The 103,594-nt window shown below is 37.4% G+C and overlaps 1 protein-coding gene and 1 pseudogene across 4 annotated transcripts; one reads left to right on the forward strand and one right to left on the reverse strand.

Annotated features, from left to right (window-relative positions):
* The first annotated feature begins 5,702 nt into the window (after positions 1-5,702).
* Positions 5,703-58,507, forward strand: Rfx6 (regulatory factor X6). 3 transcript variants are annotated; one of them, XM_021174814.1, is made up of 19 exons: positions 5,703-5,965; positions 6,216-6,372; positions 9,862-9,985; positions 11,656-11,717; positions 21,631-21,708; positions 22,949-22,976; positions 36,744-36,851; positions 39,635-39,712; positions 39,803-39,916; positions 41,511-41,560; positions 43,975-44,134; positions 46,157-46,301; positions 48,039-48,148; positions 49,587-49,704; positions 51,099-51,221; positions 51,830-52,036; positions 53,384-53,896; positions 54,688-54,900; positions 57,708-58,507. In XM_021174814.1, exons 1-19 carry the CDS (start codon positions 5,746-5,748, stop codon positions 57,881-57,883), a joined length of 2,784 nt encoding a protein of 927 aa, XP_021030473.1. In that variant the 5' UTR covers positions 5,703-5,745; the 3' UTR covers positions 57,884-58,507. The 3 variants fall into 3 exon arrangements, with proteins under 3 accessions (XP_021030473.1, XP_021030475.1, XP_021030476.1); XM_021174816.1 differs by lacking the exon at positions 39,803-39,916 and having other exon boundaries at positions 5,746-5,965; positions 43,963-44,134; positions 57,708-57,883; XM_021174817.1 differs by lacking the exons at positions 5,703-5,965; positions 6,216-6,372; positions 9,862-9,985; positions 11,656-11,717 and adding an exon at positions 13,603-13,846.
* A 16,737-nt stretch (positions 58,508-75,244) lies between these two features.
* LOC110303862 lies at positions 75,245-76,248 on the reverse strand (annotated as a pseudogene). Its single transcript, XR_002378974.1, has 2 exons — positions 75,782-76,248; positions 75,245-75,495 (listed from the first exon to the last, which is right to left on the reverse strand). The product of XR_002378974.1 is annotated as a small ubiquitin-related modifier 1 pseudogene (transcript).
* Between the last annotated feature and the right edge of the window lie 27,346 nt (positions 76,249-103,594).

The raw sequence follows: 103,594 nt of genomic DNA on the forward strand, positions 1-103,594 counted from the left end.
TGGTGATGGTGGTGGTGGTGATGGTGGTGGTGGTGATAATGGTGATGGTGATGGTGGTGGTGGTGATGGTGGTGGTGGTGATGGTGGTGATGGTGATGGTGGTGGTGGTGATGGTGGTGGTGGTGATGGTGGTGATGGTGATGGTGGTGGTGGTGATGGTGGTAATGGTGGTGGTACTGGGGTCCTATCATTTCCATACCCACACCACCTCAAGCCAGACTAGTAGCAAGTGCTGGGGCTATCTCTCCTGTACTCTCACCCTTGGGGGCTGGCTCACCTGCACCCCCCCTCACGACCAGCCCTTCTGTGCTGCCCAGACAGGTGCAGGGGTCACTCTCCCTGAGTGTAGCACCCTGCCTGCAAGGGACAGGGCCAACCTACCCTCCCTAATGTCCCTGGGGTCAACTTTCCTGACTGCCTCAGGTGTAAGGGGCAAAGGGGCAGAGGGCATCCTCTCCTCCTCCCACCCATGCCATGCTACAGCAGATGAGTGGCTAGATAAGCTCTCCCACATTCATGCCCTTGGGGTCAGCTCACCCCTACCCTTACTCCCAGGGACAGCTCTACTATGGTGCCTGGGTGAGGCATAGAGGCTGTTCTCCCTACTGCTTCATAGTGCTGGTGAGAGTTGGTGTCAGTTTTCCAGAACACCAAATCCAGTGGTGGGGCAGGGCCAGTCATGCACAGCCCCTCCCTGGACATTTATGTGGTCCTTAGCACTGCCTGCACCAGGGACATCCCCATGTTCTCTAGTGGTAACATAAGCTATGGACATCAACACTGACCCCTGAAGCTGTATAGCTACAGACCCAGACATGGCTCTTAGCAGTAGCTCTGACTGGGACCTCACCATAGTCCTAGGTGACAGGGCTGGCCACTCACAACAGGCCTCCACCTCCACCATGGAAGTCCAGTTACATCTCTCTTCATAAAGCGGACGCCACTCTACTCTTTCTTTCCAATCTGACCATCACATACTCTCAAATTGTGGTGGCTCCTGCTGCAGGTTGGCCACAGGACTGGTGGGCTCCTGGATGACATCCACCATCTGTGCTGTATGGCATGGAGGCAAGCAAACGTCTCTAGCCCCCTGACGCTGTGTGCAGCATCTGTGGGCAGGTCTGTGGGTGGTATAGTGGTCCTCGGGTCTCTATCTTCCTCCTCTTGCTCTGTGCTGCCTGGATATGATTTGATTTGATTTTTATGAGTCCTAGACATAAGAAGGCTTTGGCCATTAAGCCAAGCATCAAGCTAGGATGAACAAAGGTCTATCATCTGCTCTGCCCCTGGGAAGTAGTTACCTTTATTGAGACAATTTCCTCAGTTTAACCATTTTAAGTGTACAATTATATAATTACTTACGTGCCAACATTATTTGACCATCACCACTATGTAAACCATATGGTACCATAGAAGAGTAACTCCTAATGTCTCCCCACTTCTTGTCCTGACAGTAACATTGATCTACCTTTTTGTCTGTATGGATTTGCTTGCTCTGATTATTTCCTGTGAGTGTAATAATATGTTGCTTTTGTATGTAAATTCTTTCAGTTTGCACAATGTTCTTAAAGATCACATACTATTATATCATATATTAGTACTTCATTTTTTTATCGTTGAATACTACTCCCTTGGGTTTTTTTTTTAAGTTTTATTTATTTTTTATATATAAGTACACCGTAGCTGTCTTCAGACACACCAGAAGAGGGCATCCGATCCCATTATAGATGGTTGTGAGCCACCATGTGGTTGTTGGCATTGAACTCAGGACTTCTGGAAGAGCAGCCAGTGCTCTTAACTGCTGATCCATCTCTCCAGCCCCCTCTCTTAGATGTTTTGCCATGTCAAATTTCTTTTTTTTTCTGTCTCACAGAATTTTACATTAATTTATTTCTTCATCTCAGTGTCATCTATGCTTAATATGTTATGATAATGAAGTAAAATATCCTGTTTGGTGATTGTTTATATATATAAATATATATAAATAAATAAATAAATATAAACAATATATATATATACACACAATTTCTTATTGGTTATTTTATTTACATTTCAAATGTTATTCCCCTTTCTGGTTTCCCCTCTGCAAGCCCCCTACCCCCCCCTCCCTCCCCCTGCTTCTATGAGGGAGCTCCCTCAGCCATCCATCCACTCCTGCCTCACCTCCCTAGCGTTCTCCTCCATTGGGGTATTGAGTCTCCACAGGACCAAGGGTCTCCCCTCCCATTGATGCCAGATAAGGCCATTCTTTGCTACATATGCAGACATGTATCCCTCCATGTGTACTCTTTGGTTAGTGGTTTAGTCTCTGTTATCTAACAACTCATAAGGCATTGGTATTTCATCACCTTTCGGAGTACTATCTATAATGCCATACTGAACATTTTTACTTGAGTTTCCATTTGCTTGAGCAGAATGAGCATCTAGGAACGAAATTACTGGACCATGTGTTCAACTTTTTTTTTCATCTGTTTTATCTTTCTACCAGCAGTGGAGAACAATTCCAATTATTTCACAACTCACCAACAATTATTTCTTGTGTTTTGTATTTATGATTGTAGCAGCCCTCATGGTTTAAAGTGGTACCTCACTGTGGGTTTGATTTGAATTCTCCTAATCTGAATGGTGTTCAGCATCTCTTTACAACATTGTTAGTTATATATATGTATATTAAACAAATATCTGCTTAAACATTTCTCTCATTCGTAGAACAGTTTTGAAATTTTTCTTAGTTCCCTGAAAATGTTATACAATGTGTTTTATTCATATTAATCCCCCTTCACATTTGCTTCTCCTTCTCTACTCTCCCAACTTTACATCCACTTCTTTTGCTCATTGTAAAAATTAGGCTATTTTGATTGTATTACCATAAAGGTTTTTTATGTATTATGAATATTAGAACCTTATGGGATATTTTAAAATATTTTCCTATTGAGTACACTGATTTGTCTGAGTGTCTGGTAGTCTTCAGGTGTACATATTCTGAAGGAATTTGATTGGTCTCGTTATTTATTTATTTATTTATTTATTTATTTATTTATTTATTTATTATTTAAGCTGCTTCCATCTCATTGTATTTAAGGAGCTTGGGCCAAATCCAAAGCCAGGGATATGCATGCTAAGGTCTCCAAGAGCTGTACAGTTACAGATCTTATTCCTAGATCTCTAGTCTAACTTGATTTTTGTGTATTGCACGAAGTAGGAGTCTATAGTCACTCTTTTATGTTTCAGCAATATTAATTGAAATGCTTTTCTTTTCTCATTAATATTTCTGCCCTTCCTCCCTCCCCCCAAAAAAGTGTGTTTTCCAGAGGAACAGAACCAATAGCATTCACAGTTATAAGAAGGTTCATTGGATTATCATATGTAATTATATGCAGAGATAAATCCACAATGGCCAACTGCAGGCTGAAACAAGTATCAGTTTAGCTCAAGAAGCTGGAAGCCTCAGAATAAAGAAAAGAGGCCAAAAGTGTCTTGGCAGTCTGAAGCTGCAGACCTGGAATTCTGCTAGAGAGGCATGGTGGAAGTTCATGTTCAAAGGCGGACACAGTGATGGACCCTATGGACAATAATCTGCAAGAAATGTCATGGATAAAGAATGATTATATCCTGGCCTGTACGGAACCCACTTTCTGGTTGTGAGATGGAATGTTGGGATGCTTCATGGCTTGGGCTGAGGCTTCTTTAACTGTTGTTTTACTTTTTCTTGATCCCCAAATGAAAGACAGAGGAGACACCAGTACATAAAATAATGGAGGACAGATTGGCTTTGGTTCCATGATTGATACCACCTACAGTTTCAAGTAACACTGGGGATCTTGAAACACATCCCCATGGAAATGAAGGTATTGGAATCACACCCATGCTCATCCAGAATGATGGTAGACATGCCCCTGTAGAGTAGCATCAATTCTTCAAACTTTAGATGCATTTTACTACTGAAGCCTTGTCGTGGGATTTTTAATGTTGGAGGATTATTGATCACTGATTTAATACCTTTACTTTCACTTGCCTATTTATGGTTCCTAATTTTGAAGAGAAGCACAAAGAATCTCAATGGTGTTTTATAAGAGAGACAATTTATTTTAAAAATACAGCCAAAAATTTGTTTAGGGCCTTATAAGGTATTAGTTTGCATTTTCATTGATCAGTTCAATTGGAAAATTGCCAAATATTCACTTAGTGTCTATATGACTCACATACACAAACACAGCTCCTGGATATCAAGTAGGTTGTATTTTAAAATTAAAGGAGAAATTGTAGTCATTTTCTGAACCTTTTTGTCATTGTTGAGTGACCTGAGTGGATAGAGCCCTGCTGGGAACACAAAGAGGACTCCTGTTACAGAACACCCTGGAGTGTGTCTCTGGAAAGGTAGCATACTGTACACTTGAGCACTAAAGAGAAAAGCCCTACACACGAAGCAGGCTGGGAGGCTTTCAGAGGAGTAGGCAGAGAAGACTAATTATCCTAGGTAGGGAACATTGAGTGTGTGGGAAAGTGTGTGGCTACAGCCAATGTACAGCATCCAAAGGAAGCAGGTGAGATGAGCTTCGGGAGAAGTGAGGCTTTTTCCAGCAAGTGCTGCTGAAAAGGAAGCAGTCACAGAAGCGCAGCTTGAGCTGCCCTGGGAAAGGCTGCTCTCTCTGTTGGATTGTTGCTGTAATTGTCCCTTTAGTCAGCTGCCACTCTGGGTCTCATTTTGCTTTCTCTGTGTGGTTTCAGTTTAATGTTATTTCATGCTAAACTCAAAGGTGATGTCGCTTTCTAATCTCCCCAAAGAAGATACAGGGTTAGCTGCGATGAAGCAATGGAAACCAAGGCAGGATCCCTCTTTCTCCTGGAGGGCCTGTTTGTCCAAAGAACAGAGAATACAATAAGAAAAAAACAGTGAGTCAGCCAGGCAGTCGGATCCCAAATCTCCACATAGCCCCATTCTTCATAGAAAGCCCAACTTACTTTGAAACAAATACATGTTTTGTCATTTGGGAGTGAGATATTATTAAATTTCAGAAAATATTCGTTCCACTGCTGGGCATGAAGTGAGGAATTGTAAGTGATGCACATGCAAGTTTGAATGGTATCTTTTCCTCCAACCTCAATAGTTTAGAGGGATGTGAGACCTAAGTACCCAAAATACAGAGCAGTGTCTCTGTCTTCCAGCCACTGAAAAGGGTGCTCTTCAATCCTTGCATTATTTTGGGAATACATCTGACCCAGGCTGTGCAAAGACCAGGGAAGGGTACTCTGGGTTTTGTTCACTTCCACCCTATACTCAAGTCAAGGCTGACCAGGCAGGTACCTCGATTAAAGTCTCCTGAGAATTGATGGGGAAAAGTGATGTTGCTTGTCCCACTAGAGAGAAGAGCTGAGCTTTATAGGATCCTTCAGGAAGTTTTCAGTAGAGAAGTGGTCCTAGGTCTAGAACAAGGCAAGAGAGAACAAACGAAGGGGAAAGTGCTCCTTCGTTGACTGACAGCCAATGTGGAAGTGAACTGGGAGCAAGCTTCTGCCAAGACCGAGCGAAACACTTGGAAAAAAGGCAGCATCGCCTCCGCCCTCCTCCACCCTGCCATCTGTGCGGTACCTGTTCATCCAGTCCCCTCTCCACCATCGGGGGCTCTGGAGTTTGCCCAGCGGCCACAGGTTCCCCAGCCCCGCCCCGCCCCGCCCCGGGGCTCTGGGCTCTACACAGTGCTCCTTCAAGCCCGGCGACGTGCCGAGGTCCGGGCGGTGGGAAGGATGGCTAAGGTCCGGGAACTGGAGGAAGCTTTCGTGCAGGGGCAGCCTTCACCCCAACTTCCCTCCGAGATCGCGGAGGAGTGCTGCGCGCAGCTGCTTGGCAAGGGCTTGCTGGTCTACCCTGAGGACAGTGCTTACCTGGTGACCGGAGAAGCCACGGGCGCTAGGAGTAGTGGGGAGAAAGGCGGAGATCCTGGGCTGCAGGTGGGAGTTAAATCAGGTGAGTCCACTCGCCCGGCTGCGGTGCTGAGTCCTAAGGGTGTCCAAGAATAAAAAAGAAACACTCTGAATACGCATAAAGTAGGCTGCTCTTTCAGAACCATTTCATTTCACCAGAAACACTGTTAACTCTGAGGGTTTGCTCACCTCCTGCCTTGCTCCTCCTTGGGTGCAAAGCAAGGTGGGTGTGGAGGTCTCTGGACTGATCGCGTGTTCCCTTGTTCTTTGTCATTCCTTACACTCGCCCTCAGAAATGCAGTTAAACAACGGCAACTTTTCCTCGGAAGAAGAGGATGTGGACACCCAGGAGAGCAAGACCAAAGCAGCCGACCCACAGCTCTCTCAGAAGAAGAGCATCACCCAGATCATGAAGGATAAGAAGAAGCAGACGCAGCTCACCCTGCAGTGGTAAGCTGGTCCTGTCACCCGCACTGGCTGACGTCCACCAGCCCGTGTCTCTAAGACCCTGGCTTTCCTCAACTTGCTTCTCCTTAAAACTTCCACAAGTTTAAAAGACCCACGACAAATGCACCTGTTTTCTTGCACTGCGTATGCACACAGAGACCTATTCTGACCCTGATGAAAAGCTAAAGCCACAGGTTCTTCACATGTAAGCTGTGATGAATTTTTCTGTGATTGTTTGCTGAACATAAAATATATTTCTTTGATATTTTTATGTTTTCGAGATATGATCCTTCAGAACAGCGAAAAATGGAAGGCGTTTAACTCTCTGTTTTAATCCATAGGAGGGCAGGTACTGTGTCAGTCAAAACAGATGGATTGAGTTAAAAGTACAAAACAGAAAACAAAATCACTCAAGCAGGCATGATTAAATAATTTTCAGTTTTTACAGCATATTGCATACATGATTTAATATAGTAAAACACCACAGATTAACTTTTTTGCCCAAGTCTTTTAAAAATTGAGAAATAATCAGTAGGTCTTCTACATATGAAGTGTGTTTTATAATACTTTCTGCAAACGGAAAAGATATCTAAATAAGAACGTGTCATTAAGAACCGTTGCATAATGTGAAGCATTTGGGGGACAAGATTTTCCCCCAATTCCAAGTAATAAATAAAGACTAATTATTTACTGGTAAGTTATATTCTCTCTCTCTCTTTCTCTCTCTCTCTCTCCCCCCTATATTATTATCTAAGAATTAGAAAAATAAAATCTATAAATACTTGTAAACTGTATTTTTGTTTTAAACATTAAGTTCTAATTTTTATAGCCGGATGTTCTGAACGTATATGCTTGAACCCTTTCAATGTCTGAAATAGAAAATAAATATGCCTGTAAAGTTACATTTTAATAGATAAAGTTTGCTGTCATGATTATTACTTGAAAATACCCCAAAACTGTAAATAATTAAGAAGCTATCTGGAATATTTAGGAAACAACTACTGTCATCAGGATATTTGGAAAATAATGTTTAATTTTAAATTTACTTTAAAGGATTTTGAGTGATTACTCTCAGGTTTTCAATTCAAATTGAGTAATTGGAAACAATCTTGAGTGTTTCAAAATTCATACATACATATGTCTAGCTTAACTCAGAGTTTTGAAGGGAAAACAATAAATATAAAAATAACTATCCAAATAAATGCATAGTGGGTATTATATTCCTATCTTTAAACTGAAATTTTAAATAGCTGTTTCTTTCTCATAAGATTGTTCATTTTTGAAGACTATAGAGCACATTTTCCCAATCTTCTGAAGAAAAAGAATGTTGTAGATTTAAAAAAAAATACACCAAGTTCCTTGAATTTTGAGAAATTTGTGAGGCTGTAGAATTGTGGTTGGAGTGTTAAAAATTAGAACTGAAAATCAAAGTAAAAATGTGACTTATTAACTCCAGCTTTTATTGTCAGTTAGCTATTCAATTTTAGATAGGTAAATTTATTTGTTTTGAAATACTATATCCTAGTTGGTTTGGATCTTTTTAATTAAAAAAAAATAATTTAGTGTCTGAACCTTATGAAACAGGTTCCCTAGCTTTTATTTGGTGTGCATTGAGAGTATGTATCCAGCCAGGCAGTGGTGGCACACGCCTTTAATCCCAGCACTTGGGAAGCAGAGGCAGGCAGATTTTTGGGTTCAAGGCCAGCCTGGTCTACAGAGTGAGTTCCAGGACAGCCAGGGCTACACAGAGAAACCCTGTCTCGAAAAACAAACAAACAACCAGAAGAGAGAGAGAGGGAGGGAGGCAGGGAGGGAGGGAGAGAGAGAGAGAGAGAGAGAGAGAGAGAGAGAGAGAGAGAGAAGAGAGAATGTATCCAAAGTCTTAAAGAATAAGATGTATCCATTTTATTCTGACTAATACTGCATATTACATTGCTCTTATGTTGTAAATAATTATGTTTTATTAAACATGAAATTCATATAAGTACATTTTAGTAAAAGTAATTTACTGAAATTTTTGAAAAAAAGGGGAATAGAATCTAAAATCTTTGGTTTCTAGGTTGTCATTCAGATGATTGCAACACAGATTTTATTTATTACATTACGTGTAGTTGAAGTTAAGTGGAAATCTACCCAGATTTGCAAAGCTTATATAGTTAGATCTATACTATAGGGTTTGGATTGTAGGTTGTGTTTAGAGACATTTATATATATTGTCTCAGTTATATATGAAAATTTAGGTGAATATTGGTGTAATCGCAATAAAAAGGTGTAAGAGTAGAAAGATCATTTTCATTTCAGCTTCAGTGAAATGAGTTTACCATGGTATCTTTCCCAAACAAATACAGTACCTTTTGTTGTTCAGTAGTGTGTGGATAAAAGTAAGGGCCCATAAGCTTTGACAGGGTGAAGCCTAGTGGTTTTTCGAAGAGCTGAAGAGGTTCTTCTAAAAACACAGCATCTTTAATTTCACCATTCATAGTCCTAGATCAAAGAGTAAAGTACTGAACAGTGAAGATTTATACAGCAGTAAGACCTAGTATTTGAAACGATGGCCTGGAAGGAGTGGTTACTACATTAAGATCACATTGTAATTGTACTAACAGCTGTTTGCTGTGGATTTTACTCTTCTAAAATTAATTCTTGTGACTTGTTTGTGTTCCTGTGGTTCCATGTGTATACTTACTTACAACACAAGCATATCATCTCAGAGCTTCTGTGGGTCAGGATCCTAGACAGGTCACCTTGACACTAAGTTCATAGTAATACCCGATAGAAATGAAGAAATTAGTTGATGCTGAGAGTTCACACTAGACATTTTTTTATCTAATCTTATTGGTTGTTGACAGAATTTATTCCCTAAATTGTAGAACTGAGGCCTTTAGCACTTATGGATTACCAGCCATATTCTTAGAGATGGCCCTCTTCAGGAAATTGTCACTTGCTTCTCCAGATGTGAGGAGGGTGTCAGCTCCGACTTCTGATCATCCTTCTGCTTCTGACTTGGAGACGTTGTTCCTAAAGCTTGCCAAGCAAAATGGCATCATCAAGAGATTTTTCCTTTCCAAGAGAAATTAATAGACACTTATCATAATCTTTGTACACAATTTAAAGTCCACTGGTATGTTCTGATTATGTAAACATTGGATAGTGACAACTGTGTAAGGAGTATATATATATATATATATATATATATATATATATATATATATATATATAAACTCCTTAACATTAACAGCAGTTTATGGTGTTTTTAATGGAAATCACATGCAAATTCCTCCCTTAGCAATTTTGAGATATATAGCACATAACTTTTTTTTGCTTATTTCATCCTGGTATTATTTTAAATAGCAACCAAAATAGAGAAAGTCCATGTGTATCTACTCATCAACTCACTTTTATATGGTCTCTTTTCAAAACTAACGTTGTCATTGAGGGAGTAGGGACATAATAGTGAAAAGGGTTGACCTAATTCTTTGCCTTTTCTCTCAGGCTTGAAGACAATTACATAGTGTGTGAAGGAGTTTGCCTCCCACGGTGCATTCTTTATGCTCACTACCTAGATTTCTGCAGGAAAGAGAAACTGGAGCCAGCTTGTGCAGCCACCTTTGGAAAGGTATACGACATATATTGGCTATACTGCCTTATAACTAATATTTTCGTTAGACAATGTGTAACTAAATTTACCTAAATGAGTTCTCTTAGACAATGTTAAGACATTTGCTTTACAGGCATAAATGAAATTTATGTCTGGAACTGCTATATGTGTATACCTTGATTTTTCTTTTTGAGTCACAGATTACTGGATATCAGATCTAATGTGTGCTCAAAGCAAGCTCCATACAAAAGTAGCATGTTTCTTCAGAGAGGATGAATTCAAGAGATTGGTATAAACTATAATGGAAAGTAAAAGCAAGTGAAGGTGAACCCATAAAATCAGGCTTTTCTTATTATTTATACAGTCCAAATACTTGAGTTTTTGACAGATTTTTACTCTATTACTTAAGCAGTTGGCCTTCATCTTTTTCTTAGTTTGATTATGTTTATGCCACAGAATTGACATATTTTATAATGGGATTGGTTACATTTCTGTCATTTAACATTTCTATCACTAGGATGGGAATCTGAGTCTGACACTGGATGGCTTATATATGTTCATATCATTTTGAGAACTAGAGAACAATATCAATTGCTTGGTAAAGTTTTCATCTTTGAAGCCTCTACCAGTCATCTGTTGTCTGGGAATCTAGGGATATATTAGTAGAACTGTAGGGAGTTTGGATTTCAAATATTTCACTTCCAAAGTCCAAATTCTAACTTGTAGAAGACTCATTGTCCAGAAATCAAGTGTTATGGTCCATCTCCTCAGGCTTCCCAGGAGGGGATTGAGGCAGGTGATTTATATACAGGTATATAGCAGGCCCAGGTTGACCTTGAACTTGTGGTCCCCCTGCTCACCCTGTTGAGTGCTGGATTTATGGACATGTTTCTTTCTGGCCAGCTCACCACTTTAAAAGTAGACCAATGTCATACCTTAAAGAAGCAGATTATTTTGGGGGTAGGAGATATCCTTTCGTGGTTAAATGAACTGATTGCTTTGTCAAATGAACCTCTGTAACTCTAGTTCCAGGGCATCTCATACCTCTTTTGGCCTCCATGGGCACTGCATACATGTAGTACACAGACATACATGCTGGTAAAACACTTATACATATAAAATAAAATAATACTAAAAAGTAGTTAATTATTTTGAAAGCATGTTTTCTTATAGAGACAATGTAATGTTTCTCAAGGGGCCTAGGATCTAGCCATGCCTGTGATGAGCTTATTGTGATACTTGCTGATAAATAATCTCTTCAAGGCTTAGTATACCCTCTAAAGTTGGATGAAACAGCTTCTAATGCCCATAATAGCACTATCATTTTTCTGAGCCTACCCTATGGTGATAATGTCTAAGTGGGACTCATAGAGCACCTTGAATGTCCAATTAAACTAGAAGTAATTAACCCATCAAAATTTCCATGGAGCTCGCTTAAGATCCAAAGATCTTTTCAGAAAGGTGGTGGATATTTAATATGGGTAAACCTCTGGATGGAATTATTATAAAGGAATTGAAACAATCTTCCTTTGGCATAAATAAAGTAACCATGATAATTGATGTATTTCTTATCAATACATGCATGTTACTTTAAGTGTTCCTTTTGGTTTACCATTTACTTTCTAGAATTAGGATATGAGTACTTTGCATAGAACTACACATATTCTAAATCTTGTCTTTCTTTTTAGACAATTCGCCAAAAATTTCCCCTCCTAACAACTCGAAGACTTGGAACGAGAGGACATTCAAAGTAAGAACAGAATACTAGGTTTCTCTTTATACTTATAGACATAAGGTAACATTGTCTTATCAGTGAATGGAACCACATATTTTTTTAGTAAGATAGATGCTGACCAACTATAAGAACTAACTAACATACATACACACACACACACACACACACACACACACACACACACACACACACACGACAACATCCCCTAAAGGATAAGGTCAATACTACAAGGGGAGTCCTGACACGCTTCAAGTTCCTCCTCAATTGTTTTCATCCCGATGGTCATTTCAGTCATGTAATATCCCATCTTCTCCCTTCAATCTAAATGGCATGCCCAATAACCGACTTTTTCATCTCTCACTATAAATGTAAACATACAATGAGCTATATGCTTCCTGCCCCTTGAAATTCTTGGATATTCTTTCATAACTCTCTGTAGATCTCCATTAACCCATACTCACCAGTGGCTCGTCTGTCCACATTTACATTTTTGAACAGGATCAAATCTTCATATTTAAAAAACAAATCTATCAGGTCATACCTGTCATACCCTCCACCACTTTTCTTTTATCTTCTTTGCTGTTCCTTGAAAGACTAGTGACTAGTCGCTGTTCCTAGAGCTAGGCACATTACTTTACCAGAGTACTTCTGTTTCTGGGTAAAACTCAAATAGCCTATTTCTAGAATTACTTGTTTTTTGGCCTACTGCCTAGTACTTGCTCATTCTGTCAACCTCCCTCTTCAACCCAGAACATGGACCTATGGAGTCTGAGTCACTTCACAGCTTCCTCCCATCCTTCTACCTTGCAGGCAGTCTCCTGAATTTCAGTGTGATGCTGACCCATAATGCAGCCTCATATTAGTTTAAAATTTTCTACTAACCATAGCAAAAAAGTAAGAATAAATAAGTGAAATTAATTTCAATAAAGTTTTATTTAACCCAGCATTCAAAAATATTTAATTATGTAATCCATAATATATTTTGGAAGAGAAGATATTTTGTTTTGTTCCATACTGAGATTTTAAAAATCCCGTACATATTTTGCACCTTCATTATATGTCTCTTCTCACTACTTCATGATTTTTACTCTTAAAGACAGCTTGTTACCTTGTTATGCAAAGTGTAGTATGATTTAGTTTCAACCTGTTTTCCCCCCGTATTATTTACTTCTCAGTTATCAGTATATTGCTATGGCTGCCCCTAAATTAGCACCCCCAGTACCTTTTGAATCACCCAAATGTCTCTCTTCCATGTTAGCTTTCTCTGCTGAGGACACTCTTGTCCATGTATGTATTTTGAAAGCTTAGCCACTTCAAGGTATGCATTATGAAGCTTCTCTTTTGAATGTACTCTTGTTCTGTTAATTTGGGTAAGTTCTTTGCACTTTCATAGCTGTTTATTTATATCCATTAAATATGATATTAATTTACCTTCTTCCTAAGCAGATACTATTATGAGGACAGATACTTTGTCTCATTCATTTTTAGTCCTTTCTGTTGTCTAACACATAATTTATTATCAATCAATACTTACTTTGCTGATTTTTAGGTACTTTAAAAATTACTATGGCCTGTGAAAGAAGAGTAAAATACCACACTGGGGCTTTTTCCTTCTAACCAAGTCAGCTTTATTTCAAGCTGGGCTCAGTCTAGTTTGATGGTTTCTAAAGTACTATATTGTGTAAGTAGAGGTGAGATCAGACAGTGTTTGAAGTAGAAAGACAGAGAGCAAAGAGGCAAAGCAACACAAGCAATCCTCTTGACAGGATCTGGAAGAGGGTGGGTGGGCAGGCTGCAGAGAAAGTCAATTAGTCCCAGAAGGAGCCTTTAGGATTAGTGATGAATCATTAACTCTGCCCATTGTGACACAGCCACACTCCAGTTCTTACGTTGATATAGCAACATTTGGTGACTTCTGGCAACTTATTTGATAATTAAGAGCCATTGACATTATTGAGGCCTAACAATTTGAATTTTTCTGCCTTATTGATATACCATTTGCTTTTTATGACATGGCTATCAGCCTTTTGGGCTTTTTTATATTATAAGTAGAAATAATGTCCACTGTGTAAACAAAATATGTCAAAAGATAGCAAGGATCATCTTAGAAATGGTAATGTTCTAATATGATTATACTTATCCAGGTAACATTTCTGGTTTTGCTTCTAAATGACATCTTCAGATTTTATTGTGGAAGACAGTACATCTAAGACATCATGCCTAATGGTTGGAACATGAGTGAAAGTTGAACGAATCAGGCTGAATTCTATGCTTCCATATGTAACTGTGTGAGAACAGATAGATCAAGCAGCCTTTATCAGTAAAGTGGGCTGTGATACCTTGTATCATTATTTTAAGAATTAAATAACATTTAAATAATATTAATGGAAGATCAAGTACCCTTTCAACTTTATGTTGATATTCTTTTATAAGAGAAAATTGTGACTGAAAGCATCAAAAATCAGCAGTGCAATGAAGTTTTTGTCTATTGAATTGTACACACACACACACACACACACACAAACACACACATTCCTTAGGTCTAATCCTTTCAATAATGATACAAGATAAAAATGTATTTTTTTTATATAAATAGGGACACTGTAGTGAGAATGTTATTGACTTGCTTAAGTCCACAAGGACACAACACACTAACAATGCTGGCATTTATACCAAGGTTCAACTGACTCTAAAGTATATATTTATCAAGTAGTAAAATTAAGAAAACCACTTGTTTCTAGTATCAATCATACTACCCAAACAATTAATTTATTAAACTGTTTATTATTCATATTTTAATTGAGATTTTATTAATTTTGTACTGCTCAAGCAGTTATTAAGTACTATTACATTCTTCCTTAAAGACAATACTATTTTATTAATCTTTAGTCACTAATTTTAGTGATATATATTTTGTATGAAAGCAAATTTGCACAACCAATGAACTCTTAGCCTCTTAATTTTAACCCTAAGCATCCTCGAGGTAAATACATTATCTTCCAATTATTATTTCAGCTAGGTATTTAGCATTTAAAGGTTTAAATTTTATAACAAATATTTTATTACTGTTGCAAACATGGAAAACTGAGACATAAATATAAATGAAGTAATCTTATTTAGAAAAATCAGGAAATTACGCTTTCTACCAGAATTTTAACTCATTTTATTGTAGTGTTGAGTAAGTTTTGAATTTTTCCATATTTTCATAGAATAATCAATTGTTAAATATTTTGTTTGGGATGTCAGATGGAATTGCTGCTAGGTGAAGATGGATCTAAACAGCTCTTCTGTGTTCTGGACAGGAAGTGGGTATCACAGTTTCTGAAACTGACCTCAGATGTACTTGGATTCATGGAATAAAGTCTCTTTCCATTTCATACCAATATATGGATTCTAAAGGTTGGGAAGCTATGATCTATGTGACAAGGTGTATCAAAGTGATAGCCAAGTCTACAAATCAAGTGAACTCCATTTCTCTTCCTTAAGCCTTATTTTTCCAGCCGCAATAACATTAACTGTATATAAGTAGACATCAAGACAGAAAACATTATCTCCATGTTTCTTCTCCTTTCTTTGATGCCAAAAGAGTACATAGAGCTGTAGTTTCTTTTACATTTTTAAATTTAAGTTTTCAAAAAATGAAATTCTATAGGCACCACAGAATAAATCATTCATATTTATGATTCTGAGCATTTCAGGAATAATTGATACATTCAGCTGGAATTGAGGTACAAAGCATGGTTCTAAAGAGTTTTGGAGATACAAAGAATGATACGATAGGTTATCCACTATCAAAGAGTTTTCACTATTAATATTAATAAGCATCATATTAACAGTCTCGATAGTGGCTAGCCTTTGGGGATATAAGTGAAACAAAAAAGCCTGTTTGTGTCTTTGCTCAAAAAAGATGAATAAAGTAAGGGATGTTGTAAGTCTGCTCTTTAATAGATATCATGTACAAGGTAGACTGAATCAAAGTTACATTTTAATTTCTTGTAGACTTTGATCAACCAAATCTTGGTTTTCAGACATGATGAACAAAAGCTATTATCTTATTTATTAGTGGTGATTTAGTGGGTTAATAAAAACTGATATGACAGCTGCTCTTATCACAGCAAGTTATTGCAAGTCCCTGAGCCGCTTAACCCTATCATTTCCTTATCAGTGATCATTTGTGTAATGTAAACAACTAACATCAGGGTCAGTAGCTCAGTGGGAACATATGTTTCAGGAATTCTATATGAGAAGTGAGGAGGAAAAGAAGTGTCAGCGTAGGTGTATCCTGATCAGCTGATGAGGGAAAGTGCTAGACAGAAGGTCAACATGCTGGCCACGAAGGAGAAAGGAAATAGTCTCACATAGTCTACTGAGAATCTGTAATGGTTATTTTGAGTCCATGTATTAATTAAACATTCCTTTGTGTTCATAACATATAAATAAGATCAGTCACTTGACAGAAAGCATACGGCAGAGGACAGTGGTGTTAATGAATGGACACAATATTGTTAGAAAACCAGAAAGACTAATTTTGTGACAAACTCTTTTTTTTCTAGACAACATAACTAACCATGCTCAGAAATCATAATGGTATTTATAAGATGTTTCCCTTAGTAAAATGGGTGTAATCATACAGTGTTAAAGAATCATGACCTGTTAGAATGGCCCACAAAACAAGAAGGGGACAGAGATACATAAGTCAAAACAGTGAAGCAAATTTCATTCTTATTTACCATGTACTTGCATATGTTACTTTGTTGCAATCTTCCTGGAAACATTTCTTAGTGAGGTTTGTTTTAGCCAAATCTACTAATGACAAACGATGCTTTAAAATGCTGCAGTGGAGATGAAGAATCTGTGCGTACCCTGCATGAACTCACTCCTCCCAGTGTGACGGGGTTTATATTTAACTCTAGGAAGCCAGGGTTGCTCGTGCACTATCTCCTCTCTTCTCTGAAAGACACTAAATCATCACTAAGATGATAACAGGTGCTTTGTTAGAACAAAAGGAAGCTTAAGGGGGGAAAGATTGTTTTGTTTGCTCCCAAAGAACCTAGGTATGAGACACTGGAGCACAGCAGTGGACAGAGTAAAATCCCAAGATTTGTGTCACCAGCAGCTTCCTTTCTGATTTTGTTGACCTCATGTAGGTCCTATAAAATATTTAAACATTCAGCTTTGGTTTTGCTCAAGTGTTTTATTGTTAACATGGAAATTCACAATGTCAGGTGTTTACTAAAAAAGAAAAAATTACTGGATGCATGCTTATGTATTATTGGTTTTCAAGTGCATAGGACACAAAGATTGATAAATGCCGGAGGATATCTTCAAATCTTAGTGCTTAAGCCATTGGCAGAGATACTAATGATTACAAGGATAAAGGTACAATGGGATAAATGGCCAAGAATGGAATTCAGTGGACAGAGAGATTAGTTTTGCCTCAGAGGGTAGGCAGTTTCACTCACTAACAATATACCTCAAAGTTGACTAAGAAACAATCCTAGCCCAGGAAGGAAGAAAGACATTCAACAAAACAATGGCTGGAGCCAGCACAAGCTCTTTATGGAGAGCCAGTAATCCAGGCAGAAACAGCTAAGATTACAAAGTGCTTGTAACTGGGTGAAAGGACTGAATATTTTTCCATATATCACATGTGATAAAATATTTTGACCTTTGCCAAATTTTAGATTGTGCCAATCACACATACATGGTTGTATCTGCTGGACTTTAATTGGCAAGTAATTTATATAGTCTGTTTTATGACACATTGCTAGTTTTAAAACTTTTTCCATATATTCAAATATTCAACAAGTTTATTGACTCCCTGTTACAGGAAGCATGTAATCTAGAAGGCTTTATTTACACGTGGAAGATCAAATATGAAACACCCTGATCAATGCTGCAGGTCTGCGGGATTCATGCTGACTATTTGTGCTACTCTAACTCATAATGACTCATAGAGAGTGTGTGTATGAATGCACATGTATTCAATCTACTTGGCTTAATAATTTCTAATTGTGAGTAAGCTTGAGATTTTAAAAAAAAATTAGTTGCATCTTCTGCATTTCAGGAATGAAGGCAACATACACTGTTGAAGTACAGAGTTGCCCTGTGAAACTGTGACCTTGAATTTTGCCCTCAAACCCATACAGCTGTTAAATAATTGCCTTTAAATGAACCTCAGGGTTGGTAAGATGGCACATTGGATAAAACTCTTGGCCCCCAAGCCTGATTATTTGAACATGGTCTCTAGACATCATGGTGGAAGAAGAGAACTTACTCCTCAAAGTTTTCCTTCTGGCCTCCAGACACAGGCACTCACAGACACATTCCAACACATCACACACACACACACACACACACACACCCACACATACACACATACACACACTCATGCACACACATCATGTGCCCATATACACAAAAAGAAAGAAAGAAAGAAAGAAAGAAAGAAAGAAAGAAAGAAAGAAAGAAAGAAAGAAAGAAAGAAAGAAGGAAAGATAAATCACAGATTTTTTTCAAGCTTTGTTATAAAGTTGAGATAATATATTACCTACAGACAGTGGGTATTTGAAATCATGTATGTACAAAGGTTTTTATAGTAGTAGGAACTCAATAAATAGCAACTATTATTATCATTTGCTATCATTGTCTTCAACTGGTGTAGCATGTGTTAATTCAGAATTGCATTTCTTCCTTTTTAAAATTGTTTTATTTATTTACATTCCAAATGTTACCCCCTTCTGGGTCCCTCCTCCAAGGGTTCTTCACCCCATCCCTCTTCCTCTTTGCCTATGAGAGGGTGCTCCTCCACCCACCCACCCACACCCCTCATCTACTTACTCCCTCACCCACCCACTCCAATCTCACCCCCAATCCCCTTCTCTGGGGCATCAAATCTCTACAGGATTAGGCACTTCCTCTCCTACTGAGGCCAGACAAAGCAGTTCCTTTGCATGCTTTTCTGCTTTTAGACTGTTAACTCCCCAAGGTCTGAGACCCTCCCCTGTCTGACTCTGAATCCTCACAATCTAGCACACAGATAACATTTGAAGAAGACTCTCTCTTTCACTAATACCCTATTGCCAGGCATGTTCATGAGACTGCATTGTAGAGGTGAAAGCAACTGGCCAAGTCAGAATCCTGGTGTTTGGTTGATATGTCAGTTACATTTGACTAGTGAATAAAGTGCACAAGACCTTGACTTTGAATTCCAGGTTTTAAACTTTCATGCTTTAATGGTTGCATTGGTAAATAAACACCAATAATAATGAAATCATGTTCTAAAACTAGTTACTAGTAAATATATATGAAAACAATCTTAATATCATAAATAGGAAACAAATTACAAATCCACAGTAGCCAAGGTCTTGGAGGATGCTGCAATTTGAAATAACTAATGCAACTATAGCTAACTGCAATTAATGCAACTATCAGGTAATTTTAAAATCTGGAAATATACTTTCCTCAGTGCTGCTCAGTGTGATTACTACAGCAAGACCAGCAGGCATCTAGCTCAGGAGGCCACTGGGATAAACAGCTAGTCTTATTTTTCTTGTCTATTGCATTCATTATTATTCTGACAACTGTCCCAGTGTCCAGACATAATAGACTTGCTTTGAAGTTTTTTAACTCATGGCTATATCTTGGACTTACCTGGTTGCCTGTTACCTTTGAAGGCAGTATAGTTGTTTAAAGATTGCATGTCAAACCACTTCACCATGGGATAGAAGTATTTTATTAAAAGTTGAAAAATGGTTAGAGATGAGAAACTAAAAGATAGAAGTTTATCAATGTTTGAAACAACACTTAGCATGTACTGTTTTATCAAGTAGCTAACGTGTAGTTTAAACTACAGTCTGAAGAGCAAAGGAACATGAAGTTATAATATTTTTCCATTTAAAAAGATTCTCTCAACTTTGGACACCACTACTTTATTTCTTCTAATGCAATGACATTATAATAGTACCTTAGTTCTAAAGTTCTAAAAAGGAAATATTTCAAACTCCCAAGTTCATAATCTGAATTCTACTACTATATCTGACCAAATTCATATAAATCTGCTAGTTTACCCATAGTTTAAGTACTGCTGATACTGTTTATTATTTATTATCTACTGTTTAATTATTTCTATTACTTCATTTCCTTCAATTGGGTCTTCATTAGTTAAGCTTCTTTCTTTTTCCATAGACATGTAAAGTCAGTTCAATAGTTTTGAGCTTTCATACACTTCCTACTTTCCCTTCTTCATTCTTGCTTCAATACACCTTAGAGATTCTCTTGTCTCATATCATATAGTATAGCTTTTATCATCTATAAAAATAGAGTAGTTATGACAGCCTTCTGTTCAGGTCAGTAGGCTACTGTTTTCCTTCTACCAAAACTTATAGCTTAAATCTTCTCAGTCTTTTCAGACTTACAATGTATCATTCTTCATACCTGTTTTAAAAATATAACATTATTTGTGTGTGTGTGTGTTGTATGTGTGTGTGTGTGTGTGTGTGTGTTAGTTTTAAAACCACTGTCTAACTCAAGTGACATTGAGTCAAGAGAAACAGCTTTGCTGCCACAGTCCTTGTGTTTGAAGGCTCTGATCTCTCTGTCATCAGGCAATCAATATCCTGAGTGAATTCCTTGATCTAAAGACTACATCTTTCCCCTCTCGCCCTAGAACCTTGACATTCCTCATCTGAGAGGCTTTTTCCCTTGAGCTCTGGGGAGCTGCTCCCAATCATCCATACGAGGCCACCTCACCCTACCAATCATCCACACCTTACCCTACCTGCGCATATGACCCTTAACTGAAGAGTGGCATTAGGAAACTTGAGAGTGGTGGAAGGATCTGGGATGTGCAGTACCTATCCCTCACAATAAACAGACCAAAAAATGATAAGTGCTGTAATGGTGGGTTTTCCCTACTACCATGCTCTCACCTGGACTTCCATGAGTCTAAGAATCCCAAAGTCTGTTTGCTAGATCATTATAGGTGTGCATTATAAATGCAAACACAGACACTATTGCATATGCCAGCAAGATTTTGCTGACAGGACCCTGATATAGCTGTCTCTTATGAGGCTATGCCAGTGCCTGGCAAATACAGAAGTGGATGCTCACGGTCATCTATTGGATGGAACACAGGGCCCCCAACGGACGAACTAGAGAAAGTACCCAAGGAGCTGAAGGGGTCTGTAACCCTATAGGAGAAACAACAATATGAACTAGCCAGTACCCCCTGAGCTCGTGTCTCTAGCTGCACATGTAGCAGAAGATGTCCTAGTCGGCCATCATTGAGAGCAGAGGCCCTTGGTCTTGCAAAGATTATATGCCCCTGTATAGGGGAATGCCAGGGCCAGGAAGCGAGAGTGGGTGGGGAGCAGGGTGGGGGAATGTATAGGGGACTTTCAGAATAGCATTTGAAATGTAAATGAGGAAAATATCTAATAAAAATTGTTAAAAATAAATGTAATAGCACAGGAATAGCCTATGTATCAGTTCGTTTGTTTGATTTATATTTTTAAGAATTTTGACATGTTGCCTAAACCTTCTAGAAGTATATCTTTTCTAGGTCATGGAAATGTTTAAGTATAAAACAACTGTAACCAGGTTTTTCTTTAATTGCTAATGTCATTAAGAATGGCTTGAAGTGGATATCTGTTGTTGCTCTATCCACTTTAAACTTATATGGTAATTCCAAAAAGTGACATTTTAAAATATAGTTAGTGTGGAGACCAATGAAAATGTTCTCATCTTTTAGTTTTATCTACTTCCTGACCTTAGATGCACATGGATTGGAAAGCATGGCAGGAAGATGGGCGGTGGTCCTTCATACAGATGTTTTCATGTGGACAGCAGGTTTTACTAGGTTAGTGCAGTTATTCCTAAGTTTCATTTCTCTTTCATTAATGCAGAAATGGTTCTTATCTTAATGTAGGTATCATTACTATGGGATTGGCATCAAAGAAAGCAGTGCATATTACCACTCTGTTTATTCTGGAAAGGGCTTGACAAGGTAAAGTAATAACTTATATTTCTTCATGTCTTTAAGTATATGTGATATCTATTCAATGAATTGCTTTGTGATTTTGCTTACTATGAAAATGTTTTCTTCTAATTATCAAATGGAATGTTAGTATAGTATGAACATTGCCACGATATAGTCTAGATTAATTGATAAATTATATAATTTTAATGGCTAATGAGAAAGTAATGATTAGCCAAGTGTCCCCCAGGAGATTAGCAGGAGAATCCAAGGAAGGAGAATTGTCTTTAAGTTTACATTTATTCAGGGGCTGGGGAAGATGGCTCAGGGGTTAAGAGCACTTGTTTTTGCAAAAGACTCATATCCTCTAACTAACAACCATCTAAAACTCCAGTTCCAGAGGATCCAACGCAGTCTTCTAGGCCTCCACGATAGACAGACATACATGCAGCCATAAATATCCATACACTTAACATAAAAATAAAGAAATCTTTTAAATATTTTCATTTACTCATAAGGCTGCATCTATTTTCCAGGCTGGATTCAATAAAAACAAAGTTAAAAATGTGATTTTTTTAAAAAAAGACTTGTTTTAAAAATCTGTATATTTGAATAATACCTTAGCAACACAAAAAGGTTATTATAGTAATTGCTCAACATAATCTTTGAGTACCATATTGCTTATTAAGACAGTATGATATGATTGTCCATTTGAGTCTCTGTGACAAAAATCCATGTTATTATAAAGAGCACATTGTTTAAGCTGTCAGGAACTATCAGGAGCAGGATATTAATATGTTAGGTTATAATCAACAAGACCAGTTGGGTACACAACTTTTAGAAAAATGTTAGAGCAGACTAATTAAAACTTCACCTGAGATTTCCTCATGGCACGGTTATGGAGAATTGCTTATGACTTAGAGAAAAAGAACTAATTTTAACAGTAAAATATCTTAGGGGAAAAATTAGTCACTTGAGTTATGCTACGATTAATTTGGGTATTACAGTAGTAGGTTAGTGGTGAATAACCACAATAAAATGTAAATTCAGGCTAAGACACATACAAAACTTTAGTATAAAGTGTTTTTGCTTATATCAAATTTTACCCAACTTCCTAAGATATCTTCTATTTTAATTTCTTCCCCCAAATCATTTTATGGACATTTGAGCAGTGATGGTGTTATAAAACAGGTTACTTTTAATGTACTCTGTGTTATCTTGCTGTAATGATAATTTCTTTCAAACTAATGGAAAGTTTATGGTTTTTAAGGTTTTCGGGGAGCAAACTGAAGAATGAGGTAAGAAGACTTTTTATCTGTTTCGCATCGGCTATGTGTCTTAGAAAGTCAGAAAGTTTTGTTACTTAAGAATAAAAGTAAATGTTATTTATTGGGAGCCAATTTAAAACAAGAACTCCAAATGCAGTTAAGTCATTCTTTGAGTGAGACTCTTTGCATGGACATGCTCAACAGCTCCCAGTTTGCTTGGGAGGGATAATTTTCAGTGGTTTAATACTATATACTTAGAAATTGAAAAGTAGGGTACAACTGACCTAAGAATTTGTACTTCAGTGACTAGAAAAGCTTAAGTAGAGGATGCAGAAACAAATTGTTAACTGAACTATACTGATTCAGGAAAAAGCTTTCATAGTTGTCAGGAAGCCCCAATGCTGTACTGCCCTGCTGTTTGTTCTGCTACTCTGTATAAACACACACACTCACACACACACAGGCATATGTTCATATACACACACTTGCACAAGCACAAATACATGCTTGCACACATACATGTACACACATACATACAGGCACTCATGCACATGCATGCATGCAGCCACACACATGCACTTGCACATGCACACAACTCACACACACACTATATGAAATCTTTTTCCCTTGGCTACCTCTCCAACCTCTCCTTAAAGAACAGATCAGCAAACTGATTTTATCTAAGTGAGTTAGACTACCATTAGGGACTGCATGGCTAATTAGGCACGTGATAAGACCTTCATTATCTTTGGCTTAACTAATCATTAAAACAAGGTGCCATAGAATTCTAGGCACATGGTAATGTGTTGTGTGGTAAATCACAACTCAAGGTAAAGTGTAACTCCATTTATTTGATGAAATAATGCAAGCATATTATCTTATAAAATAATAAAAGACCCCAACCCTCTGAAATGACTAGTTTCTTTCCAGTAATTTTAAAACAGTTAATGGTTAATTACACAATAAAATCCAGATTGCTTTCTTAATCAATGAAATAATAGCTTTTATTAAATAAACAATCATGAAACTGCAAAAATATTGACATAGAAATACACGTTGGTTCATTTAAGATTAGGTCAATAGGGGTTGTCAGTGATTTCACCCAGGTGTTCTTCCAATCCAATGATATGACCACTGAGCTTTGCTGCATCCCCTGATCTGCCCTGTGTGCTGTACATTTTAGGTCACAGAGTAAAAGGAAAACATGTCTGAGATCTACTTGTTCCTCCTTAGGTGACTACATTACTAATTCACATTTAGCTAATAAAAAATTTAATAAACTCTCCTTGGCATGTGATATGTGTAAGCACCTGCAACGATGGTAATGCCTTTTTGTGATGATGACTAACCCTGAAAGAGGTTTCCAAAAGCTCATAACTAAGTAACATGTTGCAGGCAGAAGGCTGAAATAGCGGGTTTGCATGTATTAGGCAGTTTCTACCACTGAGTGGAACCCCCATTTGCCTAAAGTGACTTTTAAATGATATTTGCACAATAAAGTTGAAAATTTAAAATTATTTTTGTGCTTAAGGTGATTGACAATTCCTGTTTGAAAGGACAAAAATAATCAGTGCAAATCTTTAGGTTATTTTAATATTAATAATTCTGAGATAGATTGAGTAGCTGTCAATCCTGTTGATTTTTAGCCAAAGCAACCAAGGCTGAGTGAGGCATGGGCATAAACATCAAGTGGGTTTCTGCTTTGTAATTAGTCAAGGCAACTAATTTACATATTTATATTACTACAAGTTCTAGAGGACAAAGTAGTATGGAGATATATGTGTGGAATTTAAAACATGTGTTTATGAATTAAAAATTTATGACAATTGAAGTTTATTAACCACTGTGCTTATTAACTTCTTCATCTTTACTTTTTTATTCTAATTGTTATTTGGCTTCTGTTGTGTCCAGCTTCTGTTTGCTTATACATTCTGAAGTGTTTAAATATTTGCAAAGTCATGTATAATAAATAATGAAATCCCATATACTCACCATCCTGACATAACATGAGAATGAAGGTATATCTCTTCCCTTCAAACTGAAAAGTGGGAAGGCAAATTCAGGTGGATGTTGCAAACCCTATGACAGCAAGTGGAAGGAGCTTCTGATGGGTGCTGTTCCTCTGTCAGGTCACCAGCTGTGAAGCAGCATGGGAAGAAATGGGTTGCAGGAGCTTTAGGAAGATCAGTTGTTCTAAAGCAGTATTCCCAGTTTTGGGAATGCAGTCCCCAGGTGCCCACCATATGCAGGACTCTTTTGAAAGACACATATTACTTACATATCTTTCTGGGAGAAGAAGGAAAATCCAAATAATTTTTGTTAATACTTCATTTCTCTTGGATCTTCTGTTGAGACATGTGGAAACAGTCTTAGAAAACATGGTTAGGAAATTATAGAATTTGGATGACAGGAGTCTGCAGAAATATTGAAGAACAGTCATAATTTTTAAAAAGCACAGTATATCAAAATTAAAATTATAAGAGATACTACTGGTTAGTTCCACTAGATGTTATAAATATGCCAATTCTTTCTAATTTAATGTATATGTATATATTATATTCTAATAGACATCTTTATTGTAATTAATTTTTGAAAGCAATCAAAATAGCTATAGATTTTATAGAGAATATATAGAAAATAATAGTTAAGAGAAGTATAAACCAGAAGACTCCATAAAAGGATATATCTAATGGATACCAAAATATTATGAGTATCTAATAAGGACTCAACTTTAGACAGAAAAAAAATGCAGTAGAGATTCAGTAGCTGAGAAAATTCCCTAGTATAAAGATTGAGTGTGGGCTGGTGAGATGGCTCAGTGGGTAAGAGCAGGAAGACCTGCTCTTCCGAAGGTCCGGAGTTCAAATCCCAGCAACCACATGGTGGCTCACAACCATCCGTAACGAGATCTGGCGCCCTCTTCTGGAGTGTCTGAAGACAGCNACAGTGTACTTACATATAATAAATAAATCTTAAAAAAAAAAAAAAAGATTGAGTGTGTGGTTAGGGTTGACTACAATAAAGAGGAATGAAGATATTTCTCAAAGTCTTGCTTCAAGTCCTTGCTAGAGGAAGTTGGTTATCAAAGCAAAAGGTAGCGTGAGTTATACCTGTCTGCACAAAGCCTGCCTTGATGCTTTCTCAAGAGAAAAGCAAAGTTACTTTTGTTATTATTGTTGTTTTGCTTTTCTACTAATATGTTTGATAATAATCTTAATATATTGATCTCTTATACATTGTGTGTGCTTGAGAGAAAGACAGGATGATAGTAGTTTTGTAGTTTATTTCATCTCAAACCTATAGTTTTGGTTGCTGCAGTTCTCCTTGTTTACTTGCTTTTTCTTCTTTTGCTGTTTGAGAACCTCACACATGCATAGATTGTTTTTGGATTAAATCTACCCCACATTTCCCTCTTCAAGTAAAACTTAGGTAGGTTTTCACAGGAGTCATCCCATCAGAAACTGATTCTTATTCCCCCAGATACCACCAATTACAAATAGTTTCTGAGCTAGGGTGGGGCTTCATGGGTTCCTCTCCATCACATACTGGGATTTTGGCTGCCTTGATCTTGTGCAGATCATGTGCATGCAGTCACAGCAGCTGTGAGTTCATTTGTGCAATAGGACTATCACTTCTAGCAAATACTGTTTTCCTATAGATGTGTATGACCTCTGTCACTTGCCATCTTTCCACATCTTTTAGCATGATGATCTTTATGTCTGGAAGAAAAGGGGTGTGATATAGATGTCCCAATGAAAGCTGAGTACTCCATGTTTCTTATGCTATGCACATTGGCCAGTTGTAGATCTCTATACTAACAACTTTCTAGCACAAATGAAGCTTTCTGATAAATAATGAGAGATACCCTAATCTATGTGTATAGCAACTACTCATTAGGAGTTACTTTAATACTATGTCCATTTAGCAGAATAAAAGTACTGTATTTTCATCTAGGACTTATGACTTGTCTAAACAGAGATAGTTTTTATAAGTATATTCTGGGGTATGGTAGCTACTAATCACAGAAAGCCATTAAACAAGACTAAAAATTAAAAATTTTAGTCACACAAGCTATATTTCAATTGATTGTAAATTAAATGCAATGAATGGTTAATGTTTTAGACAGAATAAATTCAGAACATTAACATCATAGAAGTTCTACTGAGCAGCACTGTTCCATGATGTGTAAAAAATGTGATACATTTGAAATGTAGTTCCTTTGTCAAAGATCAAGTGACCATAGGTGTGTGGGTTCATTTCTGGGTCTTCAGTTCTTTTCCACTGATCTACTTGCCTGTCACTGTACCAATACTATGCAGTCCTTATCATGTAGTACAGCTTGAGGTTAGGGATGGCGATTCCACCAGAGGTTGTTGGGAATAGTTTTCACCATCCTGAGTTTTTGTTATTCCAGATGAATTTGGAAATTGCTCTTCCTAACTCTATAAAGAATTGATTTGGAATTTTGATGGGGATTGCATTGAATCTGTAGATTGTTTAAGGCAAGATGGCCATTTTGACTATATTAATCCTACCAATTCATGAGTATGGGAGATCTTTTTATTTATTTATTTATTATTAGATATTTTCTTTATATACATTTCAAATGTTATCCTGAAAGTTCCCTATACCCTCACTCCGCCCTGCTCCCCTACACACCCACTCCTGCTTCTTGGCCCTGGCATTCCCCTGTATTGGGGCATATAAAGTTTGCAATACCAAGGGGCCTCTTTTCCCAGTGATGGCCGACTAGGCAATCTTCTGCTATATATGCAGCTAGAGATATGAGCTCTGGGGGGTACTGGTTAGTTCATATTGTTGTCCCACCTATAGGGTTGCAGACTTCTTCAGCTCCTTGGATGCTTTATCTAGCTTCTCCATTGGGGGCCCCGTGTTCCACCTTATAGATGACTGTGAGCATCTACTTCTGTATTTGCTAGGCACTGCCATAGCCTCATATGAGACAGCTATAACAGGGTGAGTATGGGAAATCTTTCCATCTTCTGAGATCTTTGATTTCTTTCTTCAGAGACTTGAAGATCTTATCATATAGATCATTCACTTCCTTAGTTAGAGTCACACCAAGGTATTTTATATTATTTGTGACTATTGTGAAGGGTATTGTTACCATAATTTCTTTCTTACCATAATAGCCTTTCTATTCTTTGAGTAGAAAAAGGCCACTGAGTTGTTTGAGTTAATTTTATATCCAGCTACTTCATGGAAGCTGTTTATCAGGTTTAGGAATTCTCTGATGGAATTTTTAGGGTCACTTAAGTATACTATCATGTCATCTGCAAATAGTGATATTTTGACTTCTTCATTTCCAATTTGTATTCCCTTGACCTCCTTTTGTTGTCTAATTACTCTGGCTAGGACTTCAAGTACTATATTGAATAGGTAGGGAGAAAGTGAGCAGCCTTGTCTAGTCCCTGATTTTAGTGGAATTGCTTCAACTTTCTCACCCTTTAGTTTGATGTTGGCTATTGGTTTGCTGTATATTGCTTTTACTATGTTTAGGTATGGGCCTTGAATTCCTGATCTTTCCAAGACTTATATCATGAAGGGGTCTTGGATTTTGTCAAGTGCTTTCTCAGTATCTAATGAAATGATCATGTTTTCTTTTGCTTCGAGTTTGTTTATAAAGTGGATTACATTGATGAATTTCCTTATATTCATCCATAGGATGAAGCCTACTTGATCATGATGGCTGATCAGTTTGATGTGTTCTTGGATTCAGTTTGCAAGAATTTTATTGAGCATTTTTACGCCTATATTCATAAGGGAAATTGGTTTGAAGTTCTCTTTCTTTGTTGGGTCTTTGTGTGGTTTAAGTATCAGAGTAATTGTGGCTTCATAGAGTGAATTATGTAGTTTTCCTTCTGTTTCTATTAGTGGAATAATTTGAAGAGTATTGGTATAAGGTCTTCTTTGAAGATCTGATAGAACTCTGTACTAAACCCATCTGGTCCTGGGCTTTTTTTTTTTTTTTTTTTTTTGGTTGGGAGACCATTAATGACTGCTTCTATTTCTTTAGGGGTATGGAACTGTTAAGGTGATTTATCTGATCCTGATACATTTCACAGACCACATGAAGCTCAAGAAGAAGGAACACCATAGTGTAGATACTTTGGTCATTCTTAGAAGGGGAATAAAAATAACCATGGGATACAGATACAGAGACAAAGTTTTGACCAGAAACTGAAGGAAAGGCCATCCAGTGAGTGTCCCACCTGGGGATCCATCCCATATACACTTACCAAACCCAGACACTATTGTGGATGCCAACAAGTGCTTGCTGACAGAAGCCTGATATAGGTCTCCTGAGAGGAGTAAGACTGTTAAGGATAATTTGTAGCCTTCCCAGTACCCACTGGTACTATAAAAGCTAGTCAGAAGGAAGGAAGCTTCCAGTTCAGTGTCAGTTTGATTAATTCTCTATCTCCTGCAAGTTAAGTCTGTGGTACCTTAAGCAATAGGGTCTTACCATTTAATGATTAATTGCCAATCAATGTTAGTGATAAACGCTATTACTTTCAAGTATTAGGGCCCTTTCTGATGAACAGCTTATAAAGAGGTAGCCCACTTCAGACAATTGGATGTTAATTTAATAATATTATGGTTTTGGGGAATAGCTTTATCTATCCAGGCAAAATACCTCTGTTCAAATTCTTTTTAAAATGTTAGTTTTGTTTAACTTATAAAGTTGCAGGTTTCCTTATAATTTTAAAATATATTCTTAGTTTTGGTTGACCCCATCCTTGAACTTACTCATCCTCTCTCTTCTCATATAAATCTTTCTACTCCCAGTATTCCTGCTATGACTTTCATATCCCACATGCTTACTCCCCTTTGCTGCTTTCCCAAAAGACTATGCATCTCTCGAAGAACTTTAGTGAGTCCTTTTCTGTTTCCTGGCTTTTATACATAAATACACATTTATGTAGATTATTAGATAGCATTGTCTCATGAGAGAGAACATATGATATTTGTGTTTCTAGTTCAGGTTACTTAAGTTAATATATTTTTAAATTCCTAAAATTTTCCTGCAAATTTCATTTTTCTTTACACACAACTGGATGAAATTTTAAGAATAGCTCTCTTATTAGCCATTCTATTTTATGTACATCTACACTGATTCCATTTTCTTGCTACTATAACTAGAGTAGCATGGATGTGCACATTGCTTTGTCATAAGATAGAGAATCCTCTGGGCATGTATGTTCAGGAGTGGTATTACTGAGCCTTCTGATCTATGTTGAGAGAAACTTCCATATTGGTTTACATAGGTTCTATCCAGTTTGCACTCTCATTAACAGTGAATAAAGTTTGCCTTCCCTACACCCTCATGAGCATATTGTCATTTGTTTTCTTGAGGCAAATAATTATGATCAGGTAAAATGGGATCCTCAAAGTAGGATATTATTGGGTCTGTGTGCATGCATGCAATTGTGTGTGTGTGTGAATACAGGCCCACTCATGTCGGTGTATTTATGAAAGTCAGAGAAAAACAGGGGTTGTCATTTATCACTTTCCACTTTGGTACTACATAAACCTGGCAGCTGGCAAGAGAAGTCCATGGGATTTGCATTTCTCCACTTCTCTTCTTGCCTTAGGAGGGTCAAGTTAACAGATACATGGAACCTCTCTGAGACTATGTGAGTTAGGGCAGTTCAAATTCAGGCCCCCACATCTGCAGAACAAGCCCCTTTATCCACTGAGTCATCTTTGCAGCTCTTCTTCTTTTCAAAATTCTTTCAGTCTCTTATTCTATATCTTGATTGTTTTGTTGTTGTTGTTTGTTTATTTTGTTTTGTTCTATTTTTGGGGGGTTGTTTTGTTTGTGTTTTGTTTTGTTTTTGTTTAGTTTTCAAAGTTCCTTGTAGATGTGTTTTTCTTTCAGAAAAGATTTCACTCACTGTACGGACTGTCCATCTGTCTCTTTACTCAGCTAACTGCTTCCATTACTGTACCCACCCTTCTTTTTTTTTTTTAATTTCATAAAATCCCATTCATTAATTGTTGGCCTTATTCCCCGAGCAACCAGATCCCTACTTAAAACCTTCCTCATTATCTCCCAAGGGTTTTCCTGGCTTTTTTTTTTTCTTGAGCAGTCTTAGAGTTTCAGGTCTTACATTAATTTCTGTGATTTGTTTGTAGGTGATGTAGTTCAGAGTGAATGGTAAGGATCTTGTTTCATTCTTCAATATGAAGATAATCAGTTTTCTTAGTACCATTTGACAAAGGCTTTGGCCTTTCTCCAATGAGTACTTTTTGGCATCTTCTTCAAAAAGATCAGGTGGTGATAATAGTGTAGATTTCTTTTTTCTAACTCTTGGTTTGGGTTAAATTTTGTCACACACATGTAGAATTACAAAGTCATTATCACTCCTTAGAGATAATCTCTTATTTTCATACAATGAGAAAAATTCCCCCATACCCATTTTGTTTCTCCTTCATATTAACTGTTCATGGTTAGATGAATGATGCCATATCGAGATTAATCTCACCCCTCCCTCCTTGGGACATGCTTTTCAAATATTTGCAGATTGTTCTCATGTCCCCTTTGTCATCATGTAGTGACACTGGGCCACTTAGATCCTTTCTCTTCCTCACAAGTCAGACTGTTACCTTATAATCACATTTGTCTCTTTTCTGTAGGATCCTTCTTCTTCTTGCTTAGAAACAAGGTTAATAGTTTACCTACAAATACTAAAGTCAGCAGTTGAGAAAGAAGAAAGCAAACCAAAACAAAGAGGAAAACTGAAAAAACAAAGCAGACCTCCATGGCCAGTCTGTACTACAGAACCTAGCTTCTCCTGTAGCACAATCACAGCAACGAGGACATGACAAGATAGCCAGTCCATTCTATTTTTGTGAGACACACTCTGAAAAGGATAGTGTCATTTCTGACCACTGTCATTTTTATACATACTTAATGATATGCCCAACGAAATGTGGTTTTGTAAGTTTTTCCTTGGGCTGCGTTGCTTCTTGGGTATCTTCTATCTGTATTGCTACCTTCCATTACACAAAAATATTACCTTTGTGAAATTTTAAAAATGTTAATATAAAAGTATATAGTTTGCTCCTTAATATTTTCTAGCATGCTAAGCAATTTTTCTGGGAAATTTCTATTTATAATACCCTAATACACGGAGATATGCAACCATGTCCTACCAAACTGATTAAAAGAGAGACATCTTTTATACATCATTTGTCTTCTTTCTTCCCTACTAATAAAAGGTTAGCAATCTCTAGGACACATTTCTATATTTCTGTCTCAGTTTTATGGCTTAACAATCCATCCCGTGCCAAATCTGCTGCTTAATTTTTGTTCAGTTTTACTGTCTATAAAAATGGAATAATTTGTTTCACAATTTTTTTATTTAGTATTCAGGTTTGTGATTTTTCAAATACTAAATATAAAGTTCCACTTCATTTATTTTGTATTATTATATAGAACTCCATTATGGGAAATCACGAAGATAAATGTATTCATTATGTATTTAACTAGATATTTTTAAATGTGAAAAGCAATATTGATGTGAGAATTCCATAGACACTTATGTATAGGAGTGGGGATCCAGATCCTAGCTTATACTCTCACTTCATTTCACTATGTCCCCTTTGTCCCTAATGTTTACAGTAAAATTTCCTTCTCACAACCTTTTAGGCATACTCTCTGACTCTTTTCTTGCCATATTTAACATCCTAGTGACATAACACTCCAAAATTATACCAGCTTAATCTCTGTAACACATAAAACCAACTACTTTACATTTCCATCCCTGTACTTTTCAGTGGTGTCACAAAATTACACTGTGTGTGTGTGTGTCTGTGGCCCAAAACATAAACTAATAGCTACTGGTTATTACATTATATAGAAAATGAAATGTGGCGGTAAAAAGTAAAATGTATAGTATTAATGCTTATATTAATAATTGTTTGTTCTTATGTATTAGACTTTAACTCAAGTGAAAACAGGAAATAAAGTTCAATTGACTTTTATAATTACCTTGTATTTACCCCCCCTTTTCTTAGCTCTTTATTTTTTGATACAGCTTCAGGTACTCTATGGCTCTCATTTATTTCAGCCTGCAGTACTCTGTAAGCTTGCAAAGTAACTTGCCTATGGTATACAGTTCATTCTGCATATGCATGTATGTATGTATATATGTATGTATGTATGTATGTATGTATCTATGTATGCTTATGTATGCATACATTATATATGTTTTATATAATTTTAGGTAAACATAAAATTGTTCCTATAGCTTTTCCAAATGCACTTAGTACTATTTATCCTTTCTCTCCCCCTCCCTCTTATTACCTTCCCTATTGAAGAGATCCCTCCTGATTTCTCCATTTTCCCTTTCATATCATTTGTGCTCAGCTAGCCCTATCTCTAGAGTACCTTCACCCACATTCCCCAACTTGGTCCTTCTTTACTTTCCAAGTTTCTGCTGTTACTCTAATTTATATGTTCACATCTAAAGATTCAGAGTTAGGGACTATGCCCAAGAGAGAATATGTGAGTGTTTGTAGGTCTAGGTTAACTAGGTTATAATATTTTTTGTTCCACCTATTTACCTGCAGCATTTATGATTTTAAGTTTTCTTGACAGCTGAATAGTATTCTGCAGTGCTTATGTGCCACATTTTCCTTAGCTATTGTGAGTGGAGCAGTGAACATGACTGAGCAAATATCTGCAGTGTAGGAAGTCAGGTCCTTTGGGCATACTGCAGCGAGTGATATAGCTAAGTTATACAGTAAATATATTTTTTAACTTTTGGAGAATTTCCTGCACTGATTTCTATACTGTATGTACCAGTGTGCAATCTCATCAACAGTGAATGAAGGTCACTGTTCAAATCTATAGTCTAGTTTTTAGTTGGGTTGTGAATATTTTTTACTCTCCTTTTTTGAACTCTCTCTGTTTCTAAATATAAATCCTGAGTCAGATGTATGAGATCTTTTTTCCCAGTCCATGAGCTTCCTCTTCGCTTGGTTGATTAGTTGCATAGCTGGATAGAAGCTTTTTCACTTTATGAGGTCCCATGTTGATCTTAACTCCTAGACAAATGAAGTCCTATTCAGAAAGTCCTTTCCTACACCTCTATCTATCTATCTATCTATCTATCTATCTATCTATCTATCTATCTATCTATCTGTTTATTCAATTTAAATTCTGATTTTAACTGGATAATTGAAGTCCTATTCAGAAAGTCCTTTTCTATACTTTTATTTACTTATTTATTTATTTATTTATTTATTTATTTATTTATTTATTTAATTTCATTCCTGATTGTACCCCACCCATGTCCTCTCCTCCCAATTCCACCCTCACAAGTCCCTCTCCCATTACACCCCCATTCTTCCCAGAGAAGGGAAACCCCTCTTGGGTACCTTAAGACCTTCACCCTGGGACATCAGGATGCATCCTCTTCAATTGAGACCCAACCAGGCAGTCCAGCGAAGGAAAGGGGATTGATTCAAGGGTAGGCAACTGAGTCAGAGACAACCTCAGCTACAATTGTTAGAAGAAGTATGTGAAGACTAAGCTACACACCTGCTACAAATGTGTAGGGGTCCTAGGTCCAGCCCAGGCATGGTTTTGGTTGGTGGTTCAGTCTCTGTGAGCCCTCACTGGGCCCAGGTTAGTTGACTCAGTAGTTCTTGTGGTGTCCCTGCTTGTTAAGTCCTATCCCCTACTCTTCCACAAGACTCACCAAGCACTGACTGATGTTTGAGTGTGGGTCTTTGCATCTGTTTTCAACCACTGCTGGATGAGACCTCTCAGGAGATATGTTGGCCATTCCTGAAATCTCTGCTCCATCTTTATCTCTGTGCATCTTGTAGGCAAGACAATTTTTGGGTCTAAGGTTGTATGGGTGGGATGATGTCTCCCATCCTCCACTGGAAGTCCACTGGCTACAGGAGGTGGCCACCACCTTTATATTCCCAGCTGTTAGGAGTCTCAGCCAGGCTCTCCAGGAGCCTCCTGAGTAACACTTCTGTTTTCTTTTTCTTTTTTTCTAGAAGTTTTGATGTCTCAGGGTTTACACTGAGGCTATAACTTGGCCTTTCCTTAAAAACTGAATTCTTTATTTTCATAAATTAGCATTGTTTTTCTTTTTGGCTTACAGTATCCATCTTTGCTGGTTCACTGTAAGTGTTCATATATAGCAAACCCAAAACACAGAAAATCCTTGTAACAGATCTTGAATGATGCAATCTAATTAAATGGAGTGGATTGAGATCTACTTGCAATTATTGCAGCATATGAGAATTATTTGTGTAATAGTTTTTGACTAGTTTTAAACTTTTATTTAACACCTATCATGCTTTATAATATAGGTGAGGGCTAAACTTTATAGCAATTAGGAGTATTTGATTTTCATGTTAACATAAAGTTGATTTAAATGCTTACACAGAATCTCTCCTTATAAAACCAGTGGTTTTAAAAATATTTGGTGTTTAAAGACTCAAAAGTCTTTCCAGTCTCTTTTCTGCTTTACCATGAAAGTCTAGAAGGAAATACAGAGCCTGGAACTGATTAGACAGGGGGAAAACCCCACCTGTGTATGCTAGTCTAGTAAACATAGTCAATATGACTTAGAGAAGCAACAAGGAATCATGAGAAACCCGGAAGTGTGGGAAGCTAAGAAAGAAGGACAGAATTCCATCCTTCCTATCATTTACCGTATTTGTAACTTTATTTCTAATTCACACTTTTGATTACAACCCTATTTATTTAAATCTTTTTCTTTTAGTTTTAGTTTTAGTTTTAGTTTTAGTTTTAGTTTTAGTTTTAGTTTTAGTTTTAGTTTTAGTTTTAGTTTTAGTTTTAGTTTTAGTTTTNTTTTAGTTTTAGTTTTAGTTTTAGTTTTAGTTTTAGTTTTAGTTTTAGTTTTAGTTTTAGTTTTAGTTTTAGTTTTAGTTTTAGTTTTAGTTTTCTGAGACAGTGTCTCAGGTAATGCAGGTTGCCTAGGGCTCTCTGTGTACATGAGGCTGTCCTTGAACTCCTATTTTTTTGTTTCTTCCTCCTAAGGATTACTGTACTTGAAAAGTTTGTTAAAGTCTGTTTCTGGAGCTGTAGCAATCAGTTCTGTCCTGTGGGACATTTGTGGAGGCTTCAGGTCCATTGTAAAAAAATAAAAACAGCACTCACTCTTCCTGTGCAGGTTTCCTATAGGTGCCAGCTCTGCAGCATTGTATAACCGTACAAATATGTGCTTGCATTCTTTCCTAATCTGCTGAACACCGCATTCTTCTGGAAATGCAAAGGAATGACAAACACCCAAATTCAGTGTGGTGGACTCTGATGTGGCGAAGTACAGATGAATAGTGTGGAGATCAGATGACTTAGATTCTAGTAAAGTCCTAGCAGTAGCTAACCCACCTGAGACTGAACAAGTGAATCAAACTGTCACCATCTTGTTTATGTTACTGTTATGTTTATGTTTATGCAGAGTTGGGATCCAGCAATCCTTGATTTTGTAGCTAAAATAATTTTTAGCAATTCCAGAAGTAGATTTTCCAAAATACACCATTAATAATTATGAATTTAAGTTTACTCTGAAAGTTGCAAAAAATGACAAATATTCAAAACAAAACTCTCAATGGTCATTTTTGTTTCATTATCAAATTTGGGATTTGACATTTCTTATTTTGTCTTTTTTTAAAAAAAAAATCTGAGAACTGCCTTGCACTTGCTTGGCAAGTGCTCTATCACTAAGGTAAATCCCCAACTCCGGGATTTGACATTTCTTTTTGTGCTTCTCTTAATTACAGGGTGGTTTTACTCGTAAATACTCACTTAGCTCAAAAACAGGAACACTTCTTCCAGAATTCCCCAGCGCTCAACATCTTGTGTACCAAGGATGCATTTCTAAGGACAAGGTATCAATTAAAGACACTTCTCTATTGATTTTCTGATATGTTGACTCCATATCTCCTTTTGTTTGGAATCTTATGGCACTTGCAGGAAGCAATCAGAAATCTGCATTATCACACAGAATTGATTGATTTATAGGAGAGACAAATGTTTACTGATATCGATTAAACACTTTGCAATTAATTATTTACCATCTCTATGATGGTGGGTAATCAGAAGGCGATAAAATAAATCCCAAGGGCTAAAGATTATTTTTATTTAAAATTCAAATTTGAAGGTAGAAAAATACTAGAGTGTGACTATTGCATCCTGATTTTCAACGGTAAGCTTTATGTTTTGGATTGGCTTTAATTCAGTTTTTATTTCAAAAAAATAGTCACCAAGCATTTCTCTAGTAAGTAATCTGCTCCTAGCACTGAGAAGGAACACTAATTAAATGTAAGTGTTACACAAGATGACAAAAGGGAGAAACATTTTCATTGGGTTTTCAAAATATTAATTTCCAATGCTTCTTTCATAATCTCTCACAATAAATCTTCTATTTCTGCACATCTAGAGTCATTTGTTGGAGAATCACTACAATTTATTAGTGAATACCATTGTTGAATCAGAGTTTAATAATCTTTATATGTTTCCTTCAAGTAGAGCTCACTATACTCACAAAGTGTTTTTGACAGGATTCATATTTTGAGGTGCAAACACAGGAATGTTGTAAATAAAACTGAATTACTTTAGCACCTTTGTAGAAAGAGGGAATAAAAGTAGAAAATTGAATTTTAAGCTATTGATACGTAAGTAGAGATGCAGAGTAACTATAGGACACATTTGGATGAGAGATGGACCTCACTGGGTAAGAATAGGGAAAGTAGTGAAGAAAATTCTCAGATTGAAATCATACTATCCTCTCTATTCTTTCCTCCAACCACACTACTCAAGGTTAACATACTGTTTCTTCATAGCTATAGTAACTTCATACTAGAGAAATTGCCAATAAATGCTAACATGGAGCAGATTGTGGGGAAAGCAGTGGAAATCAGTGAGATTTCACTGTTTGGAGGAACAGTGATACTGGATCACCTATGTGGAGAAGGTTGCTTGCACACATACATGTCATGAAGATGTTTACTGTGTAAATCTATCTAGTGAGAGCCAGAGAGGGAGAAAAATGACAAAGAAAAATAGAGAGGCGAGGAACATGTGCCATTGGTTTACTTCAGCTTCTCTGCTGACCTCCAAGGAATTCTAACCTTTCACAGTAGTGAATCATTTCTCACTCAGGTATCAGAGGTGATTACTAGAGCCCTGGCTTCTAAGTTCATACCCAGTGGACTCTTATATGAGTCTAGGGACTGACACCTATTTATCTGAGGACAACCTAGCCCTCTTCTCACAGTTGCCAGAATCCACTGGTGGCTGGTCAATCATCTCTGTTGGCACTCAAGGTGGTGGTCAGCTCCCCTCCATGTTTACTGTCCACACTTGAGCTGAGACTTGCCTCTCTCTGGCACTCTCTAAAATGGTATCTATTCTCAGAAAATCAAATCGAATAGTGTTTCTGAAGAATACAGGCACACTACAACTACAAGTTTAATGTCATAAGTCATGTAAATATTAAATAATCACAAGAGATACTAATAATAAGATCTAAAGTTTCTGATGAACTGTGTATAAAATGGCACATTTGTATAAAATTATGTAAAGCAAACTTGTAAACTAGAGCTTACACTTATGTTAGTAGATTTTGGCGCTCAAAGGTAATTTTTATTACTTTATGTAAATTGGCTAAAATAATTGCATTATTGAATTTTTAATACATGTATATAACTTACTTTGATCTTATTTACTCCCAAGTTCTCTGCACTTTTTCCTTTCCCTGATCCTATTGGTCCCCTTCAAATTCTGTAACAGCATAGAAAACAACAACAGTATAGAAAAAGTTTCATCTACTCTGATGAAAGCAGCCTGCTGGAGATATCCTGTAGTCAGCATAATTCCTAGGAAAGAGATTGATAATTTGCCCTCATTATCTAGTGGCAAACTAAACCAAGGTGCTGTGTGCAGAATAAGGGGGAAAATTGCAAACTGTTAGGGGAGGCAATGATTATACCACAGTAGATGCTGCTGCTGTGATTCAAAGAGCAAACGCTCACCACTTTTTTTTTAACATATGCTAATCACTTTGTATATATTAATTCATTTAGAACTTATAAGGTGAAAAAAGGTGAGGCAAAAGCTGAAACCACTACACCACACTGCTCCTAGCAGCCAAGAGCTGATGTACTTTAGACCAGCTATGTGGTAGGACACCTTTAATTCCAGCACTTAGGTGGAAGAAGCAGGCAGATCTCCATGAGTCTGAGGCCAGCTTGGTCAATATAGTGAATTTCAGGTTAGCCAGGGCTATATAGCAAAACCCCATCTCCAAAACAAAAACATCAAAATGATGCAAGCTGACATGTTATATTCATTTTCCAAATAAAACATATTTTTCTCTTTTGCAGAAAATTAAGATGTTGTTTTAGCCAATAGTTCCCTTGCTACTAGATTTTAAAATACTCTTATTACAATCACTATGTATCATGAGCATCGTATCATGTCATACGGTATCAGATCCCCACTTTCCCTGTCTTTTTCCTTCCCTGGGGTGCAAGAGGCAATGATTTGACATCCATACTAGGTCTTTTGTGTTGAACAAAATGCCTGGTCTATAACAGGAGCTTGAAAGTGTTGATTGAACAAATAACAAACACTAGAAGACTCTGCTCAAGCGTTTTCTTCCTTAACGTAGGTTGATACTCTCATAATGATGTACAAAACCCACTGCCAGTGCATACTTGACAATGCCATCAATGGAAACTTTGAAGAGGTGAGTTGACTGAATGCTTCTCTATGACATTACATAAACCTTCACATCCTGTTCCTAAGAAGTTCAATGTGCTCTTTGCTCTACAACTAGATCCAGCATTTCTTACTACACTTTTGGCAAGGAATGCCAGACCATCTCCTTCCCCTGCTTGAAAATCCTGTTATCATTGATATTTTCTGTGTTTGTGACTCAATTCTTTATAAGGTAAGCCCTTTGGGGAGTCTTAAGCATAAAGAATTTATATCCTTAAATAACACTCTTAGTGCTTGTAACTTATTTAAATTATTTTTAAAAAAACTTTATAGTAAAGAAAACCAGATCAATTTCTGTTTACAGCTAAGAATAGTCTAAAATAAGACATGGTGACCAATATATGAAAAAATTCATTAATTTTTGTTATCTCTTTGAGGTGTATTCAGATTAACATAATATGGCATCTAATTTCTCAGGGAACAGAAGAATCAGACACCCTCATAGAATTAACACCTTTAAAATTTCTAAATTCATTAATACTCAGTTCTGTACTCAACCTAATAAGAGGCCATAGATTTCTTTAGAATGGTCACAAGAAGTGATCCTGGGAAAGAGGACCAGGTTGTCCTAGTCAAACATTTAGTGGCAAGGCGAGAATATTCCTCAGTTGAGAAGTATGAAGTCCCAACAGAAAGGTAAAATGAAATAGCAATCTGGGTACTTCAAAATAAATGTACCTGCATTCACCTGCCAAATTGTCATATGGAAAAATAAAAACTATCCTTTGAAAACATCATCTGAGTTGACAAGGTTCAAGCCTGTTGGGCAAGTTAGTTGCTTCTGCCCTCTCAGCTTTTCAGGAAACTAGAGGACACACCAGTTACATCATTCAGAGGCAACTTTGCAAATGTCTGAAAGCTGGATGGAGAATGAGAAACAAGGGACCACACTTTCATCCCCTGTTCAGTAGTCACAGAGCAACAGAGATTGCAAAGCTAAGTGCAGGCTATTCTTGTCTTTGCTTCAAGCTCACGTTGAATGGCAAGGGAGAACAAGGACTGCCTTGTTTTGTTTTTGCTTTAATTGAATAAAGGTCAGTATTTACAAAGGTTCAGTTTGCCCTAAGCATGATTGTCTGTAATTTTTTTTACCACTTAAAAAAGCAGTCATTAGGAGATGAGAGCTAGTTCTGAGTGGGCACAGGGAAAATCTGGACTCAGGTACATAGCTGTCACCATCACAGCAGCAACACTGGGGCTACCATCTCGGATCTTCTGAGAAACAGCTTTCATGCCCACTCCACACATAAACTTTTTTTTTTAAATGTAGTCCAGTGCAACAATGTCCTTATACTAAGTATCACTAGGTACATTTAATTCTCTTCCTCATAATAGAGCCAGAGAGAAGCAGAGGACACAGCAAATAAAACTGTAAATTGAGCATCTGTGAGGTCTTCATCGACTTACAGAGAGCTTTGTGATTAAAATGGGCAGTTCACACTAGGGTGGTTGATTTACTGTCTCAAGTGCTCACAGACAACTCACACTCAGTTTGGAGGAAAAAAGCTAACATTCAGAAAGGAATCATGTTAATCTCTAGGAGGGTAACAAGTAAAACGAATTGACAAATAGTGTCCCTTGCATTAGAAATAATTATGTTTGGTGCTGGGGATGCAGTTTATTGGGCAGAGTGCTGTCCTAGCAAACTGAAGCCCTCGTTTAGTTTCTAGTTCTGCCTGGATGATGAGACACAAGCCTGTTCTCCCAGAATTCCAATCACAATCATTTCTAAAGGTTTATGTTAACCCTGTTTTGCTTTGGTTAAGGTTCTTACAGATGTCCTCATTCCTGCAACAATGCAAGAAATGCCTGAAAGGTATGTTCAGTGAATAAAGCAGGACAGCCCCTCATAAGAAGCATGGTTCACCTCATACACTGTCAATGCAATCCATTGTCTTGGAACTCATCCTTTTATCAAAAATACAATTTTTATTAAAAAAAATATGTAGAAGGGGTATGCCTTGGTCTCCATATTTGAGCATCAGTGAATAAAATGGATAAAATAAAAACCTAAAGTCCCTTCAGTGTAAGGATTGCCAAAGTAAAATAAGTTGGTATCCAAGCATGATGAACCACCAATGGGCTTCAGAAATTCTTCAGTGACATTAGATGGTGGATACATAGGATACCCAATGGAAAATAAGCACAATAATGACCTCTATAAGGAAAAATTTGGAAAATTCTTAATTACTACACATCGATGATTAACTTATTTTCACAATCAGGAAGTGGTGTAATGAAATTGTGACCTTTAAGCAAAGAACAAAGATCTTAAATAACTTATTTAAAATATATGGAAAGATTTTTCACACAGCCATTTCTCGAGGGTGAAAACATAGAACTTTGGAGGGAAATGACCAAAAATTTCTCTTGAAAACAGTCTAATAATGTAAGTTCTTTTTAAGCAGAGGCAACAAACCAATAATGCCTTGACATAGTGCTCCAATGCATATTGATTGATAAAAATATCTGCTTTTGAAACAATTTTATGGGGGATTATTTTCATATATATATATATATATATATATATATATATATATATATATATATATAAAATAGTTGGCCCTAGTCTGGTCAATAGTATCTTCTAATTATCCATGGTGTATCCAATCTCTATTTGCAATTACTTATATATGATAATTCAGTCACAGTCAAATAGCTATACTAATTTAGTAGCCAGGAGGCGGTCATGTGACCACTTAAGATAGTAATAACAGCTGAGAAGAATTAAATCATATTTTTTCAGAACATGTGACTATGCAAAATTGAAACACTAAAATCATAATATTAACATAGTGCTTCTTCCAAGAACATTCTCACATCAGTAAGTTTGACTGTGTACTTTCTGTTTACGAGACAGCAAACCTTCCAGCATTCAAAGGATACTATACTTTAGTTAATCAACTCTTTTTCACTGAATGATAAATAAATTCTGAAATATTTTTCAAGAGTAGATGTTACACAGCATCCATCCCCTTGAATGTGTGGTGTTCCCTTCAGGAATCATCACAGAAACATATAAGGATCCTGTTACCTCATCATTTTTGTCTATACTTTATACATCTGATATGATTATGGTTTTTAAAGCTTCAACCATTGTAGGCTTGAGCATTTATTTATGCTCAAAACTTACATAAATTCAGTTTAGTCTTTTTCAAAGGTAGCATTTATCAAATTCATTCCATTAAAATTTAGAATAATTCAATTGAATATTTTTTTCAGTTTCTTCCTTCCATTTATGTTACATTGTCAATAACTTTAAGTAGAACTACAAAAAAAATTAAAAAAAGCAGATGTTATAATTCCAAAATTACAAAGCAGGGAACCTGCAAGTCGAGAGAAACTCATTTAATCTCCCAGAGCCAGCTAAACCCCAGAGTTTGACCTGGGGCTTGGCTTAGTCTTTTCCCTAAGTCTTATTGCCACTACCCACAGACAAACCACAGTGATCATACTCAGACTGCTGCTATGAAACAAATATAAAGGTTTAGAATTTTAAACACGTATATGTTTTTATACACACTCTGCCACAGTTGGCAACTTTCTAAGTTAACTCTAAATCATAGGGTTTTGGTCATCTGTTGACTAAAATTTAGATAAGAATATATTAATAAAACTGATACTAAACATAATATATTATATTGCCAGTGTGATATCATCTAAGGAGTCAAAATGTGGAGCACAAAGCTGACATACTTTCCAAGAAATGTATTTCACAGAAATTAATTGAGTTATGAATCATAATATGGTACTTATGTGTTGCTACCTTTGTGCTAGGCTCAAACCAGGGCATTTTCCATAAGTTATTTGTTATTATTCTCAAAATAATCAAATCACCAGATACTGTTCTCAGTCCTGTCTAGAGACACTGGAGTTTTAGGAACTTGAATATTTAGTTTAAGATCATGATAGCAAGCTGGGTGGTGGTGGCACACGCCTTTAATCCCAACACTTGGGAGGCAGAGGCAGGAGGATTTCTGAGTTCGAGGTCAGCCTGGTCTACAAAGTGAGTTCCAGGACAGCCAGGGCTATACAGAAAAACCCTGTCATGAAAAAAACAAACCAAAACAAAACAAAAAAATGACTGTGATAGCAGCCCCAAGTTGATTCTGTTTTGGTTTCAAACTCATGCTTTTGGAAGCATAGATGAGTAGGACCCCTCTATTGAAAAATGCATGTTCAGTATATTTTTGACTGATGTAGCACCTAACCCCAGAGTTTTCTTTGCAGCTTGTTAGCAGATATAAGAAATTTTGCTAAAAATTGGGAACAGTGGGTTGTTTCATCCTTGGAAAACTTGCCAGAAGCCCTCATTGATAAGAAAATCCCCATTTTGCGAAGATTTGTATCTTCTCTGAAGCGACAGACATCTTTCTTACATCTTGCTCAGGTATGGGGTTAGCTGAGAATATAAGTCACACAAATCAAAAGGACTCTTCTGATTAAGGATTTTTCACAATTTGAAGGAAAGTAAGTACACAACATCAAAATGTAATGTGTAACCTAGTGAAATGCTAGACCTGAAAGGACACATAGATACAGAATTCTTTCTGTATGTCTACATCTTAGCTAACTACACAGTACAAACATTAATGTCCTGGTTTTGGAAATGGACTTGATATGGATAATATGATGCATAGTGTGATAAGAAGCTGGATGGAGAGAATTCTGGAATTCTACATCAGTCTTGCAAAGTTTCTGTGATTCAAATTTCTTTTGAAAATTTATATATATATATATATATATATATATATATATATATATATATATACTCTTACTGTGATCTCAAAAGAAATATACCGACTGGTACAAGTTTAAAGTTGTAAGTAGTAAGATTGTGTGATTCCTATGTTAGATTTATCTTTTAAATATGGGTATATGTGTTCTCATCTGTGTGGGAGTATGTGCACATGAGTGCAGGCACCTGTAAGAGGTCATAGGCATTGGATACTCTTGGAGATGGAGTTACAGGGGATTGTAAACTGATTGACATTAGGCACTGGGGGTTAGACTCAGATGCCCTGGAACAGCAGTATGTGCTCTTACCTTCCAAGCTACCTCTCTAGCCTGTCTGTGTGATATTTAATGTTATAAAACCTCTATGCCTTCTCACTTTAAACTGCTACTGACAGTCACTGCCAGACAGGGAGTAGCAAACTAATTCATAGACAGGAATAGCACAGTTATTACTGTGCTATAACTGTTGGCTTTAGAAAGGTATTCAGTATCCTGAATAATATCAAAACCAACAAAACAAAACAACAACAGCAAAACATAGTCATACATCCAGAAAAAAATGTAACATTTTAAATGTTATTTTTCTCTCCTCTCCTCTCCNCTCCTCTCCTCTCCTCTCCTCTTCCTTTCTTTTTCTTTTTCTTTTTCTTTTTCTTTTTCTTTTTCTTTTTCTTTTTCTTTTTCTTTTTCTTTTTCTTTTTCTTTTTCTTTTTCTTTTATGTTTGTTTGGTTTGGTTTGGTTTGAGAGAGACAGAGAGACAGAGACAGAGACAGAAACAGAGAAGCCCTGGCTGTCCTAGAACTTGCTTCATAGACCAGACTAGCCTTGATCTGCCTCCTGAGTACTGAGATTAAAGGCACAGGCCACCATCACCCCAGCTTTTAAACTGTTATTTTTCAATTAATACTCTAATATCCCTTGCTTTGTGATGATGGATCAAAAGTATTATTTTCATTTTCTAAACCTCAAAAGAAATTTCAAATCTGCTGGGCAGTGGTGGTGCATGCCTTGAACCCAGCACTTGGGAGGCAGAGGCAGGCAGATTTCTGAGTTCAAGGCCAGCCTGGTCTACAGAATGAGTTCCAGGACAGCCAGGGCTACACAGAGAAACCCTGTCTCGAAAAACCAAACCAAACCAAACCGAACCAAACCAAATCAAACCAAACCAAACCATACCAAAACAAAACAAAACAAACAAAAAAGAAATTTCAAATATGTCTCCCAAACAATCATGTATTTCAGCTATCTTAAAATGAGTAAGAAGTTTGAACAGAGGAGATAATTCAGTCAATAAAATATTTCCCATGCAACGTGAGGACCAGCACCCACACAGAAGCCAGGCATGGCAGCAGCTTACAGCTGCACAGCTGGTGTGGGGGAGACTGAGATTTCTGGCTAGCCAGACTTGCTGAGTCGTGGGTTCCAGGTCCAGTGAGACACTTTGTCTCAAAAGATAGTGTGGAGACAGGCTGAAGAAGACATCCAATACAGACCACGGACCTCCACACAGACACATGGGTATACATAAATGAATGTGTATTTACACTCAGACACACTCAAGAGAGAAGTTATTTATGGTTGTTTTTCTTCAAGAAACTATTTTTATGAAAGCTAAACATTTTTCTAAGTAGACTATAATTGATACATTTTATTATCTTTTCTGACTATGTGCAGATTGCCAGACCAGCTCTCTTTGACCAGCATGTGGTGAATGCCATGGTATCTGATATTGAAAAGGTTGACTTAAATAGTATTGGGTCTCAGGCTCTTCTTACCATATCCAACAGCACAGACACGGAATCTGACATCTACAGTGAACGTGAGTCTGCTTAGCTAACACTAGAGTCCCCTAACTTTGATACTACTGACTTCTTAGTAGGAAACAAAACTGGGAGGTTATGTCATGCATTGTAGGATATTTAACAGTGACATTCCTATGTGCTAGGAAAACCATTCTATCCAGTTGTGACAACCAAAATTGTCTCTAGACAATCAGAGAGGTTCTCAACCTGCAGGTTGTGACCCCTTTTGGGAGTGAGAAAGATCAATGAGCCTTTCACAGGGTTGCATATCAGATATCCTGAATATCAGATATTAACACTACAATTCATATCAATAACAAAATTGCAGCTATGAAATAGCAATGAAAATAATCTTATGGTTGGGGTCATGGCAACATGAAGAACTGTATTAAAGGGCCACAGTATTAGAAAGGTTGAGAACCACTGCTCTAGGTGATACTGAATGTCTCTGACAGCAAAATCACAGCTGTTGAAGAAACTCTTACAGAAACAGTTTTAATTAAAAATATTCTCTTTTAAAAGATATATTTACTGTGGGAAATGTTGAAGAAAAGAAAAGTAACTAATTATTCCACTGTCTAGAAATAGCCAAAATAACCTGGAAGCAATACAAATGGCTTTGAGTTTTCTGAATTGTCCTCCACTCTTACATGTCGTATGAACACATTTGCATGTGTTCCATGCTCCTGTCATTGTACAGCATATGAGACATATAAAGATTATGTGTCGATATAATGCTATGAAAAGCAGAGATTTGATCCAGTATTGGGCTACTTGACCATTAACATAACCCATGTGTGTGACTATGCAGCTGTGCTCAATACCAAGTTGTAGCAGCATCAGACTATTTTCCCATCACTTTCTGTCTGCCAGACATAACTGCCCTGTCTATAGAATATGTCTCAAGCAATGGCTTATTCTTAGAGTCCAGCATCAAGCCTCATTTCTGTTGGGAGAAATGCTATGCTGCATCTTGTGGTTTAGAAGACCTCAAACTCTTCAATGATAATCCTAGTCTGTCCCCTTAAATTTTATTAAGGTTGATATCTGTGTAAATAGCTCAGTTCTTCAGTGCTGGACTAAATTTGTAGAAATAAAGAGTCTTTCAGAAAGCAGGAAATCAAAAAGCCTCATTTGGGCCATTCATTAGCTTTTGACTCGTCTAATGAGTTACTTTCATCAAATGAAAGTACTGAATTAAAAAGGAATATTCATAATATGACTTATTCCCATCAAGGACATGTATACATGTACATATTTAAAGTATCAGTATATCCCAAGACAGATACACTGCTGATGACACTAAGTATTTTTGTTACCACTATCAGGATAAAACATTTACTCATTTCACACATCTATCCATCTCCATTTCACCTTTATGTCATAAAATTACTAATGTTTTATAGTTCAAGGATATATCTTGGGTTCAAAGTAATTGTAACATATTTTAATTTTTAATTATCAACTACTAATTGTTCATAATAAGTTTTACCATGAGATTTTCACATATGTATATCATGTATGTTGATCATATTTACCTTTAATTACCACTCTTCTCTCTCCCAATCCCACTGATACACTTCCTCTTCCCAACTATTGTTTGTTCTCTCTCTACCCCTTCTTCTTCCTCCCCTCTTCCTCCTTATCTGCTTTTCTCCCTCTTTCTTTTCCTCCTCCTTCTCCCTCTCCTTCCCCTCCTCCCACTCTTTTTCCTCCTCCTCTCCCTCCCCTTCCTCTTGTTTTTGACATGGTAGATGACTCTATTACTGTGTTCCAAGAACTGAAGGATCTCCTTAAGAAGAATGCTACAGTGGAGGCATTTATTGAATGGTTGGATACTGTGGTAGAACAAAGAGTTATTAAGGTATTTTTATGAATAATACAGAAAATATTTTTAAGAGAAAAAAATGCTAACCTGGCTGTAATCTTTTGATGGGTATGGAAAACATCCAAACAGTGTATTTTTAAACCATGTTTTGCATATTTGTGATAACATGAAAATGGGGCTGACCTAGATGGCTATCAACAGTCAAAAAGGCAGGGAAAATGTGGTACATATACAGTGTGGAATGTTTTTCCACCTATAAAGAAAAATGAAATTTGTTGAAAAATTAAGTGAGGTGATCCAAACTCAAAAAAGCAATCCCACAAGTTCTTCCTCATACATGGTCCTGGGCTTGAAAATGCATATGCATCACAGTATAACTGTCCATACGGCCAAGAAACGAAGCTAAGAAATGGGTGAAAACAGGTGATGAGAAAGGATGGGGTGGGAAAAAAGACAAGTTAGAAAAAGAGGTAAGAGACTCTGGTGGTTTATGCAGAACATGAATGTAGCAATAGGAAAGGAAAGAAACATCTGTTAAAATACACTTTGTTTAACAACGCCATAATGATATTTAATAGCATGTATGTTAATTTAAAAATTTTAAATGCTTTGTAAAGATTTTGAAACCATATAAAATTGAATGACCTAAAAATCAAAATTAGGGATATGACTGGTTTGAAAGAACTAGATATGGAGTTGGTTCTGTTTCTTTCTTAATCTAAAGCTATGGATGCTATTTTTTCCCTATATCAATGTTTAAAGTTATACCTGTATGAGAGCATTCAGGTTAAAAATAAACTTACAAACTGAAAATATTTGAGTCTTTCAAAAAAAAGCACATTTTCTTAAGTCTGACTGGAACTGTGGTCTTGTGCATTTGAATTTCTGATTCTGAAAGGTCACAATTTTACATTTTCTATTTAGTTTCTTCAACTCTTTAAGTTAACCTTCAAGTCATCCATCATGAAGAGAGGCATTGAGAACAAATATGTCCCTCACTAGCTGGCTCAAGCTGCTCCATATCAAGGAAACTGGTTATAGTCTGGGGACTTTTTGTTCTGGAAGGAAAACAGACGCTTGCTCAGGACCAGGGAAGACAGTTAATCATTTACAGAAAAGTGCAACCCTCACGTCATACATCACCGTCTGTCCTTCTTAAAGCTTCATTTTGATTTTTTTTTAAAAAAGAAGATAAAATAGCCTGTAAATTTTTTCAACTTATAGTTTAATTCTAATTGGAAACTAAGCTATAAAGAATAAAGATGCAGTGCCTTTAAAAAGACAAAACAGAACAAACACAACCACAGGCTGAAGTGAAAATATCCCTGGACAAATCACTTTATTTGATGAAATAAGTATGAAGTCACACCATCTATCTTCTTGTCAGACAGTTTCTCTACATAGTCACCAGAACAGGACACATGTGCAGTGAGAAGACAGAGTTCACAGATTCAGTTTGTTCTTTTATTTTTAGATGAGCAAACAAAATGGAAGATCTCTGAAGAAGAGGGCTCAAGACTTTCTGCTCAAATGGAGCTTTTTTGGTGCCCGAGTGATGCATAATCTTACCTTGAACAACGCATCAAGTTTTGGTATCCAGTGTGTTTTACAATGATTGATTTCTGAATGATTTCACTCACTCCCTAGTCTTCCATTTTCAACAGCTTGCTACTTACTTTTCTTTTCTCAAAACACATCTGAGTACCAACCACATTGAGAATGGTAGTTAGGAGCTACCTTTGGGACCCAGACTCTCTGTAGTATTAACTCCTAACACTGTTTCTCTGATTGAGGCATTACCTAAACCAGTCTGAGGAATGTTCTTTACATAAAGCACAGGTGTTTGAAGAGATGATGCAAATAAAAACAATTTACATGAATAATGAATAGAAGTGCTTGCCTAGATTTCCTGCATAAAACAAGCAAATAAAAAACAATAGTTGAGACATTCTCCTGGGAAACTATTCTAGGTGTAGCATGGCCACAATGTATGCCTTTCCCAGGTACCCATATAGCTGCATTTGATGAACCAATGTGTAACTTGAAAGGCACAGGCACCTAAGTTTCTGAACTGTCTTACCTGATTTCTAAACCCATAATGAAATTAGCCCACAATTGGGCTAACTTCACTTTTTCAAAAATTGCATATCTAATTTGCCCTGAATTTTCTGAACTTGCTAATTCTGAATTATGAACCTTACAAACATCGAATTGCATTATAAGAACTTTTTATAATACTAAACAAGTTAGGGTAAACCAAAGGTTCATTCAGGGTTCGATGGAATTAAAGTTTGATAATGGGTTGAAAGGTCAACAGGAAATAAATTATTAAATTTAGTTTAAAATTTTTATAATTTAATTTAATAATTAGAAGAGCTTTTCTTATACTTCAAGTTTCTTAAAATGCAGAGCACCAAGGCCCAACTTTAGCATGAAGAAAGACTTTTGTTAGGAAACCCACTGAACAGTTCAAAGAAGGTTAGACTTTCCAGTCCACCTTTTGCATGAAAATGACTCATTTGTTTTTATTTTTAAATCAAATATGGTTCAGGCTGGAGAGACACCTTATTTGATAAAATTTTCAGACAATATTGGCCACCGTCTAATTATTGAGTACAAAGTAAACAGGAATCGAGCAGAAGAAAGCTCATTCCCCCTTGGTTAGAGCTTATCATGCTCCGGGTGTGCCCTCTTAAAGCAAAAAGGCTGTCTCACTTTCATCCGATTTTTCCTTTGATGTAATTAGTGGCCAAAGGGCCGGCAGGACAGCGCACACAGGGAGCTGGGCAGGAGGTACACAGAAAGATTAGAGACCCAAGTTAAGCATGTTGGTCTTAGCAGGTCATTGAAAGTCCAGCACGTACTTGTTTATTTCAGTTGTTCCTTGTAAAGTGCGGTGAGATGGTCACAAAGATAACGTTTCTCCCTTTTCCTTTTCCCCCCTTCCCCTTTTTTCTCCTGTACATGCCCCTCTTTTATACACTAGGCTCTTTCCATCTGATCCGAATGCTTCTGGATGAGTACATTCTCCTGGCCATGGAGACTCAATTTAATAATGACAAAGAGCAGGAACTACAGAATTTATTGGACAAGTATATGAAGAACTCGGGTAACTTAAACGGCCATTTTGCTTTTCGCATCTCTTTGCTTAGGTCTAAGTTTAAGGACCTGCAGCTACACAAGCAGGTTCATAGTCTTCTCAGTTTTCCTCCATGCTCAGGATCACTAGTGTCATATCTGAGTACTCATGGGGAGCGCCCTTTCCTCTCCATTTACACACAGCAGTGAAACTTCCTCAATGGAAACTGGAAATTTACACAAATTGGGTTCTCAATTTCTGAGACTTGCAATGAAGTTAAAGAGAAGTCTGCCATACTCTCCCCACCAATCATTGTAATCCAAGGCAACACATGTAGAAAAACAGGAGTTTAGTGAAAAAGAGGTTAGCCCATTTCTGGTGAGAAGCCTGCATTCTGAAGATTGTTTAGCCCAGAGTGGATTGTTCAGTACCCCTCAGAATATACTATCCACAAATACTCAACTAATAAACCCAGCACCACCACTAACCACCAAAGCCTGTTTCCTATGGAAAATATTATGCAGGAGTTTCCAGATTCAATACTCAACCAGAATCCATGTACAATGTCTTTTGCTTGGGCTGATCAATAAGGAGTATCATGTCGTCTCATCTGCATCACTTTAAAATAATCTTTCCAGACGCGAGTAAAGCTGCCTTCACAGCTTCCCCGAGCTCTTGCTTTCTGGCCAACCGAAATAAGGCTAACTCACTTGCCAGTGACACTGTGAAGAACGAAAGCCACATGGAGACATCCTATGTCCCTCTGCCTTCCAGCCAGCCTGGAGCCATACCCCCTGCTCTGCACCCATTCTCAACTGAGGACACTGATAACATGCCACTCCCAGGTATGTGGGGAATCAATAAAGAACACCTTAACAGACTTTCCAGCACATTGCAGAAGACCCATTCTTTCATTTCTCTCAACACTCCCAGGAATGACATGGAGAATAATATTTTAGCCAATTAAAAAACATTTTGAATTTATGGGTTTATACTTATGACTTTTGCCATTAGCATTCATATTTATATCATTTACAAATGTAGATATCACACACATGGATGGTAATTCTTATCAAGTATGACTAGGTTTCTTCATTTAATAGAAGAAAACATACTTAAATATGCATTAAAATCCCTAAGATACTTTGAAGATAAAATGTGAACAGGTTTCCAGGCATGGTGGCACACATCTGTAAGCCCAGCAATCAGGAGACTGAGGTAAGGTCATGAGTTCAACCCAGGCTAGGTTTGGATAGCAAAACCCTGCCATTAAAAACTGTGTTGCTGAGAGTAGAATTGGTTTAGTGGTTACAAGCACTTACAAAGGTCCTGGGTTTGATTCTCAGCACCCACATGGAGGCTCACCACCTCCTCAAGCATCAGGCATGCATGTGGTAGACAGATGCACATGCAGATGAAACACTAATTCAAACAAAATAACAAAAAAGAAATTCTAGAATAGGATTGCTTATTTGATTTTGGCTTCAGTGAGATTTCTCCTCCAGCCACTTTAGGACAATGATGCAGTAATTTTGTGCTTTGCAGCAAAATAAATTTTCAGTGACTTGATTGAAGTATCAGAGTTTATTTTAAATATAGTATTGACTGTTACCTAAGTCCCATTTTATAGATTAATTTATTGGGCACACAGAATGTTGAAACAAGAGGGATTTATGATGCTGTGGCTTAACTGTATCAATTGAAAGCCACAGGCTCAGGGAGTGGAAGATGTTAATGAATCTTTGCTCACCAGTGGTGTTTGTGTGCTGTGTTCAGCTGACTGTAAATCGTGGGCATTGTGATGTTAGTTTTTCTATTACTGAAGGTCAAATCATTATTCATTTATTTTGGGTTTTGTTATGGTACAGTGTGGGTATCACACTGTATTTCCCTTCCTATTTGAGAGTTATTTTTTAATTAAAATATTTTTGTACAATATATTTTTATCATGTTCTTCCCTTTCTTTACACGCCCAGCTCCTCCCGACTCCTCCCGATCCCCCAGAATCTCCCCTAATCTCTGATTCTATGACTGTGAATTTGCGTGCATACATATTCTCCAGTTATTTAGAGAAGGGAGGCACTACTAATTTGGAACCAAGGGTCCATTAATAAACCATTTGAATACTTTTAAAGACATGATCTCATCTACATATTATACTACAAATAGAATGGTCTCACTCTTTTTTCCAGGTCAAATAGAGCTTTCACAAAGTACTGGCCATCTGATGACACCACCGATTTCTCCAGCCATAGCAAGCAGAGGAAGTGTTATTAACCAAGGGCCAATGGCGAGCAGACCCCCGAGCGTGGGCACAGTTCTCTCAGCTCCAACACACTGCTCAACATATGCAGAACCAATTTATCCTACGCTCTCTCCAGCCAACCACGACTTTTATGGGACCAACTCTAACTATCAGACTATGTTTAGGGCGCAGTCTCACCCTGCATCAAGCCTCTATGCTCACCGTGCAGAGCATGGGCGGTGCATGGCCTGGACTGAACAGCAACTTTCTAGAGACTTCTTTGGTGGCAGTTGTGCTGGGTCTCCATATAATTCTAGGCCACCTTCCAGTTATGGACCATCCACACACACACAAGAGTCACACAGCATGCAGTTTTTGAACACAGGAAGCTTCAATTTCCTTAGTAATGCAGGAGCTGGCAGCTGCCAAGGATCAACATTGCCTTCTAATTCTCCCAATGGTATGTAACTTTTTAAAGACATTTTTTGGGCCTTTGAGAAGGCAACAAAGCTAAATCTGACATTGAGTTTCACCTCTGCTGAGCATCATAATATTCAGTAAAAACATAAAAATCACAGAATCTTAGCTGCTTTTAGAGTGTCTCTGCCACACCCAAACATATTCCTTAATTCTTGTGGCTTTATAAAAATTCTTTTATACATGATTTTTAAAAAGTCAAACCTTATGTGAGATACATTAAAAAAAAAGAATATTCTGTCCTTTGAAAATATTTTCAATGGAGATTATGTCTTCCAGAGAATTAACAGTATATTTTAAAGACTGACTCTAAAACCAATATTATCTACTTATTTAAAAAAAAATCAAAAACCCTGAAGTTGAGATTGAAAGTCTGTTGGATTTATTAAACTTTTAAAAATACTTTCTCATAAGTGTAGGCCTGTGTTTCTTCATGAACATGATTCTGTAAGTAGAAATTTCATTTGAGAAGTATTATGATTTAAAGAACTAGCTGCACTTGTATCTTCATAGATATGCTTTATAAATTTAGATATGGAAAATATGGAAAATGAAGAGTCAGTTTCAAAATGAATAATATACCAGTTACCTTTTCACTAAAAACTGTCATAGTAAACATTACTATATACTAAAGCATAAATTCAAGTCTCAAGCTAATAGAAATCATACTATTTGATATTTTTAGGGCTATACCCAGCTATGTTGTTTCTTTTGCCTTTCCTCGGGTAATTCAGTAGAAAGCAAATAGAATATTCTCAATCTGTTCCATTCTAGGATACTATGGAAACAATATAAACTACTCAGAGGCACATAGGCTTGGATCGATGGTGAACCAACATGTTTCAGTCATCAGCAGTGTGCGCTCCCTGCCTCCCTACAGTGATATCCATGATCCACTTAACATTTTAGATGACAGCAGCCGGAAGCAGAACAACTCGTTTTATGCAGACACATCATCTTCTGTTGCATGTCGTACTACTGTAGTAGGTAAATTGTTTTCATAGTCATAAGAAGTGATGAACTTTAGCTATGCAGAATGACCTGGCAGGGGGTGAGGGGATGTTCAATGAAATAGGCATGCATAAGGTAACTTATCATTATTTTATGTTATGTTTTTGTGTTTGAGTAAGGAATAAATTTTCACTTCTCATTTTTTGAAATGATTCTTTAAGATCTGTTATCTCATCCAGAAATAATAACTTATATTTACTATGTATGAAATTTTTATTACAGCTTGTCAAAGGCATTTGAAATGATAGTGAACTATATGAGAAAAAATGATACATTTTCCTCATTTTCTTATGACCATCATTGGACTCACTAGGAAGTGTCAAAAGTGATCTTTGGACCCCATCATCACCATTAGCACCCCATACCACTCTGAGTGTTTACAGTAGTAAACAAAAATCCTGTAATGATGGCAGGCAGTATTTTCTCAGTCTCTTGTTAAATTAGATTGAATATCCTTGCAGAAACTGTTGCTGTTTTTTTATTGTTATATATAACATACAATTCAAGTCAACATGAGCAAATCAGTGTGCCTACCATGACATCTTCTAGCTGCTTCTTCCAATCTTAGCCTCATCTATGAAGGTGCTAGATCCACTGCCTAGTTGGCTGCACAGAAAAAAACTTAGCAAATCAATGAGTGAAGCCGAGTCCTAATAAATCTAGGGTCTTCAGGCATAGCTCCAACAGTAGAGCACTTACTTGCCTGTCATTTGTGAAGCCCAGGGTTCTAGCACCAAGCTAACAACCTTAAATATATCCACAAGGTAAACTATAGTAAACTATAAGATAGATTACTTTAATTAATAAGTTATTTCTGATAACATATATATTGAACCTAAAGCAATGTATACATGTAGTTTGGAAAACTAATACTGAAGTATCACCAAGAAAGTTTGCATCCATCACATATCAAAGTGAGTGTTCATGTTTATATGAGACACCTGACATATTCAATGGAATCCATTTTTATACTAGTGTAAGTGAAGGGTACATGATATCCAATAGAAGCACTGAGAAGATGAAATAAATTCCATCTCTCATCACTCAGTGTACTTTTCCAATAATTCAATAGGAAGTACTTCTTCCCTTCCTGTGGCCATCACAAATGTGCCCCGAGCAGTCTAGTAGCTCATCTCCTGCTATCTGCTAATAGTCATTGCTTCTAGGTTACTCTAATGAAGCAGAAAATTGCACTTCAGGAAGTGTCCTCACCATCAGACTAAAATGTACCGTGTTGCTATTGTTACTATTAGTTCTGTTTACTTGTAGAGATAATGGAAGCTTTGATGGAACATGGCTTGGAAGTATGGTGGATTCTAGGCTTTAGCTGTCAGAGCTGGCTAATGAGCAGATTACAAACCAGGCATCAGAGTGAAAGAGGAAAGAGAACAAGTGAATAAGCACAGTGGGGTCTGGACTCATTCTGTCCTCATTAGTTAGGAAGCCTGATCCTTAGAGATGGAGAGCATATTGCCTTGACAATAGAATGTATCATCCTTGCAAGAAGGAAATAGACCTCTTGAACATGTTAAGGAAGGTTTTTAGAGCAACTATATATTAGATCCTGGGTACAGGTATACTGAGATAATCAGGACATAGTTTCTTCTTGGAGAGAGTGAGAGTTTATGTTCTAGAAGTGGGAGAGTAAGGCAAATGAATACACTACAAAGATGAATACGCTTTCTCTCATATGTGAAATCTGAATGTGTGTGTGAGAGAGAGAGAGAGAGAGAGAGAGAGAGAGAGAGAGAGAGAGAGATGTGTATGCATGTAGGTCATGAAGGATCATGAGAAAGGAGGAAGCGCTCTTAATAGACATGGAAAATATATAGTAATGGAATGCATGTGATGGAATTAATTGGGGAAGGAAGAATCAGCTGGAGAGGGATCAGAATATGGGGAAGGTAAGTGGGGGATGGGAACAAGTCAGAACAAGTATAAAGACTGTATGTAGTGAATATAGCATATGTGTATATACTATGATAAAATTCACTACTTGAAACACTCACCTAAACCAGTTTATTAAAAGATAATTTAAAGTTTTCTGAAGTATTTAAAGTGGTGACTGGCAAAGTGGGAACTCTCTGAGGCAGATGTCAGGAAAGGAATCCTGAGGCAGAGACATTTGAATTGAGAACTGGGAAATCCAGAAACACTGAAAATCAGATGAAGAAGATCTAGACAGAAGAAAACAGTCATTTCAGAGCCTCTGAATTCAGGGGGGAAAGTTGCAAATTTCAGTGAACAGAAAGAAAAATAATGTGTCTTGAGAAGCTAAACATATGAGAAAGAGGAGCAGAGAAAATTTCAAAAGTCAGTTTGTGGAGAATTTTGTGAATCGTGGCAAAAAAACTGTATTTTGTTCCTATAGTCTAAGCCATGGTCTTCTGATAGAAGAGTAGAAACTGCTTTACATATCAGCATGATCTTTCTAGCTCTTCTCCAAAAGGTGAGAGACTGAGGCTACTATATGGGTCTAGGGAAAGATGGTGATCAGAGGTGCGAACAGGAGGTAGAAGTGGTGAAGACATATTTTAGTGACAGAATGTAATATAATATTGTGTTTTCTCTGTGAAATATGTAGAAAGAATACATAAGAGAACAAGTGGGAAAATAAAAGAAAACATTATTGTTCTGGTGAATCAGGTACACTTGCATTTAAAGCAGCTTATATGTGCTAGGTGCAAAAACCATAAAAGGTTCAAAGTGAGTGGCACTTCTAGAACACAGAATACATCAGTTTGTTTTTAATTGTTTTAATCGTTTGTGTTTTTCCCTTGTAGCTTCCAACTTGCAAACCCAGATTCCTTCAACTTCATCCCAGTGTATGTATGGAACTTCCAATCAGTATCCAGTGCAAGATAGTCTGGACTCCAATGCAGCAAGCAACAGAGAAATGGTGTCCTCTTTACCACCCATCAACACCGTGTTTATGGGGACAGCAGCTGGAGACACTTAAATGAACAATGTAGAATGCAGGTGAAACTCAAACGCTCTGCTGCCTTGATGCCATTATCCACCTCCAGCTGCCACGAGAGAAGAGAAGATGGAAGGTGCAATGACTGAATGTTATTTTCAGATCACTGCTATGCCATACAACTCCATAGTGAATGGAGATACTTGGTATTGCACACAAATAGGCTAAAATGTGAAGTCATTATTAATCATAACTTCAAATACTGTCAAATGAAGCCAACGAAAATTTAAAGATGCAGACATTACGAAGATGTAATATTTCACTTTCTAACTTATTGAAAAATCTCTATTTTCCTCCCTCTTTAGTTTCTAAAAGAAGAAAAGTATATTCAATGCCTTCACATTATCTTTAATTTATAATCATTGTTTACTATCACCTATTTGACCAAAGTCAAATGTCTAAGTTCTACCTCCTGTGGAAATGTTTACAAGGTCAAGACTTTATTGTATGTAGCTAGATCCAAGTGACTTGACCTTCTACCCCTGTGCACTAGTGTGGTGATTTCTGTTACATAGTAGTGTTCCAATTCTATGTAACTAAATAGACATGATAATCACTTTCCTTCTTTATTTAAAATGATAAGAGGAAATAAAAAAGAATGTATGGAGATATTTTCAAAGCTGTGATTGCTTTTGGGATTGATAAAAGAAGAATGCTTTCTGAAGAATGTGGAGACTTCAGGCCAAAGTACTATGGGTATGAAATGAAAGAATAAATAAAGCTTACTGCTTAAGATACTATAATTCAAGAATGTTTGTATATCAGACTTCTAACTATACATGCTAATAAATTAGGTTTAGACTGTTTAATTTTTCTTGTTTTTTAAAAAGCAGTTGTTTATTGAGTACTTTTCTAATAAAATGGAAAGGAATAATGGAATCCAGGGATAATCCAGATGAAAAAGCTGGTTCAGAGTGAATTACATGTAAGCTAAAGCAACTGACAGCACCATCTATTTACACCTGTTTATTTTCCTTTTCCATATGTTGCGACTCTAAGATTGATAGCTTATTCTAGAAGACTTCCATTAACTATCCAAGAATCTCTTAGTAGTGTGCCCACTTAGCACTATACAATATGATCTAACAAACAAGCAGAGAAAATTTGCAGTATTAGCAAATCACAAGAATTATGAAATGAAGTGTTCTATTCTTTTCACTAATAATTTTATATGACTATAGGCTTGGAATGAAATAACAGCATTAAGGAACATTTGAACACATTTTTTGAGAGTTAGGAACCAAGATTTCAAGGTATATTTAGCATTGTTAGATGCTATATTACATAATATGGGAAATAAAAAATGAAGGTGGTACTGCCATACCATAAAGCACTTTTGTGTGGAGACAAGGGGGTTGGGTGGTAGGAAATTAAAGCTTAAAGATTTGAGGGTAGAGAAGTTATATTAAATAAATGATGTTCCAGGAGCATGTAGCAACTCTGTGTGGGGAGAGACAGGTTGGCTAGGGGCGTCTTTAACCTGAGGATTATTTAGAAGACTATTTCCTGCAGTCACCCAGCAGCTGAGTATAGAAGGAGATGTAGGAGACATAAGTATACCAGTATTTTCCAAGATGCATGAACATACTTTCAGACAGTGTAGTGTATGGTTGTTCACTAGGCTTATTTGGAAGGTATCAAGTAGTTTACTAAGGACTGTACATAAACCCAAAAGACAGTGAAAAGCATCACTGGGGTTTATGTGTTCCTGAATGATGTTGGCATCAAGAAGAAACATGTGACTAACTTTCCCTTTGTCCCAGAGAATGGGCTTGGAGTTCATGTTGTTACAAAAGTGACAGTATTTCCCAATCCTGGCTATTGGTATTTACACAAGATGGTTCTGCTTTGTATAACTATTCTTACTGTGTAAGATTCAATTTAAAGTCACTGGTTCTCAAACACTAAGTTCTAATAGAACTGGCTTCTTAAGTCCTATTTCCAAATGCCTCTAGATAGGCAGGGTAATCCTTGCATGATTCAAAGAGATACTTTGAATCTTGCCTGGGAAAAGACCATGAGATGGCATACTACTCTACCCTGATTACACTAATCTTTTAAGAATTGCTCTTTCATAGGTCTAAAGACTGGATGCTCAAGATATTTTGGAATATATATTTGCTAATTTTAAATAAAATATAAGGACCTTGTGTGATCTTCAAGTGAACTTTGTGTAACTTTATCCATCACAAAGAAGTAGCCATTCAAGCTATTGCTTACGTGAAATTATGTCTATACGCCCAAGGCTTTGTTTTTTTAATGCCTCGTGTGTATCTTGACTTTTAGGCTATTTCTTTTCAAATTGTACATGATTGTGGCTACTGTCAAATACATGTAAAATGCTCCAGTTGATTCAGTGAATACCTTAAGATAAATTTTAAGGTAAAATGCAAGCATCAAAGTTGCTTTAAAATCCATCTGTGTCGTTAATACCAAATCACAGAGCATAATGGACCCTGTTTATTTTCCTCTCTCCAGGTAGTTTTCTACTAGGAAAAATAGAGATTACTCAAGTTATCTGCACCTAAACATATTTTATAATGAACTGTTGGTAGCTTTTGTACTTTAAAGACAAATTCTAATGACAGTTGTGATGCCATAAACTCATTCTTTTTCCTGCTTTAAGAGAAGAAAATCCTGGAGATGCTGATAGCCCCACCCAATGAGAGCTGTGAAAATAGGGCTGCAATGCTATGTTAAGTTACAAATGCACCAGTAGCTAGTGCTAGGAGCAGAGCTGTGAATATATGGAAATTAATGGGATAGATTTACACATGAAAGAACAGTCTTACTTCCAAAAAAGAAACACTTCTGTGAATGAATAAAAATGTAGACTTGTAGGCTGTGAGATAACTGCCCCTCAAACTTTGCCTAATAGAAGATTTCTATATTAGACAAGCCTCTAACCAACTCAATAATCTCCATAGAAAAGGAGACTAACAACACAGTCCCAAGAAACGAGCATATGTAGATGGAAGGTCTGGGGAGAAGCTAAGTTGAGAAGGGCTACAGTTAGCATCAATATGTGGGCACTCCTAATGGGACACTGACAGGACAGGTCTCCAGATGTACAACAGAGCAGTGGAACAGCATTAGTGTCATCCTGACCAGTATGGAACAATGGCTGAATCTCCTGGGCCCATAGCATTGCCCAACTCCAGATCCTTTCTAGATGCAGTGTCTGTTCACCTGTTCAAGATACAGCTGCCTCAGTGGTAAATTCAATCTACTACAGTGTGTAAGCCCTCTACAAAGAAATTTGGTTAGCAGTGAAATGTATGCAGATGTATCATTTCAAACAGAATCTATCTCAAACAATCTACAAAAATAGGATAAACATAAGTGCTCCTATATTTTTCTTAATTTTATTCTTAACTGATAACATACACACAAAAGATGAAAGCTGAAGACATTAAAGGGACACCACATGAAAAGATTTCTTTATAAATGCATTACATCAACCTCAGTCCAGCTAAGTACATATATCTGATCAAGCATATATCATTATCAATGGTAAGAGCTTTCATTCTTACTCATCCTAGCTGCCTTCACCTAAGTACTGGGGATTGAACTTGGGGACTTGCATAAGACAAGCAAGAGCTCTGCTTCTGAGCTACATCTCTAAATGTTCTTCCAGCTTCTTGCAATATATAGTTCTTGAAAGTTAAGGTAGGTAGTGCATTTTCCTTCTCTATTCCTCTATAAAGCACAAACTAAGGAAAAGAAAGAGGAAGAAAGTAAGAGAAAAAGAAAACATTTGACATAAATTGTGAAACTCAAATCTAAATTTCCCAAGTTGTTGTTGTTGTTGTTGTTTGAAGCATGAGGCACATGAGAGTGATATGCCTATATCCCATGGAAAAGGATCTTACAGAACTTCAGTATTTTTTCTTTAACACAGGGAGATATTAGTTTTCACATAATCACCACAATAAGAGCTCTGAGCTCTTGTTAACAAAACTGCCTATGTTGTGGCAACAGATGTATAATACAGGGTAAGATAGAAATTTCAGCAAAGACCTTATAGAAAAGTAAACAGTGTTGACTATGACACATAGGACATTTTGTTCTTGGGGGAAAGATAAGATATGATGAATATATATGGAAAGTCATTGTATCATCTTACTCAATTATTGAACTTTAAATAAAATCTCCAGATTTATAAATAGCAAAAAGCATAATCTGTCTGTTCCAAAAGCACATCGACCAAATCAAAGGAAAACATTTTCATTCCCTCTCTCATTTTAGGGACAAATGGCTGAAAATAAATGGATTAAGATGAACGTGGTAACTAATTTTAAAGTATTTAATGTTTAAAAAGAGTTTTACCTTAGTCTTGGTAAAAGTTTTTCCAGCAGTATGTCTACTCTTCAGCTATACTCCTAGATACATTTATCTTTGAGATAGGCTTTCACTAAGTTGCCTATGCTGGCGTTTACATCATAGTTCTCTTGGCTCAGCATCCTGAGTGCTGGGGTATCTGGCATTCACAGTCTTGCCTAAGTAAATCTCAAAGATAATCATTTCGGCAAATATAAGCAACTTTTAGAAAAATTATGTATTCTTTGTGTGCGGGCATGTGTCTGAGGTGTATCATGTGTACCTGTCTCTCTCTGTGTGTATATATGTGTAAAGATGCTCATGTACATTTTTGAGTGTACATATGAGAGCAGAATTTGAAGTTGTATCTCTTTTTCTATTGCCTTCCAATTTGATTTTTTTACTCTCTCTTTAAAGCTTAGGTTCACTTATTGGCTAGACCAGCGGCCAGCATGCTCTAGAGATCTGCTCATCTCTGCCTCTCAACATTAGGATTACAGATTCTCACCACCATCTTTTATGTGATTGCTGGAAGTCAACCTCTGGTCCTCATGTTTTCTGGCATTCACTAACCACCTGAACTCCCTCTCACCCTATACTCTCTATTGTGCATCCACAAATTCAATCTTAGCATACTTCTTGGGAAAAGCAAATCTAAACAGCTAAGAACCAAAATAAGTGTTAATGCATTCTATTGTTGGTATGATTTTAATCCTAAAACTGAAGGTAACTGAAGATGAAGAGGCCCAAACCAAGATCTCTCATGTAATACTGTGACTTCACATCTCTTCTTAAGATAGTTGTGGAACCTCCAAGGAGCCAGTGAACTCATTTCCAAAAGTGAAAAATTAACTACTCAATATGATATCTGATCTAAAGTAAAGAGAAACTATGCCTTTTTATTAGTCAAAAACAGGGGTGCTGTTCTTACCAATCAATAGTCACCATGAGGGCCAGAGATTTACAGCCTTAAAGCATCTTTAAACACACTGAAGCAAATATGAGCTTTGTGGGGAGTTTGTTAATCAACATTTATCATTTAGATTTGTGTACTTTAGCTTATTAATGCTCTGTACATGACCTCTATGGAAAATAAAACTGTTCCCATATTTCAGGTTACAAAGTGGCAAGTCCTCTGTCTTATGTATTTGTGTATAGGGTGATATATTTGTGCTATTTGACACATAATGCTGTTTTTTTTCATTTATTATTCATTATATAGACACCTATACAATTCATAACAGCCATTTTGAATTTCTGTTGTTTGAGGAAACTGTTAAAAGAGCCTAGAGAGTATACATGAAAGTGGTACTTGCTGTGATTTCAGGGGAAGCTGAGTAGTCACCTGCCTGGAGATTATAGACCATCAAAGAAAGCCTTCTTCCCCCAAGAAGAAGAAATAGCTCCTGGCACAGCTGTGTTTCTAACATGTGGCCATCCTCTGTGAAGTACAAGGGCAAAGCAGCTGGGAACTGAGTGGTAATTCCTAACTGGCTCCTCTCCAAGCTAGTTGGTGTGACCCAGTGTGATGCCCGTGAAGCTTGTCCTGGGTTTATTTCATTTGAGAGTCAGCAAGGCTGCAGTAGGGAGCAAATTGCATCAGTAAGGCATGGTCAAACACAAAGAAAAACAGCTTTCCAAAGTCCCAGACTCATCTCTTCAATGGCACAAAAGTGAATTCCTGGGAGCTTAGTAAGAGACAAAGCCAAATTTCATGCAAAATATGATTTCAGAGTAGGATAAATACACATATTACTTTATTTCTGTTAATTTTAGTTTAACATATGAAATAAAATATTTTATTATGGTATTTTTATATACATGTTTCATTTATACACAGCAATTTAAAACATGACACAGCTCCACAGCTCTGAGTTAGGGATTTTATTAGTGTGTGACAAGTTAAGTAACAACTTCTTAGATGCTTGTTTTCCTCAACTGAAAAATGAAATAACTGAGATACTTAGCACCATGGTTCATGAGATGCCAGGCTCTATTAATGCTGGTTGTTATTGCTGTTATTCTATCCTCATAGAATGAGTCAATGCAAACCATTCCTTTTTCGTAGGGAAATAGGGAAATGAAAGGATTTATTTGGCTTACATATATATATATATATATATCATCAAAAGAAATGAAGACATGAACTCAAACAAAGCAAGAGCTGATACAGAGGTTATGAGAGGGTGTCACTTACTGGCTTGTTCTCTTTTAACTTGCACAGCTCATTTTGGACCCCCATCCCAGGAATGACCTAACCCAGAGTGGGCTGGACCCTTCCTAATCAATTACTAATTACAAAAATGCCCCCACAGATTAACCAACAGCAGAATCTTATGAAGTCCCCCTCCCCGTGTGTATAATTGAAAACAGATTGTTTTCTCATACAATCTATCCTGAATATTCTCCTTCCTTCACTCCTCCCAGTTTTCCCCACCCTCTCTCCCCTCCCTACTCCTCTCCCTCATTCCCTTCTCCTCATCTACTCTCTTTCTGTCTCTCATTAGAAAAGAACAGATTTCCAAGAGACAACAATGAAACATGGCACAACAGACTATTGTAAGACATAGCAAAAACTATCATATTGAAGTTAGACACAGCAACCAAACAAGAGGGAAAAAGTCCCATAGCAGGCACAAGAGTCAGAGACCCACTTGTTCTCAAAGTGAAAAGCTTCACAGAAATACTAAGCTAATAGATGTATGAAATACTAAGCTAGTAGTTGTATATATGGAGGACCTGGTGTAGACCCATGTAGGACCTGTGCTTGCTGCTTCACTCTTCATGAGCTCATGTGTGCCTTGCTTAGTTGATTCAGAGAGCCATGTTCTCCTGGTTTTCTCTACCCTTCTGACTCTTGAAATCTTTCCACAACCTCTTGGGTAAGATTCCCTAAGCTCTGAGGGGAGTGATAAGATGAAGACCTCCTGTTTAGAGTCACTCTTTTTGTATAATGTCTGGCTATATATTTCTGCACCTGTTACCATGTGTTGCTAGAGGAAGCCTCTCTGATGATGACTGAATAAAAATAATAGTGTTTGGTTTTACCCTAGGTCTTTGGTTTTTGGTTACCCAAGCAGAGTTGTGAATGAGTTCCTTCATGTGGAATGGGCCTTAGGTCAAATAAGACATTGGTTGACTACTTGTGGGAGCTCTGTGCCATCACTGCCCTAGCATATTTTGCAGGCAGGACATATTTTAAGTCTAAAGTTCTGTGGCTGCACAGGTGCCCACATTTCCCTTTTAGTACTTTACAGAGTACCTTCCCACACAAAAGAGACTAGAACATAGGAGGGAAGGCTCCATGTATGCACCAGCTCAGAGATCACCTGATTTCTGTGATCAGGATATTGTCCTGGGAAATGGAGCACCATTGTCAGTTTGAGAACAACCATTGTCTTAGCATTAGAGTAGGGGTGTTTGGGATTTTCATGGGACCCTCATGGCCAGTAATTCAACTGAATGCAACCCAGTCCCATCACTAGAACTCTTGCCTGGCTACATGAGATGATCACTGAAACTCTGTATCCCCCATTGCAAGGTGTCTTCACTAGAGTCACCCTCATAGATTCCTGGAAGTTTCCACTGCACTAGATTTCCACATGACTCCCCAAATGCCCCCCATTTTCACCTGCCTCACCCTGTACTAACTCCATCCATAAAAATCCATGCTATTTCTCATTCCAAGGAAGATACATGCACTCCGCCTCCATTCCCTTCTCTTCACCTAATGTCTCTGGGTCTGTGTATTATAGCATGGCTATCATTTATTTAATGGCTAGTATCCACTTATAAATGAATGGATATCATATTTGTTTTCCTGGGTTGCCTCATTTGGGATGATTTTTGTCTAGTTCCTTCTACTTGCCAGAGAATATCTTAACCGTTTTTAAAGCTGAGTAATACTTCATTGTGTGATGCACATTTTGTTCATCCCTTCTTCTGTTGAGGGACACCTAGATTATTTCTAATTTCTGGATGTTATGAGGAAAGCCTCCAAAAACATGTTTGAGTAAGTGATTTTTATAGTAGGATGCAGTCTTTGAGTATATACCCAATACTGGGTCTTGAGGTAAATCAATTTCCAATTCCCTGAGGAAATGCCATACTGATTTCTATAGTGGCTGTACAAGTTTACACTCCCACCAGCAATGGAAGAGTGCTCCCCCTGCTGGAGCACTTCCTCGCCAGCATGAGCTGACACTTGTGTTATTAACAGGTATAAAAGATGGAGCCTTCATTTACATTTCCAGTGCTATCCCAAAAGTCCCCCATACCCTCCCCCCCACCCACTCCCCTACCCAACCACTCCCACTTCTTGGCCCTGGCATTCCCCTGTACTGGGGCATATAAAGTTTGCAAGACCAATGGGCCTCTCTTTCCACTGATGTCCAACTAGGCCATCTTCTGATACATATGCAGCTAGAGACAAGAGCCCTGGGGCACTGGTTAGTTCATATTGTTGTTCCACCTATAGGGTTGCAGATCCCATTAGCTCCTTGGGTACTTTCTCTAGCTCCTCCATTGGGGACCCTGTGTTCCATCCAATAGCTGACTGTGAGCATCCACTTCTGTGTTTGCTAGGCCCCAGAATACTCTCACAAGAGACAGCTATATCAGGGTCCTATCAGCACAATCTTGCTAGTGTATGCAATGGTGTCAGCGTTTGGAGGCTGATTATGGGATGGATCCCCGGGTATGGCAGTCTCTAGATGGTCCATCCTTTCGTCTCAGCTCCAAAGTTTGTCTCTGTAACTCCTTCCATGGGTGTTTTGTTCCCAATTCTATGAAGGGGCAAAATGTCCACACTTTGGTCTTTGTTCTTCTTGAGTTTCATGTGTTCCACAAATTGTATCTTATATGTTGGATATTCTAAGTATCTGGACTAATATCCACTTATCAGTGAGTATGTATCAAGTGAGTTCTTTTGTGACTGGGTTACCTCACTCAGGATGATGCCCTCCAGGTCCATCCATTTGCCTAGGAATTTCATAAAAATGTAAATGAAGAAAATACCTAATAAAAAATAATTATATCAAAATCAAAAAAAAAGATGGAGTCTTAAAGTAGTTTTAATTTGCATTTCCCTGATGATTAATGATGTTGAGCATTTTTTAAGTGTTTCTCAGCCACTTGAGATTCCTCTACTGAGAATTCACTGCTTAGATCTGTATTACACTTCATTTGGATTATTTCAGTTTTTTGACATTTAGTTTCTTGAGTTCTCTCTACATTTTGGATATTAGTCCTCTAGCAGATATGGAGTTGGTAAAATCTTTTCCTATTCTGTAGGCTCCTGTTTTACCTGATTTATGGTGCCCATTTTCTAACAGAAGCTTTTCAGTTTGATGGGGTCTTATTATTAATTGTTGATCTTAGTGCCTGCTCAATTCATGTTCTATTCGTGTTCTATCTAAGAAAGCTGTCTCCTGCACCAATGCATTCAAGGCTATTTTCCACTTTCTATTCTATCAGGTTAGGTGCACATGGCTTTGTGTTGAGGTCTTTGACCCATTCGGAGTTGCATTTTGTGCAGGGTAATTAATCTGAATCTATTTGCATTCTTCTGCATGAGCGCATCCACTGTGACTAATACCAATTGTTGAAAATGCCGTCTTTTTCCCCCAGTGTGTATTACAGGCTTCTTTATCAAAACTCAGGTCTCCGTAGATATGTGGATTTAATTCTGGGTCTTTGATTTGATTCCATTTTTCGATATGCCTGTTTTCATGCCAATAGCATGCAAGTTTTGTTAACATACCTCTGTAGTACAGCTTGAAATCAGGGATGGTAATACCTCCAGAAGTTCTTTTATTGTTTAGGATTGTTTTAACTATTCTAGGTTTTTTTGTTTTTTCACAAGAAGTTAAAAGTTGTCCTTGCAAGTCCTGTGAAAAAACTGTGTTGAAATTTTGATGGACATTGTGTAGAATATGGAGATTGCTTTTGGTAGGATGGTCATTTTCATTATGTTGATCCTAACGATCCATGAGTATGGGAGTTCTTTCCATCTTCTGATATATTTTTCAATTTCTTTCCTCAAAGATTTGAAGTTTTTATCACACAAGTCTTTCACTGGCTTGGTTAGAGCTACTCCCAAGATATTTTATTTTATTTGTGGCTCCTGTGAACAATGCTGTTTCCCTGATTTCTTTCACAACCCATTTGTTGTTTATATTTATGAGAGCTATTTTTTTTGAGTTAGTCTTGTATTCAGCTACTTCACTGAAAGTATTTACCAGCTATAGTAGTTCCCTGATAGAATTTTTAGGATCCCTTATGCATACTATCATATTATCTTCAAATATCAATACTTTAGCTTCTTCCTTTCCAATTTCTATCTCTTTAATCTCTTTTACTGGCCTCGTTGCTTTAGATAAAACTCCAAGCACTGTATTGAATAGTTATGAGAAGAGTGGACACACCTTATTTTGTTTCTAATTTTACTGGGATTGCTTTGAGTTTCTCTCCATTTAATTTGATGTTGGCTATAGGCTTACTGTAAATTGCATTTCTCTTGTATCCTAAATATATCCAGAACTTTTATTATGAAAAGGTGTTGGATTCTGTCAAAGGCCTTTTCTGCATCTAATGATATGATCATGTGCCTTTTCTTTCAGTTTATTTATATAGTAGATTATATTGACTGGTTTTTGTATGTTTAACCAACCCTGCACCTCTGGGATAAAGTTTACTTGATCATGGTGGATGATCTTTTTGACTTGTTCTGAGATTCAGTTTCCAAATATTTTATTGAGAGTTTTTACATCTATGATCATAAAGGAAACTGGTCTATAACTCATTCTCTCTCTCTCTCTCTCTCTCTCTCTCTCTCTCTCTTTCTTTCTTTCTTTCCTTCTTTCTTGTTTATGTGCTTAGATCATGAGGGTCACTTTGGCCTCATAAAATGAGTTGGGCAATGTTACTTCTGTTTCTATTATGTGGAGTAGTTTGAGGAGTATTGGTTTTAGCTCTTCCTTGAAAATCTGGTATGATTCTGCACTAAAAACATCTGGTCCCAGGCTTTTCTTGGTTGGGAGACTTTTAACAACTACTTCTATTTAACTAGGGGTTATAGTTCTATTTAAATTGCTTATCTGATTTTGATTTAAGTTTTGTAAGTGGTACCTATCAAGAAAATTCAATTTCTTTTAAGTTTATCAAGGTCATGGAATACAAGTTTTTAAAGTGTCTCCTTATGATCCTCTGGATTTTCTCATCCTTTGTTGTTATGCTCCCTCCCCCCTTATTTCTGATTTTGTTAATTTGTGTATATGCTTAGTCTTTTACTTAGTTAGAATAAGAGTTTGTCTTCTCCACTTTGCCAAGGAACCAACTTTCTATTTCACTCACTCTTTATGTTGTTCTTTTTATTTCTCTTTTATTGATTTGTTATTTTGCTATCTACTCCTCTTAGGCATGCTTAATTTTTTTTTCTACAGCTTTCAGATATGCTGTTAAGTCACTAAGAAGAGATCTCTTCTTCCTCTTCTTCCTCTCCTTCTTCTTCTTCTTCTTCTTCTTCTTCTTCTTCTTCTTCTTCTTCTTCTTCTTCTTCTTCTTCTTCTTCTTCTTCTTCTTCTTCTTTTTCTTCTTCTTCTTCTTTTTTAAATACAGGCACTTAATGCTGTGAACTTTTCTCTTAACACTGCTTTCATTGAGTTCCATAACTTTTGGTATGGCGAATTCTAGAAAGTCTAGAATTTCTTTCTTTATTTCTGTCTTCACACAGTTTTTACTCAGTAGAGAGTTGTTCAGTTTCTATGAGTTTGCAAGCTTTCTTGGTTTTTTTCCTCTATTGTTTTTGAAATCAAGCTTTAATCCATGGTGCTCTGATAAGATACAGGGGATTATTTAAATTTTCTTAGGTTTGTTGAGACTTGCTTGGTGTTCAAATAAGTGGTCAGTTTTGGAGAAAGTTCCGTGAGGTGCTGAGAAGGTGTATTTTTTTGTATTTGAGTAAAATGTTCTGTAAATATGTTAGGTTGGTTTGGTTTCTAGTATATGTTAGATCTAGTGTTTCTCTGTTAGTTTTTGTCTGGATGACCTGTCCATTGGTTAGAATGGGGTATTAAAGTTTCCTTCTATCAGTATGTGAGGATCAAAATGTGATCTAAGTTGTAGTGTTTCTTTTACATTCTTGGGTGTTCTTGTGTTTGGAACATAGATGCTAAGGATGAAAATGTCATCTTAGTGGAATTTTTCTTGGTTAAATATGTCCTTCCCTATCACTTTTGATTAATTTTGGTTTGAGGTCTTTTTTAGTAGATGTTAAAGTGAATACACTAGCTTGATTTTTCAGTTTTTATCTTGCAATATCTTTTTCTATCCTTTACCCTGAGGTAAAGTCTATCCTTGATATTGCAGTATTTTTCTTGGGGGTAGCAAAAGTATTGATCCTGTTTTGTTTTTTGGTTTTTTGTGTTTTTTTTTCTTCTTCTTCTTCTTCAATTCTGTTAGTCTGTGTCTTTTTATTGGGGAATTGAATCCATTGGTATTTAGAGGTATTGATGATTAATGATTGTTAATTATTATTTTGGTGGTGGTTTGCATGTGTTCCTTTTTGGGTTTTGCTAGTGTGAAATTGTTTATTTATGGTATTTCATGGGTGAAAACACATGTAATTAAATCCTCCTAAGAAAAATCCTTAGGTTGATTTTTTTTTCCGGAATCTTTTGTAGTGTTGGATTTATAGATAGATATTGTTAAAATTTGACTTTATCCTGGAATGTCTTATTTTCTCCATTTATAGTGATTGAAAGTTTTTCTGGATATTGTCTGGGATGGCATCTGTGGTCTCTTCAAGTCAGCAAAGTATCTATGGAGGCCTTTCTGGGTTTTGGCGTCTCCACTGAGAAGTCTCGTGTAATTCTGCCTTTATACATTACTTGCTCTTTTTCCCTTGCAACTTTTAATATTTTCTTTATTCTGTTTGTTTAGCATTTTAAGCATTATGTGTCAGGGGACTTTTTTTTCTGGTACAATGTTTTTGTATTTTGTATATTTTTGAGCATTTATAAGCATCTCTTTCTTTAGGTTAGGAAATTTCTTCTATGATTTTGTTGAAAATATTTTCGGAGCATTTGAGCTGGGATTCTTCTCCTTCCTCTATTCTTACTATTCTTAGGATTGGTCTTTTCATGGTGCTCTGGAAATCTTATAGGTTTTGTGTCAGGACATTTTTAGATTCAACATTTTCTTTGCCCAAATACCCATTACTTCTAGCATATATTCAATGCCCAAGTTTCTTCCATCTCTTGTGTTCTGTTGATGAAGCTTGCCTCTCTAGCTCCTGTTCAAATTCCTGAATTTTTCATTTCCAGAATTCCCTCAGTTTGTATTTTCTTTATTGCTTTTATTTTCATGTCTTGAATGGTTTTATTTGTTTCCTTCAACAGTTGGGGAGTTTGTTTGTTTTGTTTTCCTTAAGGGATTTATTCATATTCTCCATTTGTTTGCATTTTTTGACTTACTTAAGGGATTTATTCATTTCCTCTTTTTCATTATCTCCACATAGTTGCTTTTAAGGTCTTGTGCTTTGAGTATGCTGGAATATTCAGTGCCTACTCTGGTAGCATAACTGGGTTCCAGTGGAGACACATTTCTCTGGCTGCTATTGTATTCTTACACTGGTATCTAGACATCTGGATTTGGGACAGTTATAGGTCTAAGAACTGATTTCTCAGTTTGTCTTTGTTGGGTGAGTGTTTGGCTCCTAGGTTTCTGTTTCCTGTCTGGATTTTCATAGAGTGTGATGGTTTTGTGTTTCCTATTTTACCAGCTTCCTCAGCTGGCTAATAGTGGAGGCTGGATACAGAGATTAGCTTGAGAAGGCGTATTACAAAGGTATGTGGGATCTGCAGGAGATGTAGCTGGGACGGGGATACAGCTGGTGATCTGTTGTAGGCCTAGTTTGAGACAGAGATATTGGTTCTTGGGAAGAGAAGGAGTGGGAGGGAGGGAGAGAAAGGGGAAAGGTCTGCAGTAGCCTACCTGGTTTCTAGCAGGCGTGGCCTGTGGTTGAGCAGGAGAAGCCTGCTTCAATTGGGAGCTGGAATGATGTGACAAATGGGGTCATGGAAGTTAGAAGGGAATGGTCTGGGGTATCCACCAGAGATGTGGGCAGAGGGCAAAGTAGGCTACAACTGGTGCTCTGTTGTAGTACTTGAGATGAGACTGAGGGATTGGATCTGGGGTAACAGAGAGAGCAGAGAAGCCCTGCAGGCAGCCTCACAATTCCTTTGTGTCTTTATGTGAAATCTAGATGCTCTTGCTAGAGTTTTCTAGTAAGAGATTCTTTTCAAGAATCTGTTTATGCAAATAAAGGAAAATGCAGGATCTAGTAAATCATTAATTTCTACACAGTAATTTTGTAAAAGCCAAAAATTACAAGTGATATGTACAAATAATTTGCTTTTACAAAATTACAAAACAAAATTACAAGTGATATGTAAAAACAACTTGCTTTTACACATTTATGCTATCGCCCAATAATATTAATTTTTCCCTATTAATCAGCAGTCCTTTAAGAAGTGTCAATGTTTATTTCAGATTTTTTTTATTTTCCATAAATCTGCAATAAATATCAACACTATTAAATTTTTAGCAAAAATATATACAAGTGAGAAAATATTTTTCCTCCTTTTGAAAAGTCAATTAATTAGTATTTTAAAAATTATAACGGATTAATCTGGATGAGAGGGAAAGTGGGAGGAACTAGGAGTAGTAGAGGGAGTTGAGACTGTCATCAGGATAATCTATTTTCAATAAGAGGAAAACTATATAACTGATTAAACTGACAATCAGAAATTCCTCATGTGTTGGACATTTCTAATGCCTTTTTAACTGTAAAGTTATAGATAAAACGTACCTGTTCTCTCTCTCTCTCTCTCTCTCTCTCTCTCTCTCTCTCTCTCTCTCTCTCTTTCTCTCTGTTTTTAAGTTATAAGGAAAAACCTTTACCCTAGTCAAAACCATTCTCCCAAGCTACCAAGTTGCATGCCAGGTGTCACTGCTGAAAAGCACCCTAAGGTTTCATTCAACAGCCCTATGTACCCATCTCAGACATCTAAGATTTCATTCAACAACCCCTCTGTGCCTGTCTCGGACATTGCTTTCTTCTGAACCACATTCTCAACATGCGAGGCTCTTGAGCTCTTGATGCTGTGGAAGTGATAAACCTGAGGTCATGCTAAATCTTCTGACTGCTTCCTCTTCCTGGCATCCCACTGCTTTAACTGTGTATTTGAGCTCACTCACCTTCTTTACATTTCAGGGCAAGCTCTCATTGCCTGTCAGGCTGACATTTTTAGTCTCAAGTCCAACAGTCCTTTCATCTCTTCCGGAGGGATGTATTTTAATTACAAATCATACCTCCTTTTAAGATCCTTCACTAGTTCCCCTTTGACCTTAGAACAAGGCCCACACTTGTGTGTCCAAAGCTTTCCTGTAACTTTCCTACTTGGGGCTAGTATTAATCGATGTTATGTATTGTGGATTGGGGAAGATTGTTTGCAATTTGAAGGTTTATAGGAGTTTTAGACAGCAACGGGAATCACTCTGCTATTAGGGGACACCATTGTGTTTTGCGGATCATCTTAGAATGGAATGATAAGTGGTCAATAGAGCCAGAGAAGCGTGTAAAAATCAATAGCTTTAATGGCTATATGATATTGCAAGACTTTAACATCTGATGCAAACTGCATTGAAAAGAAAACATCATTTAATGGAAGCTTTAAGCTCGATTTGTAGTCCTCCTAATTTGAAGCAAAGTGATATTAAAGTCCTAGACACTAGACACATAAAGGTCCAGTTGAAGTTGAAGCTGACATGAGATGAAAAAGTTAATAAGTGAGAATTTGATAAGCATGGTAAACTTCTCTCGTATGACTCTTTGAGCCTAAAGGATCCCCATTTAATATGCTAAACAGATGTTGCCTTCTCTAAGTTGCTCCTGAGACCCCAAAGCCTCCCTTATATACTCCTTTTACAATCTTATGACAGGTATATATATATTAAATAAATGTTTGTGCGCTTCCTCATGAGACAGATGGTAGAATGTTCACAAGAATATTATTCTTACTAACAAGATATTGACACAGTTTAAGGTGAGACCAATAAATACATGGAGTTTTAAAAGAACAAGCATATATCCAATATAGCACTACCATTCAAGAAAACAATTATTGAGCCGGGCAGTGGTGGTGCACGCCTTTAATCCCAGCACTCGGGAGGCAGAGGCAGGCAGATTTCTGAGTTCGAGGCCAGCCTGGTCTACAAAGTGAGTTCCAGGACATTCAGGACTGCACAGAGAAACCCTGGCTCGAAAACAAAACAAAACAAAACAAAACGAAACGAAACGAAACGAAACGAAAAGAAAAGAAAAGAAAAGAAAGAAAACAGTTATTGAATCTATACATAGTAAAATTAAACTGAAAATATTGACAAGATAGCTCAAAAGAATAATTTTTAATAACTATATATTTCTCAACCACAAAAATGTTAATCAGTTTTAATCAAACATGTTGTAAAAGTACAAACATGAGATTGGGTTGCATATGAATATAAATAGCTGTGAAGATATGTATATATGTTATCTTTTGAGATAACAATAGTGCTTATTTTGAGAGAGGAAAAAAGGATCTAGAAAGATAGCTCTGTAGTTAAGAGCACACTCTAAGTACTGCTCTTGCAGAGGACTGGGGTTTAGTTTCCAGTAATCACTTTGCGTGGCTGACAACCACCAGTAACTTCAGCCCCTCTGGTTTCTGTGGGCAGCTGCGCTTATGCTCACGTACACATAATTAAAAGTAATAAAATATAGGTTTTTTTTTTAAAGAAAATCAATAGAGAGGAAAAGAATGAGATCAGATTGAGGGCTTAATTTTTGTAGGAAACACTTTGGTTCTAAGCAAATTTGACAGAATACATGTGAAAAAGTATGACTCAAATGCCCTGATGTTTGTAATAATATTCGACACCCTTTTCAATAATTTTAAACATTTCCTGTTATTTTTTGCCCAGATAACTTTATTATTAACTGCTGATGAAAATTAGAACATTCTGGGCTCACGTGACAAAACAAATTTAATCCTGAGATGCTCTCTCTTCAGTGAGCAGTCTTGGCAGTCAGTTGTGACTCTTGCCGTATCTGTCATCACGACTCCAAAGCCAATACTCTGCTCTTGGACCAGACCCTCAGACTTTAGAAGCAGCTTCAATCTGAGGCAAGATCACACGTCAAGGTTCAATTCTCTGAAAATTTCCACCTTGCCCTGTAAAATCACAAGAGAGGTTTGAAGTTAGCCACATGCTGGAATTCTTGGCTGATGGGATGGCATTGGAAACCATCACACTGGTCCCAAGAAGGGCAGCCTCGCAGTGCATATTCTAAGGGAGCTGAGGTCTGATCACCAAAATCATCATAATGAATACTTAGCACTAGAATTCAGACTTCCAGGTGTTCTAAAGAGATGAGGTGACAATGTTCAATTTTTACTCTGAACACATTACAAACGAACCACATTAAAAACAATAGAATTAGGGAAAAAGAAAAATTACCAAGAACATCTAAACTGTTTGATGATTTCCTATTTTTCCAGATAGATTTCCGTCAGATCTTCCTAAACTGCCGACTGACGACACTCCACCTCCCGTTTGTTCCTGATGGACTTCGATCACGTCTTCCTCCTCCATCCCCAGCTCTTCTGCAGTATGGTCATCGGCAATCTTCTGGCCTTCAAAGAGAAACTTCAGTGAATTCACTGACAGATCCAGTCTTCGACTATATGAGTCCTTAAGTTTCTTGAGCCTTGTTGTCATTTTCAGTCTGAAGTGTATCTCACTTCCATCTTCTCCAATAACTTTGACTTTAATAAAATCTTTCTTCTCATCCTTTAAGACACCACTTGAAGGTTTAGCCTCCTGGTCAAACATGGCGACAATGGCCTCCCCAAAGGGTCTCCATAACAGCCACCTGCAGCGGGGCAGGTAGAACTTTGTTTACTAATCCGTCTCTTCGCAATAGCCCAAACAGTGGCTGGAAGAACTTCCTGTACTTCTTATGTCACTTCCGGGTTCCAGAGGGTTAGCATCTATAACCATAGTGGGGAGTCGGGTGGTAGCAGGTACGCAGGTAGGCTGGAACTGTCCCACATCTCAACCCACAGAGGCAGAGGGAGCTCTGTTTCATACTATTTTTAAGTTACAATTTAAAATACGCCGTAAGAGAGGAGAGCTTGCTCAGTTTGAAAATTAACACTTTACAAATATACACTGATTGAACAATGTAGTAGTAAGTACACATAACATAGTTCGTCCTGTTAAGAGGTAAAGACCAAGTGAAATTCCGTTAACAATGTTTGTCTCTCTAAAGAGATCATTTAGGCAGTAATTAAAATGTTCTTGGTGAACATTGAGAATGCTTATTCCCCAATTACAGTAGCAAAGATAGTTATGAATAAAAATGAAAGTAAATCCTACATCTTTCATATATAAAGCCTGCGTACACAGTTTTATAATACATGATTTTAACATATCTCTGTACTTATTGGTATGTAGTTACTACTTGTGGGCCTTTCTGTAATATATCGTTGATCTTGACAGAAAATTGTTATCAGTTGTATAGTCTCTTCGTATGAGTATGTTATAACTTAACCAATTCTCAACTACTGTACCTTCCCACCACACACACCCCTGCCTGCAAGAGTCTCAACTGTCTAGCTGAGGCTGGATTTGAACTCACAAACCTCCTGGAAAGGAGAGAAGAAAGCTAAAGACTTCTAAGTGCTAGGATTACAGGTGTGTACCAATCAGTCCTGGTCAACTGTGTGTGTGCGCGTGTGCATGTGTGTGTGTGTGTGTGTAGATTATAGGTCAGTGTCAAGTGACCTAGTTTGCACTAACTGTCAACTTGATACTCTCTGGAATCCCCTGAAAATAGAGTATTACTCAAGCAATTATCTTCATCAGATTAATCTGTGTGAGTTTATCTTGGCTGATGCAGGCAAAGACAGGCCTCTATGAGTTGCATCACCCCTAGATGGTCCTGCCTGGTCTGTCAGGAAAACTAGCTGAGTGTGAGCCTGTAAGTCAGAAAGCACCGTTACTCTGTTTTCTACTGCAAGCTCCAACTTGAGTTCCTCTCTGAACTAAATCATAAATCAAATAAACCTTTCTCTCTCATACTGCTTTTCGTCGGAATGTTTTATCATTACAACAGGGTATTGGGTGTCTCTCTTTCAGTGGCTTCCATTGTTTTTGAGACAGCTTCTGGTATGCTAGCTAGCCAGCAAACTCTAAGCATGAGCCTGTAGTTGCTTCCCTGCAGGGGATTACCTCAGAGCTTGAGATCTGAACTCAGATTCTCCTGCTGGCGTGGCAGACACTTATCCAACTGAGCCATCTCTGCAGCCCACTGACTATGGCTGTTTTAAAAATGGTTTAGAGTAATTAAGAATAAAAATTTTTATCTCACTGGAAATAATAAGTAATAATCCCACTCTAGCTTTCATTGAACCTTAATATGCAGATTCAAGGATAAAATAGTCCTGATCTCAAGGAGCTGTCTTGATGGCAAACCAAACTTCTCAGATATTTTCAGCCTGCATCATGCTCTATCCCTAATGCCTCTGTCACCCTGGTTAGCTGTAGGCTTATCTAGTGTAAAGCATTTAGGAGGTATACATATGATTTTGAAGTTAGAGGAAAGGGACCCACAATTAAAATTGATTAAAGCAAAGTTCTTAGGATGTGACATCAGAATTCTTAAATAATTTTCCCCAAAATATTAACAAGATGTATTAGTTTCATTATCACGATGGTATTTAATATATTGTTCTACACACACCCTGAGCGTTAGCAGAAACTGCTGTATGATACTTTAAAGTCTATTATTGTCAATAGCTTTGTTGGTCTGAATCCCCCTAAAAGATATTCCAAACACAAGCATCTCTCTGTGCTCAAATTCACTATGAATATATCTTTGCAGGCAGTGAGATCTGCGAAGCAATGGTAATAGAGTAAATAGGAGACTATGAATGCAGCACAGAATGGGCAGCATATGCAAGTAAAATATAAGAGTACATAGCAACAAGCATGCATGCCTATTGAAATCCAGGCACCAGAGAGGCCACAATTCGACCCACTGTCAATAGCAATGTCACAATTCATACTTTCAAGTTCAGTTAGTATTGATGAGGTTATAAACATACGGCTCATCCCTTGAAATTATTCCTCCATGCAAACACACCTCTCAATAGCCTAGCAACTCATCTGCTTTCTGCTTCCAATGTTAGATGAGTACCTCACATTCCCTTAGATAAAGGAACTATCCAGACACATCTTCTACTTACATCTTTCCAAGGGATCAAAGGCCAACTTCCTGTCAAAGGCCAGAGTAAACAATGTTTGACTACTACTCATCCAAGTTATTTGAAGATAAATCATTTGCTTGAACTATTTTTGCTGGATACAATTTTATATTCAAGTTTCTACTGTAGTAGGAGAAATTATAGGTCAAAGCCTTAAGTGTAAAATGAAAGCTGTATTGATTTCCTAAAGCTCATTTGGGTACTAGAATTTCTTGATCAACAAGTGAGTTGGAGTATTGTAGTTGTGATATGGTTAAGGCCCCCAACATTTTCAATAAATGTGATAACCTAAAAAAAAAAAAAAAAAAACTAGTTTGGCCAATTATTGGTTAGCCATTCTTTCAATCACTGCATCCTCTTCTGTGCCTACATTACTTGTAGATAGGATAAATTTGGGGTTGAAAGTTTTGTGGATGGGTTGTCTGGCTAGAGGAAGTGGGTCCTTCATGGTTTCATTTCCTCAATGTAGTAAGTCACAACTCAAATCAAGGTCAACCCCATTGATTCTTGGCCACCTCCCTTATCGAAGGTCTCTGTCTCATCCTGGAGATGTCTCTATCGCCTCACCCCTGTTGGTTGCAGCCTTTTATTTATTTTCATGGCCATGTAGCCATCTCTCCTGTCCTACCCCATGTGTGATCCTGAGTCCCCCATTCTCCTCTCCCTTTTCCTCCCTCTCCCCCTTCCCCCCTTTTTCTCCCTCCACCTGCCCAACTTGAAACCAGTCCCATGGACAAGCACCAATTCCTAACACTATTAATAATACTCTGTTATGCTTGCAGAAAGGAGCATGTTGTCCTCTGAGAGGCTTTACCCAGCAACTAACTCAGACAGATACAGACACCCACAGTCAAACAGTGGATGGAGCTTGGAGGCTCTTATGGAAGAATAGGAGGAAGGATTTCTGGCCCCCTGAAGGATAGGAGTTCCACAGGAAGACAAACATAGTCAATTAATCTTGTCCCATGGATTTCTGAGAGTCTGAACCACCAGACAACGAACATACATGGGCTGGACCTAGGTCTCCCCTCACATATGTAGCAGATGTGCAGTTTGACCTTCGTGTGGGTCCTGAACAACTGGAGAGGGGCTATCCCCAAAACTGTTGCCTGTATATAGGATATGTTCTTCTAGATGGGCTGCCTTGTCTGGCCTCAGTGGATGGGAGAAGAAGCGTCTAGCCTCACAGAAACTTAAACTGGTGGCAGGGGGTGGGGGGAGTAGCCAGGGGGCCCTACACACTAAGAGGAGAAGGGGGAGGATGAAGAAGGATTGTGGGAAGGGGTGGCCAGGAGAGTGGCAGTGAGCAGGATGTAAAGTGAATAAGTAAAAAGATAAATAAATAAAAATGCTAGCCAGTATGGTGATATATGTCAGTAATGTGTTGAGACAAAAGGATTGAGGCTGACCTGGGCTACACAGTGAGCTTAAAGTCATCTTGGGTTAAAAAAAAAAGAATAAACAGAAAACCTAGAGAATATTTAATTGATGAGCATTAGAGAAAGTGGTGGTAGATAGGAGGGAAGATTGGGAGACAGTACATGTAGTGTCATCAACTGGTTAACAGCTACAGAAGACAGCAGAGTACTCCTGCAGCCATATCTGATGAAGAGCATACATGTACAAAAAAAGGCATAACCATTCTAAACAGATGGACCTTGAGGGTTCTTAGGAACACACCCCTACCAATGGATTTTCATTGTGAAACTGTTGGAGTTATACATATGTGGTCATCAACATGTTTTCTAAAACCATTCGCAGTATCAACCCCACCGTTGACACCTTCTGCACGTGCGGCGGACTGTATTTTCTTGCAGCTCACCAAGATTTGCAACACTTGTCAGTTGATGATCTTTGTTCTTCTTGTGTGAAAATGAAACAGTATAGTGAAGGAACTGGTAAATGAAAACTGGAAACTCGTGTGTGAACGTGAAAATCCACATCATGTCTACTTCCTTATTGGATTGATTATGTCTTAATTGCTACATCAGCAATAAAATGATGTAACCAGATTGCACATCTCCCTCACAGTTGAGTGTTCTCATCTAAAAGACAAGCCCCATTATCAAAGCCACATGGCCACAGAAGTCTTCATAAGGCAGAGATTGCAACAAAATCCAAGTAAATGGGTATATCTCATAATATTCAATGTGTATCTGAACTGAGTTAGAGAGGATTCCAAGAACACATAAAGAACATCATTTTCTTGATGAAGCAGAAAGTTCTGATAAGGCAAAAAGCCTCAGGTATATGTGAGCAGGCTTGACAGACATTTAGGAGGGTTTATTTTTTAAATTTATTTCCCAGTAAAAGACACAGCAGACACACACATACTTCATTGCTGATCTCCAGCTCATCTTTGAGATCCATTTGAACACCCTCATACTTGTAGATATTAAGATAAGCTGTCTTATGATTATGAGCAGAAAAGTTACTGCTCTTTCAAAGTATGTGTGTTAGAAATAGCCATATTAAAAAAAAAAAAAAAAAAAACTCCGAAAGATGCTGATGTTTAGAGGATTGGTTAAGACTTAGAAATGTGTCAGTGTGTCTTATAATTTCAAGACTTGGTATATTTGATGGACTGAGGGTTTAAGAATTTGTCCTCTTAACTCCACAAATGAATATAAATGGTCAGAGTGTGGACATAGCTATATTAAAATAGCCTTGTCAGAGTATGTGAGCTCCTTAGGCTCCTTTCTTCTAACTTCTCTGTATTGCTAAAATACTAACATTTCTTTAAGCCAATAACCATCTTCTGACTCCCCCCTCCACATTTATCATTCGACAAATGTGACTATTATAACCATCTACTCTACTGACCCATTGCCAACTATCCTTACCTTTTGCTAGCTTTTAGCTGTTCTAAGTTTTTTATGAATAGCAATCAACACCTCAAGCAAGTGTTGTTAAGCACAAGGCCTGCTAGATACTCCCCTTCAGTCTAAAGAAGGGGAGACAGTCTCCATAGGCAACAGCCTTTGGCTGATAAGACCTCATTTTCCTCTCTGATGCTTGACTGTAATATAAGCAACTAAGATCTGTGTCCTGGGAACCAGAAATAGGGCAAGGAGTCAAACATATGGAGTGACTGAGTTTGTACCATCAAAATTACCCAAAATCTTAATGGCACTCAATAATTTTTTCTGAATGGTTTGAGAGAATTGGAGTATTGAAACCACTTAAATGGCATACATTCAAATATATATATTCATAGAAACTCTACCATCTTTATACATTACCTTCAGGTGCTTGAAGAAACAAATTAATACAGCAAACACCCAGGGTATCCTGAAATAAATTCACCCCATGCCATTCTCATAAAAATTAAAAAAAACCCTTTATTCTGAATATATAGTAGCTTTATATACTGGCTATATATATATATATATATATATATATATATATATATATATAGTGTAGAGTACATAAGCACATTTTAACGTCTCTTGGCATAAAGCTTAAAATGTAAACAAAAGAAAAAATATAGATTCAAAATGATGGTGTAGGAAAAGAAGATAATAGATATATAAAGTTAGCAAACAAACAGAAGTGAACATTCTCTGGCTCTATTGAGTCATAGAAATGAACAAAGGACAGATTTCTAATCATAGAATGACAACTCCTATCAATATATATCTGAAACCATTTTAAAAGTCCTGTTCTTAGTCCCCTGGCCCCTCTACTTCTGGAGAGTTTTTCCCCTTGTGGTGATAGCACAGGTGGACTCACAACTGGGGAGAATGCACAAAGATTCTATCCGGCAGCTGAAGTAGGACAGCTGACCTATCTTCCTCTAGCCCTGGTTGATCATTAGCTTTGATCAAATAGAAGGCCACATGTTCCAGGTGCCCTTATGCCCTGGTTACTACAGTGGGAGAAAGGAAGGCAAGAGCAAGCAAGACAGGGAATTTATGGCAAGATAGATATATAAATTTCATTTTTCTTAAATCCAAGCAAGTTTTATGTGTCCAAATTATTACTTTTAAAAAACAGATATTAAATGGGATGGAAATGGCTCCCAAAGAATTCTGTGTTCTTTTTATAATGAAGATGATCAACACCTGAAAGGAATTGGAAATGTTGAAATTTTAAAAGTTCATAGAAAGACTTTTTAAGGTACATTAAAACATAAAAATATATAAAATTGTAAAAATTAAATAAAATACATAGAAAGTACTCGAAGCTTGAATAAGCACAAAGAAGAAAAGCACACAGGGTGGAAAAAAAGGGTTATGCAAAAAAAAAACAGTTCCTCCTTGAAATTCACACTGAATCTTTGTTGAATGCAGACATGCAGGAACCACCACCCCTGCAGACTTCCCTGCTGTAGGAATGATGGTGAGCAAAAGGCATATTCTCTTAGCCTTTCTGCCATTATCATTTAAGGAGTACTGTATTATCACTTTAAAAAAAATCTTTCCTTTGTTTTCATTACATTTGACAGCTCTTAGGATTTACCCAGATACTTCGGCTAACAAACAATACACAAAACTAAGGATTTAAAGCTCCCCAAATGAGTTTTTAAAATGTAGTGTCATTTGAGACACGTAGAAAGATATGTAAAAGTAATGGTGTATGAGAAGACAACTGACAATATTATACTATGGCATGTTTTTCTTTTCATTAAAAACATATAGTTTGGTATAAGTATAAGTGAGAAGAGAGTAATTGAGTTCCAACCCATTGGTAGTGATTTTCCATGGTGTAGGGAATGACAAGGGACTGTGTGTTTAAGATTTTCAGTATCTAAGTGATTGACAGCTATAATAATTTGAAAAATCTAAAATATTGTATACTATAGGTTGTGTTAAAAATTGGCCATTAAATTGTGCTTGGAATGTATATCCTATGGTGACTTGACATTTTGCTGGAAACCCAGGACTGGTAGGTGTCCTCTTAAAAAGTCTACTGCTTAGCAAGCTCTGTTTTAATCTGATGAGTCAGAGCTGGGAAGCCCAAAGCCTCAATACTCAGCTTATCTTTGAAGAGCCACTTAGAAATGGTAGGTATTGGCCAGTAAAAAACATATACACAATAACTTTTCTAGAGAATGCTGCAAAATTTAGCAGACTAAACAGACTGTCCCATACTAAAACTTAAATTGGAAAGAAATAAAAGAAAATATTTGAAGAATGTGTATGTGGAGGTAAATGAACAAATTCAGAATGTGGGAAGCCCTCACATCTGAAAGACTAGTGGAGTGGCTGGATGGGTGAGCCCTCAGGGCAAGGTTAAACAAAGCTCTAGAGTGATGCCACTGAATATGCGAGTGCTTGAGCCTTCAAGGTTTGTATATCTTCTTTCAAAGGAGAGTGAAGCTGAGTAGGGACTCCAGTTTTTTTCATTAACTTTAAAAGACTAAAGACTAAGAATTCCAAATTTTAGCATGAAAAATGTATGATTACAGAGCATAGCCATTAGGTGTTTCTACTCAGACAGCGCTTGACTACCCTGTCCATTCACCAGCTGCAATGTGATGATGTGGCCCAATTTATCCTCATGACACTAACAAATTCATAGGCTCAATTTTGAGAGTATGATTTCTTTTTTTTATGTTTTATAAATTTTATTAGGAAAATACGGCAAACCAAAAACCATCATGCCACAAAATTAATCAAATACCAAGGTCTATATGAGCTTCTGTAAATTTAGGATAGCCACATGGAAAGAAAGCTATGGAGCTTGATAGTGTATTTTACATTTGTAAATACGTAAAGATGGCTGCGCATTTTGGCAACTTAGAGCTACTCACATCTTGTACAGGGTGTGTCCATATGAGCAGGACTGGCATTCTCTGCTCCCATAGGGGCTAGCATAAACTCTGAACGCCCTTTCTACGCTGTAGCAAAAGTCAGAATGGAGTTTCAAGATTCAGATCACATCCCTGTAACTTCACCTTCAACCATGTACTGTATTTCCGGTCATTTTCAACAGCTGAAGGTGTTTTGGCATAAAACACAGCACAGTTTTTGCTGCTCCATGGAGTTCAGCAACAGCCTTACTAGCTAAATCCCCACACATGACTCTTGTATGTCATTGTATACAATTGTCACTCAGTTGCTGCTAGATTTGATCTGTCTCAAGAAAGCTGTTAGAACTCAGGTAAATAGATGCCTCCCATTGCACAGTCACCTCATTTCTAGGACTCCTAGAAACAAGTGTTTCCTTGCACACATGATAGAAGCTAGCATTTCTTCAGAACTGCATTGTCTGAAATCTCTCTCTCTCCTCAAAGAACATCTGCAGCTAGCTTTGTCAAATAGTCAGGTCAGATCAAAGTCAAGCTTTGAGAGCCAGACTCTTCTGGAGAAGAGTACAGCTGGTGGAGAACAATCAGGTGGCCAGCGAGGCACAGCTGATGGGTTCCCGTGCTCTCTCACGTCTGATAACATTCATTTCACACATGTTGATAAGAGGGAGAAAAGTACCTGAACCAGACAAAGACTAATGATAGGATATTTCAAATATGATCGCACAAAATCTAGATAAATAAACCAAAACCCTGAGAAGTAAGAAGATCTTTTTGTGATCTTCCAAGACTCAGGAGAAGCAGTTTGTCTATGGCTCAAGGATGCACCAGAGATCTATCACTTTTGGAGGAACATTTAGCTAGGAGAGCTAGCAGGTTTCAGAAGCATCGGTACACCCCAGGGGCCATTTTAGCTCATGGGAATTGTAAATTAATAATGTTAAAGATATAAGCACTCACTGTGATATTCAGCATTCCAGAAAGAACTGCTTTCTGAACGGACTATAAACTGTGAAAGAAAATTTGTTACTCTGCACATTTCTCATAGAAATCCATGTATTGCCAAGATAATCGCCATTCCTTCATCCTTCCTCTCCTGTGCTCTGCAGTTCTCCTTTGAACTCAAGTACTTGGTTGAGCTTATGGTTCCACAGGTTCTGACTCATACATTTTCTAGTGTGTTTCTGCACTAGAGATTATATAATACTTTTAAAACATATTTTAGAATTGTTATAATAAACAAGTATGAGTTCATATTACTAAATCAAAATTAAAATATAATTTTTTTCTTAAGCATGAGCAGGACCAAATTTTATTTAAAACTTTGCTCGTTTTTAAAGGTTTGTGTCTATTTTAATTTGTGTGTGTGTGTATGTGTGTGTGTGTGTGTGTACGTGTGCCCACTTGAGTATACACATGTGGCTTGCTAAAACTATCTGAACTTCCACTCCTGGATTATCTGCTGTCTTTGGCCTCCATAGGTACCTGCGAGCATGGACACATGCCCGCACACATATGTACTCCATGTAATTAATGTAAAATGATAAAAAGTGAATTTAAAAGAGGAATAAGAAACTTGTATGCTCACTTCAGCAGTGTACTGGAAGCCCGCTGAATGTCTGCTGTGTACCTGGGTCTGTGCGCAGTATGCTTTATGTTCTACCTCAGTAGACCCATGAGTTGGTAGACAATCTCATCTCCGTTTTACAAATAAGAAAACTGTACACCGAAGATAGGTGGTTTACATGTCTAGTGAAAAGAGTTAAAACTAGGTCCCTTGACATTAAAGCATGGCTTCTGGGGTTTTGTGCTTCTGCCTAGAACTGAATTTGTGACCTAGTTCTTCCTACCCTCTTCTTCCCTTGCCTCTTACACCTTACTCATGCTACAGTTGGCTATTGTGGACCTATGTAGGAGGAATATCTGATTTGTCCTTCTAGTGAAAGTCTTCAAATTATTCAGTAAAGAGAGGAGGAGGAGAAAGAGAAGGAAGGAGGAAAGGGAAAGGAGGAAGGAAAAAGGGAGAGAGAGGTTCTTATCATTCGCAGTTATTTTCTTATTTTTTGTCTGAAATAGACATATATAATGCATGTCAAAACTGCAAAATTGCTTTGTAAGGTTCACTATTAAATCAGACATCAATTATTTTTTGTTAATGTTCTGCACTAGGGCTTAAAGATTAATGCCTCAATTATTTGTCTTTCGAAAGGTGAACTGGTTGCAATAGAAATATACAAGTTTGTTTTGTACCCTAACTACAGACCTATTGGGACATTATTTCATGAAGATTTTGAACAACTTCAAAACTTTCCGTGATTATTGACGACAGGGCCTCAGGTTCTGTAAGTTTGAAGGGTTGCCCAGAGCCTAAGGAGCATCAGGTACAGGGCCTGGTCTGCATGCAGTGGTTTCTGAAGGCTGATGGGGTGATGTGCTCATGCAGACCACCTCAGGTTCAGAGTGTGGGCAGGATGGGTGTTTGCTCACCTTTCCCTTGCAGCTGCTTTTTTTTTTCTTCTGAGGTAGGGCCAGCCAACTATCAATACCAAGCCAATGTATTTCATAAGGCACTGGTTTTCCATTCAAAAATATTTTCTTCTTTCCTGAACATTCTACTTGGGTTTGTGAGTCCCCTCTACTCACAGCTAGAAGTCTCTATAGCTAATACGTCCTGTTAGATTCTCGAGACCACAGAACACATGCAAGAAATAGTTCTAATGTTGTGAAACATTCAAATCTGTCTTTACGATCATTATATCCCTTCTTTAATAAACTAATGCTTATAAGCTCCTACACACACAGGATGGAAGGAAGTATCTTTGAAAATGAGCTGCAGATGACTAGACAATTGAACCTACAGTTAATTTTAATTCTATGACAGCCCCCACCCCTAGTTCTTCTCCTGGAGAGAATTGTTTCTCCTCTCCCTCCTCCTGCTGGCTCTATAGGGAAAACAGAGCCCTAAAATTGGGACTCAGAAGTTAAAAATAAAGGTTACTAGCTTCTCTCTCTCTCTCTCTCTCTCTCTCTCTCTCTCTCTCTCTCTCTCTCTCTCTCTCTCTTTTTCTGTACCTTTAGGTGGGGGAAGAGTTTACCTTTTCACACAACAGATGGTTTTAAATGCAGTGATTACAAAATTCTGACGGTAAAATGGTTTAATTACAAAGTCAATACTGCCTCCAACCTGGGTTGAGCCTTCAGCTTAAAAACAACAGACGGAGTGGGGCAAACCCTAGGACAATGTTTAACCAGAGCTGTGCATAGCCGGGTGCAGTAGGGTTTTCCATGGGCGTCAGTAAGCTATGGCACACACAATTCTCGATTCCTCTTTGTTGAATAACCTAGCGAAGAAACAAATATGAAAATGGGTCTACCTTTTTCACCATGCACAGAAACACAGTTCTGATGAGGTCTGCTGGAGTTAAAGTCGGAGCAGGTTTCAGTTTTTGGCAAAAACAAATGAAAGGAAAATGTGTGGGATATACATAAAAAGAATTTGTCACATGGACAAGTGTACACCATTCTTCAAAAACGGACATTGAATGTTAGTAAGTTCTGCTTACAAAAAATAGCTCGTCTTCTTCCCTTAAATCCCAAATGTAAATTCAAATACTGGTAAGTGATTTGATTGCTAAGCAACTGGAAAGCATTTTTGTTTTAAAATTACACAAGAAGGGAAGATTTAAGTTTATTTTCTTTATAAACAGTGCATATTTTTCTGAAACAGAAGAGATGGGAGAGTTTTAAAAATTAAAGATAAAATGTCTAAAATTTAAATAATTTAAATTAACTGTACAATAAAATAAAATTAAACTATTTGATGAAAATGTCCCTATACTTCACTATACAGATGTAATCCAGTCATGAAAATTAGTGTGAAAGATGTGCCCTTTCCTTAAGGAGGGGTATTCTTGCCTCCTAGCTGCTGAACATGGGCAATTACAAGATAGTTTGGGTCACTGGGCTAAGCAGGTGTGGGAGGGTCTGAGTAGTTAAGTAAAACAAACATTTCTGATGGTCTTATCTCTGAGCTTTCTGGTCTTAATAAATGTCACCCGGATAACCGAAAACAAGTCTTCTCGCGGCGCTATGGGGGATTAAACCCAGAAGCACTTGGCAGTTTCTAATCTGTTCACTTGTTCTGGAGGAGAATGCCTCTTTTAGTAGGAAGTGGCTAGCTACAATTCTGTAAAGATTTGGGTATTGAGATTAAACGTGGACAATAAAATAAAATAAGAGGAAACAAATTCAATCTTCCAAAATGGAAAATGAAAACCACAGTTTATAAAATACATTAAATCAAAGAAAGTAAATGTTTGGATTATAATCATTATATATTAACATAAATTTTAAAGGAGTACTAATGTATAATTGTGTGCATATCAATAAGACTTAGATAAGTTTGCTACTTAGTTTCCTTTTGTGCCACATGTTTTCTAAAAATTCCTAACACAAAGTCAGATTCTCTTATTTGTGAAAATCTCAAATATTTTTCAGAAAAACTATGAACTCTTCCTTGACAAAATCTTGAAAAATTATTCCATGAAATTCATTCAGGAACCTGCTTTTATTTTCCACTGTCACAAGTCTTCTCTGTTGGCCACCATTCTAACGAATGTATCATTGCCCTGAAAATATAGATAAAAAATGACATCTTCCATTAGCATATAGCGTAATGACTTTTTACAAGGTAATACCCTAGTACAACCAGCCTTATAGCCAAAAAGCAAATGTGGCTAGCACCCCAAAACTAAAAGATCCCACTCCTTTCTAATCACTGTCAGCTCATAACAACCTGACATTATGAAAAAAAAGATTATTTTTGCTAATTTATACACTTATATATTTAAATGATACTATTTTAACACTAAACAATCTGGCTTCTCCACATCAACAATTTGCTTTTGAGTTTTAGATGTTCCTTCTGTTTTACAGTTTTATACATGTATGCAATGTACTGTGATCATAGTCACCCCAATCATACGCTCATATCTCCTCCCACTCCTGCTAACCCTCTTCTTCCCAACTAGTCCCTCTGCTGTGTGTTTATCTATGAGTGTCTCTCTGTGTCTCTCTGTCTCTGTCTCTCTCTGTCTCTGTGTCTCTGTCTCTCTCTCTCTCTCACTCTCTGTTTGTGTGTGTTGTTTGTTGTGTGTATGTGTCTGTGTCTGTACAGAGCTCTTTAGTTTTGTGTTCTTGTGCTGTGTGAATTGTTGTGTGTGAGTCACTAAGTTATGGCTTACTGGAGCATAGGCAATTTAGCAATGATTATAGCACTGGGTGGAATACTGCCCCCCTTCCCTGACAGCCAGTAATACCCTAAAGCTCCTCAGTAGGGGATGGGGTCTCATGAGTCCTGGCACCTCTCCACAATAGAATATTGAAGGGCCCAATCTTCTGTGGGTCTTATGCAGATAGCTAGTTACTGAGTACTCATGACTGCAACAGCCACATCTTATTATGAAGATAGCAGCATTCCATTGCCACTTTTCAAAATCCTCTGGCTTTTGCAGTCTTGTCACTATCTCTTTCATGATGTGTTCTGAGTCTTGAAGGAATCCTATAGGTGTCTCATTTAATGTTGAGCATTCAATAGTAACTTATTCTAATCACTTTAACACCACATTAGTGCCTATTCTTCCCCAGCAGCCTATACAGAAGCTTCCAGCACGATGGATACTGGTGAGCTGGAAGCCTGCAGCTCAGTCCCAACTTAATTTCTCTGTGTCCTGCATCCAAAGTGTGTGGTGTCTTCAGCAATAAAGACTTACTAAGATCTACCTTGGTAAGGGAACCAAAAGCAATGTTGGTTTTGTGTGTAATTAAGACAGTTAGTTCATTCTTGCTGATGTGTTTCTGTCTCATAATTTCTCCCTGTTCTGCTGCCTGTTTAGCTTTCAAGATTAAGGTTGCTAAGAACCCCTGATCATCTCTTGGAAAATGCATATTCCCATTTCTGTTGGACACCACTCTCCTAGGAATGAGACATAGCATAGTATAATCAATATGTTCATCTTTAAGGAATATAGCTAAAGCTGTACCATAAAGTATGCAGAACTCTTTAATTTTGTGTTCTTGTGCTGTGTGAATTGTTTAATGTGAACACAATTTTATATGTATGAATGGTATTAGGGGGCTTGGGATCTGTCTGACTGCCACATAATTATTATAATTGTGTTTCAATGGCTTATGTTATATTTTTTACTGTTTTCTACCTGTCCACATTTATAGATTTAAGACCTGTGGATACTGATATGTGAACAGTGAGTCTACTATTTCCAATTTGCATACATCCATAGGGTTATCAATAGCAATAAGGAAACTGTTTCATCCAACAATGAAGTATTATGAACTGAACTTGAGCCAAATCATTTTTATTTAAAGATAGAGTCTCATTATATGCCCCCGATGGCCTGAAACTTGCTATATACACCCAGGCTGGCCTTGATTTCACAGATATCTGTTCTGTGATTAAAGATACACTTAGCTTATAACCAATAATTTTAAAAGACAGTTTTATTTCATAATAAATTTTTTTGAAAATTAGTATTTGGTAAAAAGACGATACATCATTTACAAGGTAGATACAGTTTTTTTAAAAAAATATTTACATGGAACAGAAATATACCAAGTATAAATAATGATTATTGTAGTAGAAGATATGAGGCACTTTTCTGGTTTTTTCTTTATATTTTTCTATATTTTCTACTGATAGTGTAAGCAGGAAAAGATAAGTGAAAAGATAAAATAAGACCTGGGAACCAGAACCATGGAGAAACTCTGCTTTCTGATTAGCTCTCTGGCTCATGCTCAGCTTGCTTTTTTCTAAAATTGAGACCTAACTTCCTAGGGATTGTGCCACCAATTATCAATCAAGGTAAACTTGCACAGACATGGACACAGGCCAATCAGATCAAGGAAATTCTTCAATTGAGGTTCCATCTTCTCAGCTGACTCTAGATTTTGACAAATTGACAAGCCAAACTATCCAGGAGACTGTAGAGGTGGCTCAGTGTTTGAGTACTGTTCTTCCACGTTCGTATGTCTATTGCTGTTGTACTCTTTCTTGTCTTGTTTAGGCAGCCATATTGTTGAAGTATCAGTGTGAGGTTTCTCCGTCATTTCTAGAAAACATAATCTCACAGCAGCTTTCCTGGTCCGCTGCTTTTCTTTCTGGCCCCTCTTCTGTGCTGCTCTATGAGTCTTAAGTGCAGGAGTTATGTTGTAAATAAATCAGTTGGAACTGGGCACCTATGATCACGTCTCTGTATTTTGACTGGTTGTGGTTGCCTTCTGTTGCAAAGAGTAGTTTATTAATAGGAGTGGGAGTTACATTTATCTATGGGTATAAGAATAGATATTTAGAATCGAGTTAGGAATTGTGCTAGCTTAGTAAAGTGGCTATAGTGTCTGCTCCTCTAAGATCTATGGCCTAACCATCCTCAGGCAGTTGTCTAGGTTTCCAGTACCAGGCACAATGTCCCTCTTCTTGGATGATCTATAAATCCAACTAGAGAGCTGTTGACTACTGTCAAGATGTGAGTGCCACTATGGTACCTTTACAGTTATTGTGCCATTCTGGTCATCATTTTGGTTCATAAACATTGCAGCTGGACAAGACTGTTGATTGCTTCCCTCCCTTAGAAGCTTGTACAACACAATCATGTACTACGAAGCTTCTCCTCTATAGAGAGACCGATGCTGGAGGTTTGGGGTCTGAAGATCATGATGCCCTCAACCTCTGGAAGGCCACGATTCCTTATATTGTCTTAAAGGTCTCTTTGATACACATGACCAACAACTCAAAAGGTAGTTTCTCATGCCTGAATTTTTAATTGTTTTGGTTTTTCCTTTTTTGGGCTAGATAATTTATGGTTCTTGGGGAGAGTACTGTCAGTCTAAATTGGATAACTTTATTTGCAATATATATGTATATGTATGCATGAGATTTATTTGTAGTGTATGTAATTTTAGTAAATAAGTAATAATACCATTCCTATGGCTTTTCCAGTCATCTCTAGTTATCTTTTTCTCCAATTCTCCCTCTCCTTCTGTATTAACATCATTTGCTTCATCCCACCTAAAGTTTCTCCTCAGTCAATTTCTCTTTCAAATCACTTGTATCCTCTTCCCCAAAATGGGATATTTTTACTTGTCCAGTCCCTGTGGGTATCTCACTTTATATATGCACATATGAATATTTGGAGCTAAGAACTACATATGACTGAGAATAATTGGTATTTGTTTTCTGGGTCTGAGAAATCTCATTCAGTATAAGAGCTTCTAGTTCCATTCATTTACCTACAACGTTCATCACTTCATTTTTTTTTACAGCTGAATATCAGTTAGAGGACATTTAGTTTGTTTCCATGTCCTGGGTATTATGAATAGATCGGCAATGAATGTGGCTGACCAAGTATCTGTAGATAGGATGTCAAGTATAACTGGGTCATATGATAGACTTCTTTGTACCTTTTTGAGAGCTCTTCATAGTAATTTCCAGAGTTGCTGAAAATGGACAATACTTTTTAAAATAATTGTTGTTACTAAATAGAAATAGGGTTTTTACAAGCTTTGATCTCATTGACCAAGGATTTGGGCTTTTCAGTTTTGTTTCTCCTTTAAACCTTCCCTTAGTCAACTATAAAAGAAATGAGTGTGAATTATCTCTCAAGTAGAATAATAGTTAAACCCTTCAAAATCAGAGAACATCTCTTTTATGAATTAGATTGGGTAATCAAAATCATGGTTTTCCAAGGATGACCACATAGTCCAAAGGACTTTGTGCCTCACACAAAGAGAAAAGCCCAGTGTGAATGAACATCACATCTTCCTTTCTAAAGCTCTCTCAGCTACCATATGCAGTTTCTACTTCACCCTAACTTTAAAGGTGAACCTATTGATTGTCTGGTTGCTCTTCATGTCTAATGGAGCCTATTGTAGAAAATCTATATTTTGTAGCTTTGACTGAAGCTGTCTTTTCCCTCATGTTAATTTCTCAATCAAACAAATTACATTTCATTTTTAAAAAATCTGAAAGAATCTTTAAATCCCAAAATTATGCAGAATAGAGAAACTGAGTATAGAAAAGTAACCAACATAATCTCCCAAGGAGCTGGCTGAGCAGAAATCTTTGCTGAGCTACCCAGGCTTCAGGGACCCTGAGAAGACCACAGCCACTGCATTCCAAAACTGTCCAACTTGTGTGCCTTTCTCTTTCACAAAAACTTCTGTGTCCCCTAGCTCATCCTTCCAGGCTTCCATTCTCTATCATCTAGCAATATACGGGCTAGAACATCACAACAGTAAGTCTCCCAGTGGATTCATTAGAGAAAGTGCTGGGAATGGACTTTCTTCTTTGTCTTTCATGCCTCTATACTAAAAAACTGCCTTGATATGCACAAGTTGATCTATTACTTCCTGTATGACCAACTGTAGATTCTGAAACTATCCAGAAAGTATGATTTCTTACTGGCAAACCAGCATCCATTTTATGAACAGTGATGCAGTCCATGGATCCTGTTTGCATTCAAGACTAAAATATCTCTGCAGGGCATTTCCTATATTTTGGTCCTTTGAAAAAATGTTTCCAAAGCAGTAAGCAATCCAAAGGTAAATAAAGGAGAACACTCATGCACTGTAAGCCTTCTCTTGGTGAGCAACTTTTCATAATGACGGCAACAAAATTATTGAAGCCTTCAGTAAGCTATCCAGTGGTTGCATAGGTCACCTATGACCACTATTAAGATTTAAATATCCACTAAAATTAAACACTTTGGGGTTATTAATGTTTCCTTTCCTCTCAAAATTTTTGTGTTGAGAGGAGGTATGGGAGGAAATGTGTTAGCAACCGTAGGATGTGGAGGGAAACTCTAAGTACATTAAACATCTGTTGATGGAGCCATTAGCACAGTTTGTAGCGACTGCCACCTGGCCCTCATTTCACTTTGTTCCAATTTTAGTATCTGAAAATATACTGTAGCAATCATGTAACACTTCTTTTAAATCTTTTACTACTGCATTAAGTGAAGCATAAGTACCAATCACTTCTCACTGAGATTAAAAATATATATATATATGATGCCAAAAATCAAATGCCAATGAGAAAGTAGCAAGGGTTAACATCACTTAGCATTTCAAGCTGCCTATATCACTACCCAAAAGGAAGTCCTTAAAACTGCAAATGGAGGCAAAGGTGAGAGAGACTTTCCTCCGTCAGTCTATAGACTATTTTCAAATACAGCATTAGAATGATCATGGACAGGGAGCTAACATTTTCTCAAGGGAAAAGGAAAACCCTCCATTTTCACGGAATGCTCAGCCTAAATTAGTTGTTCTTTCCTGAGAAAGACACAAGACCCAATGTTATTTCTCAAGTCTCATTAGACTTCTCTAGTCCATCTCCAGACAGTGGTCACACCTGTTTTGGTTTACAGTCTACACATCCATCGTTCTCTATAAATCACGGTCCCAGTGTGACAAAAACATTGCTCTCAATTCTCTCAATTCTGAGAAAAATTAAGCTTCCTTGACTGCTGACACCTGGGTTTCTTTCTTCCCTATAAAATGAACTGTACTAAAGAGATTCACCACATTTGACCAGGTGTCTATAAAAGTGAGAATTTCACTTTCCCCAGCTGTTTCAATAAGTGCCACTTCAATCTTATCCATTGGTGATTGGGGGTCCCAGTTTGGTAATGTTTATGAAATGATCTGATGGAGTCATCCATGCAGCTGTTTTTTTTTTTTTTTTTTTGGTTTTTCGAGACAGGGTTTCTCTGTGTAGCCCTGGCTGTCCTGGAACTCACTCTGTAGACCAGGCTGGCCCCGAACTCAGAAATCCGCCTGCCTCTGCCTCCCGAGTGCTGGGATCAAAGGCGTGCGCCACCACGCCCGGCTCATGCAGCTGTTTTAAATGCAGCCATCCTAGGGAATTTTCTCCTTTGCCAAGTCATTTAATTATTTCTCTGGAACCATATGCTATATGTCTATAGTGTCCCTAGAAATAGAAAATCAAAAATAACATAGTGTCTCTTTGTCTGTTCCTTAGGCTGGTCATCTGTATTACTCCTCTGTGGACCTCTGTGTTGCAATCTGTCACTGCATTATGACAAAATGTGCCTTATACCAAGGATTGATATAGCCAACCAGTTCTTGAGTCATAGATACAGTACAGGCATTTGGTGTCCCTCCTAAATGAGGACTGCTGTTGTGAGTTGTGACATTGAAGTACCATTGTTCTTTGACAATTGGATCTGCTTGTTTCCTTACTTACATTCAATTTCAACTAGATAGTTTTTCTTTAGTCCTTTTCTGTGTAAAATAAGAAAAATACATGTTTGGTATACATCATAAACTGTGAGTATAAAATTAAAACAAAATGTTCCTTGATACCTGGATTGGGAAGGTAGTGAATGACCAGGCATGGTGACTCTCAACTCCAATCCTAGCACTCAGGAGGCAGAGTCAGGAAGACAGTCACAAATTTGTAGACAGTTACAAGTCCTAACACAGCCACAAGTTATATATGGAGAGCTGGTCTCTGCAACAAAGGCAGTTAATGAGGGCATTATTTTCCCTCTTTCTCTCCTCCCCATACTTCATGCAAGGATTTTGGTATAGGGCTGATGTCTGCCCTACTATACCACCTCTGCACCCCAGGTAACCAGTTGGTCTTCTGCATGTTGCTTCTTATGTACCCCACTCACCCTTACAAAAGATCTTGGGGCTCTCCAGCTTCCTTAAGTACTCCTCTGGAGTCACGAAATGGAAATTCTTTCTCCTAATTTAAGCTATAAGTGGATGCATCCTCTTTAGAGTTCTCCCTGACCAGTCGGCCTAGGGTCATTTCTGCTCCCATCCACATTACCCTCTCCCTCCTGGTTTTAGAAATTATACCTGTCAGAAATGATTCCTTATTTGTTTTTGCATTTAAAGTGTGCCTTCCTTCAACCCCTCTTTGAAAAAGGCTTCTTTTGTCTTTACTGTCATAACTCTTACAGGTTGGAAGGATTCTTAGCGTATAAGTAGGTCCTCCATAGGTAGGTATCTGTTGCATGCATTGAATGTCTCCTTATTTACTGACCTAGGAAGCAGGCAATCATAGAGCACCCTCAGATGCTGTATGTATATGGCTGAAAGTGTAATCTGATAAAACATGGCTCCACGTTTAGGGTGGAAAAGAAGCAGGAAAATAAACCGCTAAGTGTTTTCCTTGCCAAAAAGGATTAGTTGCCATTTCCACTGAAATATATTCTCACTGTTCTGTTCCAGACAAATGAAACTTTAGAAGTTTTGATCTTTCTCAATATTGGCTTTTATAAGTCACTGACAAACATCTTCCAGAACTGCTGACTGTTTTTAAGATATGCATACATATATAATTGTAAATATGTGCATTATAATGATTTATATAATTTTATGAAAGTCTATTGTATTACTTTAATATGCATCTTTAAAACATTTAAAATATAAAGCAAAATTATTCTAATTAAATATTTTAATTAATTAATTAATTTTAGTTTTTTGAGACAGGGTTTCTCTGTGTAACTCTGGCTGTTCTGGAACTCACTCTAGAGACTCAGCAGGCCTTGAATGAACAGAAATCTGCCTGCATCTGCCTCCTGAGTGCTAGGATTGAAGGCATGCATCACCACCACCCAGCTTCTATTAAAGATATTCTAATCATGAGATGTTGATATCTTCAGCTAACTTCATGATCTATGCTCCCCCTTAATTCTCTCTCTCTCTCTCTCTCTCTCTCTCTCTCTCTCTCTCTCTCTCTCTCTCTCTCTCTCTTCCCCCCCCTCCTTCCCTTTCTCTCATCCTCTCATCAGGATCAAACCTAAGTAACTACTCTAGCATTGAACACTCCCAACCTGATTTATGTTTTGACAAAAGAAAAAGCAAGCCCCAGTTCTTGGTTCATGTTAACATCAGATTAAATAACATTGTTCATACTATGTCTTTGATAACAACAGAGTCAATAAAAAGTCAAATATGATGGGAAACAGAGTCATCCCATTGCATTGAACATGAGAATCATCCTATTGAATTGAACATGAGTGTGCTCAGCTAAGAGCTCACATCCCAACAGTCAGAATCACTTCATGATTCAGATGCTTAGACTCCATGAAATAAAACAACCTGCTGCAATAGATAAAAATGTTTATGTAAATGATGCTACAGCTATAAACATCATTATTCTAAAACTAAGATATAAACACAATGCAGAGATCCCTGAAAGTGGTTTTCCTTCCTAAGTTTTCAAAGTTAAAGTCTATTACTGTGTGATTTGAATGCAGCTTCATCAGACAGGGATTACATAATGATGATACAAAGGGAAGACAAAAGTATTTGCATTGGAATTAATTAATTTTCTCCATGAAATGTGTACTCAATAACTTTAATCTTTAAATTATTCTGATTGTTATTATTATTTCAGCATTAGAGATCTCTGGACACATAGAGGCAAAAAAAATCAGAGCCATACTTTTGTATTTTAATGATTTCCTGTATGATGCTGTTGAAGTTGGTTCTTGGACTATTTATTGGGCGCACTTAGCATCTCTAAGCTTCCTCCATGACCACAGTTCTATGAGATCTCTGAATCATTGTGACACACGAGAAAATATAACAATGTTACAAGAGCAATCTAGAATTCAGAGAGCATTCTTTGCCATCCAAAGAATGGTTTCTCTCTACAAGAAGGACTCTGAAGATGAACATAGATCTTTCCAAATGACATCAGTAAAGTGATTTAATGGGGAAAACTGGCTCAAATTTTCTCCTTTTGATCTGTAGAATAGTCAGATGGTGAAGCATCTGGTACCCAGGAAGGTCTCTCATTGTCCCTGGGTTAGCTAAGCTGGTGCTGGTCTCCCTTGCTTTGTATAGAAAGAGCATTTGATACAGCTGGTGTGCTGTGTTCTTAGAATGTTACCAACGAGGCCAAAGTGGATTATCTGTCCATGAGGTCACGTTAAACCTTTGTTTTTATGGTTTGGTTCATTTTTAAAGGCAGCATGTAGGAAAAAACAAAAACAAAACAAAACAAAACAAAACAAAACAAATACCAAACAAACCTGTAGTGCCTCAGCCTGCCTAGTCCTGCTAATCATTGCCTCTGGGCAGCAAGCCCCAAGCCCCCATGCAACTTCGCTACTAATGGGAGGCCCACTCATCCCAGATGTCGTCTAGAAGCCTTTGTAAGACCTGTTTTTATCCTAGGTCTGCCGAGTTGCAAACAGCAGAAACCACTTTCTAGTGGATGCATTTATGTTCATCTAGATTGGAGATTGCCTCTTAATCCCACAGTTGGCCAGGCTATGAGGAAATGAACACAAAGAACAAACTATTGTGAACTAGATAATGGGGAAAGTTAAGGAGGAAAATTTAAAAGGAAAAGGAACTAAAGACTACTAGGAGAGTCCTAATCTGTGTCTTTTATACCTATATTACCATAAGAACATCACTAGGGAATGTGGACGTGGATGAAATGGAATCTTCCTATGAAAATACCATCATCAACCCAGAGGTACAGGGTCTGTAATGTAAGGGTGAAGGAACAATCAGGTCCTAAAAGGAACAGGGCTCTTAAAAACTGCTAACAGTAACCTGGTCCTCTTCTGGATAGACAAATCCATGCTCAGTGCTCCCTCTGCTGGATCTATAAGAGTAGATGATCAGATTTATTTTATAAATTTTATATTTCTGTCCTCTGTGAACTGAGTTGCTTGCTAGGCAACACGAACAGCATCTAGATGGGATGTAGACCATAAAGCCAGCATACATAGCCCAATAGTTTGATCTTTATGTTTTAAAGAACCATGACTCACCTTTCACAAGGAAGGAAAACGAAGCTCAAGGCACTTCTCAATAGGAAAGCTATAAAGTATGCTTGGACACAGCAAGTAAGTGCTTTCAGGTGCTAATACAGTTTCCTTGGCAGCCTCTTCCTTGTCTCCCTTTCTTCATACACGCTATGGAGAAAGTGGAAGGCTCCCAGTGTTCCTTAGGGCAACCCAAACTGCTGTAGATGTTCTGGCTTCTGTATCCAAGATCAGAGCCTTTCAGAACTTCATGGATAAGTGTAATGCCTAGAAACACATCCTTCATTGGTTTTCCAGTGTATAAAACTTTTTGATCGATGCCCTTCACAGTATCCAATGTTTCCTTCCTGTCCTACTGACAGAGCATACATACAAACTTGCATATATGCATGCATGCATATAAACATGTTTTACACATATCTTATTGGTTTTTAGCTTTTATACAGTTTGTATTGATCATATTCACATCCCCTCCCCAACCTTTCCCAGATCCACTCCTCTCTTTGTCACTCAGCTTAGAATCCGTTTTAGTTTTAGTTTTACCTCATCAAGGCCAACTTGTGCTTGATGGGCACACAAACGTTCTTGTATGTGTGGCCTTCCATTGGAGTGTGGTGACTTATCAGGGGCTACATTCTTAAATAAAACTGACCCATTCTTTCCCAGTAGCCAAGAATCTACTTACTGTGCTACTAAGTAGCACAGCTCTTTGGTTATGGCATAGAACTTTGTGCCCAACTACCTTCTCCATAATGGGATTTAGTTTGGCTTGGTCTTGTACAGGGCTCATGTATATTGTTATATCTACTGTGTGTTCGTATGTGCAACTGGCCTATGGAGAAATCAAATCGACTCTTACTTAGAACCTCCCTATGGACTGGCAAGCTTATGTGATGCTGAGAGTTACCATGCATAATATTGGAGAAGAAAATTAATCAGAGTCTCATCCATCTGTGATCACTGTGAGGTACAATAGTGACTGCCCTTGGGAGACACTAGTTACAAGTGCAGTCATGGCACAAATATGATAGGAGTAACCAATCATTTATACTTTATACTTTAAAGCCCATGTTCCAAAATAAGCCAACACCTATAACTGGACACTATAATTGGGCCAAGAACCTATGGGTAAATAGATCATGGGTCCTAGGGAAAAGCATACTATTACTCTGCTAAATGAACATAGTATTAAAGCAACTCCAAATGATTTATCACAAAGACTCACATTTTGGGAAAGAATAAAACACACAAACACAAAATGCTCAGCCCTAAAGAAAGCATCTATGCCATACTCGCTCCTCCCAGAGCTCAGGGATCATGGTGGCATCAGGGCTGTGTGTGTGTGTGTGTGTGTGTGTGTGTGTGTGTGTGTGTGTGTGTGTGCCAGACCTGGTGGGTAACTACAGAGCCATATAAAAATGAGATAATGTTTCTTTATAAGTTTCATAGTACCTAATTTATTTTAACATTACATTTGTTTGGTGTAGAGGGGCATCCATGTGGGTACATAGTTGTCATGACATGTGTATGTGCAACAGAGAACAATCTATGAAAGTTGTTTGTCTCCTTCTATCATATGAATCTAAGGAATTGAATTCAGGTTATCAACCTTGGCAACAATTAAGTAGAACTGATGATCCATCTTGTTGTCCCAGCATCGTGGCTCATTTCAAACCTATACAACAGTGTAGTAGTAGTAGTAGTAGTAGTAGTAGTAGTAGCAGTAATAGTAATAATAATAATAATGATATATATATATATATATATTCCAACAGTAGGTAGATACCAGATGATAGCAAGTTCTCAGACCAACCTATACTACATAGGATGTTCAAAACTAGCCTATAATACATAACAAGACGGCCTCAAACCAAATAAAAATTAGTTACACAAAGTTTACCCAAAGTGTTGTGTCTACCACACTCTCCACAGCTGTTTTATTTTAAAGTCTCATGTTTTATTTCATGGTAAATATTCTAGAGTTTATTATTTATTTTAAAAGGCTGCATTGATACATGGAAACAAGATGAATCTAGGCATAGTGGCACATATCCATAATTCTGACACTTGGGAGACTGAGACAGAAAGATCGCAAATTGGAGGGCTATTCTGGGCTGCAAAGCAAGATTTTGGTCCATGAAACCTGAAAGACAAATTTAAAAAGAGAGAGAACAATGTTAATGCACCTACAAATAAAACAAATTGTTACTATTGAATACTCAATAACACTTCAAGTACTCATTGCTCAATAAATATCATCTCTGAATTAAGATACAACTATAGGCAGGATCCTTCTGGTCTCCATCTGTGCCCCTGAGGTAAGGTTGTCCCACAGCCCTCTGCTCCCAAATCCGTCCCCACCTCTGGAAGAGAGCTGGTCTTTCCAGGACTGCTGACACACCTAAGATCACAGGCTCACAAGTCCAAAGGAGAGACAAGCTCCAGTCAGAGACAGGAAGGCAAACTAACATCAGAGATAATTAGATGGGGAGAGGCAAGAACAAGAACCTAAGCAACATAAAGGTTGCCAAGGCTATTAGACATCATCAGAATTCTCCCAACACAGCAAGTCCAACATACCAGAAAAGCAAGATTCTGATTTAAAATCACATCTCATAATGATGGTAGAGGACTTTAAGAAGGACATAAATAACTCCATTAAAGAAATACAGAAGAACACAGGTAAACAGGTAAAAGCCTTTAAAGAGGCTTAAAAACCCTTATAGAGTTACAGGAAAATACAACCAAACAGGTGAAAGAGTTGTACAAAAGCATCCAGGAGCTAAAAATGAAAATAGAATCAATAAGAAATCACAGAGGAAGACAATCTTGGAGATAGAAAACCTATAAAACATATCAGGAGCCATAGATGCAAGCATTATTAACAGAATATAAGAGATAGAACAAAGAATCTCAGGTGCAGAAGATACCATAGAAAACATTGACACAACAGTCAAACAAAATGCAAAATGCAAAAAAGCTCTTAACCCAAAACATCCAGGAAATCCAGGACACAATGAGAAGACCAAACCTAAAGATAATAGGTATGGAAGAGAGTAAAGATTTCCAACTTAAAGGAACAGTAAATATCTTCAACAAAATTATAGAGAAAACGTCCCTAACCTAAAGAAGAGATGCCCATGAACATGCAAGAAGCCTACAGAACTCCAAATAGACTAGATCAGAAAAGGAATCCCACTCAACACATAATAATCCAATCACCCAATGCATAAAACAAACAATATTAAAAGCAGTAAGGGAAAGGGGTCAAGTAACATATAAAGGCAGACCTCTTAGAATTACACCAAACTTCTCACCAGAGACATAAAAGTCAGAAGATCCTGGACAGATGTCATACAAATCCTAAGAGAACAAAATGATAACCCAAGCTATTATAACCAGCAAAACTCTCAATTAACATAGATGGAGAAAGCAAGATATTCCATAATAAAACCAAATTTACACAGTATCTTTCCAGAAATCCAGCCCTACAAAGGATAATAAAAGGAAAACTCCAACACAAAGAGGGAAACTACACCCCCAAAAAAGCAAGAAAGTAAGCTTCTTTCAACAAACCCAAAAGAAAATAGCCACACAAACAGAATTCCATCTCTAACAACAAAAATAACAGGAAGCACAATCCCTTTTCCTTAATATCTCTTGACATCAAAGGACTCAATTCTCCAATAGAAAGACACAGACTAACAAACTGGATACATAAACAGGACCTAGCATTTTGCTGCATACAGGAAACTCACCTCAGTGAAAAACACAGACACTACTTCAGAGTAAAAAGCTTGAAATTTTTTTCCAAGCAAATGTTCTGAAGAAAAAAGCTGGAGTAGCTATTCTAATATCAAATAAAATCGACTTTCAACTGAAAGTTATCAAAAAAGGAAGGACATTTCATACTCATCAAAGAAAAACATCTACCAAGATGAACTCTCAATTCTGAACATCTATGCTCCATATGCAAGGGCATCCATATTCATACAAGAAACTACTAAAGCTCAAAGAATGCATTGTACATCACAGAATAATAGTGGGAGACTTTAACACCCCACTCTCAGCAATGGGCACATTTTGGAAACAGAAACTAAACAGAGACACAGTAAAACTAACAGAAATTATGCACCAAATGGATTTAACAGATATCTATAGAAAACTTCATCCTAAAAGAAAGAATACACCTTCTTCTCAACACCTCATAGTAACTTCTCCAAAACTGACCATATAATCAGCCACAAAACAGTCTTCTACAGATACAGGAAGAATGAAATAATCCCATGTATCCTATCAGATCACCACAGATTAAGGCTGGTCTTCAGTAGCAACAAAATCAGAAAGCCCATATACACATAGAAGCTGAGCAACTCTACTCAATGATAACTTGGTGAAGAAAGAAGAAAGAGAGAGAGAG

This window comes from Mus caroli, chromosome 10, assembly GCF_900094665.2.
Source record: "Mus caroli chromosome 10, CAROLI_EIJ_v1.1, whole genome shotgun sequence".
NCBI classification, from domain to species: Eukaryota; Metazoa; Chordata; class Mammalia; order Rodentia; family Muridae; genus Mus; species Mus caroli.

Coding starts and splice junctions, on each gene's coding strand:
- Rfx6 (XM_021174814.1), top strand. CDS start 5,746: ATGGCTAAGGTCCGGGAACTGGAGGAAGCTTTCGTGCAGGGGCAGCCT. Junction 22,977..36,743: donor GGAGCAAACTGAAGAATGAG/GTAAGAAGACTT, acceptor TCTTAATTACAG/GGTGGTTTTACTCGTAAATA. Junction 41,561..43,974: donor ATGCAAGAAATGCCTGAAAG/GTATGTTCAGTG, acceptor TTTTCTTTGCAG/CTTGTTAGCAGATATAAGAA.